This window comes from Lissotriton helveticus, chromosome 4_1 (assembly GCF_964261635.1).
Source record: "Lissotriton helveticus chromosome 4_1, aLisHel1.1, whole genome shotgun sequence".
Classification (NCBI taxonomy): domain Eukaryota; kingdom Metazoa; phylum Chordata; class Amphibia; order Caudata; family Salamandridae; genus Lissotriton; species Lissotriton helveticus.
In genome coordinates, this window is record NC_136063.1 from 777,341,293 (window position 1) to 777,485,471 (window position 144,179).

General features: G+C 43.8%; 1 protein-coding gene across 1 annotated transcript; it reads right to left on the reverse strand.

The window, feature by feature from the left end:
• Positions 1 to 15,101: 15,101 nt before the first annotated feature.
• Positions 15,102 to 108,236, reverse strand: LOC144828061 (histamine H3 receptor-like). Its single transcript, XM_078686197.1, has 4 exons — positions 108,107 to 108,236; positions 86,056 to 86,225; positions 16,843 to 17,249; positions 15,102 to 15,369 (listed from the first exon to the last, which is right to left on the reverse strand). Exons 1-4 carry the CDS (start codon positions 108,234 to 108,236, stop codon positions 15,102 to 15,104), a joined length of 975 nt encoding a protein of 324 aa, XP_078542323.1.
• Between the last annotated feature and the right edge of the window lie 35,943 nt (positions 108,237 to 144,179).

Genomic DNA, 144,179 nt, shown 5'->3' on the forward strand with positions numbered 1-144,179 from the left:
AATCATCTTCCAAACAAACATCATGATAACAATTAAGAAGACATATGTGTGTATTAAAATCACCTAGAAGTATATAATGAACAAATGTAGTTTGACTCCTTTTGTAATCATTTAAAAAATCTGTCAACATGAGGATATTTTCACTACCTTGTGTACCCTCTGTGGAATTATAAAAGTTTACGTAGAGGATTTTTTCCCCCGAATTATTCAGAACCTCCAATATTAAACAGTTGGGAGAGTTAACATTTAACATTTTCATCACCCCCATATGTTTTACTGAGATTAAGAGCACAAGGCCTCCCTTGCTCCTACCCCTAGACGACTTTTGTGCAGCTACAAAAAAGGATGTATAACCTTCAACCCAGAAATTGCATTCAGTGTCCCATGTTTCTTGTAATGCAACCACATCATGTTGCTTAATAATTTCCAGCCAGATCGTGTCTTCCCTTTTGGCTTGAAGTCCAGATATGTTCCATGTCATTAGCTTCACGTTTCGAGTGTCAATGTTAATTCCGGGCTGATCCTCCACCCCCTTCTGCGCGGACAGTCAGATGTTGGCGTCAAGGTTTGATAAAATATCAAAACTGTTTCTGAGTTCCAGGCCTGAAGACAAGGCCGCAGGGTTGTTATTATTATGAGTCAAATGGGAATTTAAAGGTTCAGTAGCCCAGTTAGCTAAATGCACATTAGATCGTGGGGTATTTTTCTTGGTATTTTTAGACAACCAGGGACTTTGTTGAGCAGGGCCGGGGTAGAAAAAACCTAATGGAACCGCACGAATTTGTCCATGAGTGATATTTGTTCCGTCCCAAAATAACCTTGTGCAAACATGTGGGTTTTTAAAATTGATGATGACACAATCGTCAGGAAAGCATTTTGCGGACGGACCCAGCCAGGTTACTCTTCTCGCCAGGCTAATGAGTGCAGAAATGTCACTAGGTCCTGAGCAGTTATTATCGCACCAACTCTTTACATTTTCCATGAGCGTTGACTGTGTTTCTGGATCTCCTTGTTTAAGCCTTGGTACATTGACCAGAACTGCCACAAACGGTGTTGCCTCTGGGGGTAAATTGACCATAGGTTTAGGGTATTGACCATTACTCGTTCTATGGCAAGCTGTCTTTACAGCTCCCTCTTCTCTGGTTTCAGGTCTGGGGCTATTTATAGGGTCAGAGATATTCTGTCGGGTTGGGTGGGGGGTTTTATCAGCAGATTTTGACTTAAGTATAGAAGTTGTGACACTTGTGATGGGCTTGAGAGGCAAAAGTACTGGGTTAGCACTACTGGACTCCTCCATAGGTTGATAATGGTGTTTCAGAGTCTGTTGAGGATCTAGAGCGAGGTGGTCCGTCACCTTTTGGAGCAACAATGAGTTCATTCTCTCGCATTTATTTAGGATACCAGATACACAGTCTTTTAAAGTTTCTACTATGTCACTTGAGATCTTAATCAACATAGTTTCAATGGTATCTGTGAGTACCCTTTCTAGCATGTCTTTAATTGAACCTTCCAGTTTAGTTGAGAATTGACGTGATTTGGTGCTAACTCTATATCGTAAGGTTTGCGCCTTAATGAGTCTTCTTCTTTTTCTATTTTTACAGATTTTAGCTTCCCCCTCCGGTGTTTGAGCAGACTCGAGAGTCTCAGGAACCACTGTTGGGTCCTGATGAATCACTATATTTTGGCAGTCAGATGCGATATCGTGAGTAGTGGAGATGATAACATTTGGTTCTAGGGGTATCCTTGTCTCATTAGAGTCTACAATTACGCCTTCCAAGCCCAGTTCCCGTTCTGTCTCAGCAATTTCTTTATTAAGCTTACCCACCGCTGATGTTAAGTACGTCAAAATGCTTTCAGATGCATTAGTTTTGCGGGCAATTTTAACTTTGCTGGTACCGCCTGTAATCGAGGTCTGGAGTTTTCTCTTACCCATTTTCGTGTGGTGAATGTTAGGGAACCGGCCTGTCCTGTCCTCTGCCGTCCCCGGACGGCCACAGACGGCCCGCCCTCTGCCCGGGCTCCGCCCGGCGCCACCCGCGCGCGTCCCGCGACGCGGAGGAAGCCTCCCGCTGATGTAGCGTCAAAGCCGGAAGTCCCCGCTAGGCTCCCTGGGAGCTGTAGTCTCCAGCCGCGGGCCGCAAGATGGAGCAATGCGGCGCGGCGAGACTGCAGCGGTAGGAACCCAGGAGCCTTGTCAGGAAGCGTGTGGCTGTAAGCAGGTGGCAGGTAGCGTGTAGCGTGTTCTCCTCAGCGCCTCGGTAATCTGAATGCCTCTCCCCCGCTCCACCGAGGAAGCCTCCCGCTGATGTAGCGTCAAAGCCGGAAGTCCCCGCTAGGCTCCCTGGGAGCTGTAGTCTCCAGCCGCGGGCCGCAAGATGGAGCAATGCGGCGCGGCGAGACTGCAGCGGTAGGAACCCAGGAGCCTTGTCAGGAAGCGTGTGGCTGTAAGCAGGTGGCAGGTAGCGTGTAGCGTGTTCTCCTCAGCGCCTCGGTAATCCGAATGCCTCTCCCCCTTTGAGATATCTAATGTGGTTTTATATTTTTTGCACACAATGTTATTCATAAGTGCTGTACTATGTGCATTTTGTATTGGAAAAGCTTTGCAATGAGAGTTTAGATGTCTGTAATCCAAAACTAGACGATATGAATTGTCTGGTTTGGAGACAGGAAACAAAGGATTGTTCATTGATGAGGTGCATGTTTCAATCACTCCTTGATATTCAATTTGATCCAAGATTTCCCTGACTTGGTTTTTAGCTTCCTGTTTTACCGGATACTGCCTCTGAGCAGTAAGTTGATTTTTTAACTGGATTTTATGGTTAGGGGAATCCTCATCATAACCTACATGATTTTTGTATAATGCTGGGGCCTGGGCTACAGCCCATTTCCTGGCAAATGTGTATTTTTTATGAATTAGAATGTGATTTGAGAAGGCTGGCATAATTATATCTTTATAAACTGGATAACCCGCATACTCCTCTTTTTTTCTTTTTATATCCACTCTCTTCTGCCAATTATTCTATTTTGGCTGTGGGTGCTGTCTTTAAAAACTGACTGGCTCCTGTCAGTTATAACATAATGCAAAACGACAAATAGATCCTGTTTGTTAAAGACGCACTGTACACTTGCCCATTAGGTGCTTAACTATTATCTGATTCCAAAGTAACCATACTCATAACTTAAATTTGTATCATCATCATAAACATGTGACAAGCTAACACAACATGAACAAAAAGTATAAAACAGTCTCTAATAAGTTCTTCTTATTTTCTTCTTTTTTCTCAAATCATGTTGCCGAATATCTTCAGTATCATTCTTGGTTCATTACTTCATGAATCCTTCACATTTACACTTGCTTCTAAATGCATTTCGGTAAAGTTTACCTTTGTCAGGGGAATGCTGCAGTGAATACATAATAAACACTATAAGTCTTCTTTTTCCTACTTCTTAGGGATTTCCTTCTTTTTGGTAAATTGAGTTTTCTTATTTTTTGGAACGTGTTGTTCGTCCTTGGACTTCACTCGTTCTTCCTTTTGTTCTGATCATCCTCTTCTTTCGTATTTCTGCGATGAAGTCTGAAAGGTACGAGAGGATCGTGTATCATTACCTTGATATCTACCAGGTTTTCTCAAATTATCCCTATTTCTAAGGTTGTATCTTTTTTCAGAGGGCTCCTGTTGAAGAGAGCTTTCTCTGAACTCAGAACGCTTCTCTCTAGGAAGTGTCTGTTTGCTATTTTCCCACTTCTTTTTGGTAGTGGTCGGATTATTTTCACAAAAAACTTTTTCAGGATTGTCAGTTAGTTGGGGCTTTACCAGTTTACCACCCAAACTATCTTTACCTAGTTCTTCATATGATTTTTCAATAATTCCGGCAAGTTGAAATGGTTGCTCTTATATGTCAGTTTCTTTTAATTTTTGGCGGATTGCCACTGAAGCTGCTTCACCTTTTATGTTGGCTAAAAGTATTGCCGAGACCTGTTTGAAATCTTTCAATAATTTCATACCCAGATTTAAGGCCGGCTCTGGACCGTATTCATTTTGAATCTGTCTCAGAACATCTTGTATTACCGCCATAGACGGGACACCATGTATTTTTGTGTAGATTGAAGCAAAGACTGTACCCCAAGTGTCGCAGTCCTCTATGTGTGGTGCAATCCCCATGGGTAAACAGATTGTTAGAATCCTGTGTTTCTCATGAGGTGTACTATTGGGGAATACTGCCTCTATTTGAGTAATTTTTTGAGCTAACCAGAATGGAATTTGTTCCCATTTTGCAGGTAATTTATCAATGACTGACTGTATAGTCTGTGGTGTAATTTTGTTTGTGTTCCCTTGATAAGGGATGTGCTGTGGAATCCTTACAGCTGGTTGGACTGGTAAAATCCGCATGACATATTGAACCAACTGCCTGTGTATTTTAATCAGTTGTTTTAGCTGAGCTAACAATTCAGGAGCTGTCATTCTTTCAATGTCAGGATGTGGTGTCTAGCTGGCTAGTACCGGCCATGTGGCTCCTAGTCTACCTAGTGGACCGAGCCTGGTAATGTGATTTTGATGTTGTAGGGCGCCATTAAACCAGAGCTGATGCTCTTGGTAAGTTAGTGGAATTTCAACGTCCTTGAAAGGGTCGTATTCCGCTGGGATTTCCTCTAGTTTATAGAAATGGAACTCGAATCCATGAATAGAATACCTCTGTCTGCCGATATTCATGCGCCTCTTTGACAAATATTAATTTACCACCTCTGGTGATATTCCATTTTCTATAAGTTTCATAGTAACTATTTTCCTTATATTTGCCGGAATGAGTATAGCATCCAGGTCATTTAGTTGGAGATTTGTGTCATCCAAAACTGCCTGAGCTGCTAGTGCAGCGGCTCTCTCGTCGTCGCTCTCTCCGTCATTTTGTTGACCGAAAGTGTGCAGAGTGAGTTTCACGGAAACAAAGAATAGGTGCACAATATTCTGGAACACTGTATCCTTCAACGTTGAACAAACTAAAATCCAATACATATGATTTTTTCGTCCTACTTAGTGTAAAGTGGATATTTTATCCTTTAACCCACTCCAGACGTCTATTGGAGTATTTTACGGGAAAAAGGGGTCTGTGTGAAAAGCACGACTGAGTTACTCTAGTATATAGCGTTAAATTATCGCCTTACCAAACGTTGGGCGCCATGTAGTGTAGTTCCTATATTCCCAATAGGCTCTGCACATTGGAATAGTATATCCTGTAGTTTAGTCGTAGGACTGAGGTCGACTGGGTCTCTACCGAATATACTAAACTTAATTGTGTGTGTGCCAGCTAGCTCAGGGGTCACTAGAAACTTTCTCGAATAAACAAGGAGGGATTTTGTTTCTGACAACCGCTCAAAACATGACAACTTTGTTTCCCAAGAATAAGAAATATATCTCTAGAGTTGCGGAAACAATAGATAGTTATTTTACTCAGTCAATCGTGCATGCTTTGTTTCACCAGAGGTGCAGAGAAATAGAGAGACGGGCGTTTGCAATAAAATATTTATTGAACAGTCTTCTTTCTCAAGCATAAGAAATGAACTGCTGCAATTGTAATACCTGCGGTAAAGTACAAAGCGTACAGTACGAAGAGTATTATAAAATAATATTGCAAAAGTATGATATGGTTTTTAAGCCATAAGATATCTAAAATGCATAAAATACATACAGTGAAAAAATGATGACCAAAAGTACTCAACTGGTGCTTCTAAAATACGCCTACCCCGGTGTACCTAACCTAGGCTTAGTACAAGGAAGGGAGTAAGTAAGTTGTAGCCTAGTTTTGGTAATTGTTTGCCAAGAATCTAATCCAAGAATTTTCTTAGGGTCTAATCAGCTCCGTACCTTGGTTTTAGAATGTAGGAGGTCTGGTATCTGGAAACACTGGAGATGGATTTCTAGACTGGAGAAAAGTACAGCCACTCTCAGTGCGTCAGTCGGAGGGTCGGCTTCCTTCGGCACTTGCAGCAGCAGGGCGCGTCCAGCAAGTAGATAGTCGAACTGCTCCAAACCACCATGTGTTTGTTTGGATAAGTGTAGAAATATTTGTACCTTGAAGGTGCTGAGCTTGACGTAAGAGTGGACATAATAATGTCATTAGAGACTTAATTCTTCGAAAACTCCATGATTTCTTGGATAAATTAATATTCATGCAGGGGGAAGTCCCTGACTGCAGATTTTCGGAAGTAGTGGAAGTAGCCAAGCCGTATTAGGACTACTTGATTTATGTCTTAATAAGTCTTAATAAGGTTATGACTTCCATGCCTATATAAGGATACAATATATTATACCTATATAAGGACATGAATCGGGAAAATTACACTAGACTCCTAAAACGCAATACAACACCCCAATGGCCTGCGGCAGCCAGGGACACTGTTATTGTCAGCGGAAAACATGGTCCGGATGCACTAGCTAGCAATGCCAAGCTCCAGCGAGGCACACTGAGCGCACCAAGCAGCGCCAGCAGGGGTGTCGGGTCCTCTTTGGGGGGGGCTACTGAGCCCCGTTCTTGTTCTCACCTCAGCTCTCTGCCACTGGATTGGAGGGTGAAGCAGCCTGTGTGAGGGTAAGCACCAGATTATTGTGCCTTACGGCCCACCAGGCACTCAGCTCAAGAGCTCAGAGTCAAGCGATCCACCCCCACTGCATTTGACTAGACTAGGCGGGGACGGAGCTCCAGTGAAGCGCGTCCATTCATGCTGCCATCTTGGCCACACCCCCATCCTCATTTTTTATGGTGGTTTGGACATGTTTTGTTTCTGTGCACAAATTCAGAACATGAGGTATTGTTCTATTTTCTGTGCTAATAAGGAGACAACTGTCCTGCTTTTATTATATTTAAAACAATGTCTTGCAGCTTTGATACAGTGAGATTAGCTTGCTGCTTTGTTATATAAACCAAGTCCAATCCGAAGTTAATGAGAGTTTCACTTTCTCTGGAGTCATCACGGAATGCTGCTTAATGCCGTCCTGCTGTACCCATCATTAATCCTGAGATGAAAGATAGCTGTACCTTCAGAGGTCCATCTATGGATCAACAGAGTCTGGTATCCTGACCTATAGCATCAAGGTACAGGGTTAGGTCATTCAAACAGACCTGATAGACAGGGTACTCCCAATGTTCACTCTCCTGCATGGAGAATAATAAAAGATAGGAGTAACTGCAGCAACATTATGATCAATTGGGAAATGGCCTTTACAATGTAGGTGAGCCACTTGTGACATTTTCCTGCCAGCATAACTTCGCTTGTCTGAACTATGCATCTGCCTCAACTATGCATGTGTGGTGTTAAGGCAGACAGTGGTTTAGTGTCCAGATGGGCTTGTAGAGGAAGCTTCAGGACAGGAAGCTCCAGACGTGAAAAAGTAAGTGGGGCTGGGGCCATGTTTGAGGGTATTTTTTAGGGGTGGGGTCGGTTTTTAGGTTGGGGGTTGGGGTCGTTTTTGGTAGGGAGCAGGGATTTGTGGCTCAGGGCCGGGTGGTTTTAAGGGCTAGGGCAGATTTTGGGGGTAGCTTTTAGGGGTGGAGTAGTCTCAGCATTCAGGGCAGGGGGCTCAGACAGTCTTGAAAAGAGGGCAGGGTTTTAGGGCTTAGGGTAAGGGGTTGTGGTAATTATAAGAGCTGGGGCTGGGATTGGAGGGGTTTAGGGTTGAAGGTCAGTTTTAGGGTTCATTGCAGGGTGGTCAGGGTAGTTTTTTTTAAGGGGGCTTGTTTTAGGCCTGTTTTTTGGCCTCAGGGAGGGGAAGGGGTAGTTTTAAGGGCAGTGCATGTAATGATCCCGGCAGAGCGCCGCTGCATCAGCAATGCGGAAGTGTGTTGATTCTCCCCATGTAAACTACATTCCCCAGAGTCCTTTGCGGTATGCTTGGGAAGGTTACTTAGGGGAATCACTTCCTGTTCCCCGCGTCGGATATTCTTTGAAACACTGACCCGGAGAGGAGTACTGTGGATGCGGTTTTCTGATTTCTTGTTCTTGATTCTTGACAGCGCTTCTTGCTGTTCTTCACGCTCCTTGCGATCGGCAGATTGCCGATAAACCTGTTGTTAAGGTCCTCCGTTGGAGAGTCCGGCGGACTCATGCGGAGGACGTTTGTTTCTTTAAACACGAAGGGATTCCTGGCCCTGCATTGACCTCCGTTGAAAGAGCTATCCTTAGCTCATGCGGAGGACGATTATTCTTTGTTTTCCCTTAGGGCGGCTTGATTTATATTGCACCTTTGCCCTCCGTTGATGAGCCTGTTGCGAAGGCTTTTGCGGAGGACGAAATCGCTACTCAGTACACACAGACGTTACCAGGCTTGGTAAGCGGTCTGTCTTCAAGGGATTACGGCGTCTTGCTGCCCTGGCGTAGAAATACTATATGTTGGCACGGCGATACTATTGAGATTCTGATTTGTGGATACCAACGATCAGGTACCTGCAAGTGCCTTCACAGATTGCTGGTGCTTCGTTGGACAAGAAGGTACTGTTCATGAATGTCATAATTACCGGGTGAGGCAACCCGTTCAGGATTATTTTGGTTTATCATTATTAGCACCAGCGACGTTGCTCCTCCATGATGTCCCTTTCGCAGTTAATCCTTTAACAAAGGGGGGTGGGAATAACGTTGTTCACAGTCATCCTAGACTCGGATGTGGGTGAAGAGAATTATCTTCCACAGTTACCACACCTTTCATATTCTTTACAGATCTCCTTCCCCGTAGTTCCCTCCCTTCCCCGCGGGCTTAATTGCCCTCGCCTGATCCTGCTTCAACCTTTGGCTATAACAGCATTCAAGGTTTGGATAGATCAGGAGGTGGCCCTTATTTGCATCACGCTGATCCCGAGGACTTGGAGGATAACAGAATATCCGACCCAAGATTATATGTCCTCCTGATCAGTGGATGTAAAGATGGCTACTCTTGGCGATGTGTTAGCGGCTCTTGTGCTAGTTCAGTCTGAATTAATCACCTCCAGACAGGAGACAACGGATCTCCGCAATCGAGTAGATGCAATCCAGAGGAACCCATTTAACGCAGGGGCCTCCGGTACCACACCACCAAACCCAGTAGTACTGGAAATGCCTGTCACCATTCCATTAGCTATTCCGGAACGCTTTAAGGGGGACGCTGGCTCTGTACAAGTGTTCCTCAAGCAGGTGATGTTGCACTTTTCTTGTAAGCCTCGATCTTTTCCTACTAATCAGGCTAAGGTGGCTTTCCTCATCTCTTACTTGGCGGGTGATGCCGCCCAATGGGCGGTACCACTGATACATAGGGATGATCCTGTCATACACGATTGGGAGGCGTTTAAAGATGAATTCATTAAGGTGTTTGACCGGAGGGCGGATTCTTATACTGCAGATAGGGAGTTGTTACAGTTGCGACAGGGAAATCAGGACGTATTGACCTATCTGAATTCTTTTAGGAGGCTAGTTACGGAAACAAAGTGGCCTGATGCTAAACAAGCCTCCTTATTCCATCAAGGATTACGAGAGGACATGAAGGATATCATAGCTCAAATAGACCCTCAGCCAGCTACCTGCGAGGATTTGATTAACCTAGTCTTCCGTTTGGATCACAGATTAAAGGAACGTAAAGGTGATCCTAAACTTCAGGGAAGAACAGTCCCTTCATATGGGCCTTCGAAAACCGCAGACAAAGACACAGCCCATGCTTCCGAACCTAAGGATATAGGGGCCGTTAGGGCGGCCCTATCCACTTCTGAGAAGGAATTAAGGCGTAAGCACGGTCTCTGTTTATATTGCGGAAAAAAGGGGCATTTCGTGCGGGAATGTCCTATTAAACCCAAACTGTCTAGATTCCGTAGTTCCAAAGGGGTTTCTGCAGCTGTTGAAAAACCTTCGGAAAACTAGATGACTCTGAGGTGAACGAAGGGGTTCCTTGGAGTCAGAATTACATCCCTTCGTTGTTGAAGAATTTAGTAGGGGCTCAGCACCTGTTCATCGAAATTATGTTGCTGGTACAGGCTAGATGGATCCCTATGCATGCCATGGTAGACTCAGGTGCTACGGGCATGTTCATGGATTCGGTGGAAGCAAAGAGAGCTGGGATCGGGTTGATCCTTAGAGAGACATGTGAAGTTATATATGCAGTGGATGGGAGACAGTTAGACATAGGCCCCATTGGTTACCATACAGGCGATATGGATATGATGTTTGGGGGTCATAAAGAAAGGGCCAAATTCAGCATCATCAATACGGTGTCATTCTGGGTATCCCATGGTTGAAAAGACATAATCCTGAAATAGACTGGGTTACAGGCACCATTACGTTGAACTCCTCGTATTGTCAGGAGAATTGTTACGAGAGTACTGAGAGGCCTTCTTTGGCATTATCTAGCATAGAGTATGTGGCCACGGCCGCTGAAAAAGAAGTACGGTTACCAGAAGTATACAGGGAATACGAAGGGGTCTTCGATGAAATACAAGCAGAAAACCTTCCCCCACATAGGCAGTATGATTGCCAAATAGATCTGGTCCCTGGTGCGGTGGTTCCTTGTGGACGCTTGTATGCTTTGACTGAACCCGAAAATGTGCATCTGAGGGATTATCTGGATAAGCTTTTGAAACTTGGTTTCATTCGTCCATCAATGTCTCCGGCGGCCTCTCCACTTTTTTTTATCCCGAAGGCCAATGGGGAATTGAGGGCGTGTGTTGACTTTAGAGCCTTAAACGCAGTGACAACAAAGAACAGATATCCCCTTCCCTTGATCAGTGTGCTATTGGAACAGGTTAAGTCCGCCACCATTTACACCAAGTTAAATTTGAAGGGTGCTTATCATTTGGTGGGAATGAGAAAAGGGGATGAGTGGAAGACCGCCTTTAAGACCAGGTATTGTCTCTTTGAGTATTTGGTGATGCCGTTTGGGCTCTGTAATGCCCCTGCGGCGTTTCAGTACTTTTTGAATGATGTGTTACGTGAGATTCTGGACCGCTACGTCGTTGTCTACATAGACGACATTCTCATTTATTCGGAATCTGAGGATGTCCATGTACACCATGTTCAAAAGGTATTGGGCATTTTGAGGGAGCACAGCCTGTACTGCAAGTTGAGCAAGTGGGACTTTCATGTCTCAACGGTGGAGTTCCTAGGGGTCATGCTCAGCCCCCATGGTCAGGAAATGGCCGAACAGAAGATCAGGGCGGTGAAAGAGTGGCCTATTCCTAGAAATGTGAAGGATGTGCAATGCTTCATAGGCTTCGCTAACTTTTACAGGCGCTTTATTAAGCAGTTCTCTCAAGTAGTCGCTCCTATCACTAGATTGTTGAGGAAGGCTCATCCTTTTGTTTGGGACTCTGAAGCCCATGAATCTTTTGTAGCCTTGAAGGAGGCTTTCGTGTCTGCTCCAGTACTTGCTCATCCGAATCCTGACAAGCCCTTTGTCGTGGAGGCAGATGCCTCTAATGTTGCTTTGGGAGCTGTACGTTCTCAGAGACATTATCAAACAGGACAGTTGCACCCCGTTACGTACATGTCCCGGAAACTGAATGGGGCTGAGAGCAATTATTGTATCGCAGAAAAGGAGCTTCTGGCAATAAAAGTGGCATTTACTGAATGGAGGCATTTCTTGATGGGGCAAAGCACATGGTTACTGTCTATACTGACCATCGTAACCTCCAGTTCATGACGGCGGCTAGACATCTCACGCCTAGACAGCTTCGGTGGATGCTTTTCTTTTCCGAATTCCATTTCACTATCACGTACAGGCCTGGGGCGGACAATCGGAAGGCTGACGCAATGACTCGCCAATCCTCTTCTCGAACTCCTGAGCTTGGGGAGGAGAAAGCCATCATTAATACAGCGAAGAGGGTGTGTGTTATACAACCCGATGCCTTCTTGGAGGGGATCCGGAGGGGAGTAAACACCTTCTACTGGAGGACCTGGCTGCGTTGAATGGAGGATGTTGGATGGTTTTCCAGTGAACAAAGGCGGCTTTTGGTTCCTACTGTTTCCCTTCGGAAACAGGTGTACAGGTGGTGTCATTGTTCCCCCAGTGCGGGTCATCTGGGAGTGGAGAAGACGGTGAATTACATCAATAGGAGGTGTTGGTGGCCATCAATGAGGGCTGACGTCGCAGAATGTGTGTCAAAGTGTGTGGTTTGTGCAACAGTCAAGGCGGATCATCGCTGCCCTGCTGGGCTGCTGCAGCCTTTGCCCACACCTCATGTTCCGTGGGAGCGTATATCGATGGATTTTGTTGTGGGCCTGCCTAGAGACCAGGGGTGTACTGCGATTCTGGTGGTGATCGACTACCTGACTAAGATGGGACATTTTATCGCATGCCCTCAAGTCCCCACAGCTGGGCAGTTGGCTCGTCTACTGATGGTGCACGTCGTTCGTCTGCATGGGTTGCCGGCTGTCATCGTATCCGATAGGGGCTTACAATTCACCGCGCAATTCTGGAAGTCCTGGTGTTCCTCTTTACACATCAAGACAGCGCTGTCCACCAGCTTCCACGCTCAGACGGATGGACAGACGGAGCGTCTCAATCAGACTCTGAAACAATTCTTGAGATGCTATGTGGATCAGGGGAAAGACAATTGGGTGGATTATTTGTGGCTGGCTGAGGTGGCGTATAACAACGCTACTCATAGTGCTACGCAGGTATCTCCCTTTTACTGTACCTATGGGCGCCACCCTCGTTTCCTTCTGTTTCTGCATCCTGTTCGGGAGGATAAGGTGCCGGAGGCGGCTAAGAGGGTTCTCCATATCAAGGATACCTTGGTGAAGGTTCAAAGCAATCTTATTGCTTCCAAAGCAGCCTATAAACGCACTGCAGACAAGCACCGCCGTCCTGGACCTTTGTATCAGGTAGGGGATTTGGTGTGGTTGTCTACTCGAAACATCAGATTCCGTAAACACAGTGTGTTCAACCCTCGCTACATCGGCCCTTACCCTATTGAGCGATGTATCAATCCTGTGGCTATGAGGCTGAAGCTCCCGAGACACCTGAGAGTACATCCGGTGTTCCATGTGTCCTTACTGAAGCTGTCTCTTTCTTCTGTGCAACGGCTCACTCCACCTTTGGCGGTTCAGGACGGATATGAGTATGAAGTGGAAGCCATCCTGGACTCGAAATGGCATGGGCGAGGCCTCCGTTACCTGGTCTCCTGGAAGGGGTACGGCCCGGAGGACAATACTTGGGAACCCGCGTCTGGCATTCATGCGCCTCGACTGGTGTCCTTGTACCATAGGAGGTTTCCCTTGCGTCCTGGGCCTTTGCGGCGCTCTTGATGAGGAGGGGGATGTACTGTTATGATCCCGGCAGAGCGCCGCTGCATCAGCAATGCGGAAGTGTGTTGATTCTCCCCATGTAAACTATAATTACCGGGTGAGGCAACCCGTTCAGGATTATTTTGGTTTATCATTATTAGCACCAACGACGTTGCTCCTCCATGATGTCCCTTTCGCAGTTAATCCTTTAACAAAGGGGGGTGGGAATAACGTTGTTCACAGTCATCCTAGACTCGGATGTGGGTGAAGAGAATTATCTTCCACAGTTACCACGCCTTTCATATTCTTTACAGATCTCCTTCCCCGCAGTTCCCCCCTTTCCCCGCGGGCTTTATTGCCCTCGCCTGATCCTTCTTCAACCTTTGGCTATAACAGCATTCAAGGTTTGGATAGATCAGGAGGTGGCCCTTATTTGCATCACGCTGATCCCGAGGACTTGGAGGATAACAGCGCAGGAGTACGTTTTAGGTCTCAGGGCGGAGGGGCTGGGTTCAAGGTAGGTATTGGTAGAGGGCAGGGTTTTAGGCCTCAGGACGGGGAGGGAAGGAGTAGTTTTAATGGTAGGGCGGGTCAGATTTAGGGCTCAAGGTGGGTAGAGGTGAGGTAGGGGGATAGGATTTCAGGGCTTATGGGGGGATACGGAGGTATAGTGGTAATTTACCATGCATATCCCTTCAGCAAACATGCCTTTACAATGAAATGCATTGTAAAGGCATGCATGGTTAAAATGCATTTGTGGTTGGGACCGCGTTGAAGAGGCACGCATTGTTCAGCCATGTGTTCTCCTGTCAAGCAACCTGATCAATTACCATGCTTGGATTGTTTTCATTTTTCAATATTCTAGTAATATTTATTGTAAAAATATGTCGCCTTTTTCTTACAGCTACAGTTCATGTTTTACTCACTAACATTAGAGCTTTTCAATAAATGTTCGAATATGCACTATTATACATTTTCTTTGTGAACACTTTGGGCATGTAAAACTGACAAATGAAAGGGTAGATCTGTTATTGTGATTTCCTTTTAAATCAAAGAGTATTGTTCTAGGTTACTGACAACATCCATAACTCTGTAGATGTAGGAGTTTAGATGCAGTATTGTGAGGTAGCCAAAAAGACCAACATTTACTGATAATAAAAAGAAGACATTGGGCCTGATTACAAATTTGTTGATAAGGGTACAACCGTTGAAACAGTGTCAGATGCCCCACCGCCCAGTCGTGGTCCACCCACCCTATTACGATGCATGTGGTTCCATAGATGAAAGACCACCACAGCAGCACCACCATTGCCAAGAACTTTTGACCGCAGAATAGGCCAATGTGTCTGTCTGAGGGCAGACTACCAGTTTTTCCTTAATGTTGATGTGCCTTCCCACCAACGTTACTGTGGTGGTCAAACCACCACATCTGAGCTGACAGGATGGCACGTATTGAGGCACAAAATCACAATTACTCACCTTCACACTTCTTGTTTCACCATGGAGCTGATCCTGCATGTCCTGCCTCTGCAGCTGCTGGTGGCTGAACACGATGCCAGAATAAAAGGTAAGTCACTCTATTACCTGTCACCTGTCCACTTGGGTGTTAACATTATTTCTGGACTTATGCTATTTAAATCACTTACACAAGCAATAGCATTTTAATGTGCAATGCATATGTCAAAAATGTTGCTCGTTACAAAAATGAAAGCAACACAACTGTACAACCACATTGTGTCTCTAACTTTGGTGCTAGCTGCCATCAAAATAAGACACACTTGTACAACAATTGGGAACAAAATCTAAAAGTAAAAGCTCAATAATGGACATCAGGTGTGTTTTATTAGTATGCATCCAATGGCAACTGTTATGGTGCTTTGCTGAGAGCGTACAGCAGTGGCCTACCGCTGTTGGCAAACTGTTCTAATCGATTGGCGGAAGCCCTAGCCCTAATGGCGACAGAGTACGCATTGCCAACATTGCAGTCCTCTACGTCTGAGGCAGGACACACTCCATTGAGGAGGTCGGAGGTCAAGTCTGCATGCATCTTAATAGAGAGGGCAGAAGACTGCCGACTCCTTGGTCTTCTGGGGACTTGGTATGGCGGTAAGACTGCCAAGCTCATAATTGATCTCCTAGAGCAAGATTCACAAAAGGTAATATGAGACAAAAGTCTAACTTAATGACTTTTGGCATACTCCTTAATGCCCTTTGTGAATACCAAAAGTTGAACTTTATGACTTTTGGTATTCACCAAGGTCATTTAAGAGTAGTAAATGCTCGTGTGAATAGTGAAAGTCCTAAAGTTAGATTTTTGTCTCACTTTACCTTTGTGAATCTGGCCCCTTGTCTCTGTATTATGTAGTTGTGTTGTTACTAAATACATAGTCTAATTTGAATTATGGCAATGTGAAATTAATACTAGTCAGCTTTGAGAATGAGACACAGAATACATAAAGTGGACAATGAAAGTGTAGCAAGTGGTTGTTTTTTTCCTGGAACTTTAAAGGGAAATGTAGCATCATATGTAGACATTGCTAAAGTAACTACAGAACACAACGTAACAGCACACAAAGCAAAATAATAATAAAACACAAACAGTACATGGCACACCACAACAAAACGAAACAATAAAAACAGAATGCTGTGGCAGGAGTAAAACTGTTTAATGGAAGGACATGGGAAAAGGAACATTTCCAAAATGTGGGCTTTATAAAGGAAGTGTTTTTTTATTTCTCTCTCTCTCTTTATCTCGCTCTCTCTCTCTCACTGTTTTTCAGGGGGGGGAAACATATGCAAAGTCATATTTTCATTTACACTTTTTCCATTGCACAATTATGCATGTGCCACTATATTTTCAACCATTACCAGAAAGTCACAAGCATTTCATGGATACTCCTGGAAGCCTGTGATTTCCAGGGTTCCTGGAGCACTGCCACCATGAAGGAGTGGAAACAAGGACAGCCTCTTTTGCGAAATGGCCAAATTAGGTATGGTATCTAGAGATGAGAAAGTTCCATGCAACTTGCAAATTTCCTTCTGCCATGCAAGAGTGAAATGTGGATTTGCTGTTCTATGAACCAGGTCCGTTGTCGCAGGATAAAGAAGTGCTGTTCTGATTACAAAATGTCTTCTGCCATTTCTCATTACATTTGAAAGTACTTCCATGATCGTGACGGTTGAGAAACACTTCTATTTCTTGCATTCATTCGTTGGCTTATGAATTTCGATTCAAACAAAGTAGTTTTGAAAATGCTTTTCTAAAACATGGGTGACACAGGGGATATAAGAAAGGGTTAATTAAAGAATTTAACCAGAGAAGCCAATTTGTTATATCATACCAAACCAAAGGAATGCTGGTATGCCCCAAAATTTCCCGGATGACCATGAGCCCGAAGAATGGAATCCAGCAGATAGTAAAAATACACACAACAATGGACAAAGCCTTGGCTATGTTTTTATCCGCAGCTAGCCGTGAATTTGTGAGTTTGCTGTGTGATATTGCGAATACGTTTTCTGTAGTCTTATTATAATGCAATGTAAAACACGTCAATCGTATTTTCCTGATTGATGAATTAATAAAGTTCTGTTTTAATTGATTTTTGCACGTGTCATATTCTGGCAGTACGGGTGCACTACCATATGTGTAAGGATCTTTTTCTGCTTGTGTAATATTTGATTTTGTTTCCGTGTTTGTGTAGGAACTGTTTGCACAGGCAGCTGCTGCATGCTGAGCTTTGTTCCGGGTGCGAGCTCTTATGTTGCAGTAGATGCTCAAATCAAAATATACGATTGCAGCAAATGGTATGAAGACGTCAACAGCAACAGTACCAAGTCTATAGTATCGAACGTAGAAGAACTCAGGATTACATTCGCCATCCGGGACATTGGTGTAGCCAGCTATGTGCTCCCAGCATGTAATCGTCGGTACGTAGAGAAGGAAAGCTAAAGACCACACAGCCACCATCCTAATTATGGCAGGTTTAGTTCTGTTCTGTTCAGCTCGATATAAAGCCTAAAAGTCAAAGCAGAGGCCACCATTAATTATTAAAATTATTCTACATGGAAAGTATTTTTTAATTATTTTTCATTGCGTATTTGAGTAAATGCATCAGCCATGCACATTATGCTTGTGTACGTGTAAACAAATTTTACATTGGGTTCAAATATTAAAAGCAAATTTAGGGCCGTCTCAAATACTCCATCCAGTCGACGGTCTCCCGCACACCTTATTTAGATGTATACGCTATACAGTCTTCTGTTTTGGTGAAGGTCCCCACCACTGGCGGGGAACCGGCCGAGCTAATTTGAATGTTCCCGATGGGTTAGCTGTGTCCTGCAGCAAAGTACTGACGGGGAGAGACCGCACCGTGGGTAAACAGGTACGTTTTTTTTATTTTTGCAGAGTTTTATATAGCGCGAACTAGACCCGAACCGAACCGAATCAGGTATCAGAGCGCTTTACATATTTTCCAGTTACGTTACATGAGGACACACTTTCAATTTATTTTTTTTGTTTTTTTTAGGCACGGGGAGATTAAGTGATTTGCCCAGAATCACAGGAGGTTTTGGCGTCGTTACCGAGACTCGAACCCAGATCCCCAGGTCCGAGGTCCAGCCCATAGCCGTTAGGCCAACTCCTCTCCTCAGGGGCGTAACACAGGCCCCCCGCAGCCCACACGGTGCGGAGGGGCCCCTAGCTCCAAGAGGCCCCCTCGGCACTGCACTCTGGCCGGAGAGCTCCTGATTGAGCCCGGAGGGGGCCCCCCTAAGTACCGTGCAGGGAGGCCCCCTCACTTTTCGTTACGCCGGTGCCTCTCCCCATGACAACTGGTAAATGTATGATATGTGCAGAGAGCATCTGGGGGCAGATTTGCAATAAGTGGCGCATCCCTGCATATTAGCAGGGATTCGCCACTTATTGTGCGCCATGCCTCCACCACCATTGATGCGCCGCATATACAATGAGGCGCACCAATGGGCAAAAACGGCACAGATGCGTGACGCATCTGTGCCGTAAAGGCAGCGCATTGCTGGAGTTGCGTTGCAAGCGCGACGCAGCTCCAGCAAGGCTCTGGGGGGCCCTATCTTTTTAATGCTGCGTCAATCCTTACGCCTGCTTCAAGCAGGCGCAGGGTTTTGACGCAGCATGGGCCCCAAAGTGACTGAGTGAAATCTTGTAGATTTCACTCAGCCACTTCTAGGAGGCGTACCTGCACCGGAATGCCCCCCCCCCCTGCGCAAGAACGCCTCCTTCTGGCGCAGGGCTTTACAACGTGAGGCATCTCCCAGATGTGTCACGTTGTAAGTACCCCGCACCATGGCGCATCTTTTGCGCCGCCGCTACATCACAAAAGTGATGCAACAGCGGCGTAAAAGGGGCGCAAGGGGCTTGTAAATCTGCCCCTAAGTGTTCATTCTGCACCCCACCAACATACAGACACCATGTAATGTATACCAGCATATACCAGCATATACCACGAACACCTAACTTCGAGACCATTAATACGAGGTGCTGGTCCATCACTGTCAAAGTGCAGCAGGATGGGAGGTACCTGGACGAAGGAGAAGACGACAAAACAACATCCTGTACCCAGAAAAAAGGTGTGACTCAAAGTGGGAGGGATACATGCTGCAATTTCCTTTGAAAAATCCCACATCCAAATACCAATAGCGGGAATCCTAGCTGGAGTCTTGCCGCCACCGCCTGCAGGGCATCCCACTGTCAGGGCAGGAAACAAAGTCCTGGCAGAGTCGGCAGGACTGCAGTGGTCTTTTTTCCTATATGAATCCAGCATCGTAATTTAGCGGGTGGTCCACCAGGTAGCCAGTCCCACAAAGATCTAAATCAGGCCCTTAATCTAACAATGCTACCAGTGTTACCAGTGTTGTGAAATTGCAATTAAATACTGCTTAGTAAGCCATCGAAAGGAGAGGGCCACTACTGACAAAAACAGGGTATACACTAGGCAGCACCAGTAAAGGGATGGGTTTGGTGATAGATAGTGGATAGCAATGTGGGCCACACAGCACATCTTTAATAGAGTTCTAGTTCCATCCAAGATCCAAGTGTCTCCAAAATTAAGAAACAATGGTACTACTTGTGGGTCTGACCACAATTGAGATACTGCATGTTCACTCACTTGAAGCAATGAAGCAAACATTTTGAGAGACCTAAGCAAAAGGAATTATTTTTATCAACTTACAAAAGCATAACATCTGAAATGCACCAGTAATCAAAAAGAGTGGTCCTGCCTCAGTAACCTGAAAACAGGAGGTATCCACCTTGAAAACACATAGAACATGGACTCCTTCTTCCTGGCAACCATAATGTAAGGCTATTGGTGCCTGAGAATTAAAAAGAGTTAGGATCAACTATTTTTTACAAATACTGTGTAACTCATTTGGTCACACATTAAAACTCTGTGTCAATAGAAAAGATTAAGTATGGATTTATTACAAATTCAAAACCAAACTGATACAAATCAGTTGAAGAAACATACAGGTAGATTCATGAAAGAAAAATCGGCTCGCAAAGGGCCAGATTCTGAGAATCTGGCCCTTTGCGAGTGCAATTTTTGCATTTGGGATTCATCATCCCATATGCAAAAATCGCTAATTGCGAAATCGCATATTTGCGAGGAATTGCATTTAAGGAATCTCTATTTGAGATTCCTTAAATGCAATTCATTAACCATTTTCTAATAGCAAATTCGCTATTTCTGGCCGCTATTTACCACGAATTGTAACTTTGTAGTAAATAGCGAAAACTCAGAAAAATGCACTTTAGTGCATTTTTCTGAGTGGTATGTTACACACAACATCACGCAACATCTGGCTACATTTGCTTTTCAGGGGTGCGACAGGGAGTCCTTTGGACACCCCTGGCACCCTTGAAATCGCATCCTTATTTGCGATGAGCAAATTGCTAATCGCAAATAAGGAATAACTCCCCATTCATTCCTATGGGCCTTTAGGCCGTTAGGAATGAATGGGGAGTTATTCCTTATTTGCGATTAGCAATTTGCTCATCGCAAATAAGGAAGATGTAGGAATCGCAATATTTTTTGCAATTCCTACATGAATCCCGTTTTGCAAGTCCTTAATAGCGATTCCTTATGAATCGCTATTAAAGACTCGCAAAACGGGTCTTTGATGAATCTAGCTGATATTATCAAAATATAGAATCACTAAGGGATAGCTGAAATGACATACATAATGTATTCTCAATAACAGTAAGCAAATGAGTAATTCTGTAGCAGCTATACAAAGAATGAGAAACAAATCCTGGTGAAAAGATTGAAAGCTTTGATCCTCTTGCCTATACATGAGTTTGTCTAAGAAGATCTCCTAAACCCTATTCTAAACTAGAAATCAGGTAGATCATATTAGTCATGAAAGCAGAGAACGCTGTTAGCATAGTAGAATCTCTGTATATGTTTCCTAAAGGTAAAGAATATTATATAGCGTAAATTCACACAACATAGATGTCACAAAGAGGTCAGAACCTCTCAGAGTCTTAAAGGGATTTAAACAAAGTTAAAGTGTTATCCTTAATTATACCCTCAACAGAATCTTGAAAATCATATGTCACATGTCTCCTTAATTTCCATCTTGAAACAACAAAACTTGGCAACTACCCTCAAGATTTCTTTCTTTGGTTCACAAATAAGAATGTCCTTGGATTCCTCCTGTATTCCTATTCTGCTTGGACAGTAGCGCTACCATCGTTAAACCATCTTATCCTTGTCTAAAGATACTCCTTGCGACCCTCACTATCTCTTTCACACAATGTGCCTTCCTTTAACCATGAGCCATGCTACTGCAGAGGAGAGAAAAACATTGCATCCATAAGCAAACATTCATGTTCAAGTTAAAAAATTAACAAATCCCAGTGCTTAAGGCCTTTGGTCAATTTAGTGCAGCAATCATCTCAATGCACATTTAAAGGCAGATACACATACAATTACAAGATAAATGTTAAGCACAATTCGAATGGATACATTTTCAGTTAAGAAAATACATGGAGAAAATTATTTAAATAATACGCAGATATTACAAAAATTAACAATATTATTGAAACCACACAAATGTAGATATATGTGCAAAATGCAACTCATTGTCACTGTAAAGAAAATAATAAAATGCTGAGACCGCATTGCACTTTCTGTATCTGTTTAAGTGCAGTATATCTTATTAGTGATGTTCCACATCACACAAATACAATAGCAAAGCCAACATTTTACTGCTCTAGTCCCCCCTCTGATGGATGGTGAATCAAGACATCACAGATTACAATCTGAGATTATAACACAGGCCATCTAAAACCTTGTAGTCTTAAGCATAGTTCACCTAGAATCCTCTAGACGTTTCATTTCATAGTAATATCATCTCTGATTCTCCTCTGACTACACATCTGTTCTCTTCCTCTTCTCTCCCTGTATAACATGTGCATACCTGTATCGCTTAAATATCACGAATAGGAATATTACACAAAGAGCAATTATCAAAAGGGGTTTCAAGATGGCACTAAAAATTCCACTTCCCTGATTTCGAAACAATTTGCCTACAGCAGATGATCCATTTCAAATGGCTTCTCAAGCTCCTGTCACTTCTAACTCATTCAAATCTATGTCAGCCAAGATATGTTCTGAATATATTTCTCCAAATCCTGACTTTCATCTTGGATATAAATACAGTATTTCTGAACCATTATCATTCTTCAAGCGTCACCCTCCTTTGCGAGTTAAAGGTTTAATACAAGTTGATTTTGTAAAACAATAGACATTATCACAACCATCTCAGTATTTACAAGCATTAAAGAATTTGCAATACTACTAGCCCATTTTTCCACCATTGTAGACACTTTTCTAATTTTTAGATCATTAAAATCACACCTACAGATGGGACTATAGCGCCAAAAATATCTCCTACTGCTTCCGCTGCACTAACGCATCATCTAGTTCCAGATTTTGTTTCCCATACCAGATCATTGAAATTTTCCACATGGTAAGTCTTCTGAACATCTATATCAAGATAACATGTACCATACCATCTATAGGCAATTTAAAATATTCATACTGTCTAAAATTAAAGGTCCCTCCAGGAAACACAGGATCCAGTCTCTCCAAGAAAAGGTAATTTTTCATTCTTGCCTCTAAAATATGTTCACAGTCACTCTGTCCTAAAAATAACAGGTCTATATAACTTTGAACAACATGAATCCACAGCTTTCCTTTATGTTGCCAATCTAAGGTCAAGGCAGGCCTATTGCCATTCACCTGATGTTCAATTTCTTCACTACTCCACCTGTGGTGTTCCTTAGGATCTCTATCAGTTTCAGATTTGGACTCTAGATCTCTCCTCCTATCTTCCACAAATTCAACAATGTCTTATCCACATCAGATATTATATCAAATGTTTTAACATAGGGACTTCTGAAAGCACTAAATCATAGTTTGAAAAATAATATTGAAAACTACCCTGTCAATACAGTAGAACAGACTCAGTACAAGACTACAAGAAATTTCATGTGTCTAAGGGATATGATGGTACATTACACCCTCTGCAACAGATGCAGACAACTTAGTGCACACTTAACGATCTCTCACATTCATAGTGTCAATGTATTCATAAAGCAATCTAAACTAAGCGTTTGAAGCATAATCTCCCTGTGATAAATCTGTGTGTAGTTTCGTAACCCCCATAACTATATTGACTTGTATGATCTGGTTGTGGTGTAGTATGAGCAACAATAGGCTTAACCACTACTGACTTATATGTAGCTGGATATAACCCTATAGGCTCGATGATTAATACAACAACTACAGCTATTAGTGTGCCTGCTATAATGTATCTACGCCTATTAGTATTAGCATTGTCTTGCATTTCTTCATTAGAATCTAAACTGTTGGGTGGAGTGTAGCAGCTACAGAGTCTTCTCTGTTGGTTCAAGTTCAAACGATGTTCAACGAAATTATGTAAAAAGTCTTCATGACTCTTATTTCTTCCCTACAAAGTCTATTTAAATGTCTCTAATAATAAATGGTCCAAGTTCACTGACAATCAGTTCCAGATTCAAGTGTTTCAGTTCATCAACTAGGGAGAGGATGTGGCCTAATGACTAGAGTGGTTGACCTCGAAGCTGGGGAACTGGGTTCGCGTCTTTGCAGAGAAATTCAACATCCTGTGATTCTTGGCAAATCCCTTAATCTCTCCGTGCCCAACAAAATGAATGTGTCCATCTGTAAAACAACTGATGCTCATGTAAAGCGCTCTGGTACCTTCAGTCAAGTTTGCGCTATAGGTAACTCCGACAACATTCCCGCTTCCAATGCCCCAACCTATTACAATTGTGGAACAGGTTCGAATTTTTCAATGTAGGTAAATCAATTCCAGTACTCAGCTCAATAAGCACACCAGACCCCTACCTTGTGACTGAACACAAACTCCACTGCATGCAGAAGCTCAGTGCGGGTATACTCCATGCATAGGTGGTGCATTCCCTATAAAGGGAGTTTTTGACTACACTTCTGAGCAGCTTTCATTCGAGCTGCCATGAGTTTTTCCATCGATTTCTTCTGCCTCATGTCAGTCTCATAATTGCAATACTTAGTGTACCGCAGACTCTCATTTAACAGATTTATTCTGCCAACAAATCAACTGCCATTGAATCATCATGCTAATCTCGGGTTTGAATCCTGTCACAAACCTAGACACAAAATGTCCCATGTCCTTAGGCTTAAGGGTGGGTGGTAAACTCTGCTCTACAAGTGGAGCTTGACGAGTTTTGCCAACTACACGCTCCACTTGCTGCGCGGAGTACAGCAAAAAGTCAAAATACCACGGACAGAGCGGAGTTTACTGACGTGCTCACCTTATTGCTGCAGGAGAGGGTGTCTGTTTTGTCTACCAGTTGCAGTTTATTGGCAGCGAGGGGCCCTCAAACAGGCAATGCTTTATTTTAGAGACAGCCCACTGCCTCATGTCAGCGTCTACTATTTAAAAAAAAAAACTGAAACCTAGCTTTGGTGCATGTCTTCATATAATGTCACATGTGTAAGGAGCCAACGTACCAGGAGAGAAGTTTAACTTACCAGAGGGGACCAAGAGGTGCTGTAGCTTTCCGCTACCTGCCAGGCTCATGGATTTGGGACACAGTAGAAGAATATGATGATTTTGCGCAGGGCCTTTTGAACATCACACCCAATTGCCAACACTACCCAACAGTTTCACTATGTAGGCACAGTCATAACCCAGTTGGATGAGCACCAATCTGCAGAGCTCTGGCAGGTGTCAGGTCAAACTCCTGCTGGATGCAAATCAGTGTTTCATTCTTCCAAGATTAATGAACTGAGCATCATACAGCTGACAATGGCTTAAGATATAGCAACAAAACTTATCTAGGAGTAGAGACGGGGAGGGTGTGGCTGGCACCCTGTGTCATAATGTCTGTGCAGGGAGCCTCGCTGGCTCGGTACCAGCTGTCTCAGGTACCCCTGGACACAAGGCCCATCCCTCATGTCTCTCCATCCCCTCCTCCTGAGGCAATGCGCCTCCTTCTGCTGCTTCATTGGGCTGTATTAATAATAGAAAAACGTGCGGCTGAAAGATGCAATGACATCTGAACTGTCCAAAAAGAAAAATAACCGCCAACCCATTTCTTTAAGTCAGTAAAGAAGTTTAGCATGTTAATGCCCCTGCTGCAGGAATTTGTGAGCATACAACAGGTTTAAATACCAAATTTCTGTGGGATGGGCCCCGCTTTCCAGACATCTCTTGTTTTTCTAATTCAGGTGTGAGTAACATTGTTTTTTGGTTTGTATTGTGGCTGTTGTTGTTTCCTTATCATGCAACACTTTTCAGTACTAAGTAATAATGATAAAGGTAGGGCATAGAACTGGTCTAATCAAGATGTGTAGACAAACTGTACAAAGGCAGGCATCACTGAATGGCACAACTGTTCCACGAAAGATTTTAAATGAAGCTATGAAAGTGCTTTATCCAAGCCACTTTGTTGCTGAGTAAATGTGCCCCTTAGCTACTTTTGTCTGAGATTCCATTCTTCAATTTTTTAAAGCAAATCTTTCTTTCATTTTCATTCCCTCACTCTACCAATTGAAAACATGCTCGCTTCTTGGTTGGGATGGAGGAGTCTGGGCCTCACAAGGCTGTCATTCAGTTGTGTAGGCCGTTGTTTTGGTTGCTATGGCTGAGAGCACATAGTCCTCTCTCAGGTACAACTACAGAGAAGTGGTTGGCAGGAGTATTTCTTCTGTCCCACCGCAGTGGGCTCGGTCTGGCTTTCCAAAGTTAGAAGCGTGGCCGGACCGGCATGGGACGTATGCTCACTGCTCGGTAACCAATAGGGGCAATAGGGGCACTGAGCAGCCAGATGTAGCATCCCGAGACCCAGGAGATGGAGGCTAATTGCCTGTGCAGGAAGAGAAAACAGGGCCAGGAGCAACAGTACCCATGCAAGAGTGACAGTGAGTACACAAGGAGCTGCTTGGCATCCTGTGGAGTTAAGCACACCATAGTTTGTGAGCTTCTACTATGCATTCAATGCCTTTAGTGAAGTACAATACAACTACTGGTCCACAAGAGATATGACCGTTATTGTAATGCAGGATGAGAGATCTGCCAGCCAGGACTAGGGGACACAGCAGTGGCATTCCACTGCATGCGAAACTCTGTGAAATTTCATGGAGTTTCTAAAGAACACAGCAGAATTCTGTGGAGTAGAACTCCTTGAGCCCTGCCCATCCCTAATTAGGGTCCAACATTTTCATTCCACTATACTGTTTTAACACCTGCAACAGCCTCTCATAATATGTATGCATTATCTCTTTAGGTTCCTGGGTTGTACAATCAATCGTGATCCAGTCAACATCTTATTATTATTATTAAACAGATTTATACCGCGCATAGCTGCCCCAGCAACAGGGCATCCCAGTGCAATCTCCGCATTACCCTTACAGTGTAGCAACCAAATGGGAAGAAGAGAATTACGCTGGGAAGAGCCAGGTCTTTATGGCTTTTCGGAAAGCTAGATGATCTCTAAGTCCTCTGATAGCCATTGGGAGGGAATTCCATAGTCTCGCCGCCTGAACTTTAAAAGAACGCCACCAGCTCTAGGGGTAAATGGCAAAGCTTGGTCCGTTGACCGTAGGCAGCGTCTTGGAACACACTTCGTTAGCAGGTCAGATAAAACCAGGGGGGGCCTGTTGAGTTAGGATTTTATGGGCGATGCACAAGGTCATAAAATGAATTATTTTTTCCACTGTAGTTTTGCCTGTGACCTAGACACAGAACTTGTTTTCAGCAGCATCAATAGAGTGCGGGCTGCTGCGTTTTGTTTTCTCTGGAGGCGCTGAATACAGGATTTTCTAGCCCCCAGATAAAGGGAATAGCCATAATCCAATCTCGATAGGATTGTAGCCTGTATTATAGTTTGCCTGACTTTTGGCTCGAAGAAACCAAGTATGGGTTTTAGTCCTCTCAGGATCCCAAAGCAGGTCCCTGCGACTACTTTGGATTGAGCATCAAAAGAAAGACCTCTGTCAAACCAAAAGCCCAGGTTCTTAACCGCCCCGTTTGGCAGTGGTACAGGTTTTAATTGATCTGGCCACCATTGTTCTGACCACATCTCACTATCTCTTCCGAACAAAAGGATTTCTGATGTGCTGGCATTAAGCTCCAAGCAGTTTGTTGTCAGCCAATTGGCGACTGCCACCAGGTCCTCCTTAAATATGATAAAATTGTTTTTACAGTTCTTGGAGAAGGCGATGACTAATTGGGTGTCGTCTGCATAGGAGACCAACAACAGCCCTCTACTTTTTGCCATCTCTGCCAAGGGTTGAACATAAATATTAAAGAGCACAGGGCTCAATGTAGATCCCTGTGAGACCCCGTGTCTCATTGCTGAAACCTGGGAGTGGTAAGATGGGACAATGACCTGGAAGGTTCTGCGCTCTAAGAAGGAGCGGAACTAGTCCAGAGCCAATCCCTCAATCCCTATCGCCAGTAGCCTGCCTAGAAGTATTTCATGTGAGACAGTGTCAAAGGCGGCACTTAAAGCCAGCAGGATTAGGGTCGCAGACTTTCCTTCGTCAAGGTTACTCCGGATTTCTTCTGTCACTGCTAGCAGGGCAGACTCCATACTGTGACGGGCTCTGAAACCATTTTGCGAGGAATCCAGTATGGTATTTTCCTCTATGAACTTTGTCAAAATGGTATTGACATGGGATTCAGTAACCTTGGCTAAGAAAGGAAGTTGGGAGATGGGACGATAATTACATGGGTCAGATGGATCTAACGTTGCCTTTTTCAAAAGAGGTGTCACTTTAGCATGCTTCCAAGCTAATGGAAGGCCCGCTGAGGTCAAAGATAAGTTCATCAGTTCCCTAGCCACTAGTAAAAATGTGGTTGCGGAATAAACAGAATTGAGCTGGTCTCAGTGGATCAGCTAAGGAACCTGATTTAATTTTCCTGCAGAGGTGTTCAGTCTCTGTAAGGGATATTAAGGGAAAGGAGCATAGTGTGTTATTCGTTGTGAGACTATTCTCCTTATACCCACCCCTTTGGTCGATGTTAGTATTGATGGGTGGGAAGTTCATATAGATTTTTTCCACTTTTTCCACAAAGTAACCGACCAGTTCCTCGCACTGCTTGTTGGAAGTGACCGGCGAGTCTGTTTTTGAATTAGCGCTTTTCATAATTTTAAGAAGGGAGAAGATTGTTTTGGGAGAAATATTGCTCTCTGTGATTTTTCCGGCGATATACTCCGCTCTTGCTCTTCGGACCAGCTCATGATAGGCTTTTGTGGATTCGCGATATATGATTTGTGCTTCAATGTCATACGTGTGCCTCCAAGCCCGCTCAAGTTGTTTACATTTTTTCTTGGCATTAATCAAGGATTCATTGAACCAAGGGTTCAACTGTTCTCTTTTTTGTTTAAAACACAATTTGTCTGGGATACAGCTGTCCAGGGCTAGGGTCAGCCAATCTTTGAAGCATGTTTTCGCCAGCTCAACGTCTGATGCCAGTGTGATTTGCCAGTGTATCTGAGAATTTTTTTACCTCTAATTTGGGCCAGGGTCGTGTCCATACTGGCAAGGAGCAGGTCGAGACTGGCTTACCTTGCCAGCAAAAAGAGAACTGAACAAAAAAATGATCCGGCCAGGCCATAAGGGTAGGAGACTCCGATGTTAGAGAGCCTAAGTTCGAAAATATGGGATCTAACAGATGCCCTCCTACATGTGTGATATTTGAGACCCGTTGAGCTAACTGACATGCCTCCAGGTCGGCAAAGAAATTAGCAATGCCTGTCTTGCCACTGCCATCTAAGTGCAGGTTAAGATCTCCTAAGATAGTAAAGTTAGCTGCCCTGTTCGCAAACACAGCAGCTTTATTTACTAAATCTTCCCTAAGAGCTTTTGATGGCCCTGGTGGTCGATAAATAAGAAAACCTGAGACCATAAGGTTATGATTAAGGGAAATTTTGAAGAGTGCACTCTCGCATTCTGCAATGTTCTCTCTAACCAGGCTACAGGGCTATCGCTCCTTATGGATTATTGCAATTCCTCCACCTCTATTGCCGATTCTGTTCAGTTGTTTCATGACGTGGCCTTGAGGGAGTGCAAGCCAAGATTCCGCTACGGAATCCTGCTTTAGCCAAGTCTCTGTCAGGAATAATCCATCTGGAGACTCTTCTGTTAGTAGATCGAATATCTCGGCATTATGCTTCATCAGAGATCGGCAGTTCAGGCTAAGGAACCTGAACTTTATGGATAGAACGGGGTGTATTTGTCCCATGAGGTCTAAATTGGAATAGGCATTGTTTGCATTTGAATAGATCAACTGTTGAGGCCCAAGTGAATTTCATACAAATGGCGCAGTTAGTATTATATGACAAAATCTCAGCGCGAGAATAGTGGCAACTATCTGCGGGGGTCCGTGCAGAATGTCTGGCGTCTGGCGGCACCCTGGCGCAGACAGGCACAGACGGGCTTTCCATTGGCACGTCCGACGCGCGCGTCCGCGGTGCGGACGACAAGCCATCTGTCTTAAGTGCCGATAACCCACGGAACTGACACTGGCAAGGGGAGGAGCTATGTCCCTCGACTCAATCGGCCTGAAAAGATCATGGTGGACCGGGGACCGTCTAAGCCCTAAAGTGCAATGTGCGCTTCTGCCGAAGTTGACAGGTACGTGGAAAATTCACAATCAGCAATTCATAATATTTAAAAGTTGTCCCAAACACAATTAATACAGTTTTAAAAACATCGACGTCTGTCCTTCCGGCACGCAGCTGCTATCTCTCTTGGGTTGACACTTTGGACTTTAGCCACATCATCAATTAGTTGTACCTCCTCATTACTATGGGTGATGGACCATTAGTCAAAAGATCCCTCAATGGTTCTCTCTTGAGCCATTCTGTAGCTATCTTACATGCTGTCCATAATTCACTTGGAACCTCAATATCAAATAGAGTATTCAAATCATTCCACAAAACCTTCAAAATTTTCACAAACCACTCAATTTGGTCATACCATTCCACATGTTTCTCTCTTAGCTTAGCAAAATCATTAGTGAATGAAGCAAGATCACTCCAACTCCAAGCTGCAAGTACATAACATCCACTAGGTAACTCTTGTAAAGATAAAATTGTGGCTCCCATTCCGCGCTCCCTGGAATGAGATAGTTCCTCATGACCTTTTGGGGCTTTTCCTCTCTGAATCTTGTTCATAAATACAGAGTCAGTGGCTCTTCTGTAAAGCTTTTGTCTGCTGCAAATCTACTTCATGTTTCTGAACTATTTCAGATATTTTATTATGAGCTTGACTCGCATTCCTAGTAACATTCTTGTTCATAAACAGAAGATCATTTTTTTGATAAGTGTCTATTTGAGCCAGTTCGAGACTTCCACCTATCATCTCATCTAATTCAGTTTTAATATAACTACATCCATCAAATTCACTTTTAATGATGACTTGATCATTCTTTGACTTCTTTCTGTGCTTTCATTTTCATTTGAAGTGGCCTTCAGACCATTTAGCCATTTGTTTAACTCCTGAGCATCAAGTCTATGTGAGTTCTCAGATGTTTTTGGTAATGGTCCTTCTTTTAGAGTGCTACTATGCACATTCAGGTGTAGCACCCAAGTGAGCAAACCCAAATCTGGCAACCTCCGAAATGACCTAAAAAGTCAACTCCGGTTTTATTCGTTGATGAGTGGGTAACACTCTCTGTGGAGCTGTGATTATATATTGGTCACTACATGGCCAATGGTGACCGGAACAGTGAAACCATCGGAAACACTCTCAGCTGTGGTAACGTTTAGAACTGTGGAGAAGTTGGGGCGCAAATCCCCAAACTCCCCTCCACTGAGGTTTAACTCATACTCACAGGGTCGCACATACTTGTGCTGTAGCAATTCCAGAATGTCTACTAGTATTAGCACTTCCAACTCATGTAGTTTGAGTCTCATTGTATGGAGTCAGGCGCACTGACAACAACACATCTAAAAGACTATCACTAGTGTCGCTGTCACCATTTTCACCTCCCTCAGAAGATTCATTTGCTTCATTTTCTCTTTTTGTTCTCTTGTCTTCCTTCTCAAACTTTTCACCAGGTAACGCCAGATAAAACTTATCTCCCTTTATCATGTCTGTCTTGAGCTTCTTCTGTTCTGCGTCCTACCTGGCATCAGCGTAAGTGCATCCCGCCTTAGTAGCTCTCCCCTAATATCTCTCTTTCTCTCTGGCATGAGCAACATGCTCCTAAGCATTCAGTGTTTCTAACTGTGTGAGTCTAGGCTGTGGTTACATTTAAAACAAAATCCTCTTCAAATTTTCAATGATTCTCACAATAAATGTACCATAGCATGGAACCTTCGTCCTAAGTCATTTTGTGCCATTGTTTAAGTTAGATACAAGTGTGCAGCCCGACATTTACTACCATATAATGATCAGCGGTATCTTTGGGTAACACTTCTTTTCTCTCCCTAACATGGCATGTCACATCTTCCCTATTTAAATCTTGTATGACCTTAAAATAATCAATTTTTCAAGTAAAATGTCAATAGTCACAATTCGAATGTCTTATTTCATTACAAGCCCCGATAATTAACTCACAATGCTTATTAATAATAATAATAATAATAAAACAGCTTATAAAGCGCCTGGTAACACCTTCACGGCGTGTCCCCGTGCTAGTGAGGAAAAAAGTAACCAACAATAACAGAGACTGCCCACCCTTCAGTGAACCCTACATCCTATACAGATGAGTTTTTAACAATGCTCAAAATTTGTCTTCAGCGCCTTCTAGTCTCATCTCCAAAGGGAGATTGTTCCTGCTCCGTGCCGCAATCACACTAAAAGAGCGCCCCTCCATTCTTGCTTTCTTCACTCGAGGAACCACCAGCAAGCCCGTTCCTCCCGAGCGAAGAGCTCTCGAGGGTTCATATTTATGCACCAAGTTTTGCAGGTAAGAAGGAGCCCTATTCCATACAATGCGATGGCAGATCAGGAGGCATTTATAAAGCACTCTCTTCCTGACCGGCAGCCAGTGCAGAGTATCCAGGGCCAGACTGGAGGCTGCTCTCCTAGGCCGCCGCAGAACTAACCGTGCGGCAGAATTTTGCAGAACTAGCAGCCGCCCCAATCTTTTCTCGGTGGCCCCCAGGAATAGAACATTCCCATAATCCATCCGGGAGGTCACCAGGGCCTGAGTCATGGTCTGTCTGGCTGGCAAGGGCAGGAGGTCAAGCGTTTTATTTAAGGTCTTCAAGACTCCAAAACACTTCCCAACTAACCGGATCGAAAACCAAAAACAATGGGACTTTACACCAACTGACCAATCCCAGCATGGTACAGTGTGTCATCAGTCTCACTCTTTGCAGTGGTTTACCCTCCTTTCCAATTTTCACAAACTCACTCTCTTAAGCAATATGCATACAAAGAAAATACAATGCAATGGAAATAAACAACAATTGTATGCATCAGTAAAGAAATCGTCAGAATTTAATCACACAAGAAATAATTCAGAACAACATTTTCTAATCGACTCTGACACACATTAGAATGAAACCTCAACCTACAGGGAATCACCCTGATCAGTATAGTTTTCATCTACACAAAAGGTTCACAAAACTGATCGTACCTCACTCTTACAGATAAAGATAAATATCCCTATCTAACTAACCTATCAATTATTTCTCATGAAAGATCCCACAAAGCTTTAGCAGACAAGTACAATACAGTGTCTTCTACACTTCTAATATCATCCCGGGATCCTAGGCCATGTGGTAAATCGTTAACGACTTCAATTTTTTCATGTGAAACACCCCATTCACACAACAAACAAAATACTTTGCCAAACATCATACAACTGTTAGCACTGCATGGTAAACATAGGCCGTAACCGTGCAACCCTTTTAATACTCATATCTCCGCTGTTACCTCTCCACTACAAACCACTGGAGCTCTGACAATCCTCCAAATTGAACCATGGGCCCTGAAACTGGGACTGGGATTTTAACTATTCTTTTATGAAGTCTCCTAACTCCCTGTCTCATAACTTAACAGTCCTCTGCTAACACATGAGAATGAATAGAACATGGACTCATTCTTCCTGGCCTTATTCGATGGAAGGTTATATGTGCCTGGGAAATAAAAGGAGTTAAGCTCAACTACAATATGACAAATACAGTGTAACCCATTAAAAATATGAGTTGATAGATGAAATTAAGTATGTATTTTAATCAGTCACAGAAACATAGTATAAAAATACAGAATCACTAAAGGATATCCAAAATGGCGTACAAAATTCATCCTCAATAATAGAAAACAAATGAGGAATTCTGTAACAGCTATACAAAGAATGAGGAACAAAACCTGGTGAGAAGATTGAAAGTGTCAATCCTCTTGCTTATGCATAAGGCAGTTTTAGAATATCTGCTAAATCCAATTAGTCAGGGAAGCAGAGAAAGTTCAGCATAGTAGACCTTCTCTAAAGGGAAAAAATATTGTATAGCATAAGGCCACTCAACAAAGATATCACAAAGAGGTCTGTACCTCTAAGAGTCTTAAGGGAACCTGAACAATACCAAAGTCTAATCCTCAGTTATACCTACAACAGAACTGTTGAGAATCGTATGTCAAATGTCTCCTTAATTTCCGGCTTCAAACAACAAAACTTTGCAACAACACTCGAGATTTATTTCCTTTGGTCCACAAGGTAGAAATTATTTTGATTCTTTCTGTCTCCCTAGTTGGCTCAGACAGTAGTACTCTCTTTGTTTATTAAAACTTCTTATCCTTGCCAAAAGATAATACTCCTTTAAAGCCTCACTATCTCTTTCACACAATGTGACTTTCTTTAAACATGAGCTCATGCATTTGCACCTGCAGAGGAGAGAAAAAATGTGCATCCAAAGCAATCATTCATGTTAAAGTTAAAACATTAAGGAATCCAAATGCAGATTCAAGATACATACATGGTTATAAAATAGATGTGAAGTACTATCCACAATGAGGCATTTTCAGTTATAAAATATATGGAGAGTATTGTTTAAATGAATACGCAGATATATAAAAATTAACAATATTATTCAAAGCACACAAATGTAGATATATGTGAGAAATGCTACTCGTTGTTACAGAAAATGTTAATATGCACATACAAATGTTGAGATTACACAGTAGATGCACTTTCTGTAGCTGTTCACATGGTCTACATTTTATTAATAATGTTACACATCACATAAATACAAAAGGCCATACGTAAACATATATGTGGCCTTGTCAAACATGAATGCGTGGAGCCAAAATTACGCTGCTCCAACCTCTAAAAAGCTGGGCTGTTTTGGACCATGCAGAGTGGTGTGTTGGTATCATGTGAGGCAGACTTACTTTTGTTGTTTCCCTACATGTGTTGACTGCAACAAACATTTTTAACACAGATCATTTGTTTCAGAATCTCACTATGACTTAGAAGTGGTGTACTTTTATCAGTAAAATGGTGCAAATACCTACATGGGGAGGTGCAGTGTGCTTTGTGAGGAAGACCAGATGTTTTTTTCTCCCTACTCTACTTACTCTTCTCTGAGTGGCCGAAAATGCTAACTCTCGGCATCCTGGCCTCCCATCACCTGAAAGGGACAGAGGTATGTTGGAACCCTGCATGAATTTCAAATGCGTGCCTTTACACCACAGCCAGTATCCTGACTTGCGAGGTAAATGAACACATGCCAACGTGGCAGATGCGGCAGTGACTGCGTTATAAAGGCATGTCGTGGTTCAGGCTTTGTTGTAAAGGTTGTTTCCTCGAAGGGACAGGTATGTCATGTTTAAAGTTCATATGCATCTGCATCCTTCAAAAGGTCGGTAGAGACAGGCCTGGGCTAGGCATGACTGTTATGTTTTTCATCCATCAAGGATATGGTGAGAAAGTGGATTATTAGTTGGGGTGTGTTGTAGCTCTCCACAAACAATAATGCCACTATTCTTGTTAGGTCCAGTAAAGGTTTCGGTAATTTAAAACTGAGGTCAACACTCTTTAGATGGACCACAAAACAGACAGGTTTAGCTTATGAAATTGTGTAAAGCATTTAGAAGTACTAAAATAATTCAAAAACACATCACAATAAAAACCCAAATCCAGTTTATAAAACCACAGAATAATTTCATGAACAAACTGACACCCCAAAAAATTCTATTATGGGTAACCGGAGATATGAATATTTAAACGTTCAAATTAAAATAGAACCCAAAAATACTAAGTACCAACCGCAGTTATGTTGTTATGTTGTGGTATGTTTATTTAAGTTATAGGGTACATGATTCATCCCGGAAGGGGAATCTCAGCGCAGCAGTGACCTCGAGCGAATAAGGCAGCATTAATTTAGAAATAGCTTGGTCTGAAGAAGCTTTCTAAATTGAAGGTAATCCATGCATTTTTGTATGTGAGTGGGTAGTTTATTCTAGTAATAGAAAGTCATATAGCAGAAAGATCTAACCCCAGAGCATGCTTTTCGAATTCGGGGAATAGTAAGAAATTATTTGCCCATGGATCATAAAGGTCTGCCCTGCTGATAGGAGATAAGCTTCTCTGCCAGGTAACTAGGTCCTTTGCCATGCTATGATTTATGCGCTATACAACAGATCTTAAAAATTATTCTTTTGCGCATGGGAATACAATGAAGCAAGCATAAAAGAGGAGTAGAGGCTCATTTGAGGCAGCTAAGGGCATTGCAGTAGTTAAGGCAGCTAATCACCAATGCGTCTATCAAAGTTTTGCGCCCCAAGAGTGCAAGTAGAGGAAAGACTGCACAAAAGACTAAGCATATAAAATTTGAAGTTGATCTATACCTACGTGGAATGTAAGATCTTCCACAATAGAGTGTGGGTGAGATACAGAACCTAGGTTTGACCTGGTCAATAGTTGCACCTCTCAACTTAGGGTCTGATTTATACATTGGCCCATGTGATACTTATTCACCTTTGCAATGGAGTATCCCAACTTCCAAAGTCTAAATTAGGCCCTCTAGTCACAGAAATGAAATTCAAAAATTGTCTGCGGGGCAAGGCAGCAGGCTGTGCCAAGAAGGGGTTCCACAAGGTTGGATAACCATCGGACGAGGTCCTGGTGAAAACCATTGACTATTATCCAAACTAAAATTTTTAACCCTCCCCAGCCAGATCCTTTTGACACCTTAGCCTGGTGAAGAATTCTATATTCAGTCTTAGGACCCGATTTATTTGTTTGAAGTAAGCATACTCCATTGCAATGACAATGGAGTATGCCTACCACCAACATAACAGTAGATGCATGCTCCACTGTGATTAAACCTCTCCAACCTCCCTGTGGAGTAAGGGACGAGGGACGTTAGAGGCAGATCTCTAATTCCGCCTTCCTAATTTAGATGGGAGGAATTAGAGGTTATTTTTCACTGTGTGTCACCACCAGGTGGTAATGGGCAGTGAAAACTGCTAAATGCTCCCCCTGTCATAGAGAGGACTGCCATAGTGAGGGGAGCAGTTTCTATTTTATTTTAAAAAAGAAAATCCAGTTTTGGGATTTTCTTGTGGAAAATAAAAAGGAAAACAGTTTGGTTCAGCACTCTCTGATCTTGATGGAGCCTTGCATCAAACTGCAAAAACATTGACAGGAACCATGAAGGTGGTTCATAGCACTGCTTTAAGAAATGACCACCTGCTTGGTGATCTTTTCAAAAATTGTCAGATGCTATCTCCGTCTGGGCAGTAGAGTAATTTAGTCCATCGCCCTGGAAAACTGGCCATCCACCAGATCATAAATCTGGCCTTTAGTCATGTTTTTGGAGCTCAGATTCCTCCAGTGGGGCAAGGCTGCAAACTGTAACCAAATCGGTCATCAAAAGACAAGATAACCTCTCCTAGACATCCTGCAGAAACTAGGCCTGGGCAGATTTTGAGAGGTTCTGTTATGCAGAGCTCTGCGAAGTGTCTAAAAAAATTAGTCAGTCTATGAAGAGTTCTGTATGCAGGCGGAGCTTTCTGGGTGCCCATTCATGGTGTCATGTGCAATGCGAAGTGTGTCCTTGCATTGCAAATTTCACACAAACGGCACTATGTGGCTCTCATGTGCATCCTCGTGTTGGAAATCACCAGTAAATGACACCACATGGTTTGCATGGGCACGGCCATCTTATTTTTCTACTCTCTGTTTTGGTGCTTAGCCCAATTTTCACATTCCTTCTTTAATCTCTTTAATCCTCCCCCTTTAAAACATATCTACCCCTCATTTTTATTTATTATATTAGTGTGTTTTTGTGTTTGTGTTTTTCTTTCCTTTTCCTTCTTTTCTACCTAACGGAGCACCAAGACAGAGGACTGTCTTCCTTGCGGGTGGTGCCGCTGCCTGGGCTTGAAGCCCCGGGCTATCTTTAATGAGGAGGAGGTGACAACACTTGTTTTTTTGTGCAGCGCTATCTTCCCTTCATGGGGGAGGGATGTACCAGGGTGTTCAGTGCACCAGCCAGGTACAGCGCACCATCCAGCAGCTGATGCACCGCTTGGTGGATATGTTAGATCGGGATCAGGACCTGCTCAACCTGCTAAACGTCAAGATTCCAGGGCTCTGTGAGTATTAAATATTTGTTGAGTATGTGCACTGGAATACTAAAAAAAAAATTCTGAAGAATGCTGCCCACACTCAGAGGTCAGTTAAGATTAGCTTACGTTGGAATATTATTATTATGTGATCCAGTTTCTAGTTTTTGCTAGGTAGGCGCTCAGCAATACCTAGTCGTGCTCATCATTGGCACACCCTTTGGCTGATTAATTAGGAAGCCATTTCAGACTGTTGTCCTGTCACTATAGTCAATCAATGATATCAATGAGTAGTACGATCTTGCTGTGACTTTATGTTGCTTGTTCCAAGCTATTTCACAGCGATGTGTAGTATGTATCTATGTACTGTAAAAAAGGAAAAAAGAGGTAGTCCACCAAGGGGGTTGAGAAAAGAGAATAGAATCAAAGATCATTCATGCAATGTATTGTTTGCACAGAGAATTATTTACAATTTGTCTTTTTTCTTTTTGTTTTTATCAATATAGGTACTCCTGCTCGTCCTCCCTTTAGTACCCAACAGGCAGGAGATAGCAGCCTGTCTACTGCAGCAGGGGCTGAAGTGTATCCTACAAGAATATCCACAGCTGGTGGTCCTAGAAGAGGAGGAGGAGGAAATAAATACCTCTCAGACGGGCCCCAGTGCAGCCGGTCCCCCTCACCCTCTAGTCACCTGGCTTACCCATCACCGGCACCACCTAACATCAACTGGTGCCACCCCGCCACACTGACAAAAGCAATCCATTTGTGCAGCGCATCCTACAAAGGCTTGAAACCATAGAGAGCCGTCTCACCACAATGGTGCAGAGCCTGGACCAGCTCGGACCCAGATCCAGAATGCCCTTTTTAAAATTAGTGTTTTCATGGGAGGGACATGTTCTGGGTGGGTGGTGAGGGTGTGGGAAGGGAGTTGGGACTGTGGTTCTTTGAACATTTCAGATTTTTGGACATCAGGGCCTGGGCATTTTTTTCGGGGAGAGGAGTGGGAATATTGCGTGAGGGGAGAGTGTGGGTTTCTTTCTAAAATAAATAAAGGAGAAACTGTATTTTATCGAACCTTATGCCTGAAGTAATTTGTTTTAGTTTTACTTTGCACTGCGTCCTTCAGTTTTTTATAAGTCTTATGTGTTTGTAAGAGATTGTGTACCACTTAGTTATAGATGAATGCCTCTCTATCTTGACCATTAGGGAGGATGCTGTAATGACCTATATTGTCTACAACAATCTAGATAAACAATTACTTTGACTAGCAGTTAGTTACTTACTTACTAACTTGATTAGTTAACTTCACTCCATAGTTGTCTGACCTGAATATTGATGAAGCAATAACAGGGAAGGCATCATACCTTCACAAGCGAAGTCCCACTTCCACCCAGGTAAGCTCCATCTGTTGCATTAATCTGATGGATTATCCATCATGGGCATCTAAATGGGAATTAAAACACTACATTTGTGGTTTATATCAAAGCTTTACTGTAAATTGACAGAAGACTACTACATATTGATACAACAAAAAATTGTGATAGTTATAAAATAAGAAAAAATAGCAATAGTTATATTAGTAACTTGAGCAATGGGCAGCTAGAAGTAGCTTATGAAATCCTCGAGTAAAAAAGAAATCGACTCAAACTCTGGGGTGGACAAGCTTAGGTTGGCCATTTACAAGGCCTGAATGATGATGCTGACAACTGATGTTCTTCGTTGAATATGTAAATTAGAAATCAAGTTTTATGCTTGGGTGGATAAATGGGGCAAGTGTGTGCTATTGCTTAAAATATCTGCCCTACCAAGTGTTGGATCTATTGATCATGTAAATTGAGCCACATCTCAATAAATCACACAGCCCATGGAGAAGGGTTAGGGTATGATGAATGGATATGAAAGAGGATTAGGGGAAAGGTTTTACAAAGAAAAACACCACACAAGGACAACATTCATCTAGGCAATGAGTAGCACATCATTCGTCATTAATCTCTGGGTTGGAAGGAAACCAAGGAATGAGAATAACACAGTACAGTTACAAATGCATTGCAAATAGTCCTTCTGCACCTGATACCCAAGTTATCAGTTATGTAATATTCTGTCTTCTAGGTTGGGAGTGAGCCCACCCACCCAGTTCTACAAATATGATTGTTTAAAGAGAAATTGTACTATATTGCAAAATTAGGTGGCACTTCTGCATTCTCCTCAGGAATGTCCATCACTCTTGGGTGCCTGGACCGATGGGTAAGAAGGAGTGTTGAGCTCAGCTTCTAGGAGACTAGAAGACCTGTGGATTGTAAAACAGAAACTATATTTTAGAGTCAAGGAGAAGGACAAGAGGAAGATTAGCTTCATGAGGAGCATATCATGAAAACTCTGAAGCAGAGCACAAAAAAGAGGGGACTCAGAGTTTTACTTTTACCACTAGTGCAACACACACAGCTGCATTTCACACATCAACGCACCTTGCTCCATTCCACATACCTGAATACTAGGCCTCAGACTCCTGGTTTGACTTTGAAGTTGACAACTTATTGCTTCAAGCTGTTGATGAGATAGACCTGCGGCTCCTACCCTGAGTTCTTCCATCCTCCTCCTGACTCTGAGTAACTCCATCACAGACCAGTCATGACATGAGCAAAATAAGCATGTAGTGCATTGCTTTAAAGTAGAAGTAGAGACTGGGCATGGCCAAGATGGAGGAGTGAGGAGACGTGTTTCCCGAGAGCTCCTCCGGACCTGACTCGCCCGGACAGTTAATGAAGCGTATCTCCCCCCTGCAATAGCAACACTGGGGTGAGAATCGGTGGCGGACCCACCCGAGAGACTGGGAGTCAGAACTGCCGCTCCTAGCTGAGTAGGGGAGACGCTGTAGAAGCCGCTCCGGAGACGGGTGAAGCGTGGGCGCTGCAGAAACGGCTGGTACTATCCGGAGCTCCGTGGAGCCGACAGAGCCTCTGCACGCCCTCATCAGCCCTGGTTCAGCCCCCTGCGGCAGCGTCGATCCGACCGGGGCCCAGCGACAGGGTGACGCACATACGCCGGCGGTCCCCAAATTGAGGCTGGGGACGCGGCCTGGTCCGGGAGGAGCCTGAGCCGGGCGTCGTGGCCTGAGGCAGCGGAGTGGCACCCTCGTTGCGGTGACCGGCTGGGGAGAAACAGTGCGCCTGAGGCGCAGCGCCACCACTGGTGGGAGAGGGCCCGGAGACGCACCGGTTGAGTTTGTAGGCAGGCCCGGGAATCGGGCCGAGCGGAGTGCCGGTTTCGGTGGAGGCCCCATCGCGCTCACAGACATAGACGGTGAGGAGTAGCGGGAGGAGCGGTACCGCAGTGGCGGCCCTCGCAGCTTGATTGACACAGCGGCGAACGCAAGCCTAACACACGTGGAGGGCGGCAGGGGAGGAGACGGAGAAGGTGACGACCACCGGGCTTGCCGCCCTGGCGTAGCCCTCTGTGAGACCAGCCGAGAATGTGCACAGGCGGCCCCTAGCCGGCTGGGGGGCCGGTCCTGAGGCCTCGCACCTCGGCCTACGGGCCTGGGGGGCGAATCGGACTGGGATCGTTCTACTACCGAACCGGGCCTACGGAGCAGCGCCGCCAGCCGCTTTTCAAGCTGTCACGGACACACACCAGTGAGGCTCGGGGGAGAAACCATCGGCTCGGGACTACGGTACCACCAGGGCTGCCTCCCTACACACGCCCCACAAAATGGCGGGCCAGAGAGGGAAGAAAGGGGAGCACACCGTTCCTGAAATGCTAGGCAAAGGACTACCAAAGGTGGACAAGGGGCACACATCTCCGAGCTCGAACAGGAGCCTGCAGGAGCCCAATGACAGTGAAGTGCCCATTACTAAGTCCTTTCTAGAGACTCTCTTCAATTCCCTCAGAGAAGACTTTCATTCCCTGAAGCAGGAGGTGACAGGAGAAATCCGGGAGATGAGGAGAGAGGTGGATGGCCTTGTCGAAAGGTTGCTTGGTATCAAGGAGACGGGGCTCGCACGGGATGAGGAGCTGGAACATCTACAACAAGAAGTGACACGACTGAAAGACCAGCAACTGGACCTCCAAGCACACACCGAGGACCTGGAAAACCGGTCCCGACGCAATAACATTCGAGTCCGAGGCCTCCCATCTAAAGCAGAGGGGACGGATGTCACAGGATATCGACAAGCCTTATTTCGAGAGGTCCTGGGTGAACCAGCAGACTTTGAGATACGTATAGACGGGGCTTATAGGGTAGGAATGGCGCGGCGGTCGTCTGCCCCTCCGCCGGACATCCTGGCCTTTTTACCAGATTACCCCCTCAAAGAACGCATACTCAAGGAAGCGAGGCGACAGAAACCCCTGCGCTTCCGGGAACACCCCATAGCTCTTTTCCAGGATCTATCGGCAATAACGCTCCAGAAGCGAAAGTCCTTCAAGATAGCCACGGACTTCCTAAGAGAGAAAGAAATACCCTATGCTTGGGGACATCCCTTTCGACTCATTTTCCGCTGGAACGGGGCTCTGCATCAACTCCGTTCGCTACAAGAGACCTGTGCCGCCCTAGGCATCACTCTACCCGAGGAAGGTGCATCGCAGCAACAACCTAAACGTTTCACTAGAGATGGCTGGCACCGAGTGTCCAGGAGACGGAGGTCGGGCACCAGTTCCAAACCTGATGCAACCACCATCAAGTCGGAGATGACCAACGCCATTCTAGAAGTGGCCAAAGACACCGCGCTCGCAGAATAACATGCCTCCGGGGGGGAGAACGAATTAGCATTGTTCATGTTGCAGGTCCGGGGGGGGGGCACTCGAGGTACGCAGTGGCTGGACGTCCACTCAGGTAACTCGCCACAGACCTGCTCGGTAGGGGTAGGACTGGGACTATCATTTTTCGATCGGGCACTAGGCCCGGGATGCATGGGGAGTTGGGTAGTTGGGGATGGTTGGGGAGTTGGGGGGGCTGAGAGGGTGGTGGGGTTTGGTAGTTTTGAGAGGAGGGGTTGTTTCTGGGGAGGGTCCGTCTGTCCACCTTTTTTTTCTTTTTGTTTCCCGCACTTTGGTCACTATGCACTCTTTCTGGAGCCTTACACTTTCCCTGATTAATGCTGGTACACACTAGACTCAAGGTTCTCTCCCTTAATGTACGGGGGCTTAATAATCCAATCAAACGTCGAGCGGTCCTGTCCCTGCTAGAACACTCCACAGCTGATATCTGCCTTCTTCAAGAGACACGCCTCCTGCCCAAGGACCACCACAGGTTTAAATCACGGGCCTTTCCTACACAACTCTTCTCATCTGCATCCAAAAAGGTAACCAGGGTGGCGATATTAGTTACTAAGGCGTTTAAGGGCAAGGTGTTTCAGAAAGACGCAGAGATAAGGGGGCGTTGCTGGTGTACCGCTTCCTAATAGCAGGGATGACACTATTGATAGGCTCAATCTACTCACCCAATGAGAAACAGGAGGCATTCCTCCGAACGGCACTAGTGACAACTACAGCAACCACTGAAAGGCACCTACTAATAGGGGGGATCTCAACCTAGTCTTCCACAACACAGCGGATCGTTCATGCCAACGTACGGGGCAAGTGGGAGCCCTCTCCGAATCAGGCCACACACATCTTCGGGAGCTTGGTCTCCTAGACTTATGGAGACGTCTCCATCCCCGCAGCACGGCCTACACCTATTACTCAGGGGCACACAAATCCTATGCGAGGCTCGATTATTTTCTTTGCACATCCCAGTTAGCGACGCATACACGTGATATAGAGATACTGCCGGCCTCACTCTCAGACCACTCACCGGTAGTGGCCACTTTCTCTTTACCGACAACACCGGCCCCGCAGCGACACTGGCGCCTTCGGGAATCCCTTCTCCGGACCCCCACGATAATAGAGCGAATCAAGGGAGCAATTACGCAATTTTTGACTCACAACGATAATGCAGATACCACGGGAGCGACGCAATGGTCGGCCCTCCAGGCGATCCTATGAGGTGAGTTCATCTCTGTGGCCGCTGCCAACAATAAGGATAGGGAACAGAAGCGCGCAGAGCTCATGCGTGGCGGAGCTAGAGAAAATGCACCAGCGCACTGGAGCCATGAGGGCCTGGCGCCAACTCTGTAAAGAGAGGAAAATGCTGGCGGCTCTTGACCAAGATGCGGCAGAGTTTTGCTGCTCTTCGCCTTCGGCGGGCATACTACACTGGAGGGGATCGGTGTGGTCGACTGTTAGTGACCAATTTGAGGGAACAACGCGTGCGACAGGGAGTACAAGCCCTGCGAATGGCCGGAGGGGAGCTAGTCACGGACGACTCGGAAATAGCAGAGACCTTTGGGGCATTCTACCAGTCCCTTTATACATGCGACGCCCTAGATATCCAGGCAGGTCAGAGGTACCTGCAGGACCTGCAGCTGCCGTCCTTAAATACAGCCGAGGCTGACCTCCTGGACAGGCTCATAGCCCTAGAGGAGGTCGTGTCCGCGATCTCTCGCCTCAAACAAGGGAAATCGCCGGGACCTGATGGGTACCCTGCGAATTTTTTACAGAACTTTCTGCCACCAGGTAGCCCCCTACTCCGAGACCATTTCAACTCCTTTGACCAACCTGGCGCGATTCCTGGCGACCTGCTGGAGGCCTCTATCTCGGTCATACCGAAACCCGGCAGGGATAAGACTAACTGCGGCTCTTACCGGCCGATTTCGTTATTGAATATAGACTTGAAACTTTATACAGGTATTCTTGCAGCCCGGCTCGCACCATACATGCAACAACTCATTGAAACAGACCAGGCCGGGTTCATACCCCAGCGTCAAACCAGCGACAACACCAGGAGAGTTTTACATCTTATCGAGGCTGGGTCACGCACACGACCAGACTGCATGCTTCTCACCATCGAAGCGGAGAAAGCATTTGACAGGGTGCATTGGCCCTACTTAGAGCATGTCCTACGTCTTTTTGGTCTTGGGGACAAACTATGCACCCGCATCCTAAACTGCTATAGGCTACCCAATGCCATGGTATGCTTCAATGGTCACACCTCCCCTAGATTTCCGATCGGCAGAGGGACCAGACAAGGGTGCCCCCTCGCCCCAATCCTCTTTGCCTTATATATGGAACCACTGGCTCAGAGGATTAGGCAACATGCCCTTATTAAAGGTATTACATTTGGGGGCGAAATTCACAAGATCAGCCTCTATGCGGATGACATCCTGCTCTCTGTTACCGATCCGATACCCTCACTACGTGCACTCTTCATGGAACTCCATAGCTTTGCACTCGCTTCGGGATTCAGGGTGAATGAGGACAAATCGATCGCACTCAACATTTCGCTATCGCCAGAAACCCTGGCTGCTGTACGGGAGGAACACGACATACAGTGGTCGGACACTACGGTCCCCTATCTGGGAGTCCTATTAGGTCCTACTATCCCTGCCACGGTGGAAGCGAATTATGCCAGGCTTCGCACACAGTTACGGGGGGAATTGCGGAGGTGGAAATGCCTTCCGCTCTCTTGGTTGGGGAGAATAGCAGCCACTAAAATGACGTTACTGCCACAAATTCTCTATCTGTTCCAGACCCTTCCCCTGCGCCCTCCCCACGGTTGGCTCCAGCAGATGCAGTCTGAGCTGGCACGCTACATTTGACAGGGTCGTCGCCCACGTTTCAAGCACGCTATCGCGACCCTGCCACCGGCGTGTGGCGGGGTGGGAGTCCCGGATCTCCAGCTCTATTTCTACGCGACGCAATTGTGCAGCCTTGTAGAATGGTACCAGTTGGAATCAGCCAAAACCCTGGCTGTTCCAGGACCAGGCAGATGCCGGTATGCCACTGCAGGGAATTCCCTTTCTACCGAGACGCCATAGGCCACCTAACCTTTACGCATCCCAGATCACCAGCACAGTCATGGAGGTGTGGGACCGGGTAGCTACCAAACATGAATTGACAACCTTTCCCTCCCCCTTGACGCCTCTTTTTGCTAACCCTGACTTCACACCGGGCCTAGACCCGAAAGCATTTGTAGACTGGCGACGCACTCCTTGCAGGGAACTGGGGCACCTCTTCAACCTAGAGGGCATTCGGTCTTTTCAGCAATTAAAGGAAGCCTACGCTATCACAGAGAAAGACAGGCTAGGATACTTGCAGGTTTGACACTGGGCCCTCCACCCTGACGTTAAACCTGGAGCTCATCGCTACCTCACCCCATATGAGAAATGGCTGATAACCCGCACCTCTGAGAAGAAACTGATTTCTGACCTATATCAACACCTCCTTCTTACGAACACCCACACATACAATGCAAGACGATGTCGGTGGGAGAGGGAGATAGGTAGGGCCCTTGCGCACAAGAAATGGACCGGGATTTATCATAGAGCAAGACATTCAGTATACCACTCTGGTCTCACTGAAACCCTCACCAAGGTAGCTACATACTGGTACTACACACCTGAGCGTCTGCACCAGGCGATCCTTTCAGTCAGCGACCGCTGTTGGAGGGGTTGTGGGGAGCTAGGCACACTGGAACATCTACCCTGGAGTTGCAGACACATACGGGAATACTGGTATACGATCATAGACGAGGTAGATTCTCATCTCGATACTCAGCTGCCCCGCTTCTCCGCATACATCCTGTTAGTACTGCCCAACGCCCTGATATACCCACTAAAATCCCGCTGGGGCCGTCTCATCGCCATTGCCCTAGGGGCGGCTACCCAAAACATAGTGGCACACTGGCGATCACCACACTGCCCCCCACACACGAGCTGGCTCCACAGGTTGTGGATGGTGCTTGGGATGGAAAAGTTGTCGCTGGTTCAGGCCGGGAGGGGGGGGGAATTCCCGGAGCTATGGCGACCATTCTTGACACTGATCACACATGAATCATCAATCATCACGCACAATCACTCAATAATCAGATCACTCATTAGTTCAATGGTTACTTGTTCCAATACAAGCATGGTGGTAGAAACACTATCTCCCCTGTGATGACAAACGATTGTCTGGGGCAGCCTTCCTAGGTGATGAACAGAGAGAAGGATCATTGGAGTGGACTGTGCAGGTTAATTAATTTTCAATAAGTATGTTTGCAAACACCAATCATCTCCAATGAAAACAATACCGACCATCACTCCGGCACCACACATTGCAGTTTAATAATCTCAAGCAAGTTTCCAAATACAGTTCAACACCTTCCCTCACTGTCTGCCAGCGCATGAATCATCAATCATCATCACTCACACACTGACTGGCTGTTGCAATAGTTCTAATTACCTCTTCCAATCCAAGCCCAATCCAAGTTTGGGTATTAGGTATTCATCCTGGTCGCAGGCAACACATTGGAATCTGGTAGTACTACTCTTGTAAATCAATGATCTTCTGGGGCTGTCATGCTAGTGCTAAGTAATTCAAAAAAGGATAGGCATGTGAGGGGGGCAGGAATTGTCTCTAATGTAAGGAAGACATTTTGGAGGCTTCTTCAATGCACACTGGTCCAACTGCAATCTGGCAATATATGTGACAAAAAATGGTGAGTCAGCTTAAATCTGACACAAAAAAATAATGTTCCACTAGCTATTTTCTTCGAGATAGAGGTTCAATGAGAAATAATTAAAACAATCTATACATCCTGTAGATGGTCATTGTTGCTACCACTTGCTCAGCCTCTTTTGCTGTCGCCTCTGCACTGACCTTAAGCCCTGCCGATTGAAACCAATAGATTGAAGGGGTTAAGTCAGTTCCTTTTGTTGCTGTTTTTGCTACTCTGTCTGGAAGTTGAAGCTGGCACCCCAGAACTGTAGGGTTTGACTTGAAGTTCCAACCATTTTTCTTCCAGGTCTCTGGGTTGCACTACAACCCACCTCCTGTATTTTGAAACATCCCCTTCAGAAAAAGGAATTAAAGTGGGCAGATTTTTTCAAGTCAAGCAAAAGGGTGTAGCATCTGTGTGAGGCATTTGACTAGGCCCCATTTGTCTGCATCCATGGTCATAGCTTTCCCAACTGCGTCCCCCCCTCTTTGAATGACACAGTCATTGATCTGTTTGTACTGCCCAAACAGATGTTGCAACATGTAAAAGGTTGAGTTCCAAGGTGTTGGTAACACCTGTATCAGCGTTTTAATTGGTGCTCTATTAGCATGCTGGACAATCTGCAACTTCTTCCAGGCTTTAAGAGCATGAGTGAAATGAGGGAAAGCTTCTTCTGCAGATGGTCAGTGTACTGCTGACTATGTCTTCTTTTTTAAGACAATCTTGCACCCCCAGATTTATGCAATGGGACAAACACAGGATTTTTGAAATAGCCACCATCTGACATTACTGTGAAATGATTATAGCTGTATGTGATTTCTCCATGGGGAAGGTGGCCACTGCTGCATACCGCTGCCACAAAAGAGATCTAATGTGCACATGTAATCAGTCGCCTTGCAACTGGTCCACATGTTTGTCAGCAGGTGGATAGCATGAGCAACGCTCTGCTAAAAAACCTGTCCAACGAACTGCAGCACATCATGATGCAGCGATGGAATAGAAGCTCTAGCGAAATAAGTCTGACTTGGTACCTTCCATTTTGGGCAGATGACTGCCACAAATTCTAATATTCCCACTCCTTTCACAAAAGAAAAAAGGAGGAGGTCCAGCGCTAATATTTTTGCCAGCTTCCCATTGCGTTGGGTGGTTCTGCTCATAGGGCCCCTCCTGCCTAAACATGCCCATTATAGTAGCCTGGATTTTCTATTTTCTGGGGCCACTGACACAGGTGTCTTTCAAGAAGTAGATAGTGGTGGTTGACTCAATTTGCATTTTGGTGAGGCAATCACGTTATGCTGTGGTTTCTCTATCTCACTCCGAGTCTTGAGCCATTGTGAAGTCGCAGAGGTGGGTGATTTTCCTGGCACACTGCAGGGGACAGTGATGCTTTACGTGAGGATGTCACCTGTTCTTCTTCATTATCACCTCCCATCATGATTAGACTTGTAGCTGATGTTCCCTGGCTCTCCTCGCCACCCCCACCATGTTCAGCAATTTTTTGAAAATGCTCCTCCTACTTGATTGCGTGGTTATTTTTATATAGGGCAATTGGCCTCCAGTACCAAAATGTGTACCAGGCTTACCTCAACAAACATTTGTGTTGCAAATGATGCATATTGCAATGTGCTCCCCCTCTTTGCTAACTGTAAAAAAGTTCCAAACTGGGGAGAAGTACTTTTTTACTGTGCAACTACCAATGCCTGAAGAAGAACATGAGGTAGGTGAGCATGTCGTTAATTGACTCTCTGTTTCTCCTGAGGTAGGGGTTGGTGCAGGTCACAGCTGGGGCTTTGAAAATATGGGAGCTGGCGGTGCTACCTGTACCACATCCCTTGGAGGAGGTTGAATAGCAATGTCAGACCACCTTCCACAATGACAGCCTTGGATGCGCTTGCAAATTTGTTTCCTTGCAGTACCTTTTGCTTGCACTTTCTTGCAGAGTTGGGACTTCATCCCCCAGCAAAGATCAGTGAAATAGGAGGCGGGGAATCCATGGTCATCGCTCTAAATGTGCTCAGTTGATCCAGTAGCGCGGGATGCCCTTACAACTTTGTTTCATTGCATGACCATTTTCTAGAATTTTCTCACTGGGGTGGGACTTTGATCTCCAGCAAACACCAGTGAAACAGGAGGCCAGGAATCCCTGGTATTTGGGCTAAAAGTGCTCAACTGATCTCGCAGCACAGGACACGTGGGTCACGCCCCGTTGTGTGACCTGGCAAAGACCAGATGAAGAGCAGGCTATCTGCACCCATCCGTGTCCGGGCGTCTTTTTTTTGGCGCTATCATCTGAAAGACCAAAGTTAGGTACTGTGCAATTAGTAGGTGAAGGTGTGTTCATGGCTAATGTAATCTGTCCTTACTCATTACGGATCTGCTCTTAATGCCTTCATTGCCTGGGTCAGATTTATTTTGTTAATTTTCTTAATTATGGGGAAGCGAAAAAATAACCCTTTCATTGTCCACCAGCACAGCTTTCGATGAGTTTTTGCAGTGTGCCATTGCTGTTATAAGCAAAGAAATCAAATTGGCTGAGAGAAGACTATCTTTGTCCTCGCCCCCACCTTCTCACATGACTTTGATAAAGTAACTAGCGCCTAGTAACGCAGAGGACCGACGGGAGTCCCTATCAACAGTTGACTTGATTGACTTTTTTTCTTGACCCTTCAAAAATGCCCTCTCAAGCAAAACTTATTATTAGATTGGCTCATTCTTCAAGTCCAAGTTTGCATCACCAGCAGTTTCTGAGTCAGCAGATATCATTGTGTTTTTGTAAATGTTAGTGTATTGAGTCTCCAGCCATAATTCTATCGCACCTTTCTCATGAATCCACAATACAGATTTTATCTTACCAAGGTTTTGTTTGGGCACTGTACATTTTTGAGTAGCTTTTCTGCAGCAATGCGGTTGGTCCGACAATCTTATTCCATGTCCATGAAATACTATGGCTAAACAAACAACCTTGCATTTTGTTTTGTTTTGCGCCCTATATCAGTTTTTGAAAGTAAAATTCTTGTTCTTGTTGTTATAAAGGTTTTAGTTATTTGCTTTCACTGGATTCTATTGATATCTGTTCTGCTGGTTTACATTTTATAAGAGGAGCACTCGCAGTCAGAAAACGGTATGGAAAAAGTTATATGAGGAGATTTTAGTACTCTGGTTTTAGAAATTTATATTTGTATATTTATTTTAGATATATTAATAAGTGACATGTGATATTATAAAGTTTGTGTGAGTAATGATAAGAAATGACAAGCAGGATTAACATTTGGATTTCTTGCTTTTATGATTTGTATGCTAAATCAAATTAAGCTTGTGAACTGCACTGAATGCCTTGCTGTCATCATCCTCCTCATCATCCCCTTCCATAAGTCTAAGTCTTTCAGGAACTTTTCTTTACCTTTCCTGTCCTCTTCTCCCCTGAACTCTGCCAGGGTCCAATTCATGTCCTTATCATCATCATCATCAGAAGTGGTACTTGGAGAAGATGATGGAGCAGTGCCATTCCTTTTCCTTGCTGGAGATCTGGGGACAATGATTCTGAAAGAGAAGGTTCTTGCTCTGAAGGAAGCTCAACCTCCTGTCTTGCTCCAACATCAGAAAAACATACTATTAATGGCTGCGGCTGCTGTCGACTTAGGCTCTGTTTCCTGCAATGATTGTGTACAACTTTGTGATAGAGACACGTCCAATTCAACGTCTGTACTCGTCGGCGTTGACATGATTGTACAGGCTGCCTCACTAACAGACATGGTCCTGGGCTTAGGGTGGGGTGGTGCTGTTGATGCAGGAGTTCTGCTCTCAGCTTGCTCCCCAGAGGCAGGCGCAGCAGTCACACATTGTCGAATAAAGGTTTTAACCAACACTCCACTGATTTTCTTCGCAGCAACTTTCGTTTAGGCCATTTTAAAACTCTCAGTTGGCAGTTTCACAAAGCTGACTGGAGGACTGATGTGTGACTGCATAGGCCTTCTGTTTGGCAATACTGCAGGTAAAGTCTTATGCAACTAAAACAAACAATAAAAAAAAACATTTACGGCATGATTGCGACTTTTAGCAGTCCAAGGATGGGTGTCTCGCCATCACCATGCCCCTGCATTGACAAGAGTTGTCGATGCCTACTAACTTACACGTTTTTTGTAGTCAGGTGGGTGGAATTGTGGGATTGCTAGTACACCTGTAGGGTCTCATTTCTTTCCTCACTACCAGCCTTTTCCTGGAAGAAGAACCTCCCTGACTGTGCTAGCAGTGAAGAAAGTCCTAATTTGCTTGGCAGTGCCTCAGGGCACCACCAAGCATATTGCGCCATCGGACCCCATGGGACCACCAGGGAATGGCAGTTCCCTGGCAGCTAAGGCGGTGCAATGGTAATCTGACTGCCGAAGTACAAGAGGGGTCGCCAGACTTGTAATTAGGGGTTTAGTGTGAAACGTGGCATTGTATGCAATTTGAATTAGTACATACAAAGGCAATATTAGTTTTAAAGTCAAACCACACCACCATACCATAATTCCCCATCAGAAGAACACACGATTTATAGAATGATAGAGCTCTTTCCTTTGTGTTCATATGTTCTAAAGAAGACACCTGTCGCACTCAGGGAACTTAATGGGTAAATGGAATAGTGATAGTTTTTTTTAATGGAAGTTAGTGTGTGCCTATGGTAGGGTATGTGGTCTAGGGGAATGGAATATAATAATTGTCATCACTACACAAATGAATGATGCTAGAGTCTAAAGTGCACCACAGCCAGGGTTACCAGGTGAAATTGAAATATATACCTGGATGAATGGATAGATGGATAGATGGATAGAAGGATGGATGGATGAATGGATGGATGAATGGATGGATGATGGATTGACCAAGGCAAAAGTCAAAATGGGAAAAATTGTTTGCAATAAAAAAATGAAAAATATAAAATATATAATTTTTTTGAAATAAAAAAATAACATTAAAACAATCAAAATTAAAAATTAAATAAAAAAGACATTAAATAAAAAAAATATATATATATATTTTACAATAAGTGAAATTATCCTCTAGCATATTAACAAACAAATATTTTCCTTCCATGCATACCTATGGCAAAGACACGCTAGCTGAATGCGCAAAATGGCTGCCAGCCGATGCCTCAACACAACTCAAGAGATGTAAAATGATCATACAGAGAAACGAAACTGTTAGACCCGTCTGCTTCTGAGAGTCCCCTCACCACTATGATTTCTTTTGGTCCCCTGTACCTCCCAAAATTTGTCGCTTTTTATTTGTCTACCAGGACTTTTTATGTGTTGTCTCATGGGGTTAGATGTTCCTTGACGCCCAGTTGCTCACAAGGTTTGTGGCACCTATTTACAAGGCGCCTGGCCCAAACCTTTGGCATTACAAACTGGGGTTGTCAACCTATATAAATGAACCTAAAATGGAGGGCACCCTTTCTTTCTCATGTGAAGTGACTCCCATTGGAGCCTTCATGAACCCTGGCCTCTTGAGGTTTTGGCGCCCTTTGTTTGGCGCGCATTTCTGACAGGAATTCCTTTATTTTCCTCAGGTACACAAAATGGCTGCTCTAGAACCCCAGTACGGTGGCTGTGAGTGTCCTAAATACCCCTCAAGAGTGCCTTGTCATTGTCACAGCCAGAGAAGGTTCTAGAACCTTCTGGCTCGTGCCAGTACCCCAGGGCACTGGCTATATAAGGCCCTGTCCCTGGCGGCCATTTTAGGAGATGATGATGAAGATTGATTAGACTAGAGAAGAGATTCCAGACTTGACACCAGATTGACACCTGCCCTGTTGACCCCTGAGGTGGCTGGTAGCGCAGGCAGTAGAGCAGCAAAGGTTTGCTGGCGTTGTGTCTGACTGGCATTCCAGTCAGCTACGTGAGAAGTGATCTAGTGGCTACAGCGCCTGCCCAGCGAGTACCTCATTGCCCCCAAAGACTGTGGCCAGATTCGTGTGCCTCCCCGCCCCCCCCCCGGCGGTGAACTGTGACGAGAGCAAGTTCGCCGCGACCTCGATCGTCAGCTGTGCCCCCTTCGCGACAGGTGCCTCTAGAGGGGAGCTCGGACGTCTCCGAGCCCCACCAGCGTAGAGCGCTTCCTACGCAGATTGAAGGTGAGGTGGTGCGCCGGGGCGGGGAAAGGCCGGCCTTCGTTGGGCGGGACTAGCGTCTCTGCCACTCCCCAGTGACCCGGGAGCTGTAGCTGTGGGCGGGAACCACCCTGAATGCGGAAGTCCGAGGGAGGTCCGTGGAGCCCCTGAGAGCCCCGTCGCTAACGAGAGGAGTGCTGTGCCCGACTGAATCGTATCTTGAATTGCAGCCGATGTGAGGTGGGCCCGTTTCCTCATAGTGAATGCAGCGTTGTGAAGGAACTGTGAACCGGCATTTATTTGACTGTGCGCGAAGGTTGTGTGACCTCTCCGGCAGCCCGTTCGTCAGTCTAATGATTTTGAACTGGTGCCGCCTGTGCTCAAGTGGTGCTAAAGCCCGTAGGCGCGCATAGACTTCACCGGCAAAGCAGAGATCCTATCCCGGTGACCGCCGAGTGCAAATGATGTATTTACTGTGTTTCCTTGCCTTCTAGATATAGGCGCATACGCCTTGAGTGATTATTAAAGAGTCCCAAACCTTATTTTGTGCTCAGAGAAGCCGTATACCTGGTCATTGAGAACAGCATAAACTGTAAGAGTTATCTTTCCCATTCGAAACGTATTGCCGATGTAATGATTCTAAAGTATTTAATTGGTGGCAGCGATACCAGAAGAAAAATGTGGTTGTTTATTTAAATGAACCTATATTTATTCTGATATTTATTCTGATATTTATTCTGATATTTATTGTGATATTCATTCCTGAAGTTATTCTATTTAATAATACTATTTATTACCAGAACTGTATGACCAAAAGAAATGTATATGTGCTTTCCCAGTCAACCCTATTTACAACAAAGAACTTTTATATAAAGGAATCGTATTTTTCTACAGCAGTGGTGTGGTGTCCTTCTTTTTGGTGTGGATGTACAAGGAGTTATTATTGGGTCAGAGCCGGCTTAACACTACAGCCTTCACTTGCCTTGTCACTTGAGCCAAGCTCCCCCCTTTGTGCTGGGCTTGCCCATCGCAGGTCCAACATACAATTGGTGCTCAGCGGGTGGGATTGCGAGCCGTGCTTGTTTTGAACTCCATAATAATTCAGTGTGCACCACAGGCCCTCCAATTCAACGTTTTGTTTTTTCAAATTCTTTCCTGGAGGTGGGTGGAAGTGACCCTCAAAGTTCTTATCCTGGTCACCTACTTCGGGGTGGTTGTCCACACTTTTCACTGACAAGATGGAATTCGAAATGTCAGAGCTGGAGACCTATACTGTGGCACAGCTCAAGGATTTCTGTCAGGAGAGGGGAATGTTTGTCAGGCGAGGGGCCAAAAGAGAGGAGCTCCGTACTAGTCTGCGAGCATGGGTGGAAGCACACACGGAGGGAACGGTGGAGGAGGAGGAATCGGACAGAGGTACTGTCATTGACAGGACTGCGGAATGTCCCCCGGGGGTGGGTGAGATGTCAATCAGCCCCAAGGCAACCTCACGGGAGGGCAGCAGTGTGTCATCGAGAGGGTTGTCAGAAACCGAGTTAGCTGACAGGAGAGAGGAAAGACTGTTAAGGTGGGAAATAGCAAAAATGGAGTTGGAAGAAAGAAGGGAGGGGAGGAGGTTGGAACACGAGTTCAAGCTACGAGAACTCGAATTCCAGGCCCCTAACATCACTCCGAAGGGTGTCGAGTCAAAGGAATTTGCCAGGGAGCTCAGGCCCCATTTACCCAAGGACGTAGTCGCCAGTTATACCGCTGGAGACGACATAGCCAAGTGGCTGGCAGCCTATGAGGTCTCCTTAAGAGCCCATGGGATCCATGAGAAAGAAGCATTGGGGTGGTGGATTATACCGGTACATGCCTCCGACAGGTAGGGATGCCCTATTGGCCCTAGACCGGGAGGAACAGGTTAATTACCCCGCCATGAAGGTGGCGCTCATCAGGAAGTTTGGGTTGACCCCCGAGAAATACCGGCAAAGGTTTAGGGGCAGCCACAAGCTGAGCTCACAGAATTGGGTTGACTTCCTGGATTTTGCTAAGAAAGCCCTGGATGGGTGGGTCCAAGGTAATGAGGTGGAGGACTATCGAGGGTTGTACGACCTGATACTCAAGGAACATCTACTCGAGAAATGTCTTCCCGAGCTGAGGCAACACCTTGTAGACAGCAAACTTACTTGCCCCCGTAAGCTTGCTGAGGAGGCGGACATTTGGGCAAGTACCCGAGTGTCCACGAAGGGGACGGGAGGAGATTCTCAGAAGTCCGGACAGGGCGCTCCCCAGAAGAAAGAGGGGGGAGATAACAAGAAGCAGGAGTTCTCCAAAGGCCCCCAAAATACCTTTAAGGGGAAAAGTTTCTTCTCCACTTCTAAGGCTAACCCGCAGAAGAACCCTAATCCTGGCCAGAGTCAGCAGCCAAGGGTTATCCATTGCTATGAGTGCGGTGGTATTGGACATTATAAGGGAGACGTGAAATGCCCAAAGAGACCACCCCCTCCCACTGGAGGAAAGGCCCCGGGAGTCGCTAGTGTAGCGCTCGGGGAGGAGATGCCCTTAGTTAAGGGGGGGGGGAGTGGGCGGGTGTCACCTTAGTGTCCCTGGATGATCGGGAGGTGGTTCCAAAGATCCAGGTGCCCTCAAATACTACCAAGTATGGGCAATGGGTCACCATAAATGGCCATAGAGGGGAAGCTCTGAGAGATACAGGAGCCAGTATGACTATGGTAAGGAGTCATCTGGTGTCCTCAGAGCAGGTGATTCCAGGCGTACTTCATCCAGCCGCGATGGCTGACGGCAGAATGGGCCACTATCCTGTGGCCGAGGTTCCCTTTGAGTGGGGAGGGGTTGCAGGTTCACTTCGAGTTGCTGTAAGCCCCGCCGTGCCAGTCGATTGTCTGCTGGACAATGATATGGAGCACAATGCTTGGAAGGAGGTGGAATACCGGACTCATACTGAGATGCTGGGTACACCTGATTGGGCCTGTGTGAGTACCAGGTCTGCGGCTGCTCGGGAGGAGAAGTCGCGTGGGTTGGAGCCTGGAACAATGGCCCACCCAGCTGCTAATGAGGGAACATTTCGAGGACAGGAGGAGCCTGCCTCGAGGTCCATGCCCCGTGAGACGGATAGGCCACCTGTGGAGGTGGACCCGGAGTCCGCGGAGGAGGACATGGTTCCGTTGGAGGACTTGCCTATCCCCGCTGAGTGGCGAGTGGAAGGAGGACCATCCAGGGAGGAACTGAGCAAGGGACAAAGGGAATGTCCCACCCTCGAGGGTCTGAGGCAACAGGCTGAAGCCCAGGCAGCAGGTAACGAGACTGGGAACTATCGTGTTTACTGGGAGGATGACCTCCTCTACAGTGAACCCAGGGCGCCAGTGCGCGGATGGTCACGGGCCCTGGTAGTCCCACAGTGTTACCGAGCCTTCCTATTAGAGTTGGCTCATGAGATTCCCTTGGCAGGACACTTGGGTCAGGACAAGACCTTTGCCCGGCTTGTCCCCCACTTTTATTGGCCTCGAATGAGGGTGGCGTCCGACACATACTGTCGGTCGTGCGTGTCATGCCAAGCCAGTGGGAAAACAGGGACGAAGCTGAAGGCTCCCCTGGAACCACTTCCCGTCGTTGGCACCCCCTTTGAAAGGGTGGGCATCAACATTGCTGGGCCCCTAGATCCACCTACATCATCCGGTCACAGGTTTATCCTGGTCCTGGTGGATCACGCCACAAGGTATCCAGAGGCAATTCCTCTGAGAAGCATTACTGCACCAGTAGTGGCCAAGGCCCTGATGGGGATCTTTACCCGAGTGGGATTCCCCAAGGAAGTTGTGTCCAACAGGGGGACCAACTTCCTGTCAGCATATATGCGGGCCATGTGGAAGGAGTGTGGAGTGACTTACAGGTTCACCACTCCTTATCACCCACAGACCAATGGTCTTGTGGAAAGGTTCAACCAAACCTTGAAGGGTATGATCAGAAGTCTACCCGAAAACCTGCGGAGGAAATGGGACGTCCTCGTACCCTGTTTGCTCTTTTCCTACAGGGAAGTGCCGCAAAAGGGAGTGGGCTTCAGCCCCTTCGAGCTTTTGTACGGGCACCCTGTACGTGGACCTCTCAGCCTGGTGAGGGACTCCTGGGAAAAGTCTCCCCGGAAAGTTCCCCAGGATGTGGTGAGCTACATGCTGGCCTTCCGAAGCCAAATGGCTAAGTTGTAGAAGCAAGCTTCTGACAACTTCGAAGCCAGTCAGGCAGTCATGAAAGCGTGGTATGACCACAACCCTCACCCAGTGGAGTTGGAGCCTGGCCAGAAGGTGTGGGTGATGGAGCCTGGAGAGCTGAGTGCCCTCCAGGATCGTTGGACAGGCCCCTATGAGGTATTGGAGAAGAAGGGCAAGTCTACCTATGTGGTGGACGTAAAGACCCCTCGGCATCCGCATCGGTGTTACATGCCAATCGCCTCAAGCCCCACTACGAGAGGCCCGAAGTCATGTTGGTTATGGTGACTGACGGATCGGAGGAAGAGGACACGGAGTCTCTCCCCGACCTTTTTGCGTCTCAAGAAAAGGATGGGTCAGTGGACGGAGTGAAACTCTCGCCAACCCTGACTCCTGAGCAGCAGGAGGAATGTCGCCAGGTCTTGGGGTCATTCGCTCCTCTGTTCTCCCTTGTCCTGGGTAAGACCCACTTGTGTACCCATGACGTGGACACAGGGGACAGCCCACCTGTGAAGTCAAAGTCTTACCGGCTGTCTGACAAGGTGAAGGCCAGTATCCAAAGCGAAGTAGCTAAGATGCTGGAGCTAGGAGTCATCGAACCTTCAAGTAGCCCTTGGTCTAGCCCGCTGGTGTTAGTTCCTAAAGCTGCCCCACCTGGCACCACACCAGAATTGAGATTCTGTGTGAACTACCGAGGACTAAATTCGGTAACCAAAACGGATGCTCATCCGATCCCTCGGGCGGATGAATTGATTGACCGGTTGGGAGCTGCCCAATATCTCAGTACCATTGACCTCACTGCAGGGTACTGGCAGATTCCCATGTCTAATGGAGCCAAGGAAAGGTCAGCCTTCTCCACACCTGATGGACACTACCAGTTTTGCGTCATGCCCTTTGGGCTCAAGAACGCTCCTGTCACTTTTCAGCGGCTGGTGAACACGATCCTCACCGGGATGGAGTCATTCTCTGCTGCTTACTTGGATGACATAGCTGTCTTCAGTAGCAGCTGGGAGGATCACTTGCAACACTTGCAAGCCGTTCTCCAGACCCTGGAACGGGCTGGCTTGACGATCAAGGCCAGCAAATGTCAGATTGGACAGGGGTCGGTAGTGTACTTAGGACACTTGGTGGGCCGGGGAACGGTGCAGCCCCTTCAGGCGAAGATTGAGGCAATCATGGCCTGGAAACCCCCCAAGACCCAGACTGAGGTCCGAGCCTTCCTGGGCCTCACAGGTTACTACAGACGATTCGTGAAGGGGTATGGCACTATCGTGGCACCCCTTACAGAACTCACGGCCAAAAAGCAACCCAGGAGAGTCATTTGAACGGAGGCTTGCCAGCGAGCCTTCGACACTCTGAAACAAGCATTGTGTAAAGCTCCAGTCCTGAAGGCTCCAGACTTTTCAAAAGAGTTCATTGTCCAGACAGATGCATCCGACATTGGCATTGGGGCGGTGCTATCGCAATTCAATGAAGAGGGTCTGGATCAACCCTTGGTCTTTCTGTCACGGAGACTGCTTCCCCGAGAACAGAGGTGGAGTACCATCGAGCGGGAAGCCTTTGCGGTGGTCTGGGCACTGAAGAAGCTGCGACCATATTTGTTTGGTTCACACTTCCTTGTTCAGACAGACCACCGACCCCTTCGTTGGCTCATGCAAATGAAGGGGGAAAATCCCAAACTGTTGAGGTGGTCTATCTCCCTACAGGGAATGGACTTTCGGGTGGAACACCGGCCCGGAGTTGACCACGCCAATGCAGACGGTCTCTCCAGGTATTTCCACCTTAGTGTTGAGGACTCCCAAGGGGTTGGGTAGCTCTCCCCACTTTCAGCTGGGGGGGACGTGTGTTAGACCCGTCTGCTTCTGAGAGTCCCCTCACCACTATGATTTCTTTTGTTCCCCTGTACCTCCCAAAATTTGTCGCTTTTTATTTGTCTACCAGGACTTTTTATGTGTTGTATCATGGGGTTAGATGTTCCTTGATGCCCAGTTGCTCACAAGGTTTGTGGCACCTATTTACAAGGCGCCTGGCCCAAACCTGTGGCATTATAAACTGGGGTTGTCAACCTGTATAAATGAACCTAAAATGGAGGGCACCCTTTCTTTCTCATGTGAAGTGACTCCCATTGGAGCCTTCATGAACCCTGGCCTCTTGAGGTTTTGGCGCCCTTTGTTTGGTGCTCATTTCTGACAGGAATTCCTTTATTTTCCTCAGGTACACAAAATGGCTGCTCTAGAACCCCAGTACGGTGGCTGTGAGTGTCCTAAATACCCCTCAAGAGTGCCTTGTCATTGTCACAGCCAGAGAAGGTTCTAGAACCTTCTGGCTCGTGCCAGTACCCCAGGGCACTGGCTATATAAGGCCCTGTCCCTGGCGGCCATTTTAGGAGATGATGATGAAGATTGATTAGACTAGAGAAGAGATTCCAGACTTGACACCAGATTGACACCTGCCCTGTTGACCCCTGAGGTGGCTGGTAGCGCAGGCAGTAGAGCAGCAAAGGGTTGCTGGCGTTGTGTCTGACTGGCGTTCCAGTCAGCTACGTGAGAAGTGATCTAGCGCCTACAACGCCTGCCCAGCGAGTACCTCATTGCCCCCAAAGACTGTGGCCAGATTCGTGTGCCTCCCCGCCCCCCCCCGGTGGTGAACTGTGATCGATTTATCGAGTCGCGAGGCGAGAGCAAGTTCGCCGCAACCGCGATCGTCAGCTGTGCCCCCTTCGCGACAGGTGCCTCTAGAGTGGAGCTCGGACGTCTCCGAGCCCCACCAGCGTAGAGCGCTTCCTGCGCAGATTGAAGGTGAGGTGGTGCGCCGGGGCGGGGAAAGGCCGGCCTTCGTTGGGCGGGACTAGCGTCTCTGCCACTCCCCAGTGACCCGGGAGCTGTAGCTGTGGGCGGGAACCACCCTGAATGCGGAAGTCGGGGGGAGGTCCGTGGAGCCCCTGAGAGCCCCGTCGCTAACGAGAGGAGTGCTGTGCCCGACTGAATCGTATCTTGAATTGCAGCCGAAGTGAGGTGGGCCCGGTTCCTCATAGTGAATGCAGCGTTGTGAAGGAACTGTGAACCGGCATTTATTTGACTGCGCGAAGGTTGTGTGACCTCTCCGGCAGCCCGTTCGTCAGTCTAATGACTTTGAACTGGTGCCGCCTGTGCTCAAGTGGTGCTAAAGCCCGTAGGCTCGCATAGACTTCACCGGCAAAGCAGAGATCCTATCCCGGTGACCGCCGAGTGCAAATGATGTATTTACTGTGTTTCCTTGCCTTCTAGATATACGCGCATACGCCTTGAGTGATTATTAAAGAGTCCCAAACCTTATTTTGTGCTCAGAGAAGCCGTATGCCTGGTCATTGAGAACAGCATAAACTGTAAGAGTTATCTTTCCCATTTGAAACGTATTGCCGATGTAATGATTCTAAAGTATTTAATTGGTGGCAGCGATACCAGAAGAAAAATGTGGTTGTTTATTTAAATGAACCAATATTTATTGTGATATTTATTGTGATATTTATTGTGATATTCATTCCTGAAGTTATTCTATTTATTAATACTATTTATTACCAGAACTGTATGACCAAAAAAAATGTATATGTGCTTTCCCAGTCAACCCTATTTACAACAAAGAACTTTTATATAAAGGAATCGTATTTTTCTACAGCAGTGGTGTGGTGTCCTTCTTTTTGGTGTGGATGTACAAGGAGTTATTATTGGGTCAGAGCCGGCTTAACACTACAGCCTTCACTTGCCTTGTCACTTGAGCCAAGCTACCCCCTTTGTGCTGGGCTTGCCCATCGCAAGTCCAACAGAGACCATATAAAATACATGATGCCATAAAAGAAATAAAGTGGGTAGACTGGTTAATGATGACTAAGCCTAAGCCTGATGGCAGATTTTAAAAAGTTGAGCACGTAAAAAGGAGTGCTACCCAAGAGTATTTGTAGAAAAATCAAAGCTCAGAGCACTTGCCTAAAATTGGCCTTTTTAAGAATAGAAAAGACTTTCTGGGTGTATCATAAAAACTAAGTATGGGCGAATTTTGCGGATCTGCGGATCGCGAATTCACGCCAAATTGCGCAAAAATCCGCAAGTTCACGAAAAAATTTGCGAACTCGCGGATTTGCAGAAATTTATACTGAAGTACTTTCTACTGGCTAATCCAGTAAGTGCTACCTCGTTGGGTAATGTATAGTGCTTTTCCTACACAGCAGCTGCGTAAAGGGCCAGATGATTTGTCTCCAGTGACCATATGTGCCTGTAACTTTGCCACCGCGCCAAAAGGCGCCAAAGCCCCTTGAGTGAGCTGGCCATCATAGTGGGGAAAGGGTGGGAAGACGTTTCATACCACTAGTGTGTGGTGGGCGGGGCCAAACTTGTGGGGCTTCTATGCGAGTTCACATGCCTCTTGTAAAGGGTCAGAGAGAGTGAGCAGAGCAGCAGATGAGGAGAAATCAGCCTCCTGGTCACAGGAACAACACAGGGATGGCACTCGATCTGTAAGTGCTTCCTGTTGAGGTTTAATTTTTGTGACAGGAGCATCGTGCCAGAATTAATCCTGCCCTGCATATTTGAGATGCCACCGTTTTGTGCAATACTTCTACTCAACTGGAGTACTTTCTACTGGCCAATCAGTAAGTGCTACCTCGTTGGGTAAATGTATAGTGCTTTTCCTACACTGCAGCTGCGTAAAGGGCCAGATGATTTGTCTCCAGTGACATTGTGTGCCTGTAACTTTGCCACCGCACCAAAAGGCGCCGAGGTCCCTTGAGTAAGCTGGCCATCATAGTAGGGAAAGGGTGGGAAGACGTTTCATACCACTAGTGTGTGGTGGGCGGGGCCAAACATGCGGGGCTTCTATGTGAGTTCATATGCCTCTTGTAAAGGGTCAGAGAGCGAGCAGAGCAGCAGATGAGGAGAAAGCAGCCTCCTGGTCACAGGAACTACACGGGGATGGCGCTCGAGAAACTCATGGATGCAAAAACCTCCCTGTATTACAGCTAATTTTGGAACGGCAGATATGGGGATAAAGGACACTTGCCCAGCCTCGACCTCGCTCACTAATTTTATGGGTTGATTAAAACGTTACTGAATTTGACCTTCAATTCGAGCACCTACTTTATTTATATCTGTAAGTGCTTCCTGTTGAGATTTAACTTTTGGCCCACAGGAAGCACTTATAGAGTTAAGGCAGGTGCCCGACTTGAAGCTAACTTTGTAACCATTTTAGAATGGCGCCGTCAAGCTGCCAGAGTTGAAGTTTCTTACTTGCAAGTTGCAACTATTCTCTGACCCTGCCACGGACACCCAGCTGTTTAGGCTCAGGACAGGGTCAGCCAAAGGGACCCGGGGTGACATGCTATCAGGTCAGTTATATATGTCATACCAAGCTCTCCATGGACAGTGAAAGATGGGGTACCCTGAGGGGCGGATGAGAGCAGTCTCAAGAACTTGTTTTCCGTGACTTGAAGGTCATCTGTGGTAGTGTACCCCCAATTTACACTGCCATGTACTGTTTTTGAAAGACACTAGGCACTGTAAAGCTTTAGTAAGGCTCCCATTGGTCTTTTTCCCAATCTAGAAGCAAAGCTGAATATGGCTGCGGACTCTCTTGTAAGGTCATTTTTCTTACAAATACGTTGAGGCCCCTATTTCATTTTTTATCATACATCATTATCCCCAGGTATGTGATGATACTCTACCTTGAGATAGGGGTAGACCCTATCCCAAGGTAGAGTAATGATGGACTTAGAGTTGTTGACCTTCAGGTCCTGATCCCCCATTAATTGGACAAAAGAGATTACAAGCATTTGTAAACCCTGTTCAGTCTGAGCCACTAACACAGCATTGCCTGCGTACAGCAGAACTGGAAGACAATGCCATCCTGCCTGAGGAATGTCCGCCTTGGTCACAAGAAGGGTCCTCTCCAGGTCATTGATATATACATTTAAAGGCCATCTTGCTTTAAGACATAGAGGTTTGCTTTAATAGAAAAGTCTTTTATCAAATAAGAAAGAGGGTTAGAGGCGAGGATAAAATCAATAAAAGAGCAACTGCCATGCTTTTTAAAAGTGAGAATGTTGTCCCTCTGAGCTGGGTCCAGTTTGCCCATCACTGATTGGAGGTCAAAGCAGCATACTAGGGTATTTAAGTTGTCCCCCTGCCCACAATGTTTGAAATGCATGCCAGAATGGTGAGGATGGTACGAACCCCCTTCACCCCGTATTCATGGGTACACACAAAGGTGAACATTGAAATCACCTACAAAAACAATGTTAGGGGGGTGGTGAGTAGAAGCATTAAAAATATTCAAGGATAAGACAGCATTATAGAAATTTAAAAGCAATAATCTACTGGACCCTCGTGAAAAAAGCAAGTCCTGCAGTCAGTGATTATCTGTATTCAGCTCAACATTGCCACCTCCTAGCCTAAGTGAAACATAGACCGCAAGTCCCCTCTTGGCTCGGCCAGCTCTCACGGGGCTTGCAGGCACAGTAAAAGACTTGTACCCTTCCAGTAAAAAGGGGTTGTCGATAGCCCAAGTCTCCTGCAGACAGATAATGTCAAACATTTGAGCAAAACTATCCCACTCCGAAACGGAAAAGTTGTTTGCCATGCCAGCTATATTCCAAGAGATGATGTTGTGATAATTTGTGTGCCCGAAGTCCTGCGTTGCCTTGGTCTGACTGGTGCATGGTGTCTGGTTGCAAAGAAGGGGCCATCGGATCGTGGTCACGGGCCCTTCCAGTCAATCACAATTATCAAGGAGCCCCAGGGGAGCAAAGGCATTGGAAACAGACTGATACGGGGCCTGATACCACTCGTGAAATGCCGTGCAGGAAGGTCTCCTGCGATACCACACATTTTGTGATGGTAATGGAGACAAGGGTCTATAGAAATAGCACAAAGTAAGGGCCGTGTTGGTAGGGACAGGGACAATGGTAGTGTGAGAGTTGGCCGCTTGAAGGATTCTCTCTACCAAATGTGGCCAATAAAATGGATTATCACGAAATCTCCTTCACTGCTCTTTTTAAATCCTCCAATCCAGGCCACCTCCGGACAATTATAATGTGCTTCTCCAGTCTGTATCCCAGGATTGTGTTGTTATTTAGCCAATGCAAAACTTTATTGTTAACTGGAAAAAATCTTTAACACTGGTACGTTGCCCCGCACCACAACATACGGTGTTGCTTCCAAAGGTAAATGGATTGTGTTTGGGCACAGGGGCTGCGTAACCGTCTTCCCAAATGACGAGTCAGAGGCCTCTCCTCCACCAGGCTCTCTCCTTATGGTCAGATTGCTGCCTCGACTATCCTTTATCCTTGTAGGCTCAACCTGTAAACCTTCCTTTGGAGGTGGGAGCAAACAGGGGCTTGGAGACAATAGGGGGAATGATGCTCTCATGCGGGGAAGTACGAATTTTGCAAACCTCCTCAGTTTTAAGTTGCAGGGCAAACTGGCCCTAGGCCTTGTTTCCACCACAGGTCGTATGGGCCATTTGGTCAGTGTTGGCTATATTTCTGGCCATCTTGTTATATTGGTACCAATAGGAGAGTTCCCTTCCAATTGTGGCATGGCATTCCTTAATTGGTTCCAGTTTGGAGTCCAGTTCATCCAAGTGGGAGCACACACAAGCTTGCAGCATGTCTGCCATCTTGTCCTTTGAAGGGGATACTAAGTCTGGATTAGTTAAGGTTAAGGAGCCTGCCTTATGTCCTTTTGCACTGTCCTCCAGCATGGTGCACTTACGCTTGGCCCCGGGTCAAGACCCCTCCTGAACTCTCCCTCCTGGGCATCCAATCAGATTACTGCCGCTGCTGGGTTGGTAACCATCGACCCACGACCAGGCACAACCCCAGGAGCTGGATGTGCCTTACTGGATCCCCCAACCTCCTGGGTTTTGACATTCCTGCTTTGGCATGGATCCTGACCAGAGGGAGGTGGAGGAAGTTCTGCCAATTCCACAATTTTCGTGGTGCATAACATAGGGGCCTGACCACTTACCTGACTAAAAGAGCAAGGGGACAGATGATTTACCAGGAAGCAATAGAGCTGCCGAGCCACCAACTCAATTTCCGTATAAAGGACCACTGCTGCTCTCTGCAAGAAGCAGTTGTGGGAATGTAGGATCTTCTTCTTATGGTTACCCCCACTGTTTGCTTCATGAGAGACTAGTCTTACTGAGATCCTGCTAATCAGGACCCCAGTGTTTCTCAGCTTTCTACTTAAACTGTTATGTTATGTACTTAGGTACCATCTATATTGGATACTGGGGAACCCCTGTCAGTCCCTGATATATGGTACCCATGTACCCAGGGCATAGGTACCCTGGAGGCCTCCCATGTGCTTAATTATGTATTATGCCACCCATGAGAGGCCATGCAAAATGGAACTACAGGTCTGCCATTGCAGCCTGTGTAAGATGGTGCATGGACCTCTTACTTTAGATATAGGTTTCCTATAGCAAAGGGTCACTGCACTTAAAACCCATAAGTCACCCCTATAGCAGGCCTTAACAATCCTGATGGCAGGATGCTTGGTTCTAAGAGAGAGGTTGCCCCTGCATGAGCAGGACACCCCTGCAGCCTACGGAGTCCATTCTCCCGGGTTGTCAGTGTATCAGTCATTTATGACATATAGAGTGGCATTATGTGACTGTGCAATGACCAACACTAAAACAGCTGAAAGTAACCCTATCGTGTTTGGTGTCAAACATTGTGGATTCATACCCCCACACCGGTAACCAGTGTGGGAGTTATGATTCCAGCCCTCAGAAGCAAGCTTCGTTGGGTCCCTGGTGTTCTAGTTCCGGGCAGTACAAAATGGTTGCTGCCAATCAGATACACATTTCTGCCCTCCTGCTGCTGAGCCAAGCTCGAGCAGATAAAGGTGTAACAATAGGGAGGTGTGACCACCTCCCAGACATGATTTAGTGTATTAGGGCTGGGTGCGTGCGCTTACCAGCTACAAAAAGTCTGCATGATGGGCACATTTGGTGTCCTTGTGCATATTCCAATTCAAACCAGTCCTGTGAGCTGTTGGCTCCAGCTCTGGCATGAAACGGGAGAAAAGACATGGGAGTAACCTCCTCACCGTCCTGTTCCTCCCCTGAATCTGTCCAACACTTTCAGTGAGTACAAAAAGGCTTATCTGTCTGTAGGACCCTAGATTTGACGTGGACAAGATTCTGAACTAGAAACCACTTAACTTCGACCGTCTGGAAACTCTGGACTTTGCTGGACTTCGTTTGGGCCCGACTTCATCTCCCACTCCGTACAAAGCATTGTCTGTGTCCATGCACCATACAGGCTCCATGCAGGACCAGTGGAGCATCAAGGACAACTGAAGATATCTCCCTTGGCGTAAAGTAGTGCAACCGCAGGCATCATATCACAATTGTTACAGCAAACAAATGACAGACGGAATACTGACAATGCAAACATTCTCCCCAGTCAAAAGATTTGGGTTAAATCCTTTGTACTTTTGCCCACTACGTCACCCCAGTTTGTACCCAGGCATATGCAAATAAGTCTTGGCCCTGTGCCCCATGGGAACAGTCCAGATCGAACTGCCAGGCCCTCCCTGGACCATACACAAGCATCCTGGTACCGGTTTCAGGGTGTGTCACCCTTCTTCAGCCAGGCTAGCTTGAATTCAGTGGCACAATGAGCAAGGGACCCTCCTCTGAGCATACCCACCTCACTTGGGGTGAAAAGTGTTACAGCAAACAAATTATGAACGGAATGCTGACAATGCAAACATTCTACTCCAGTCAAAAGATCTGGGTTAAATCCATCGCTTTTTGCCCACTAGGCCACCCAAGTTATGCAAATCAGTCTTGACCTTGTGCCCCATGGGAATAGTCCAGACCGAACTGCCAGGCCAGGCCCTCCCTGGACCGGAAACAAGCTATCCTGGCTGATGAGGAGTGAAACCCCAAAAACGGTCCTAGGATGCTTGTTTCCAGTTCAAGGAGGACCTGTCTTGGCAGTACGGACCGGATGGTTCCCATGAGGACCAGGGTCAAGACTGATTTGCATATGGCTGGTTTCAAACTGGAATGGCATGGTGTGCAAAGAAACAATGGATTTAGGCCCAGATCTCTGTACTGGGTTGAATGTATGACATTGTTCTGCATTCTGTCCATCAACTGTTGTTTTTACATATGTCACCTCGAGTGGGACGGGTATGCCCAGACGTGGGTCCTGTGCTCTCCATGCCACTGGAATCAAGCTATCCTGGCTGATGAGGATTGAAACCCCGAAACTGGTCCTAGGTTTCTTGTTTCCTTTCCAGGTAGGACCTGGCTTGGCAGTTCGGGCTGGACTGTTCCCATGAGGCACAGGGTCAAGACTGATTTGTATATGACTGGGTTCAAACAGGAATTGTCAGGTTCTAGTGCAGCCGCGCCTACCTGGCCCTCTAAAACGACATCTCCCATGAGGCCTGGGGGGCAGGAAGCAGATACTTTTGGAGGGCGGTCAGGAACGTTGTTGTGCGTGATTTTGTGTTGTTCCGGTTTTCGAGTGGTTCAGGGAGGAGGAGCTACGCACTGGCGTGTGTGAGGATTCAGGCACGTCTTTCTGGATATGGATTTGGAATGCTCCGAGGCCTTGGGAGTGTTTGCTGAGAGCAGCTGGTTTCATCTTCACCCCGGAGTTCGCATGAAGGTCAGCTTTCATTGTGAGTAAAGCGTGTGCGAGGCGGTGAAGATTTCAGCCATTTCTCTTGGTAGAAACTGTTGCGAGCAGTCACGGATGTGACTGAAGCGGAGACAGAGAGAGCGGGAAGCCGTGGTTAACCCCACACTTCACCGTTACGAAGAAAGGGAGTGGATACTTCCTTGGATAAAACTGTGACCTTTTCTGGTAGTTATTCTATGCCAAAGCGGAAAGCAGTGGTTAAATCTACGCTTTGCCGTGTTTGGTAGACTTGTTCTTTGTTCTGGTTGGGTACATTTATTCTCAGAGCGATTTACCTTACCTTTGTGGATTACAAGTGCCAAAGCGGGAAGCTGTGGTTTACACTACGCTTTGCCGTATTTGGAAGACTGTTTATGTGCATGGCAGTGGTTCTATGCTCATAGCTTATGATGTGGTGAAGCAACCACTGGATCCTCTAACTCTGCTTCTCTGATATATAAAGGAAGGATCTCTTCATTGTACCTTATTAGTATCGAGTGATACATATCCTCCTTTGTTCTTTTTACTTATTTTTGGAACTATAACCAGCTTAGTGAAAACTCTTGTTTGGAAAAGAGTGTCCAATTATTTTTTAGTTAGCCTCTGGTAATCTGAGGGTAGGTTGGCATCCTTATACAGTATATACGTAGTAGTTGCTGATACCGCTATAAATCTTCTAGCCTATGATGCTTTATTCTACAGAGGTTCGGAGATACTTGAGAGCCTGATGTAATGCTTGCAAGAGCAGGGAAAGCAAGGTGCTCCATCAAGGTGATTAAACAGAACTAGCGAGATTGTATGGGAGTAGACTGCATATGTGAAGTGTTATTTAATCGTATTTCTTGTTTTACAGGTTTCCCTTCCCCCACAGTTCCCTTCCTCTCCTTCCCTCGCCCGATCGCTTGAACACCCTGTATACATAAGATCCAGGGTGTTGGTGAGGTTAGGAGGTAGACCATTCTTGATACATTCGGATTCCGAGGAGTGCGACCTGACAGGAATGGAATGGTGACCAAAACAACAATGGATTTAGGCCCGATCTCTGTACTAGGGTGAATGTATGACATTGTTCTGCATTCTGTCCGTCACCTTTCATTTTTGCATTTGTCACCCTGAGTGGGACTGGTATGCCAGGCGTGGGTCCCGTGCTTTCCATGCCACCTGAATTGAGCTATCCTGGCTGATGAGGGGTGAAACCCTGAAACCGGTCCTAGGATGCTAGTTTCCAGTCCAGGGAGGAGCTGGCTTGGCAGTTCAGGCAGGACTGTTCCCACGAGGCACAGGGTCAAGACAGATTTGCAGATGGCTGGGCTTAAACTGGAATGGCATGCTGAGCAAAAAAACACAATGGATTCAGGCCCAAATCTCTGTACTGGGGTGAATGTATGACATTGTTCTGCATTCTGTCCATCATCTGTCGTTTTTGCATTTGTCACCCTGAGTGGGACGAGTATGCAAAGATGTGGGTCCTGTGCTCTCCATGCCACTGGAATCAAGCTAATCTGGCTGATGAAGGGTGAAAACGCGAAATTGATCCTAGGATGCTTGTTTCCAGTCCAGGGAGGACAGTTGGCAGTTCCGGCTGGACTGTTCTCTTGAGGCACAGGGTGAAGACTGATTTGCATATGGCTGGGTTCAAACTGGAATGGCATGCTGAGCAAAAAACAATGGATTTAGGCCCAGATATCTGTCCTGGGGTGAATGTAGGACATTGTTCAGCATTCTGTCCATCAACTGTTGTTTTTGCATTTGTCACCCCGAGTGGGATGGGTATGCCCAGACGTGGGTCCTGTGCGCTCCAAGCCACTGGAATCAAGCTATCCTGGCTGATGAGGTGTGAAACCCCGAAACTGGTGTGAGGATGCTTGTTTCCAGTCCAAGGAGGACCTGGATTGGCAGTTCGGGCTGGACTGTTCCCATGAGGCACAGAGTCAAGACTGATTTGCATACGACTTGGTTCAAACTGGAATGGCATGGTGAGCAAAACAACAATGGATTTAGTCCCAGATCTCTGTACTGGCAGAGATGACATTGTTCGGGGTTCGAACAATGACATTGTTCGGCATTCTGTCCATCAACTGTTATTTTTGCACCATATCTCCACTGACCAATCTGCTGCTCCTGAGCTCCTACAGACTCCAAAGGCTCCAGCAACACAGGAGGTGGGTTGGCAAGTCTCTTGAGGTCTGCCCTGACATCCTGCAAAGTTTGAGGTCAGAATCCCTCGTGGGGGCTGCAATACCCATACCCCTGTGCACTGTGTACTTTTGCAAGTGCATGTGCTTGTTGGCATCTCCAAAACAAGTTCACTAAGCTCTGGGTAGCCCCAATGTCTGGAATCTTTTCCTACAAAGAACTCCAGCCTCCTTGCACCGAGTGCTCCGTGGGCTGCTGCTTTGTGAAAGTGCATGAGGTCCCCTTTTGACTCCTGTGCCTTGACTCCCCTGTTTTTTTTTAGTCTTCTGGACCTTGCTGGTCTGAACAGTAACATTCTTTGCCCTTCTGCTTGGGTTGCCGATGCCAAGGCTTGTTGGTGCCCCCTCTGGACACCGACCCCTCAGTACTCTAAATCGTTTGTGGGACAGCTCGTACCTGGCTACTGGTTGTCCTCAACATTTCCTGGTTCCTGTGTCCCCAAAGTCAAGTACCCCCTCAACGCACCTGAAGCACCCAACATTGGTTGGAATTCGTCTACCGAGCCCCTGGTCACTCCTGAGTGACCCAGACACTGTCCCCTCTGCTTTCCGTTACTCTTCATCCAGAATCTACCTTTGGATTCCATCTGACACTTTTCTTCTTCCCAGCAGTGGTTCTCTTCTCTGGAAATCGGCTGTTTTAGAAGCCACTTCAGACCTTTGCACCTGGCTTCCCTGGGATAGGTAACTCTGGTACTACTGTATCATCGGATGGGGTGGCCCTCCAACCTCCTTACTTCCACAGGGTTTTTTTAAGTCCACTTAGAACGGTCCTTAAACTTTAAAACTGCAACCTTGACTCTCCCACAGAATTGTACTGCGCACTCGGTCATGTTTCCACACTGCACCCGTCCTCTATTGGGGTCCCTACTTACTCACCTTGGGTGGTTACTTGGGTTCCCAGGGATTCTACATACTCTAGACACTGTCTTGTCTCGAGTCGTGGTTTTTATACCACTATTTTAGTATATGGTCTGGTCTCCTCCTGGAGCCCACTGTGTATTAGTGCTACTTACAATTGTTTCTATGCTACAGTGGTGTGTGTTTTGTGAGTATCTGCTTGTAGAAGATACTATGTCACACTTAGAGTGTTTTATACTAATAAATACATATTTTTATAACTACTGTGTGGTTCTCCATCCATTTAACCAATAATATAAGGTTGTATTCTGGTAAAACAAGCTGTGTAACATTCTTTCAAGACTAAGCCTGAAGGCGGCTCTAAACAGCTACCACTTGGATAGCTTTCTAAGGTTATCTTTGACCTCTTGAATCACCATCAGTGTTGTTTGGACTGGTGCAAGGTGCCCACTTTAATTAGTGGACCGCATTACCAGGCCAACTTCTCACAGTAGTGCATAGTTGAAATTACTGGAGCAGCATGGATTGTTACAGCAGTGTTGCATTTGCCCATTAGGCCTGGCTAGGTGAATGACATATCTTTGAAATGGCAGGAAAATGTGGCAACAAAGTGGGGGCCTACAAGATAAGGTAATCGTAATTTAACTAAGATCTGCCCTGTGAAGTTGGTGCAACAAGCAAGGGGTTGAAGCGTACTAGCACTCCAAGTAGGAAAAGCGCGGGAGCTGCAGATCTCTTTAACCTTCTTCACCCTTCGCTATACTGGTCGACAATGATAACGGCCCTCAGGCTTAACTTGTTCCAATTCCAGTTCTAGTTCCAGTTGAGGAGGTCTGGATCAAACTTTAAATGCACTGGGGTCTCATTTCTCTGCTGGTTGACTGGGAAGAGGCATATGGATATAGATGCGGAATACTTGGAGCGTGAAGCCTAGATGAAATCAAGATGGGGGCCCAGCCTCCTCTTGGCTCTGACGGGCTTTCGTCTGTGTGTGCCCATGCGCGTCCCTCACTGCGGGAGAGTTCTGGCGCATTTACGGTGCATCAAGTTCTTTGCCCTGCCCCTGCAATGGATCGCATTACGCTGGGGGGCCGAGTCCCACCCCAGCAAACATGAAGCAGGAGCAGTGTTTTGGTGAGTGAAGGGGACTCCTCTGGCCTGGCAAGTGGTTTTTCAACATACTTGTGAAATCGTAAATACAAAGTCAATAATTCCAATGGTATAGATGCAGCAGAGAAGGAGAGTGGTCCTTCCAGCTCCAAATCCCAATGGACCAGGAGGTGGACAAAGCACTGGGAGGAGACTGCTGGACAGGAACAGGAAGTTGAAGTCTCTAGGGAACTTCCTTCATATTGCAAAACAAAGAAAAAGACATCTCAAACAAAAAAACGACCCCAATGGCTAGATGGAGAAAGAAATCCACTTGAAAAGCCTCTCAGCTGCTTCTCGAGCACAAATGCTGTTCATGCGGTCTGTTCGCGCTCAGCACTACATTGACGCCATCACGGTCAGCCCTGATGCAAGCGACAGTGAAGTATTGAGCAAGCTCGCTAGCGGCTTGAGATTATTGTGGCTCTCACAAGCGAACGCTAAAACAAATCTTGACAGTGCAAATAGAAAAAAATACACTTTGCGACCTGAAAGGCAGAATTTAGTAACACCGTGCTCCTCTGCGGAGTGCCTGAATTCTGCAAACTCTGCAAGCGGAGTGGGTTTTTACACCTGTGCCTAACACAAGCGGAACTGCTTCTGCGGAAAAGCTCTGAGCCGTACCAAACTGAATCTTTGACCCAATTGCAACACACCTTTGTCAGATTGACTGGGCAGGTTTTACCCGATCCTCTTCTTTGTTCTGAGTACAAGTGGGAGGAGGTCCATTCGTCAGATCACCTCACAAGTCTCAACAGCTGGTACAGTCCATCTTTTGTTTTTCCACAGGTCCAGAGGTAACCGTGCATATTACTGCAGTACCTCTTGTGTGCCCTACTGCATGCAATCCCAAAGTGCCATTTTACTTAAAAAAATGTGGCCGAACATTTCTTCTGCTCACTGCTCATGTATCAGCTAACATTTGCTTGTGACAGGTTAGGACTCTTTGAAGTTAATTAAGCCTTGACACATGCCTGATGGTCCTCCTACCAGAAATACAAAAGACCCCCCCACAACCAAGACATTTATCTGAGATCTAGGAGCAATTTAACACATCATCAAGGGGCTTCTAGAGGCCTAGGCATAACAAAGGCAACTTTCCAAAAGGGCCTATGCTAAAATAGTGATTACAAGTCCAACGTTACCAATGAATTGGGCTTGTAATAATATTGAAAACAGTGCATGAATTACCTTTATAGCTGTTTCCTGGGTGGAGATAACCTTATTAAATTTAATAAGGCACACAATGTTTTCTTATGGAGTACTAATCCTGCTACAGTGAAAGTCACTTTCGAGGCCTTGTCAATATAAGGACGTTTAACATTAAAATGTACACGTCCTACTTTTTACATCCCATGCACCCTTCCAGTAAGGCCTATTTAGGAGTGACTTATTAGGGAACTGAAAGGAGAAGTTTGGCCTGTCAAAAGGGGTTATTTCGACAGGTTAAATATGCAGTTTAAAACTGCACAGACATGCTAAAGTGGTAGGCCTGCAGTCATGTTTGTACCATCTCTATAGTGGGTGTTACAATAGATGCTGTAAACCCTTAAATTCAGCAACTTTCTTATATCAGAATTAGCAGTATTTTTCCCCACCATGCGTTTTATTTCACACTGTGCCCTTGAGGGAGATGTGGACTAACTGCACTCGTTAAGCTAGCTGGGGATTCTGCTGGTCAGAGAGTTTGATCTTTTTCTAAACTAGTCAATTGGAAGGGTTTAACTCATTTGGAAGTGGATATAACAAGTAAGAACTAGATTTCTGCATAAAGAAATTATGGAATCTATTTCATATGTTTTCATCGGTAAGTCTTTTGCTTATGCTGCAGACTAAATATGTGTATTGGTAAAGGGTGTTTCATGTTAATAGTTAATATTTCCTTCTGACAAACCCTAAACAAAGTGTTTTCTGTTTGGGATAAAGGTTATTTTAAACGTAATGCCTAAATCATATGTCTCTGACTAATAAAGAAATACACAGATCAGAGCATGTGCAGGATAGTCTTTCAGTTAGTAGAAATGACATAATTGGAGTTGTGAAGTTTAATTTTAATTATATATGTAGGCCCTTTCACAAAACACTTAAATTCTCCATTGAGATTCAATTGTATTCTTCACGGTTACTCCAATATTCAGATAAGGCCTTGGCAATATTTAACTTTGCAACTGTGAAGCTGTATTAATAATCTTCTACTGTTTTACGGATTTACCAATCCAAAATAAACAGATTGATAGGCTTACTAAATTAATCCACTACAATGACTGGAGTGAGGTAGGAGCCCACTTTCTGTGGGTAAAATGCATTGGATCTACAGACATGAGCTACTACTGACAACCTTTATCGTGTATGTGTCTAAATTGAACTTAAGCCAATTCCTGCCCATTCAGATAGGAACTCCACCACCAGCCATGCAGTAATTTGATAACACCAGATATGCCCACAGCGCAAAATAGTTAAGTATTTCATTAGCATACACATATATGTCAAAGCCTTGACCGCAGAAGAGAAGAAACACAAGCACTCATTCTGATGTCTACAGGACTGTCATTTATTCCCACGGTCAGACCGCCGCACTGCTCAAGAGACCCACCAACAGCTTCCTATGGTCTCAAGGAGCCTATTGCGCAGTTGGTTGGATTGCCTTCCCCACAATGGAATTGGTGCCTACTCAGGCACCGATGTAGGGATTACTATCCACCTTTTCCACCAGCCATTTCATTTTTGTTCTTCTGACGTGAAAAAACTGGTGGAACAGCTTTTTTGGGGCCCCTGGTGTGGTCCCTGTCCCCCAGGGCCCTCCGCTATGGGCTGAGTGCCCCACTAAACATCCCTGCATCATGTGGCAGGTACCACGTGTTTAAAGAAATGCTTTTTGGCATTGGGAGCTTGTGCTTCAGTCCTTTTCTGGGCCGCAGCACAAGCCTCAATAAAAAGAGGCATCTTTCCGACCGCCTCAACGGCGGTCGCATCCTGATTTGGCAGTCGGGACTGCTGACTACCTGTCGGTCAGTTGTTTTACAGCAACAATGCTGGTCAGATGCATTGTAATCAGGCCAACAGCTGGAAATATAGAATAAACAGGATTAGATGCAGCTTATGCATTTGCATTGAACAACAGCAGCAGCTTTACGTTCATACTTTTGCCAAAAAGCCCATTTCAATGAATGAATGAATGAATGGAGTTCCTTGATCACTTTTTCTCTTTTTCACACAGCTATTAATTGTGGTTGTATACATTTTACAGTAAGCACGTGAGTTTTTACACACCACTTACCACTTTATGAGAAAACAAGCAATCCATGGGCTTTTACACTTTGCATTTTTACAGGCCTAATTTATGTCTATTTTCTATTTGAACACTCTTGTATTGGTCTGAAAAAAAAACTTACAACGTTTTGGATCCAGGGTTGCACCAAGAGGGTTTTCCCTGCCTTACATCCATAAACGGAAGAGACACTTGTTTGACAGACTTTGAATTCTTCTTTTTTTTTCATTTCAAAAGATTTTATTATTTGGAAGGAGCACATAAGGAAATAAGATACATAAAGTAGTGATACCATTGAAATCCAATAACAACAATCAACATGTGAGGCTCAAAAATAATTAGCTGGAGACATATTTCGAATACATTAGGTCTACTGAAGTCAGATACAAAGTCAAATAAAGGAGAAAAATTAATATTCAGCAGACATAACTATCAAAAGTAACACTATCAGATAAATAAAAATGAGGGGAAGAAAAGGGGAGGAGAAGAGAAGATAGAAAAAAGGGAAAAGATAGAAAACCAAAGAGAAAGAGGGAGCAGGAAAGCAAAGAAAGAAAACAAGAGGTCAGAGAAAGGAAGAGAGAAATGAGAGCAAGAGAAAAAAGAAAAAGAAGAAAAAGGACTTCCAAAGAACCTTCCCCAAAAGGAAAACACCATTCAATCAGCCATATCAAAGGGGAATAGAGCAATCAATCCTTTCGAGGCCGAATCCATGTACGAATCCAAGGCTAACCAAACACCCCCAGAAATGGAAGGAGAAAGATGAGCATGATCAACTGAAGTATGAGCACTCCGTAAAAAGGAAACCCACGCCCACCAAGTATGATAAGAGATCGAGGAAAAAGATTTCCATTCCATGAGAATTACTTTCACTGCAATAGTTAACAACAGGTCTAACAATTGCAATTCCATGGAATCCAAAGGGAGAGGGGCCGGGGAAGCTAACGGACCTAAAAGAATTAATGGAAAAGAAAGTTGGAACTGAATACCAAAAATAAGCATAAGATGTTTGTGTATCAGATCCCAAAAGGATTGGAGAAGAGAGAAACCAAAGAACATATGTTGAAAATCTCCAGGTAACAAACCGCAACTCCAACACAAGTTATCCTCTTTAAGATTCAGCGAATGCAAGCGAGTAGGGGTCCAGTGAAGGAGATTCATAGAAAAAAATTTAGATTGCATTAGTGAAGGGGCAATTTTATTACGAAGAGAGAGCTGACCAATACGCTGCCAGGTATCAGGAGAGATATGATTCGTAACACTATGATCAAAATTATGCAACCATTTCCGTTGTGCAACAGTTGGGGTAGGTAATAAAGAAGATGATAAGAATTTATATATTCTGGAGGCTACATGCCCAGACCGTACCCATAGTTGAAAAAGGGTGATTGTGGGGGAAGAAGGATGAAGACGCACCTTAGCAAGTGCCACTTTAATTTTAAGGAAGGTATAAAAATCCAAGTTAGTTAAAGAGAATTGGTTTGCTAAGGAAGAAAAAGGTAATGGTTGATCATCAGCATCATAGAGATGTTTAACAAGCGATATCCCTTTGTTAGCCCAATAGGACACCAGAGGAGGATCAATATTGAGTTTGATTCTAGAATTCCGCCAAATAGACGACCATCTAGATTTATGTAATGGAACCCCAACCCTTCGATCAATCTTGCGGACCGCAGCAATAGTATCTAAAATAATGGAACGGGAGAAAAGGATAGAAAGGGTGTTCGTAGTCATAAAAGAAGCAATCGGTAAAGGGGAGGCAAGAGTTTGTTCTATCAACAGCCAAGATGGAATATGAGCAGAGGGGGAAGAAAACCATAAAGCACCTTGAGACGCCAAAAAGGCAACTTGGTACTTCTCACAATCAGGAAGATTACAACCACCCATGTCACAAGGTTGACGTAAGGATTTATAGGCAATCCTAGCCCGTTTATCATTCCATAAGAATTTAGAAGTAAGAACATCGATTTCATGACAGAAGGAAGCAGAAAGTTTAACCGGAAGCATAGAGGAAACAAAATTACCAATAGGGGTAATCATCATCTTAAGTGTTTGCAGGCGACCCCACCAAGAAATGTGTTTCGGAGACCAGGTCTTCAAAAGACGCCGCACTTTAAGAATGGTTTGGGATTCATTATAAGAGACTGTAGCAGAAAGGGAAGAACAAAAATAAATACCCAAATATTTCAATTGTTTAGCTTGCCACTTACATCCAGCAGAGCCCATATGGTGAGAGAAACAGTACGCATACAAAGGGAACAGCTCTGTTTTATCCCTATTCAAGGTGTATCCAGAAACCTTTAAAAAGAGAGAAATCGTGTCAGAAATAGCAGGGATGGCCAGTGCAATGTCATCAGAGAAAATAAGGACATCATCTGCATAAGCAGCTGTTTTGAGACGGTGAGAACCAAAAGAAAAACCTTTAATATCCGGGTGGAGGTCAATCAGTCTGAGAAGAGGGTCAATGGATAATAAAAATAAAAGAGGGGATAAAGGGCAGCCCTGTCTAGTACCTTGGCGAAGGTTAAAAGAGGATGATGTAGCACCATTAACTCTTATGTTAGCTCTAGGGCGACAATAAAGAGACATAACCATCTGAATAAAGGAGTCCCCAAGATTATGAGCTCATAAAATAGCACGCAGGAAAGGCCAAGAAACCTTATCAAAGGCCTTCCCAGCATCGAGTGCCAAGGCCGCGGCTGGAAGCTGAGAACGTTTAGCTGATCCGAGAATGTGACAGAATGTTCGAATATTGTCACGTGCCAGCCGACCTTTTACAAATCCTGTTTGCGATGGATGTATCAGCTGAGGAATAAAGGATTCTAAACGCTTAGCTAAGATTTTCGCAAAAATCTTAGCTTCCATGTTAAGAAGAGATATAGGACGAAAATTTTTGGGGTCGGAATGATCCGTACCTTCTTTTGGAATCACTACAATTGTAGCATCAGCGGCAGAACCAGAGACAGAGCCATCTTTAATAAAAGCATCAAAGACGGATCGTAGTTTGGGAACAATTACAGGAAGAAAGGTTTTGTAAAATAGAATAGGGCAGCCATCAGGACCTGGGGCTTTCCCAGAACGAGTATCTTTAATTGCAGCAGTAATTTCGTCAGAAGAAATAGGGCGATTTAAAAAGGAACTATCTTCCACTGATACCGATTTTATTGGAATTGTTTTTAAAAAGTCTTGACATTGCTCAAAAGAAGCCTGATTAGAGGGAGTATATAATTTATTATAAAAATCCCGAAACGCCTCAAGAATCTTCTCAGTCTGAAATTTCTTATTACCCAAGTGGTCATTAATAGAAGAAATCCTGGAAGATTTGCAAGAAGATTCTTGAAATTTTAAGGTAGCTGCGAGAATCTTGCCAGCTCGATTTTTTAATAAGAGCGCCTTAGATTTTTGAGCCTGAAGACCAATATGAGCCCTTCTGGTGACAATAGTATTATATGTGTATTTTAAGTGTTTAATGGATTGTAGACAGGATTTATCCTTAGATTGACGAAAAAGAGATTCTTGGCTTTTAATCTCACCAGCTAAATCTGTTAGTTCCTTTCTAATAGCAGCATTCCTCCTTGACATACATTTAATGACCTGACCGCGGAAAGTACATTTAAAGGAATCCCATAGCACCACTGGGGAATCAACTGAGCCTTCATTTTCAAGGAAAAAAGTTTCAATCTCCTTAGAAAACTCACAAACCTGGGAATCATCATATAAAATTTCTGTATTTAGTCTCCATGACCGTGATCTTGTCGTGGGGGCAAAGGACAGCAGCGTGAAAGAAATCGCAGCATGATCCGAAATCAAAATAGGATGAATAAGAGGAGAGGAGGAAGATTGAAGAAGGGAGGAGTGTACCAAAAGGTAGTCAATACGCGAGAAAGTAGAATGAGGGGAGGAGAAAAAGGAAAAATCAGTACCAGTGGGATGAAAGAGACGCCAGACATCCTGAAGATGGAGAAGAGAACACATATTAGTCATTTGTTTATGTGACTTCGGGGGGCGAAAATGAAAGGCTGAATTCCTATCCAAGATGGGATCCATTGGCAAGTTAAAATCTCCACCCACAAGAAGATTACCAGAATGAGGAGTGTCATGCAATTTTTTGGTTACTGCTTTCCAAAACAACGGATCATCCTTATTAGGAGCATAAATATTCATGACAAAAAGATCAACATTACCATCAGACAGATTTGATAATAGCCAACGACCCTCCGTATCCTGTTCAGAAGAGACAATAGACAAACCAGACTTTTTAGAAATCAATGTAATGACCCCATTTCTTTTGCCACACACGTCTGAACAAGCAATATCTGATACCCACTCCTTTTTCAGGAACAGTGCCTCCTTGACCGAAACCTTTGTTTCCTGTAACAATACGAGATCTGAAAAAAGAGATTTGCAGTAGTCCAAAATTTTCGACCTTTTTACTGGGTGATTTAAACCCTTAACATTAAGGGATAATACATTCAATCCAGGCATAGACTATGTAGGAGAGAAGACAGAGAAGACCTAGAATATAATATATGAACAAGCAGAATAGAAGTAATCCTCCAAACACCAAACAAACACAATAAAAAGGGGAAGTTTAATAAAGAAGTCCAAGAAAAGAGAAAAATGAAGACAGAGGAGATAAAAAGAGGAGAAGATAGGGGAAAAAGAGAAAGAAAGCGAAAGGAAAGAAAAAGGGGAAGAAGAGCAAGGAAGGGAGGTCTGAAAAAGACCAAATTCATACTAGGGGGGACGTGAAAAGGGGGAGCAAGGAAGCCGTTATGAGGAGAAAAAGATTCAGCATCAACAGCCCCAATAGAAATCATGTCTTGAAACAGCTAATTGATAGAAAAATATCTTGAAGAAGCATCAACTATAAAAAAAATAAAAAAAACATATTATAGAAATAGACTATCATGTAATTGAAGAGAGAGTAGATATAAATATAGAAGCTACAAAAGAGAAATGAAAAAATACAATATATATACAATAAATTAGTCATATGTTAGAAAAAGCATGTAATAAGTGGACGAAGTAACAGACAGTGAAACGTAATTGATAATAGGCACTTTAAATAAGAACATAATAAATAGGCAAACAGCTAATAGAAATCCATACAACAGCAAAAACCATATTATACCAAAGTTATTATTATTAAGTAGAAAAAGAAGGAAACTTCATAAAAAACAGTGTAACTCTACACAGAACCATATGTAAGTATATCACCTTTAAAATCTAAAAACTAATAATGATGTGTAGGGTAACTTAGCGAGAAGAAGAGACAGTGCTATAGAAATAAAAGAACACAACCAAAGTAGAAAGAAACAAGCAATAACTACTAAACAAAGTATTGCATGAAGCTATAGAACATCTAATGCAAGGAATTCATTACTCTAGACAATAGATAAAACAATAGGGAGAAGCATCCTAAACATTACATAAATAACTGCATATGGGCATTGTTGGACCTGCGATGGGCAAGCCCAGCACAAAGGGGGTAGCTTGGCTCAAGTGACAAGGCAAGTGAAGGCGGTTGTGTTAAGCCGGCTCTGACCCAATAATAACTCCTTGTACATCCACACCAAAAAGAAGGACACCACACCACTGCTGTAGAAAAATACGATTCCTTTATATAAAAGTTCTTTGTTGTAAATAGGGTTGACTGGGAAAGCACATATACATTTCTTTTGGTCATACAGTTCCAGTAATCAATAGTATTAATAAATAGAATACCTTCAGGAATGAATATCAGAATAAATATCAGAATAAATATCAGAATAAATATCAGAATAAATATTGGTTCATTTAAATAAACAACCACATTTTTCTTCTGGTATCGCTGCCACCAATTAAATACTTTAGAATCATTACATCGGCAATACGTTTCAAATGGGAAAGATAACTCTTACAGTTTATGCTGTTCTCAATGACCAGGTATACGGCTTCTCTGAGCACAAAATAAGGTTTGGGACTCTTTAATAATCACTCAAGGCGTATGCGCGTATATCTAGAAGGCAAGGAAACACAGTAAATACATCATTTGCACTCGGCGGTCACCGGGATAGGATCTCTGCTTTGCCGGTGAAGTCTATGCGCGCCTACGGGCTTTAGCACCACTTGAGCACAGGCGGCACCAGTTCAAAGTCATTAGACTGACGAACGGGCTGCCGGAGAGGTCACACAACTTTCGCGCACAGTCAAATAAATGCCGGTTCACAGTTCCTTCACAACGCTGCATTCACTATGAGGAAACGGGCCCACCTCACATCGGCTGCAATTCAAGATACGATTCAGGCGGGCACAGCACTCCTCTCGTTAGCGACGGGGCTCTCAGGGGCTCCACGGACCTCCCTCCGACTTCCGCATTCAGGGTGGTTCCCGCCCACAGCTACAGCTCCCGGGTCACTGGGGAGTGGCAGAGACGCTAGTCCCGCCCAACGAAGGCCGGCCTTTCCCCGCCCCGGCGCACCACCTCACCTTCAATCTGCGCAGGAAGCGCTCTACGCTGGTGGGGCTCGGAGACGTCCAAGCTCCCCTCTAGAGGCACCTGTCGCAAAGGGGGCACAGCTGATGATCGCGGTCGCGGCGAACTTGCTCTCGCCTCGCGACTCGATAAATCGATCACAGTTCACCACCGGGGGGGGCGGGGAGGCACACGAATCTGGCCACAGTCTTTAGGGGCAATGAGGTACTCGCTGGGCAGGCGCTGTAGGCACTAGATCACTTCTCACGTAGCTGACTGGAACGCCAGTCAGACACAACGCCAGTAACCCTTTGCTGCTCTACTGCCTGCGCTACCAGCCACCTCAGGGGTCAACAGGGCAGGTGTCAATCTGGTGTCAAGTCTGGAATCTCTTCTCTAGTCTAATCAATCTTCATCATCATCTCCTAAAATGGCCGCCAGGGACAGGGCCTTATATAGCCCGTGCCCTGGGGTACTGGCACGAGCCAGAAGGTTCTAGAACCTTCTCTGGCTGTGACAATGACAAGGCACTCTTGAGGGGTATTTAGGACACTCACAGCCACCGTACTGGGGTTCTAGAGCAGCCATTTTGTGTACCTGAGGAAAATAAAGGAATTCCTGTCAGAAATGCGCGCCAAACAAAGGGCGCCAAAACCTCAAGAGGCCAGGGTTCATGAAGGCTCCAATGGGAGTCACTTCGCATGAGAAAGAAAGGGTGCCCTCCATTTTAGGTTCATTTATACAGGTTGACAACCCCAGTTTGTAATGCCACAGGTTTGGGCCAGGCGCCTTGTAAATAGGTGCCACAAACCTTGTGAGCAACTGGGCGTCAAGGAACATCTAACCCCATGAGACAACACATAAAAAGTCCTGGTAGACAAATAAAAAGCGACAAATTTTGGGAGGTACAGGGGAACAAAAGAAATCATAGTGGTGAGGGGACTCTCAGAAGCAGACGGGTCTAACAGGCATGGAACACTAATGATAAGTAAGATAAAAGAGAAGAAGCAGCTTACAAAGAAGGCAAAAAAACAGGAATTGAGACGGAGATAATCCAACATGGGAGATAAGTAATAACAATGAAAAATATTTATCAGTGGATTAGGAGCAACAGGAAAAGTAGTACTAACTGAGATAAGAACACATGCATAAAATTTTAGAAAGTCAGAAAAAGAGAATACAAAAGTATGGAAAATAAAGAAAGAACAGACAGAAAAGAGCCCACAGAGAAGGATAGAGTAAACAATAAAGGAATAAGAACCGTATCTAGAGACACAAAAAAAATAAGAAATAAGAAACACACAACAAAATGAGAGAGGAAAGAGAAGAACTGACAAAAAAAAGAAGGAAATAAGGGATGAAAACATAATCAAAAGAACCATATCAGGGCTGGACAGACAGGCCCACGAACAAGACAAGAAAAGAAGAGCAGCAAAAGGGATGACTTGAAAAAGCGACAATATCCCAACTAGTGAGAGGAAGACAGACCTTAGAAATGAACAAGGTGAACAAAATAACAAACATCCACCCCAGACAAAGAGAAAAAAGAAACAACACACAGGAATCAAAACCAAACCGCCATTGGTAGAGCCACAAACAGACAGTACCAATATACTAGGTATAGAGAAACATAAAACCACCATACAGATCATAAGAGACAACTAAGTCAATAGATCTGAAAAAAGAGAGAGCAGAGGAGGTACAGATATACACTTCATGTGCCAGAAGCACCAGGATCAAGTGAAGCTGCCATTTGAAGCTCCATTTGCAGTTCCATCTGATTGTCCAAGAAAGAAGCTAGATCTGCGGGTTCATCAAAAACTCTGGAACGACCTTTGAAGGTAATACGAAATTTCGATGGACCAGAAAAGGAAAAGGGAATGTTCATTTCAGAAAGACGTTTCTGAAGATTAAGAAAGCCCTTCCTCCATATCACTGTATCCCTGGCGAAGTCCTGAGAGATTGAAAGACGATGACCTTCCCAGGAAACAACTTTAATCTTCCGCATGTGGGCAAGAATCTGCTCTGTGTGTTGATGACGCAATGGTTTAAAAATTATCGCTCTTGGCTGTGTGGCAGATTTAGAACGGAAGGTGGGGACACGATGTGCCCTCTCTAATTCAAAGTCTCTCTGGAAAGAGATTTGTAGAGTAGAAGGAAGCCAATGGTGTACAAAATCAATCATTGAAGGGGATGCTTTCTCTGCATCTTCCGGCAGACCAAAAATGCGCAGATTAGATCTGCGATTACTATCCTCCTGCTCGGTGAGATCCCTTCGCAATGCCACCATTGAGCACTCTAAGTGGGTAAGAGACCGAGATTGCTTATGCATATTATCCTCCGCACCACTAATACGTGTCTCCGTGGCCGAAACACGAATAGAGAGAGCCTTGAAATCATTTCTGATAGCGGACACCTCCACTTGCAGTAGATCTGTGTTAGTCTTTGTTGACTGCGCAATATCATGAACCTCATTGAGTCGCGTTAAAATTGCGTTAAGAGTGGTATTAGTGTCTGTATGAGAAGACTCAGGCATAGGAGACAATTGTTTTAGTCATTTAAGAGAGGCACCTGAATCTTTTGAGTCTTTAACAGTTGATGAACGGCCCATATTGGCAGCCATGGAACAACAGACACAGAGAACAAATATAAATCCACTTGAGGAATAATAGAGGCAGGCAACAAGGTCAAAGGGAGTGACTTCCCCACTAAAAGTAAAAGAATAGAGCGCACTGAAAGCAAACAAATCAGAATAAACTAATAGGGCGGACTTATATGGTATTTATTCGCAGGAATTAGGAAAAGCACCTTCCAGAGACCAGCAGGCTAAAGCAGAAACCCAAAGAGTAAATTAAATACAGCTCAGGGTTCAAACTGCTGTACCAAGGCAATTCAGAATGTGTGCAAGCATAAATAGCCACAAAATAACAATCCAAGCAGCGCGAAGGAAAAAGTGAGGAATACAAAATGAAAAAGTATCCAAATGTATTCACAAGCACCTGATATTTCGCTGAACTGGCAAGAATGTATCCATGACATCTCTTCTGAGGAGAAAAGCCGAAGTCCGTCACAAGCAGCTAAGATGGCGGCCGCCCGAAGAGATAACGAGCGCCACTTCAGCCTGTCAGAAATCACACCTCCGTAGCCGGAATCCGACGGAAATGCGCACAAACGGCTCTCTGCATATTCCAAGGACCGGGAGAGCTGTTGCACTGAACAGGGGCACTTGGAAGCGGATGAAAACCTCCAACAGCCCTCAGTCCCCCTGGAGCTCAAGCGCAAGTCGCCATCACGCAGCGGCGCGCAAGCCACGCCCCCGACTTTGAATTCTTCTTAGATCATTATCCATTCTACTTATATGTTGTTCAAATTTGAATTGATGCAATCTTCAGATTTGCCTGATAAGTACACATAGATTGCTGAAGCTGACTGACTGATGTCTTTTAATGTGTTTTTGCATATTTATTGGCATTTTGCGGCAACATTTTTCCTTATATATAATTCTCTTGACTCGTTCGTATATCTATAATCAAGCGTGTTTACAGTTCACTTTTTCAATTAACTGTTTTCTAAATTAAAATAACTATTTGACTAACAATGTTTCGAAAATTCATGCAAAGTTTTATCTCTAATCGTCCCCTAGCTTTGTTTAGTTGCCAGATCATTTATGAACTTGTTAATGTTTCTATAAAATGCGGGCATATATTTTAAGACTCAAAAAATACCATTACCTGTTCTTGGTTCATAATTTTTTTCCTTCAATGGAAAGCACCCACATTTTCAAAGAAATACCTGTGAAAATAAGGCTACCTGCCTCGTTTAGTAGTTTACCGATTTACTTCTATGAGCGACTTCAGAGCAATTAATAATAGCAATGTGAGGCAGCTACCCATATATTTGCAACACCTGCTCTTCATGCAAGAGTGTTAAACAAATAGAGAAAGGTGTAAATACTACATTGAATGCAGCAGGACAGCAGTCTGAACAGTTACAAGTTAAATGGAACATGTTTGCCAATGTCAAACGAGTCACTCTAAGCTCATTTAAACGTGAAGCTGACATATTCTATTCAGGGAATCCACACTCAGTTCATTTTAGTGAAAGTCTAATTTTTTTCAAAGAAACCTCTTCCCATAGCTGCAAAGGAAAAGTATTCAAATTCGTGCTCGACATCCGCAATATAAAGCAAAATGGCCATATTTTCAGAAAGACCTCAGCAGAGGCACAGTGTGTTCCACGATCTATCCAAGTTGACCCATTTTAACCCATAATTCATTCAGGAAATCTGTATTTAAAGAGTGCACATTTATCTTGACTACTTACAGCTCTTGTTACAGCCAGGAAACGGTCATAGCTGACCAAAACGATGCTGTATAATGACGATTGAGAAAAAACATAATCCATGGCTAACCACAGCTTGCAGGCAGTCCTGCCAAGAATCCATTTTCCATTCATGACATAGTTTACCATGTAGATTGGCAATGAAACAGTACCTGCGAATATAAGGTTTTAATTATAAATGCATAATCTATAAGGTCTATTTTGCTCATAGAATAACATATTTGTAACGAGGGCTCGAAAAGGAATTGAATAATGAGGCCTGAATCACATTTGTAGCTCATGCTGTTCTGAATTCATAGAAAATAATGTCCTAAATCAGTTATGAAGAAACTATAACCCCAGAACAGCTGAAGACAAACATCAAAACAAGAGCCACATATTACACCTGGAGTAGGGCACTGATCAGAGTGACGAAGACTGCTTCTGGAGAACATTTGTGACGGTTGTGAGCTTTTTATTTACAATAATCGCCTCATTAAATATTCGCATAGCCTTTGGCTGAAAGAAATGTTGGGATGCCTGTAGCATTAACGAACTTTTGGTGCAAGTGGAATTCACATAGAGTTTCTCATCACTTCTTTGAGAATGCACTGACCTCCTTACTTTGTAGTGATTCCCCTTTTAGGCCAACTTTGGTTCTCCCTTAGTTTTGCATATTAGGGGCCAGATGTAGGTAATTCTATTTTACCACTTCTTAAATACCGAATCATACCGATTCGGTATTTAAGAAGTGGTAAAATAGAGGGGGGGGGGATGTAGGCAATACAGACTCTGTAAATACTGAATTGTTAAGATTCGGTATTTACCGATTCTGTAAATACCGATTTGGTAATGCCCATTGATTCAATGGGCATTACCAAATCGGTATTTACAGATTCGGTAAATACCGATATCAGCAAGGGTGCAGGGGGTGTCACTTTGACACCCTCTAGCACCCCAAATACAGGCATGTGTGCCATTTGGCACATAGACAAGCCCTAAGGGCATGTCTGTCTGTCACATGGCATAGGTGTGCATGCACACATGTGCATGCATACCTGGATTCGGTATTTTACCACCCAATTGGATTGGGTGGTAAAATACCGATTCTGAAAGGCCTTTGGGACTCAGAAGAGTCCGACCTACATCTGGAAATTACCGAATCGGTAAAAATACCGATTCGGTATTTTACAGATTCGGTAAATTTACCGATTCGGTAAATTTACCGAATCTGTAAAATGATGCCCCTACATCTCAATCACCAAATACCGGTCGGTAACGGCCGAATTCGGCCGTTACCGACCGGTATTTGGGCTCCTACATCTGGCCCTTTATGTTTTAGGCTGCCTTTGCTTGCCCAGCTTCACATACTACATTTGCTTTTGTGACATTATGTTTTTCAATACGCTGTACGTGTTGCTTGTTATTCAGCTATTCTTCCAGGATTCAGTCTGGACAATGCATATATGGTTGCCTAGAATACGTAACAACATTGTATAGTTTTCTTTCCTGGAGTCAGCAACAGCTCCTAATGTTTTAGACATAACACAGTAGCACAGCTAAAACGAGTAGTAATGTAGTTCGCAATGGAAATTAACTGTGTCAATAAATGCAAATTAAGATGTGTTTATTGGAACAGTATGTGGCTTCATTATTTAGAGTCGTTTAAAAGTTTGGACTTGAGTAGAAATGTACTTCACAAATTAGTATATGTAAAACAACAGTGAACTTTGTGAATTAAGATGGGTCTCTATATGCTGCACAGGGGACTGTATCAAAGGGGGGAGTTGGAGTAAGTGTTAACAGTTATTGTATTGCTGTGTATGTTTTATTAAAATACCAACAAAATTATGTTTTCAACAAATAAAAACATGGGGGCACATGCATCAATGTAAGGAATAGTGATTCCTTAATAGCGATTTTTAGGTAATCGCTATTTGGGACTCGCAATTCCCTATGCATACAGGAATCGCTAAATAAATTGTGAATCCTAAACATTCCCTATTAGCACATCACAGATTGCGATTTGCCAATAGGGAATGCCTTCCCTTACCTTCCGATTCATACCTATGGGCCTAGAGGCCCATAGGAATAAATGGCAAACCACTTGCAGTTTTCAATTAACAAAAAAGTAATCTCAAACTGATCACGCAATTTCAAGTGTGATAAGGGGCCAAAAGGTCACCCTGATTCACCCCAAAACTGGCATGTGTGTGCACCACAGAGCACTTAGAAAAATCCAATTTCTAGCATTTATCAAAGGAATTGCAGATTACCACGACTTGGTAGTAATTTGTGATTCCTTAATGCTAATTTGCAATCTCAGATTGCTTCTTGCATTGCATTTAAGGAATTGCGCAAATTGTGATTCTCTAATTGCATTCGCAACATTTTGCGATTACCTATTTGCGCTTGGGTTTGGGCTTGATGCATCCCAAATGGATAATTACCGGTTGCAAAGGAGCCGATTTGCAGAAGACCGGTAATTAGCTTGATGCATGTTTCCCATAGTAGCACGGCTGCAGCTTTCCAACACTGTGGATCTTATGTAAACTGTATCTCGTCTCCTTGGGAACAGAGAGGGAAATTCTTGCAAAGACACTGGCCCTGGAATGAATGCCTGCACAGCATGGCATGCAGCCTTGGTTAACTGAGTTTACACTAGCAATGTGATCACCTAACTATATGCACCAGGTATGGGGTCTTTTGCCAATCCCAGAGAGCACTAATATAACCCTTTGCTCACAAAGTAGGGGTAGCCCTAGATTGATAGGTCATTTGCCATGATAGGAATGTTTCTTTTTTACAGCCTGATAGTAATGCTAATTACTTTGTTTAGTTTCATCTGCCTAGTGATCACAGCACATTTGCTTCATAATAGACCACAATAGTTTCAATAAATGTATCGGAAACTTTGTGTCTTTCTTATGGTTACTAAGGGCATACATGAGTGCAAGATGGAAGGTGATTAACTGTTTCCACAGTTCCTGTGAGGACGAGAGGGTCATGTTCTAGGTTGCCAAATTCACCTGCTACTCTGGGAAGGTTAGAAGTTCACATGAGGCACTGTGAGCTACCCAGGATTTGGGTCAACAGGTATTGAATTTGTAGAAAGAATCATTCTGACGTCCTTTCATCCCAGGCACAGTTCTGCTCTACCAGCAGAATCCCTGTGACATGGTGCCACCAACAATAAGTCATGTATTTATTTAATAAGTCTCTTGAGTAGTACTTGCGCGGGTCCATAGTACCCTTACATTTCCTCCTGAGACGGCCATGGTGTTATGTTATGTTATGGGGCATTTGTACAAGCGCACGGCTACTCCGAAGAACGTCCCGGCGCTAAGGAAAAGAAAAAGAAAAGACCCTAAAGAAGAGAGACCCAGTTAACTCCCACTCATACACAAATCTCATTATTGATGGAACACCCAGGTCTTAAGTTGGCGTCTAAAGCTCAGGAGCTCTGCTTCTTGTCTCAAAGATAAAGGCAGCAAGTTCCATAAGCTGCTTACTACCACCTGAAAGGAACGTCCACCCTGCCTTGCCCGGCAAAATTTAGGCATTAGCAACAGATGTTGGGTTGATGACTTCAAGGTCCTGGCTGGAATATAAGGCATAATTATTTTTCTAATATACTGTGCCCCGCTGTTATGCAGAGCCATAATGGCCAACACCAGAGATTTAAAATCAACTTTGTTGTTTACTGATAACCAGTGAAGTGATTTCAAATGACTTGTCATGTGTGTTCTAATCCCGACCATAGAAATTGCTCTGGCGGCTGAATTCTGAGCAACCTGAAGACGGTTCAATAAGTACTTGGGGATACCTAAATAGAGCACATTAGCATAGTCCAGACTTGACAATATCGAGGCTTGGACCACTGTCTTTCTATGGATCAGTGGCAGCAATGGGAGGAAATTCCTCATCATTTTTAACAGCCTAAAGCACATACCAGCCACTGACTGCACCTGTGACTTCATAGAAAGATCTGAATCCAGCATAACTCCAAGATTTTTACCAGTAGTAACAGGGCTGGAAGGGGCCGGTTGATCCTGGGGCCACCACTTACACCATTCAACATCCAGGGTATGTCCGAAAAAAATAATTTTGGTCTTAGCAAAGTTGCAGGATAGTTGATTCTGTCGGAACCAGTCAAACATGGTTTTCAGACATAGATGTAGTTGACTTTCATTAAAAGGCTCATCTTTTTCATAGGTAAACAGAAGTTGAGTATCGTCTGCGTAGGTAAGAACCTTGGCCCCAAGATTCTCCGCTAAAGGTGCAAGAGGTGCCATATAATTATTAAAAAGAGTAGGGCTCAAAACTGAGCCCTGAGGCACTCCAACATTTAGCAGAGGGATGTCAGCTGAAAAAGGTGGTGACCAGACAGATTGTTCACGGCCTTCCAAAAAGGAAGAGAACTACCTTAAAACCGTGCCCCCAAGGCCGCATTCCCTCAGCCTCTGAAGGAGTCACCCATGGGGCACGGTGTTGGGGATTAACTCTTCACAGTATTTTAGCAAGCACCTCATTTTTTATGTTTATTGTACAAGCTTTAACCTTTAAAAAGATTATCCATATTAGTGTTTGCACTTTGTTTCCATTACGGATTTATTTTTTCTTTTCTTTTTTTTTCTTTCTTCTTTTTTCTTGTTTTGTTTTTTTTGGTTCTCATTTACCGCCAATCTTTCCCTGAATGCACACTCAGGCAGTCCATACCCACACTCAGCAAGCTGAGAGGTGTAGGCAGCTAAGGAATGGAATCGCCCACCTACCGACATTAGACTTATTAGAGCGTACACCAAGGCACCCACTGAGATAACTCCATTCTTACGAGCCTCTAGAGCTAGATGGCCTTGTCTTAGAAACCCCCCCGCCCATACTGGGGGTTCCAAACCTAGCCCTTAGAGTATTCAGGCAGCATAATCATAGCACCTGAGAAGAGAAAGAGAAAAAAAAAACACACACTCCACTCCGGGTCCCATCTTGTTTTCAATATATTCCAGAATGTTCTCTTCTTTTTGCTGCCAGATCTCTATAGGTCCAACTTGGAAGTCGCCAGAACAGAAGATTGCCAGTCTAAAAAGGAGGGAGGGGTAGGATCTGTCCATTTTATACATATTTGTCCTCTAGCTAGGATCACAGTATAAAAAAGTAGCGACCTTGCAGGGCCTCTGACATTCTCTTGTAAGCTGAAAAAGCCCAAGGGTAAGCCAATAATAACAGGGATTCCTATTATATCCGATAAAAAACTGCCAACACTATCCCAGAAAGGGATCAGAGCTGGGCACTCTTTAAACATATGAGTATCAGGAGCCGAGGCCAGTCCACATTTCTTACAACATACAGGCAGCTCTTTGTTAATTTTAGAAAGCTTAGTGGAGTAAAATAAGCCCTGTGGATGGTGAACAGGTGGTTCCTTATTAACCAAGCCGGTTTTACTATTTCATATAAAAGTTTACACGAGGATTGCCACAAAGCGTCACATTCTAGAACTGGTAAGAAACTTCCCCATAATTCCTCATCGAGGTTAAACTCTCCATCCACGGCCTCCAAAACTGCCTGGTACCAAAAAAAAACTTATTTCTTCCCTTGGGGTCTGGTCATCAGATTGTACTCTAAGTCGTTACCCCTCCCTAATAGGCTCTCCTGGGTTGTTTGTAGCCTGAGCCTGGACCCAACTAGCCAAATGAAGATATTTAAATCTAGAGAGACCAGGCCCAACCCTCTCACTAAGTTGATCCCATGTTATCACTGTGACATCTGGGATCAGGTCCTCTCAGACCGCCAGGCCAGATTCCCTTAAGGGAGCCGCCAAACTATCCCTCAGGCTCCCTGGACCTCCAGGTGAATCCCATAAGGGAGCCATACTAGAGAAGCAGCCAAGAGTGACCGACCTCCTCAAATCTGCCCATGTTTTACCCAGACCCTGCAACACCTTAAGCCTGACATTTTCGAAAAACTTAACATCTCCAAATTTAAACAAAAAACCATCCACCGGTAACTGTGCACCCTGAAGCATTGCTAAAAACATCCCTCCTACTCCGATATTGACCAGCATTTTCAAAAGCATTTGAGCTTGGGAGAGGTGGAAGGCCCAAGCATAAAGCTGAATATCAGGCAGGGCGAGACCCCCCTTCTCCCTTCGCCGTCTCAGCCTCTTCCAAGCTAACCTCGAACATTTATAGCCCCAGACGAAAGAATTAATGTCCCTCTGAATTTTGTTGATTTGTGATTTTCCAAAATGGAGAGGGATACAATTAAAAAGGAAGGTGATTTTTGGGAGTATCGTCATTTTAGCCAGATTGACTCTACCGATGAAAGAGAGGGGGAGCGAGGCCCAAGTCTTCATTAGCTTCGTGCACTCTCTCGCCACCACAGTCAAATTGAACTCAGCCAACACGGCTATATCTTGCACTACGTTAACCCCCCGGTATCTCATTCTGGTGCTTGTCTGGTGCTGAAACTGATTTTACGTCCGGTTCCAGGCCATTATCTCCGTTTTAGCAGCGTTGATTTCATACCCCGACACTAGACCAAACTCCTGGGCTTGACTGATGACAGCTGGAAATGCCTTATCTAGGTCGGCAGTAAAAATCAGAATGTCATCAGCATACAGGGCTACTTTCCTCTCCCACTCTCCAAACCTGAACGGCTGAATGTTAGAGTCCTCTCTAAGTCGTTGAGCAAATGGCTCAATGTATAAATAAAATAGGAGAGGGAAGAGTGGGCAGCCTGTCTAGTGCCCCTAGATATATTAAAGGGTGCCGTAGTACTACCGTTTACCAGATCGCTGGCTCCTATACAAAGATTGGATTGTGCGGCAAAACTTCTCGCAGAGATTGAATTTTCCCAAGGCCTCCGACAGGTATATCCAATTCACCCTGTCGAAGGCCTTGGTGGCATCCAAGGTCATAGCCGCAAAGGGATGGAGTATGTAGAGGCCAGATCTATTACCCCAATTAGATCGTAGGTGAAATGCAATATCTGGCGACCTTTCACGAAACCCTTCTGGTCTGAGTGTAAGATGTCCCCAGCCACTGCACCCAGTCGTACTGCCAATATAGAGGTGAAGATTTTATAGTCGGCATTCAATAGCAAAATGGGTTTATAAGACCCACAATTGAATGCTGGTTTCCCTTGTTTCAAGATCACTACTATAGTGACATTGTTCCATGAGTCTGGCGGAGGCAGGCCTGCTTGCAAGATCTGATTAAAGAGTTTGGTCATCAAATGTATAACCTGGTCTCCATTGCTGATTTATCAATGGTAGTGCAACAGCCTACACCTATAGCTGACAATTGCAAACCTGCTGACCATACACATTTAAATGTACATGGCCTTGGCAATACAGGTGGTGACGTAATAATTGTAGTTGAAGCCCAGGAAGCCTATTGCTTAGAGGTTTTTTATTCTCGGTTAAATTTTCCAGCTATGGTTGATACTACAGGAACATTTCATGAATACACTGACTTTGCACCACCAGAACAATACAGAGCGTATAAGCTCTTAGAAATTCCACTTTCTCATTGGCAACATCAAAATTGGTTCAGAGGCATCCTGATACACGTACTTAGTCATGAATGCACGGGTCTCCTAATTAATGAAGGGGTCAGCTGGCCAGCGTTAGCTTGTTATTCACCATTCCTGAATTTACAAAATATAAATGTTAATGAACTAGTGCAGTTATACAACGGTCTAGTCACTTAATTCAATATGTTTCATGCACCTTGATGGCTGTCCCAGCAAGGGCAGCACTAGTTGCCTGATGTACCTACAATAAATCCTGCTGTTATTCATTCAATTATGCAAGAAATGAATGCGAACCGTGAGGATATTCCTTTTTGGATTGCCCAAAACATTGATCAGTTTGAAGTGGTGTTTTTCCTTACGAGACCACAAGACAAGCACAGAATGCTAACTATGTGCTTACCCCATTGGAGGCTTCCCCAAATAGGTGACTGTAACACTTGGGGCATAGTCTTTGCTTCAATCCATACCATCATACATGGTACTCTACTATGTCAGTCTTACCGGAGGTGTTAAAGCAAATAGATAATGAACACGGGGCAGCTGCTGTCCTAGATTTGGGGATGAAATTAATGGGAAATGTCCCCATGGTCTCTTTAATGATCCTTTCGAACATTCAAGATGCAGCATAATTTATGGTTATATGCCTGCAGCTCACGCAGGTTGCACCAGTCAACCAGGAGCATCAGCCATGTGTAAAGATTGCTTCTGTGGGTCAGAATATGTTAGGGGCCACACCAGATAAACCACAACTTGGCAAACATGGTTCTGACAAGAAGACTGCCAAATAGAAGCTGGAGTTTGTTAAAAACAAAAGATAGGAAAAAACTAAAGAAAAAACTAGGTCTCAAGAAGGTTGTATGCCATTAAAGCCTTATGATGGACCCTACAATCTGTGTGATTGTACACAGTTGAAAGCACCTGCTAAGTATCAGTTTTATTATACTCATCCTTCTTGTTCCTTTCAGGACTTATCTGAAAATACGTGAGAGGAGAAGATTCTGAACACATACAGGAAGAGTACATAAAACTGAAAAAGGACTCACAATGCCCATCTGACATAAAGATGGCGAAGGAGGAGAAACCTCCACTGTTAGACTTGGCCTCCTTTGGGGGGTTTCCCCTGCCTTTTTTCCTCTACCTCCTGTATTTTTGATGGTGTGCTGGATTTAATTTTTGCTGGCTTAGATGCTTTGGACACTTTCCCACTGCTGATCAGTGTCAAAGTGCAAGTGCCCCCTGTGTAAATTGTTATAATGATTGGTTATTCATGATTGACATATTTGATTTACTGGTAACCCCCTAGTAAAGTGCACTGAGTGTACTCAGGGCTTGTAAATCAAATTCTATTAGTGGGCCTGCAGCACTGATTATGCAATCCACACAAGTAGCCTTTCAAATGTAACTTAGACCTGCCACTGCAGTGGATGTGTGCAGTTGTTTACTGCCATGTCGACCTGGCAAGTACACCAACTTGCCAGGTCAGGCCCTAACCTTCCCTTTTCTTACTTGTAATGCACCCCCAGGTAGGCCCCAGGTCCCCCCCATAAGGATGGAGCCCGTGTGAGTGAAAGGAAGGACATGTACATGTCTTTAGGGAGATGATTTTAAAATTGTGTGTTTGAAAATGGCACTTTTAGAAACTAGCCATTTTCTTATTTAACCATTCTGTGTGCCTCTGCTAGTTTGTGTATTGACTGTATGGTTTTGGAGTGACTGGAGTTGGGGATGTCCATTCACTGTAGACAGCCATCAGGGTGGAGGGGTGTTGAGGTGTGTTTTGCCTTTCCTGGGTGACTCAGAGCTGAGCTGAATGCACCTTGGTTGCATTTTGAGTGGTAGGAACAGTTTCCCTTGCACCTGAAAAGGCCCTGTTTCCTGTGCACAATTGTGTCTCTACCTATTTTAGTGATGCTGCACTAGAGAGTCCAGAACTGTGATCAGAGAGCCTTGCCACCAAGGAAAAAAGACAAAATGTGGTATAAGTAGTGGACCTTAAACCTCAGAGGATAACTTCTGGATTCAAGAGGAACCGTTGCCAAGGAGAAGAGGTGGAGACCTGTGAGAAGGAGTACTGCCCCTTTGCTGTGAGCTGTGTGCTGTGTAGGGTTGGCCTGCAGTTGCTGCTTCTTCCAAGGAATGGAAAAAGACTTCAACTTTGCTGAGAAACCTGCTTGAAGAAGACTCTTGAAGGGCTTGTGTGTGCTGGCCTCCTGTTCTGAAGTCTCAGGGACACACAGACTTCACAACTAGCACCCCTGATCCCCACTGCTGGGAGTTCTGACCTCCCAGGAGGTGCCTATTTCCGTTTTTGGACTCTGGAGGTTGTTCCTGCTGTTAGGAGCTTCAAGAAAACTAAAAGAAGCAAGAAAAACAATCTCTGATCCCAACAGTGACACCGCCATGATGCCACAACCTGCACAGAGGCTGGGGGCACGGCTCGTGAAGTGCACAACGCATCGGCCCGCCTGCATTGCAGCTCCGATGCCATTCGATGCCTGCAGCTGTGGACTTTCCTGACACCAGCGCTCGCACCAACGCCATCACCGCCAGCTCCTTCATTGGAGCCGATAACCGCTAGGGTGACTCCACAAGTCTTTGACTTCACATCACATCACCTCACTGGAACCGATGCCTTACCGCTGATGCAACTGACGTTCCCTGTCCTGAACTATATACCTCGATTCCACACAGACACAATGCCTCGCCTCCCCCGTGGCAGCCAGGGAGCCAGCCTAGCCCTCAGCATACAAGCCTCATATCTACGATGCCATGTATTGTCCAAAGACTTTGTTCCAAGGTACTGCTGTTTGGGGGTCAGTGTGACTACGTGCCCAATTCTGTGCACCTCGCGGTCGATGCCGTACTTTTACTTTTTCCCTTTCATGATGTCGCAGGTGGAGCAATTTGTTTTCTACAAGCTCTTTTATTAAAATACCTGTTCTAAAGTTGTATTCTACTACTTGTATGTTCGGTATTTGCTATTTTGGTCTTGTTTGGTTTAGATAAAGATACCGTATTTTTCTAAACATGGGTTGTGTCTATTTGTAGTATTTTCAGTGTATACCTGTGGGTTGGGATAAGCTTGCCTGCTTGTGACAAGCTACCAGGGGGGTGGGCAGAGGTTATATAAAGTGTGTAGCCCCCTTACCCTGACAAGAACCAAGGGACCCTACTTGAACAAAGGTACGTACCTACGTCAATTAGAGACCCCAATTTCTAACATCCACAATTTAAGCCCCAATCTCAGAAAAAGAAGGTTGCGTCCTTTATGGCAAAGTATGCCACAAACACTGGGCAATCTCCTCCTGAAAAGGAGGTGGGTGGTGACTCTCCTTGACAGCATAGCAGAGGTCACTAGATTGTGGCAGTAGCTCCATGAGTTTTTGGCAGTGAAAGCAACTGATCAATATGCAACAGTTGAAACCCCAGAGAGGAGTGTAGCCCCTCCAGACAGATTATACCATCATTTTCTATGCTTGTACCTGCTTGTATGGGTCTTGTACAAGCCTGAGTTTTATATCACAATCTATAAGCTGGGATAAGGATTCTCCTTATCAGGTTATATCCATACGGTCACGCCTACAATTGCAACCACAATACCCAATAAAGCAGGATGCTAAAGCTCCTGTTAGATAAATACTTTCACAGTTACAATACCAGGGAGTAATTGCACCCTGTGTCTCCCAAATGAACAGTTCCCCTTTTCTGGCTACAAGTTTAACTTTCAGAAATCTAATATAGCATTTCTGAGTGTCCTATTTCTATAATGCAAACTTATTCATGAAGGACAAAAAGCCTTGCACCACACTTCCTAGAAAAATGAGCTCTGTTACAACCACCAAAAACTTTTAAGAAACTGCTATCCTTATTAGGATTTCTTAAAGTTATACCTGAATATTCACAGCACATTAAATCATTACATGAATGAATTCATGTTGATTTTTCCAGTTCACATTGAACAATAAAAAGGTCTCTATGTTACAATTCCACAGGTTTGTGATTGTTTGATTCCTGCACATGAAGGTGTTGCTTCTGCCCATGCAGGTGTGGCGGACACAATATTATTACCACTGCAGCCTTATTGTTGGCATGGATTATATAAACAGGTCAAGAAGTATACCCTTTGTTGTGACATTTATTAACAAATTGTAAGTTGTACCTCAGACACACCTTTTGCTCGTCCACTAAAGACACACCTGTTGATTTCCCCAAAACACATTCTGCTGCATTTATTTGGACCATTGTGGTCCTCTTAGTTCAGTTGGAGAATTTAAATGTATCCTATGTACTGTTGATTCTTACTCAAGGTTCCTCTGGATGTTGCCAAAACATTCAACTGACACTCACACTATTATTAAAGCTTTGCAAGTTTTGATTAAAACACCTGCATGCACTACATTCCACTTTGACCAGGGTCCTCTTTTTGCCTCTAAGACTTACAGGGATACTATGGTTTTCCTGGGTGTAGAGGTGCATTACTCTTTCCCCTATCATCCTGAGGGAAATTCAGCAGTTTAGAGGATGAACCGTGATGCAAAGCAATCCTTAACTGCCAGAGTATTACGTTCAGGGCATAGCTGGATCCATCAACTATATGGGTTACAAAGAGAGCTTAATAATCTCCCTAATGATCTCTGGGTGGCCAGACACCATACAATGTATTTTCGGGCATCAAAATTTATGTTCCAGATGGTCAGACATCATGGCAGCAGCTACGCCCTTTAATATAAATGATCATTTTGCAGTCCTCCAGGATTTTCAACACTTCTGTGATGCAAATCAAATGTACAGTTCAAGACGTCTGCCTCTTCCGGAATCAAGGAGCAATCAGCACCTTCAGGATGGATTCCACAACCTGGAGAAAAAGTTGTGGTAAAAAAGGAATTTGGCCCATTATACTGTGCACTGGTGCCAGTCCGTGGCATTCAAGGTACAAGAACTGTAATATTGCCAATGCTTGCTAGTTATAAAGACAATTGTTTTGTCTCTATTTATCACATAAAGCTACATCATGTGGCTTATTCTAAACAGTAGGCTATGAGGACTCTATGGTAGTTCCCTAACTCTGCTCTCTGCCATACAGGAAATTACTCTACAGCTTGTGAGCAACATTGAAGCTATTTCTCCTCAGCTGGGGAGTGTTGCAGAGAATTCACTTCAGTTAATTCCTAATGCTAATTCGAAGGCCAGTCATATGATGGAAGTGAGTACTGGACTTGCTGCTGAGTCTAATGCAGATGATGTCATTTTTACTGCTTCACCTCTTGTGGTAGATTCAAGTTCTTTTGCTACAGCTATAACTCCTGTTTTTCAACAAACTGCTTATGGGAACAGATGATTTTTTAACCAACTCTTTTGATAGTTCCACCCTTCTAGAAACACAGGCCTGTGTTATCCTTTCATATCAGAAAAACAGTTATCCGGTCCCTCCTGGGCTACAGGGCTAGTATAGGTTCTGTGGCAGGGCGTAGGTTTTGCAGGGATATGTTATCAAGGGAATGTGCGAGCCATTCATGGAAGCAGCTATTAGCTGCTTCAACATCATCATCCAGTTGAGGTGTTTGGGAGCGCAGAGTGTCTGCGAGAAGATTGGCATCCAACTTATACCAAGGGCATCTTAAGATGAGCCTAGGAATGTGCCATGGAAGAGAGATAGTTGTCTATACATGCCATAGGGAGGGGAAAAGGACCTTAACAAAAGGTATGTTACAGAACACAGGATCTAGGAGGTGCGCGGCAGAGTGTGTTGAGCTGGGGACGTATTCTAGTAGTTGACAGGCTGCCAGGTCCACCAGAAAATTGGTAATCTCAGAGGAGCAGCCCTGTCAGAATGAAATTGTGATTCAGAGAGATTTTAAAGAGTCCACCTTCACAATTTGAGATTATCTCTTTAGTGACATCATAGGCATATTTGGTTTTTACAGATGATCACTATATCTCCTCCCCAGCCGTCCTCTCTATTCAGTATCTTTATTTAATAGCCCTGAGGTAACGCCATCTGGGGCTCAGCAACCGTTGCATGCGGAGGTAGGCCAAGTCTCGGTCTGAAATAGAACATCAGGTCCTTCCTCCTGAATCAGGTCAAACACATCAGTGTGGTGCTTTACTGAAGAGCGGCAGATCAAGCTGAGAAGTTTGAAAGTGTGAGAGGGAGCCTTGCAGCGTGACCCTAAATTCTGATTTTGTAGCTGCAGTGTTCACAACAGAACACACAATCAACTGGGCCTCAGACCTGATTATCGTGGTTCTTTGTGACAATACCTGTCAGTGGGTGTATGAATGAACAGGGTGCCTGGTGCCATCCTGGCACAGACGGGGTTGCCTTTGGTGTGCTTTTTAGCGCTCCAGTAGCGTGTCCGCACTGTGACCGGCCTGAGATGGCTCTGAGGCACTACTGGCTCCTTCTGACCTCACATCAGATAGGGAAAGGCCACCCAATCAGTGCAAGCAGTGCCGCAGGCAGAGTTTAACCAAAGGAAAGCACAAACAGTAAAATCAGCTTGTTTTTTTTAACACATTGCGAACAGGATGGCAGTCACACAAGCAGAGAGTCCCACGCCCTAAAGTGAGGTAAAATTTAGATAACTGTGTCGGCGCTGCAACCGGCCTGAAATGGCCGGGGGGCACAACTGGCTCCTCCAGACTTTGCATCCGATTGGGCAAGGTCACCCAATCAGTGCGAGCAGTGCTGCAGGCAGAGTTTAACCAAAGGAAAGCACAAACAATAAAATCAGGAAAACATCGTTTTTTTATTTTTTAAAACAAATTGCAAACAGGACCGCAGTCTACACAAGCAGAGAATTCAATGCACTAAAGTGAGGTAAAATGCAGATTACCATGTCTGTGCTGCGACCAGCCTGAAATGACCAGGGGGCACAGTTGGCTCCTCTCGACTTTGCATCTGATTGGCCAAGGCCACCCAATCAGTGCAAGCATTGTCACATACGAAGTTTAACCAATGGAAACACAAACAGTAAAATCATGAAAAGATAGTATTTTTTAAAAAAACAAATAGCAAATGCAACCGCAGTCCACACAAGAGGAGAATCCCACAAACTAAAGGGAGGTAAAATGCAGATAACCGTGTCCGTGCTGCGACCAGCCTGAAATGGCCAGGGGGCACAACTAGCTCCTACCGACCCTGCATCTGATTGGGCAAGGACACCCAATCAGTGCAAGCAGTGTCACAGGCGAAGTTTAACCAAAGAAAACACAAACAGTAAAATCAGGAAGAGATAGTGTTTAAAAAAAAAACAAATAGCAAACGCGACCTCAGTCCACACAAAAGGAGAATCCCACACACTAAAGGGAGGTAAAATGCAGATTACTATGTCCACACTGTGACCGGCCTGAAATGGCCGATGGGGGGGCACAACTGACTCCTCCCAACCTTGTATCTGATTGAGAAAGGCCACCCAATCAGTGCAAGCACTGCCGCTGACAAATTAACCAAAGGAAAGCACAAACAGTAAAATCAGGAAAAGATTGAGTTTTTTTAAAACAATCGGCAAATGCGACCGCATTTCACACAAGAGTAGAATACCACACGCTAAAGGGAGATAAAATGCAGATTACCGTGTCCGCGCTGCAACCGGCCTGAAATGGCCGGGGGGCACAACTGGCTTCCCGTGAACTCGCATCTGATCGGGAAAGGCCACCTAAACAGTGCAACAGTGCAAGCAGGGCTGCAATCGGAGTGTAACCAAAGGAAAGAACAAAGAGTAAAATGAAGAAAAGATTGTGTTTTTTTTAAACAAATTGCAAACAGGACCGCAGTCAACACAAGCGGAGAATTAGGCTAAACCACCCAATCAGTGCAAGAAGTGCCGCAGGCAGAGTTTAACCAAAGGAAAGCACAAACAGTAAAATCAGGAAAAGATTGTTTTTAAAAATAAATAAATTACATAAGGGACTGCAGTCTACACAAGTGGAGATTCTCATGCTCTAAAGTGAGGTAAAAAGCAGATTACCGTGTCCACACTGCAACCGGCCTGAAATGGCCAGGGGGACAACTAGCACTTCTGACCGCACATCTGATTGGGCAAGGCCACCCAATCAGTGCAAACAGTGCAGCTGGCATAGTTTAACCAAAGGACAACACAAACAGTGAAATCAGGAAAAGATTGTGCTTTTATAAAAACAAATTGCAAATGGGCCCGCAGTCCAGACAAGCGGAGAATCCCATGCACTAAAGTGAGGTAAAATGTAGATAAATGTGTCGGCGCTGCAACCGGCCTGAAATGGCCAGGGGGAACAAATTGCATCTGATTGGGCAAGGCCACCCAATCAGTGTGAGCAGTGCCGCAGGCAGAGTTTAAACAAAGGAAACCAGAAACAGTAAAATCAGGAAATCAGGATTGTGTTTTTAAAAAAAATTTTTGCAAATGGTACCGCAGTCCACACAAGCGGAGAATCCCACACACTAAAGTGAGGTAATATGCAGATTGTATCATCTTGCGATCTCCCAGAAATACACATGTGTAACACACACAAATTCATTGCATTCTGTAGGTCGTAAAATCTATGAAAAACACAGCAGGGGGACCATCTTAAGGATCCTAACTTTAGGATTCCTAACTTTATTACTCCTAAATGTCTTTTGTGAATACAGAAAGTTGTAAAGTTAGGATTTTTCTCAGTTTAGGAGTAGTAAAGTTAGGAATCCTAACTTTACTACGCCTAAATGCCTCTTGCGAATACTGAAAGTCGTAAAGTTAGGATTTTGTCTCATTTTAGGAGTAGTGAAGTTAGGAATCTTAACTTTACGACTCCTAAATGCCTTTTGTGAATACCTAAAGTCATAAAGTTAGTATTTTGTCTCAGATTACTTTTGTGAATTGGGCCCACCATCAGTAAATGTGCTACTGGTAAGCAATCAATAGAAACCTCAGCACCAAAGACACTTAGGAAATAACAGTTATTGTTATATCTCTACAAAGCCATCTGGATGGCGGAACACACATGTGGATGGAAATCTTTTCAACAAATAAAACCTATCACAATACAACTAATCCACTCCCATAATGCCCAGATCTCTTGTAATACTTTCATCCGATATTGATTTCTCATGATTGTCACTGAGCTCTTATCCTATGTAGAAACAATAGGTCAAAAGTCATGTTTTTATTAGCAAACAGTTCATTTCGAATCTCACATGTATTTTGCAAAGTTTAGGGCATAGGAATACAATCTTCCATCAAACACTCAATACACATGGACAAAAAAAAACTACAAGTAATGATGAACATCAGCATTTTCCATTTAACAATGCCTCATCTGTAGCCAGTACTGCAGGAGGTGAACAAGGAAGGCTCGGGCATCCCTAAATTATGGGACTCCACAAAAAGCGGAGCCCTGGGCCAGACACCAACTTACCTGTGCCTTGAAACATACTTAGCAAGCAGTCCAAGGAAAGTTAAGGAAATGTTGAGTGGCAGAATTTCCATACCATGCCATGATTCAAGATGCTTGACCCAATTGGTTTAGGTGGTTTACCAAAGTCAATATAGAGGGCAAGTTTCTCCAAAGATGCTGGATTCAGCATATGTTTTCAGATCTGACATTAGCCAATATCTTTTGATTTTACTAAAGTTAAATGTATATTATACTTACTTAAAGAGGCCAGTTCCCTTCATCCATTGGTCAGTTGTTGTGTCATTCACATTTTGTCTGCAGCATAGAGCATAAGACAATGAGTCTACCTATTTCAGCCACTTGTTAACAGCACTTCGAGTGACTGCATTTAGATCTTTCCCCACAAGCACATCTGCAAGTCAGTTTCCTTTAGTGCCAGTATTTTTGTTTTCAGATTATTGTTCAGTGTTCACTTTGTGTTTACAGCCTGAAGTGTTACAGCCCCCAATTAGATGTGAGCACAGGGCACATTCCAGCTTTATCAGTTCCTGTCTCTGCGAGTCGACTGGACTATGGCAACACTCTCTACGCCGGAATTACAACAAAATTGCAGAAAAAGCTCCAGCGCATCCAAAACGCATCAGCGAGACTCATATTAGACATCCCGCGCCAAGAGCACATTACCGGTCACTTAAAAAACCTCCACTGGCTTCCCGTCAACAAAAGGATTACTCTCCGCCTTCTTACCCACGCACACAAGGCCCTTTATAATCTAGGACCCGAATGCCTCAACACCCGACTGTCCTTCTACTATCCCACCCGCCAACTAAGATCATCCAATCAAGCCCTCGCCGCAGTCCCGCGCATCCGAAAAACCACCATTGGTGGCAGATCCTTCTCCTTCCTGGCTGCCAAGACCTGGAACTCACTCCCCACCCACCTCCGCCTTACTCAGAATCACATCTCCTTCAGAAAAGAACTGAAAACTTGGCTATTTGATAAACAGTGAACCCCTCCCTCTAGCGCCTTGAGACCCTCTGGGTGAGTAGTGCGCTTTATAAATGCCTGAACTTGAACTTGAACTTGAACTAATGCTGCTTTGAATTCTTTAACATTGACCTTTCTTTATCTGACTGCTGCTGTTTCAAAGTATACCAGATTGTGTAAATTTGAACATTTTCTCTGTCCTCCTTTTAATATTCCCTCAGTGAAGTACCTATTTAACTGCTCTCCTGTTTGTCATGCAGGTATACATCTTAATTGAAGACTACAATTGTGTTAAATGTAAATGTAAATGTATGTGTCTTGTAAAGCGCACTGCTTCCCTGGGGCGTCGTGGCGCTGTAGACCACTGGGGAACCCGTCCTGGCTATCCCTGTGAGATGGTCCCTACTGGGTATCTCCAAGGTGAAACCAGGCATCCCCAGCGAATGTGGGGGGCTGTTGTAGAGATGAGGCAAGCTAATGCCCAGAGTTGCCAAGTGTGATCCCTGGTTAGAGTAGGCACCGAGGCGAGAATTATTGAGTCCGCTGACCCTGGTCCACTGACCCTGCCACGTCGGGAATTGAACCCTGGTCCCAGGCCGTTCTCTGCTTCCAGGTCTGACGCCTCTAACCAGTGAGCCACACCACTCCAGTTAGTACACACATTTAGCCAGGTTGTTATGCTTATATTGCTTTTTAATATGCTTTAAGTCAGCTTGTATGTCGTGCTTACATAGATATTTAAATAATATTTTAGTAATTAAAGCTGTGTTTTATACCAAATATCTATTCTCACAACCCTATCTATCTTCGCAACCATATCGATCTATATTTACCTTTGCAACCATATCATATCTCTGATCAATCTTTTTAACCTTACCGCTTAGAAAATCTGTCCGCTTTGCAAATCTTTTTTTCTCCATGTCTTTGCAAGCCTCTCTATCTGTCTTTATCTTCGAGCCTCTCTACCTCTCTGTCTTTGGAAACCTTTGCCTTCAACTTATGATTTTATTTAGATTGCCAAACAATAACGTTTTCCAAAAAACGCTGAGAAAGCAAAATAAGAATTGTCAAAAGGCTGGTGGCTAACTTTAGAGCAACTGGCTTTGCCAATGCTTGTAAAAATTGTGCTCTCTCAAGCCTCTCTGTTTTATGAGAGAGGGATGAACAAAGCCCGTGCAAAGCAAGAGAATGATTTGCAAACTGTCTGCCTCATTAATGTTACTGGAGCGTGAATTTGCTTTTTCTTGCTATCTGCTTCTAATGCTGAGTTGAAAGCCTGCATGCGGCAGGCGATCTCCATCCCAAAGTTTGAACTCGCACAGTGCTGGTATTGTAATAATTGTCCTTTACAGAAATAAAGGTTACAGTGCCACAACACATGGGACTCCACGGCTTTGGCATCAGGGAGCGCATGTGGAGGCAGCACTGATAATGCGAATGCAAGTAATTTCTGAACCTCCTAAAGGAAAACTACCGACCTTAACCCTGACTGAAAATTGAAGCTGATGAGTAATAGTCAATCTGGTAATATTTACAAAGTGTACCTCATAAAATATTGATGATTACTGTATTCGTCAGTCACAGGAAGATTAACTTGAAGTATTATATAAAACTATCCCCCAGATGCATCAAGCATCCATTTTGCGATTCCTTATTAGCGAAAAATAAGGAATCGCTAATAAGGAATAGCAAAATGGTATGCAAGAAGAAATCACTTTAAAAATAGCGATTTCTTAAAATTCCTTAATTGCAATTCGCAAATTGCGAGTCGCAATTAAGGAATACATCCCCATTCATTCCTATGGGCCTAGAGGCCCATAGGAAGGAATGGGAAGAATTTTCAATTTGCGAATCGCAATTAGCGAATCGCAAAATGAGATTGCGATTTCAAGGGTGCAGGGGTGTCCAAAGGACACCCTGTTGCACCCCTGAAATTGATCTGTGCATATATGTTGCGCACACACATGCCCTTAGGGCATGTGTGTGCGCAACATGAAACTTTGAAAAATGCACTTTAGTGCATTTTTCAAAGTTTTTGCAAATTACCATGAAGTTGTACTTCATGGTAATTTGTGAGCCCTATTAGCGAAATCGCTATTTTTTAAACTTTACTGCATTGCATTTTAGGAATCTCAATTTGAGATTCCTTAAATGCAAGTAATCGCAATTTAGCGAATTCTCAATTTGCCATTTTTGCATTTAGGATGATGCATCCCAAATGCAAAAATACCAGTTGCAAAGGGGCAGATTCTGAGAATCTGCCTCTTTGCGAACTGTTTTTTGCTTAATGCATCTGGGCCTATATCTTCAGCCCAAGATTCTGAAATTTGCCACTCAATGCAGCACAGCACCCAAAGAGACTGCACTGCATTGCATGACAGGGAAAGAGCAGGAGAGTGCCATGTTCACAGAGACATGGCACTCTCCTTTCATCTCCCTAGTGCTGGCACTGATTTCAGCTGCTGTGGACTAGGCACACAACTTAGCGTCGTAGTGCTATGCTGCATGCCTGAGTCTACCATAGGTTTTGTACAAGAAATGTACTCTTTCTGTACCAAATACTCTGGCTCAAAACTTTTAAAACTTTTCCTACTTTGTATGCATACATCACAGTGCAGCAGGCATGCAAAGTAGGAAAAGAAAGGAGAAATGAACACATTTCTCCTTTTAACACCTTCTTTCCAGCAGCATTCATCTTTAACGCTAAACCCCGTGTACTAAATAAAGTAGAAAGGGTTTAGCGTCGAGAAGCATGAGAATGCCCATGTACCACCTATGTAACGCTCCTTCATGCAAAGTAAAGCGAAGAAGCATTTCACGCAACTTTGCATTACTTTTCCACACAAACAAATGCTAATGACAATTAGCGTTGGTATGTTAAACCTGTAGCTAATCCTGTGTGAATCTGGTCCTTTGTTTGAGCTTAGAATAATTGTTTTATTGAATGTTAGTATAGGGAATTCAGAGACGGGAGTTAAAACATTGGGCCCCAATTTACTAGTTCCTCATGCAGTGCAGAACCTGAAAATGCTGCGCTGTGTGAGAAGGAGAGAGCAGAAGAGCACCATATTTACAGAAATATGGTACTCTCCTCCCGTCTCCTGAGCGCCGGGGCTGAAATGTGTTGTTGTGCGCCACGGACGCACCTTTTCACCGTACTGCAAGGGTGTCTCTGTGAGTCTAGCATAGGTATTGTACTGGAGGGATACCCTTCTAGTGCAAACTACTGTGCTGAGCCTCACTTTAAGCCTTTTCCCACCTTGCTGTACAGTGCTGTACACATTCAAAGTCAGAAAAGAAAGGAGAACCTGGTTGAAGTGGGCACTATTTTCTGATACTAAACCTTGCTTACTTTTTTAAGTAAATAAGGCTTAGCGTCAGTAACCTTGGGAGGTTGCATGGGAATGCCCATGCACCACCCATGGTACTCTCCCTTTGCGCTAAGTGATGCAAAGCAATGCAATGCGCTGCTTTGTGCTACTTTCTGGTGTTTTCCACCACTAAACAAGTTTAGCTCTAGAAAGCAAATTAGTATACCTTTGTGATGCAAACACGGTGCTTAAACTTAATAAATAGACTCCTGGGTGGCATAAACAGTTTCACTTTTAATGATGACATTTAATTGAGGAAGGCTAGTCCTGTTCACACATACAGTACCACTCTGGCCTTTAGAAAAGACTGCAGGGACTGGATCACAAAACATTTTTTGTCAGTGTTATTATGTATCATTGGTGAGGAACAGTGTAGTGTTTAGAAAGAAAACCTTTGTCACAATATTATGAAAGTTTGTTTGCAGTCAAGGTATTATATGACAATAACTTGTATGTATGTTTCAGCAGACTGGTTGTAGTTGAGTGTAACAAACCCAACAACTGAGCCCATTAATACCAAAAACAACGCCACAGCACAATAACAAAACAGTAGTTGCAGAACTGTAAGCCAATATTGACACACATCCCCAAGACAGTGGTTCAGCAAGACAACCACAACACCTACACAAAAAACACAATCCAAGTCACACCGGCAAAATGCAACATGATGAAAACAAAAGAACACATAATTGAAGTGCAAATGAAGTGTAAGACAGATTGGATACCAAGTCAATCATAAAGGAAATGGGGATAGAATTTAAATTATAGATATAATCCTGGTCAGTGATTATTTTACAATGTTTCTTTACCTATGAAGAAATCACAGATAGACAAGTTGAGAAGGAAATAATTACTCTGAATCCTAAGACTCTGGTCTACCAGAAAACACAGCATCACCAGAGCATTTGAAACGGCAGTCACTGCTATGCAAAGGGACATGATCACAGTTGGCATTATGAAGTTATTCTTTGCATACTCCTGTTGTCCTGGGTTTGGCGACAGAGAGACGGAGTTAAACTGCAAATGGTCGTTCCTGAATCCATTCAATTGAGTTCTTGCAAAGGCAAACATAGCGTTGAGGAGAAATATAGGATTTCAAATAGAAATCTCCATAGTCACTTCTGTAAAAAATATAATTTAATAAAAGCATGTATTCATTTACGTTTTTTAAATTTCTAAACATGTAGTTTAATGTTTCAACATGTGAACCGACCAGATAAATTAAAGACTCTAATACGTTTAATTTATGTAATTAGTGGTTCAGAACATTTTTTAAGTAACCCACTATGGAGAACTTATTAAAAACCACATGCTGCTTATTATTCGCTATTTATTTTAGAGTTACTTGATTTGGATGAAACACTTTCCGTGCTCACAGTTTATCTTAATAGCTTCTCTCATTTATTTTTGCAAAGTTTATCTATTGAATCTCAGCTTATGCATGGATTATTGCATGAATCAATTAAGCTTTCAGGAGTATCTATTTGTCATTCAACAAAATGAGATTTTAGTTATACTACATTTAGTGTATTTACAAAATTAGAAACCATGAAGACAAATACTAAAACCCTTTTCTCGAGTAGCATCCCTTACCATTGCACTTTAGATGCACCATCTAATGGATAATGTAGCCTTATTCTTCCATGAGAAAGTACACCAGAGAGTAACATGCTGTCCAATACATTCGCATCTCCAAGATCACCTTGCTTTTATAGCGTTCAGGTAAACACATTTTCTCTGTGGAAATGCATAATTGAGAACTGAATTATCATCATTTAAACACATAATGAGCGGCACATACAAACATATGTTCATATGATATACGTTTTTCCATTTTGTAATCTCTCCGTAGTAAAATTAGCATGTGCTTTTCTGAAAAAAACGCAAATACAAGAGAACTATATATTCAATAGCTTTTCAGTGTTGCTCGCTAATTATGTTTCATCTAAAAAAAATTCAGCCTTAACAGCTTACAGACATTAAATTATGAGAAAAGGCATAAAGAGCTGGTAAAATTGCCACTACTTTTTTAATGTGTGTCAGGACAAGGGGGACACGTTTAATTGCCCTCTTTAGATTGGACAGCCAGACTTATTGTGGGAAACTGAATTATGTCCTGGGAGAGATATAGTCCACAAACTTAATAGAATAATATTTTGAGACCTGGAATACTTGGCGTGGTTTTCCCCTAACTATTTTGCCTTCATACCTCATGTTTGTGCTGATTTCGTCTTTGCTGGCCTTAGGACTCTACTCACTTTACAACTGCTAACCAGTGTCTTTGTTCTCCGTCCTTAAAACTTGTTGGCTATATGCCAAATGGCTTATATCCATTGTTTCATGTAACTCACATTAATGTAACCCTAGTATTATCATACAGAGCTGGCTAGAGGGAGGCTAGTCCATAGCCCGGAACTGTTACCTGTATTGATCAACGTGTGCAAAATCGATTTGCACAAATGGAAGATATCCTTTTTAGGACGAGAATTATGGCTCACCTGAAGGAGACATGCTTTATTATTGGGTCCCCTCCTCACACCCAGACTGTGAAGTCCATGGTGTGGGCCACAACTCCCCTAATTGGTAGGAGCACAGGTGTTTTGATGAGCGATGGTAATGAGATCAGTGAGGGACAGAGTGGTAGTGAAAATGTAGTGTTTGTTAAAACTACCTACAGGGGACAAAATAACTTTATTCAGTAGGTCCACTGGGTTAGGAAAAAAAGAGGACTGGGGTTGTAAACCAAATATACCCCTTTTATTGGTCAACATGTTTCTGCCTGCAGGTGGAACCCAGATGGGGTTCCAGGGTATTCATCAGGACCCAAGGTGTTAGTCACACTGCTCACAGTTATCGTAGAATAGAAAAAGTTTTTTATACTCGCCAGTCAAGGATCAAGATGGCCAAAAAGGTGGTGGGCTCTGCGTGTGATGGGTCCACCATCGTTCTAACAAAAGAGAAGAAAGAAAGAGACACTTCGATCAACATTTTAGGATTTACACATCTTCTGGATTTCAAGGATAATTGACTGAGTGTATTTAAATGGTGACTAGTATCTATGTCATGTACTCATGATCTAATAATACTCAGTAAACACACAACTACGTATTAGAAAAGTAATCTGTGTATGATTCTTTTTATATATAGGATATCTTACCTTCTCAAAAAGTAAGTTATATCCACCCTCAAGCCTCTGGGTACATCCAGGAGCACCCAACTGAAAAAGAAACCACGACAGACACATAGAACCAGACAATACTTCAGACAAAGCATATGTGTGAAGGGTATCTTCCCACTAAATTGTCGTTTTAATAAGTGAATAGTTAGTTGCCACCAAATGAGTGGCTAGCAATATGGCAGGAAATAAAGGAATTGCTGAATTACTGCTTGTCACCATACATGGGTAAAACAGAAACAAAAGTGTTTAAAAAACTGAAGAGTCAAATAAACTAAACAAAAAAAGGGAAATGTACCGAATCAAATATCAGAGCAAGCAATCTGGACTCTATGGTTAAAAGACAGCCATCATGGTCTGCCATAAGCTGCACCATGTGCTGCTAGAAAAACCCACAAGGTTAAATAGAGTGATTCACGTAATTTTTAATCAGGGAATGAAGAAAAAGTGAAGAAAGAACAAACTACCTAGCTCATAGTAGAAAAAGAAAACAAAACAGTGAGCGGGCATTCCCACAAAGCCTTGCAATATTTTAAAAATATTTTCCAAAGCCTGCGTGTCCCATCTGGTTAGGGTAGTGTATAAGGTACCCACTGTGCAGAGGGGATGACAAATGTCTGTAGTAGGCAGCTATCGTTATGTCGGGCTCATAGCCAGTGTGAGAAGAAAGTCACTTGTGGGCATATTACCAACAAGTAGCGATAATTATCGCTAAATAGGCTCAGCGACGATTTTTTTATCGCTGCCTATCGCTGCATATGTCAGGGGAGAAAACCTGCTATTAGCAACGTTTTTCTTCATTGTGCTAAAATATCCAGAGATAGCGGCGAAATGCGTGAATATCGCTGAGAATACAGCGATATTCACGCATTAGCAACAAAATGCAACTTAGCCATGTTATCCACCTACCATTGGATAACATGGCTAAGAACTGGTCTGAGCAGGCGTTGGTTTTTGGCGATAGCGGGAATATTTCCATCTCTACGCCTGCCTTGCCAATAGGCGATAGCGACGTTAGCGACTGCTTTCAGTCGCTAACAGGTTGGGTACGCCCACTTTGCATGTCATTAGCGATGAATATCGCTAACATGCAAAGCGGGCCCCAAACCACTAGCTATCGCCTAAAAGCTGTCGCTAACATCAGTTAGCGACAGCTTGCTAATAGAGCGATAGAATTATCGCCGCTTAGCGGCCAAAAACAGCCGCTAAACCGGCGATAATTGCCTATCGCCACCCTTGGTAATATGCCCCTTGGTGCCCTGACAATAACGAAAAGTCCTACAGGAGGTAGCGCAACCAGGGTAATTGGTTTTGCAGTGACAGCGAAAAAGGAGTAGAAGAAGCACACAAATCCGTGCTTAACTGTTGTGTGCTGCTGACTTCCTGGCTGGAGTCCCGGCGAGGGTGAAACTAACCGCTGCCGGCAGCCATATGTAATCGCACGGACTGAAGTGCATCCCTGTCACGGGGTACATGTCAAGTGCGTCCATTTATGGCTGGTAAATGTAGTCACTGAAAGGTGTGGAAAGTAAACAACAGAGTACCCGCATAGACATAATTTGTTATGAGTCAGTACTGCAGCCGGTAGAAAACAAATTGAAATAAATAAAAAATAGACAAAGTGAGATGAATCAGTCTACCTACATAGGCATTCAGTGGCCAGAATACGTACTTCAGCCGCCAGATAATGACCTAAGCTTGAAGACAAGAAATGTCTCTCAAACCTACCACCCCATCACATGGTACGCATAAAGGTGCGTCCATGTGATAAAATTGAACTTTTGCCAGACCCAAACCTTCATTTGGTGCCTCCAGCCTGTTACTGGGTCACATGATTGGGTGACAACCAAAAACCCATACCCACTCTGAACTGTATGTGTGTGTGTGTGTATATATATATATTTGTAAATGTATATATATATATATTTGTAAATGTATATATATTACCTACTGGCGATAGCCAGTAGGTATATATAGTTAGGACCTACCTACCATAGGAAATCCGCAACATTCTATTGGGAATAACTTTCGCGCTGGTTGAGGAATTTACGTGTAATTTTCCAAAATGTTGGCCAGCTCCGCTGCGCTCCTTCCCTGAAAGTTTCGGGGAGATTCGTGAAGTGGGGGCTGAAAAAAAACGGGGGTCCCAAAACGTGTTTTCCCCATGTTAATTTCCATAGGACGTTCTGACAAGGCTACAGCCCGAACGGCTAAACGGAATTACACCAAACTTGGCAAAATTGTAGGGACTGGTACGCAGAAGTGCCTTTGCTATATTTGGTGAAAATTGCTCCAGTGGTTTTTATGAAAATTATCTTCAAAAACACATATATATCTGGGCGGAGCCTAACCACACATCTCATCGTGAGATCAGATTGGCTGTCAGCACTTCATCCAAGAAGTGTTGGCAGCCATCTTGGGACCAATATACATGATAGCACCTCATTAAAAAGCATTGTAGTTAATAGAGGGTTTTAGGACTTTAGTTACATTATAAATCATTTGTTGATGGTACCATACTCATTTTAGGAATTGTGGCGTGTTCTAAGGTGATTTTACCATGTGAAAAAGCCTTCTGCTGGGATATCATGAATCATGTTTGAAAGAAAACTATTATCTCATGCTTTTCCCACAGTGGTTTGGAAGGGGATCTATAAGCTAAACTGAAAGCATATTTTCTGTAAATTCACATTATCCTTCTCAGTCATGTGAGAATGAAGTCTGACATTCTCAGTAAAACATGTACATCCAACAAGGACAGAGACTGTCAGTTGATTCCTTTGTGCTCTACTGCAGCCTCCTAGAGTGTTCTAAAGAACAACTAGAGCGCTGACAGTCCTACTTATTACAAAGGTATGGCACACCTGAAGCCATCTTGATTGGAATAAAGTGGTAACTCTTAAAACATTTAATTTAAAAAGGAACAAAATGAGAGGGTATGTTTTGCCATAGAAAGTATGATTAGTGCTGCAGAAAGAAAAATTAGGGCACATTTTGAGTGACTTCCCAAATCCTCTTCTATTTCATTAAAGAATTCTGACATGCAGTCTACCAAGATGGCCACCAGAGACAAAAGAGCCCAAATGTAGCCCAAATATCACCCAGATGTAGCCCAAGTATAGCCCAATGACAGAATGTCTCAGTGTGTTCTAAAGAACAATTAGAGCGCTAACAGTCTTACTTATGACAAAAGTATGGCACACCAGAAGCCATTTCGATTGGAATGAAGTGGTAAGTCTGAAAACATTTAATTTAAAAAGGAACAAAATGAGGGGGTTCATTTTGCCATAGAAATTGAAAGTATGATTAGCAGCAGACTTCCATGGTGAGCAGTAGCTTTACTACAGTGATCTAATGAGCAACTAGAGGGCTAACATTCAGAATTTATGGCAAATGTGTGACACATCTGAATGCCTTCTTGATGGAACCAAAGTAAACAAGCATTGAAAATGCAATTGATCTCGCCCTCGTTTAAGTTAAAGCCATTCTGTTTGTAATGAGGTGGCTTTTTAGCTTTGCTTTTATTAGTGTTTTTAAAACTTTCATGTAAATAACATGCATATGTATGCATATATGTATATGTATGCATGCATTTATATTTGTATTTATACAGATATGCAGATTATATATGTTTATATATGTATGTATATATATATATACACATGCATAAATGCATATGCATATATATGCATATATATATGTGTATATGTGTGCGTGTAGAGAGAGGTGTAGAGGTAGAGAGGTAGAGGTGTAGAGGTAGAGAGGTAGAGGTAAGAGGTAGAGGTAGAGAGGTAGAGACTAGTAGAGAAAGAAGTAGAGAGAGGTAGAGAGGTAGAGAGAAGAGAGTGAGTAATAGAGTAGAGAGTGAGTAGTAGAGAGTAGTAGAGAGCAGTAGAGAGAGTAGCAGAGAGTGAGTAGTAGAGAGTAGTAGAGTGAGTAGTAGAGAGTAGTAGAGAGTGAGTAGTAGAGAGTGAGTAGTAGAGAGTAGTAGAGAGTAAGTAGCAGAGTGAGTAGTAGAGAGCAGTAGAGAGTGAGTAGTAGAGAGTAGTAAAGAGTAAGTAGTAGAGAGTGAGTAGCAGAGAGAGAGAATAGTAGAGAGTAGTAGAGAGTGAGTAGTAGAGTGAGTAGTAGAGAGTAGTAGAGAGAGTAGTAGAGAGTGAGTAGTAGAGAGTAGTAGAGAGTGAGTAGTAGAGAGTGAGTAGAAGAGAGTAGTAGAGAGAGAGTAGTAGAGAGTGAGTAGTAGAGAGTGATAAGTAGAGAGTGAGTAGTAGAGAGTAGTAGATAGTGAGTAGTAAAGAGTGAGTAGTAGGGAGAGTAGTAGAGAGTGAGTAGTAGAGAGTAGTAGATACTGAGTAGTAGGGAGTGAGTAGTAGAGAGAGAGTAGTAGAGAGTAGTAGAGTAGTAGAGAATGAGTAGTAGAGAGTGAGTATTAGAGAGTAGTGGAGTAGTAGAGAGTAAGTAGTAGAGAGTAGTGGAGAATATTCCAAAGTTTGGCACAGCACCACTTGCACAATAAGTCCAATCAAATAACTTAGAGTCCTTATTGAAGCGCTGAATCTTGGTGTATATTCAAATGCTTTTATTTTCCTTAAGTTTATGTACCACAGCCAGCTGACGCATTTCGTTCTGTACAACAGAACTGCTTCAGGGCGTTCTTATTTCCTTCAAGTTATGTCGGTATCCTGTTGTCATATAACTAGATATTTCTTCCAAATGTTAGACGAGACGTAATTACATTCTTATTCAAAGTGACTAGGTATCAATTTTACCCACACAATTCGGGCAGACTTGAGTAATTTATAGCATCCTCAAAGTCAGTCTTTCAAAAATTCCAAAGTATAGGACATGATAATCCAAATCTAAATGTTTCTCAAGAAAAGTCATTTTCAATCGTTCGGAATTCCGGCGTTTGGGCAGATATGACCCAGGGACCACCAGTATGCCAGGGGAATTAGTCCCCCCTCTGCAAACGCGCCAGTGGCCTGCGTTGCAGAGAGGTGTAAAAAGAGGCATAGCCTTATTACACCTCTGTGCAATGCAGCCCCCTGGCGCATACTGGAGGTTCCAGGTGGGCTAGTTGGCCCCCAGGGACCCCCAGTATGCAAGGGGATTTAGTTCCCCCTCTTCACACATGCACGGGGGCTGCGTTGCAGAGAGGTGTAAAAAAGGGTGTGGCCTCATTACACCTCTGCAATGCAGCCCCCTGGCGCATACTGGAGGCTCCTGGTGGGCTAGTTGGCCCCCAGGGACCCCCAATATGCAAGGGGAATTAGTTCCCCCTCTGCAAATGCGCCAGGGGGCTGCATTGCAGAGAGCTGTAACAAGGGGCATAGCCTCATTACACCTCTGCAATGCACCCCCCTGGTCCATACTGGAGGTTCAAGGTGGGCTAGTTGGCCCCCAGGTGCCCCCAGTATGCAAGGGGAATTAGTTCCCCCTCTTCAACCATGCACGGGGGCTGCGTTGCAGAGAGGTGTAAAAAGGGGCGTGGCTTCATTACACCTCTCTGCAATGCAGTCCCCTGGCGCATACTGGAGATTCCTGGTGGGCTTTCAGGTCTTATATAGTTAGGAATTAGCATTAAAAAAAACGTTGACATTCACTGAAAAAAACATAGGTTCCAGGCCTTATATAGTTAGGAATTAGGCTTTAAAAAACCTTGCAAATTCACTGAAAAAGCCATAGGTTTCAGGCCTTATATAGTTAGGAATTATCATTTAAAAAACCATTGAAATTCACTGAAAAAACCATAGGTTTCAGGCCTTATATAGTTAGGAATTAGCATTTAAAAAACCTTTAAAATTCACTCAAAAAACTATAAGTTTTAGGGGTGTTATAGTTAGCTGGACATTTCACTCATACAAAACCATTGAAATTGCTCCTATATAGTTAGTTGTACTAACTATATTTCGCGCACCCGCAATCCACTGCTGATGATGTCACATATTACATCATTCATGACATGGTCAGTGACATCAATTTTGATAGTTTATTTGCATGTGTGAATTTGTGTGTGAGTTCCTATATGGATGAGTATTAGTGTGTAACAGGATGTATAGGTGTATGAGTACATATGATGAGTAAGTACATGCATGAGTGACTATATAGAACTGTTGGTGAATGAGTGGATGCGTATGTAGATGTTGGAATTACCTAATAAGTTGTTGTAATTGGTATTGGTTTCTCCTCTTTTAAGAAAATGTTAGTTTCTATTTTTGAATGTGTGTGTCAAAGGTTATTTTATGCTGATAGGAGATCTGCCACTTTGTCACAAGGATGTTGTAATCAGTGATGTCATTTGAGATGTCATCAGTGATGTCATGAGTGATGTCACTGACCATGTCATGACTGATGTAATATGTGACGTCATCAGCAGTGCATTGCACGCGCAAGTTATAGTGAGTCCAACTAACTATAATGTGGGAATTTCAATGGTTTTATGCGAGTAAAATTTCCACCTAACTATAACTGGTGTGAAACCTATGGTTTTTTCAGTGAATTTAATAGGTTTTTTAAATGCTAATTCCTCACTATAACTGGTGTGAAACCTATGGTTTTTTCAGTGAATATATATATATATATATATATATATATATATATATATATATATATATATATATATATATATTCACTGAAAAAACCATAGGTTATAGACCATATATAGTTAGGAATTAGCATTTACAAAACCTTGAAAATTCACTGAAAAAACCATAGGTTATAGACCATATATAGTTAGGAATTAGCATTTACAAAACCTTGAAAATTCACTGAAAAAACCATAGGTTATAGACCATATATAGTTAGGAATTAGCATTTAGAAAACCTTATTTTACTCACACAAAACCATTGAAATTCCATATATAGTTAGTTGCACTAACTATATATCGCGCACCCGCAATCCACTGCTGATGATGTCACATATTACATCATTCATGACATGGTCAGTGACATCACTGATGACATCACTGATGACATCTCAAATGACATCACTGATGACATCACTGATGACATCATCCAGTGACTGTGTGTTTCTGTAAAGTTTAAATATGTTTTACATATTGAAGAATGAGTAGATGTAGAAGTGTCTGGATGAAGGATTTAGTAGGTGCGTGACTGACTGTATGAGTGAGTGATTAAATGTGTCTCACTGAGTGCATGGGTTAGTGACTAAACTGTCTTAATTTGTGCATCATTATGTCTGTTGTTCTGTAAACTGCTGCATGTGTTGATCAGTAGCTATATGAGTAACTATATGGGTTATTGATTGATTGCCCAAGTATTTGTATGGGAGACTGAGTGTGTGTGTGGCTGGCTGGGAGGTGTGTGACTCTGTGCAGATCAATGTGTACTTGTATCAATGATTGTATAAGAGAGTAATTATGTGTTAGTATATGTTTCAAAATGTAAGGTGCTCTATGTTTAACTATATAGATTAGAAAATGGAAGTGTGATTGATTCTTTACAGGACTGACTAGGTGTGTGAGTAACTCCATGGATGAGTGACAGAGTGTGAGAGTCTGTATAGGTGTATGAGTGCATATGATAGTGTTGTAAAGATGAGTGATTGTATGTATGAATGATTGTATGGGTAAATGAGTGAATGTGTGTGTAAACATAGGAATCACTGAGTGCGTATGTAGTAACTAGTATTGGTGTGTCAATGGTTTCAAAAATTATACTCTGTATTTAACACTGGGTGTAACAGAGGTTATATTAAAGTGTGAGGAGATGCATTGTATTGTCACATGAATGATATCATCAGTGATGTGGTCATTGATGTCAAATGAGATGTCATCAGTGATGTCATCAGTGATGTCATTTGAGATGTCATCAGTGATGTCATCAGTGATGTCACTGACCATGTCATGAATGATGTAATATGTGACATCATCAGCAGTGGATTGCGGGTGCGCGATATATAGTTAGTGTAACTAACTATATATGGAATTTCAATGGTTTTGTGTGAGTAAAATAAGGTTTTCTAAATGCTAATTCCTAACTATATATGGTCTATAACCTATGGTTTTTTCAGTGAATTTTCAAGGTTTTGTAAATGCTAATTCCTAACTATATATGGTCTATAACCTATGGTTTTTTCAGTGAATTTTCAAGGTTTTGTAAATGCTAATTCCTAACTATATATGGTCTATAACCTATGGTTTTTTCAGTGAATTTCAATGGTTTTTTAATAGCAAATATCATAAGCTGTCGAATGTCAAGTACGTGGTAAGTAAAAACATTTTCGTGTTTATGCACACTGATCTGCTTTGATTGCTGCCCCCCACCCCTCATTTCTATTAGGAGTACTCTCTCTTTGCAGATAGTGAAGGGTAGTTAACGCAGCCCTTTGCCCCCTTTGTAATCCGTCGTGCCTGCTTCTCTCTCCATTTGATTGATTGTTCTCTTTGGTTCATTCTCTATTTACAAACAAGCACAGAGTCGCAATACTCTGTTTAGTCTTTGCAGATAGCGAAAAATCGTGTAAAAAAACAAAAGGAATCGAGCAAAATCAGTAGGCCACTAATGGGATCTCTTTTGACCTCGCTAAAATAGAAACATTAGGAACAACCTGTTGAAAATAGCAATGCGTATGTATATAAGCGGCGTTCATTTGTGTTCACAGTACCCCTTGTTGATTGTTTCAATCGAGCATTGAATTGTTCGAAGTTAATTCTCTTAAGGATCTTCTCTACCTGCAAACGAGGAAGAATAGGAATATTCTATCTCCCTTTGCAGATAGTGAAGGGTAGGTAACGCAAGCCTTTAACACGTCGTACCTATTTCATTCCTCATTGATTGATTGATTGTCCGAACATTGACTGTTTGGGAATTAGTTCTTTTTGGAGGTATTCCCTGTTTGCAAATAAACGTAGGAAAATCTTTGCAAGTAGTGAAAGGGTACGTAATGCGGACCGTTCTCCCCCGTTGTAATCTGTCATGCCTATCTACTCCCCACTGATTGATGCACCTTTTTCACCCGGACCATTTACTAGAGATACGTCATCTGGCCCGACCAGAGAGCACCCCTAGTGAAAAGGACATATGCAATAATAACGAAGTGATCACTGTATCCTGTTAACAGAAACTTTACCATGAAACAACCTGGAAAGAAAAAAATAGGAAAACGAAAATCAGTAGGCCACTGATGAACATGAACTTTTATTAAACAACGAACAAAGAAACGATAACATAACGTAATGATAAAACCTATTAATGTCCTAGAAACAAGAAAACGTTAAAATATGCCAGTGGTGAGAGACCAGAAAAACAGTAAGAGAAACCAAATCACCCCTCGCTGTCCCACCGCCTGCCACGCCAAAAAAATCGATAGACTAGGGAAAATGCAAGTCAGTAGAACATCCACCCCCACTCTGGAAACTTCCAAGGTGGGGCAGGGTTCCGGCTACGCCCAGCCGGGAGCAGCCCATATAAGGCAGGTCCTGCTGCCACGCCTCGGCCAGGAGATCCTAACGTAGGGTGTAGCCGAAGGAGAGGCCGAGGCCAGCGGGACCCGGCCAGGGGATTGCCTTTACAACGCTGAACAGTTGCAGGGGGGGAATGTCTCCTCGACCCTCCCCTCTCTCTCCCAGTCCGGCCGCGGTGGCCCTTGAGAGTTGCAGGTAGTCCCGCCACATGCTCTTCCGGTCCGACCACCAACGGTCGGGGGGCCGACGGGATCCGGCTGCAGCCGATAAACCAAGAAACCCGTTCATGGGGCCAGAGCCAGGGGCGTCCGGCCGACATCCACCGGAAGCCCGGCCCGAAGACGGACGGGACACTTCTTTCTTTTATAATGGCTGCGACAACACTGGGGGGGGATGTCTTGCACATGCCTCCGACCCCCCCCTCGTCCTCATCGCCTGGTCCGGCCATAACAAATCTCAAGCGAGACGCCGTGGGGTGCACTGGGAGGGAGAGACGGTGCGAACAGGCCTCTCCCGCCTCCCCAGGTGGAGACTTCCCAGCTGCACCCTCAGCGCTCCAGGCGCCCGGAAAACGGTTCTTCCACTGTGGCCATGCTGCAACGTCTCGCCCGGCAGGGTGGAGCCCGTCCGCTCATGTGACCCCGCGATCGCCGGTAGCTGCCGAACTCTCAAAATGGCGGTCGACCTGGCAAGAGCGGGCCCAGCATAAAGAAATGGCCCGGTCACTGGTTGACTCCACCACCGTAGTCCTCCACGACCTTGAAGATTCTAGAGGAGCCGCGGGAGTCTCCGACCCCCGATGGGGAATGACTGCCATGATCGCCCGTGGAGTGACGAAACTGTATCCGCGGGACGTCGGCGCTCCCATGCTGGCGCCAGCCTCACTTTGAATTACTAGCATCCTGCAGACCTCACTTCCGGTGAAAGCACAGTGTGACCCGGTAGGAAAAATTATTGCACCCCCTCCCCTTTTTGACTGATAGTTCAAACCACCGATCCTTTCCTTTGCCCTTTTAACGGAACTTTGGACTGCCTCCCCCTCTTTTACATTTTCTAGAGAAAACAAAACATTAACCACTACATTAGCATAGCAGTTGACACCAGAACTGTTTTCAAATTGAAAACCAACAACATCTTCAACAGAATCCTTTTTGTTTCTGCTGTGACCCTGCTACAGCACAGGCATTGTCCCCAGCAGTAATTCTGCAATGCCGGTAAGAATAGCTGTGGTGCCTACTGGACTCACTCACCCCCGCGGCGCCCCACGCCGTTTTTTGCTGGGCGGCAACTTACTAGACATCACTTTCGTGCCATCTAGATTTCAGCGCGTTCTGCTGCCTTGGAACTATTCGCACAACAGACCGCTACTGACAAGAATATTTCATTATTGGTGCTGTCAATTTCAATAAATCTATTGGATAATTAAAAAGAAATTGCCACGGTCTCTTCGTTGTTTAAATGTTTTTACTGTTTTTGTTTTGTTGTATATATTTATATGTTATTAAAGTTTTATATTCCTACTACTTTGTTGGAGTGCTATATATTTTTAATGTGACACATAATTGTAAAAACTTTGATGTACAAAGAGTCATTCCTGGAATCTTCCGCTTCAGGCTCGGTCCCCTCCCCAATCACAATACAGGATGGTTTTCAGATAGTAGGAACACGTGTGGTGTGACGGATCTCATCGGGTGTGGGCCTTGATCTACTATAACTCCTTTGAAGAGGGGTGATTCTTTACAGCTGGGGCCATAAACTACATCTGCAGGGCTAGCTGATAGCCTGGACAATCGGACACAGAGAAAGAGGAGTGTCAGAGGGTGCGGTAGTGAATAGGGCGAAAGGGAGGTGTCGGGCGGGCACAGAGTGTGATTCTCAGGGAAGAGCAGCGCAGATGGGGGGAGGTTTATTGCCCATGCATAAGACAGAGAGCGGTGGTGACCAGTGCCTAGGGAAGATGCTTGCGTGGGTGAGGAGCCATGCTACGAATCGACAGCGTGCAGAGAGTGGGTCTGGTCAAGACATCTAAAATGGCTGCCGTGCACGACAAAAGTGTGGCATTTCAAAAAAGGCAAGATGGCGCAGACAATGTTTTTCAACACTTCCTCATTTCCTTCGAATCGAACGTTAACAGACGTTGGGGCATATTACCAAAGTTAAGCGATATTTATCGCTAACGATGCTTACCAACCAATTTTTTACCACTAAGCATCGTCAGAAATTATCGAAGATAAACCTTACTATTATCAAGGTTTATCGCAAATGCGATAATAAACGGCCGCAATGCATGAATATCGCTAAAAACTCAGCGATATTCATGAATTACCGAGCTAATGCTCTTAGCCATGTTATCCACCTCCCATTGGATAACATGGCTAAGAACTGCTCAGGGCAGGTGTTACTTTTTGGAGATATTCGCGCTTAGCGCGAATATCTCCAAAAGTTGGTAATAGGAGATAGATATCTTGCATGTTGTAATGCAAGTTATTGTGGTATATGGAACTCATACCATAATCTCTCAGGAAAGCAGAAACTGATCCTTTTGGGACCGCCTAAAAAGGCCTAGGGGGTGAGGAGTACTCTACTTTGCCCCCTTTTCACGTTCCGAACTATTTTATTTTACTCTCTTCTGTAATTACACAAAATAGCAGCGATAAGATGCATCGGAGACACACAGTGAGAGAAAGGAGGCCGGAGATGAAGAAGACATGTCAAATACACATTGGAGATAATATAGTGGCAGAAGGGAAGTAAATATGAGTAAACTTACCATGTAACATAAAAATGTTGCACTCTATACTATAAGTCTCATTTTATACTACAATCACTTCGCTACAACCTCATAAATTAAAAATAAAAATGAATAATGTCTCAAACAATTTTTGAATTCTAAATATAAATTTATTCTTCAGAATTTTCTAAATTTGAAAGAACTAGTAACATGTCCTCATCAGCAATGTCCTCATTAAAAGTCTCCAATGATGATTCTTGTAACTCTATGGTCTCCAAACACTCGATAAATTCGCCATCAAGAGATTGATCAAAAAAATCATTCAAGTCATCTCCTCCTTGTGACAATATTTCATTATTGGTGCTGTCAATTTCAATCAATGTAGTGGAATCATTCAAGTCATCTCCTTGTGACAATATTTCATTATTGGTGCTCTCAATTTCAATCAATGTAGTGGAATCATTCAAGTCATCTCCTCCTTGTGACAATATTTCATTATTGGTGCTGTCCATTTCAATCAATCTAATGGAATCATACAAGCCATCTCCTCCTTGTGACAATATTTCATTATTGGTGCTCTCAATTTCAATCAATGTAGTGGAATCATTCAAGTCATCTCCTTGTGACAATATTTCATTCTTGGTGCTGTCCATTTCAATCAATCTAATGGAATCATACAAGTCATGTCCTCCTTGTGACAATATTTCATTATTGGTGCTCTCAATTTCAATCAATGTGTTGGACAATTCAAAAGAAATTGCCACGGTCTCTTCATTGTGAGCCATTTTATTTTGAAATTGCTTGCTGTAAATTGCAGAAAAAAATAATCACTTTCATTTATCATTTTTAGTAATACATAATATAAAACTAACTTTATCAAGTATTTAGTATAACAGAAGGACTGCAAATAAATAACAGAAAACATTTTTCAAATTATCTTCAAGTGTACAACATAGTTCCCCTTACAAATTAACAACTCACCTTTTTAAAAGTAGCAGAAGTGTTAGTACTGTGTAAATCAAACACCAGAAATTCACCACCAAAAATTCCTCACAAATGTACCTCAGACAGTAGTATCACAAAATGGCTGTGGTTTCCTCTCATTTGACATATATACATAACCAATTAACTTTCATCACACACAAATACAAAACCAAAGTAACATTTTAATTGGTTCTAAATTTCAACACTTTCAAATGTGTTTTCCCCATGCAATTTTCCATAGGACATTTACATACGTCTACAGCCTGAATGGCTGAACGGAATTACACCAAACTTGGCAAAATGGTACATCAAACCTAAGAGGTCAGGAAGGATCTACTATGCCCCCTTATGGTCATTTCCCCCTTCGCTTTGGCCTCCTCTTGTCTCTCAATCCTACCGAGGGACAAGATGGCGGCCGCTACGGACTGTTTGGAATGTTGACAGACGCCGGAGAACCAATCAGCTTCGCAAAGCTCCGTAACGCGAAAAGTACGCGAAGCGGAGCGCTGTTACAGATATATATCTTTTTTTGAACGTTAATTTCTCAAAATCCACTGGAGCACATATATTGAGACCTAGCAAAGGCACATCGGGCTACCAGTCCCTAATATTTTGCCAAGTTTCGTGCAAATCCATTCAGCCGTTCGATTATTATTATTTTGTTTTTTTTTTGCCCCGCGGGGCCCTTTTAAAACCTCCACATCAAACCTAGGGGGTCAGCGAGGATCTACTATGCCCCCTTATAGTTATTTCCCCCTTTGTTTTGACCTCCTCTTGTCTCTCGATCCTACCGAGAGACAAGATGGCGGCCGCTACGGACTGTTTGGAATGTTGACAGACGCCGGAGAACCAATCAGCTTCGCTTCACAAAGCTCCGTTGCGCGAAAAGTCCGCGAACCAGAGCGCTGCCCGGTCCGCTGTTACAGATATATATCTTTTTTTAAACGTTAATTTCTCAAAATCCACTGGAGCACATATATTGAGACCTACAAAAGGCACATCGGGCTACCAGTCCCTACAATTTTGCCAAGTTTCGTGCAAATCCATTCAGCCGTTCGGGCTAAAAGTGAGGCCAACCGCCCTATGGAAAACTCAATGTTAAAAACATGTTTTGGGACCCCCCTTTTTTCTCGGCCCCCCCTTGACGAACCCCCCCCAAATTTTCAAGGGCTGCTCAGAAACAAAATGTGCCATTTTCCTGAAAATTTCAGCCAATTCCGTCCACAAACGCCAAAGTTATTAGACATAGAATTTTCAAAAAACCCATAGAGAAAAAATCCTAACTATATATACCTACTGGCGACCGCCAGTAGGTAATATATATATATATATATATATATATATATATTTTTAGAACACAAGGAGGACGGCACAACTGGATACTTATTTAGAAGCTTTATTTCACAAACACTCCACCGACGCGTTTCAGCCTCACGGCTTTTCTCACGGTCAGCAAGTCCCTTTTTGCTTTTTGTTTATATACTGCCCCATGTTAACCATAAGGTGGTGTTATGGGATGCGTAGTTCTACAAGCATTATAATTAAACAATACATTTAAAAACAACAAAGGACTGGTGTGCTCTAATTATGCAAGTATAGTACTTTCCATCCACAATACAGGCATCTAGTGGAAGTGAATCAGATGTCAGCCTTATTGAAGTGACTAGCGATCAGTCAAAAAACTTCAAGATTTTAGACGAAGTGAAAATGGTGAACTTAGAGAAAAACATCACCAGAGGAAGAGGAAGAGGACGAATGCAATTTCAGAACAGAGGGAGAGGAAGAGGTGTACAAAACCAACCAAATCCCTCACCAGCACCCGCAAAACTCGTAGGTCCAAGCAACGAAAAAAGGCAATACCCTTTGCGCAACAGGAAGTGACCACTCTAATCGTCAACTTATCTCAATACCAACCGACAAAAGAAGAACAAAGCGTATTGAATAAAGGCTTATCATTCTGTCCAGAAGCGCACTTCGACTATCCACAAACTAAAATTGACCTGTATAAGTTCATCAGGAAATTAAAACTGGCTAAAATTCATTCGAATAAAATTGCATCGATTAATGTTAATAATACCACTGAACTGGCAATCGAGGAGAGCTGTACCACTACCATTGAACATTGAGGCTGAAACGCGTCGGTGGAGTGTTTGTGAAATAAAGCTTCTAAATAAGTATCCAGTTGTGCCGTCCTCCTTGTGTTCTAAAATTAATAATTGGGCTTTGATCCAGCCTTTGGACCGAGCACACGCTGCGGAGCGCTCTCAAGCTTGAAGGATCAATTTGTGGGAATACTTTGCTGAGAGAGAAGCGCCCGACTACCTGCGAAAGGCAAACTTGCTGGAACGTGAAGAGACGCCCTCGGATTCTTTGTGGAGGAGGCGGCGGGCTCGGCTGCAGCTGTCGAAGAATTCCACTGCGAGGTGAGCGTTCTCGTTCAACTTTGAATGACTGTCAGAGCGGGTAATCGAAGCGGCTGTTTAACAATAACAGTGAATGTGTCATAGCGTATACAATACGCGAGGCAAGTTATTGTCATGCAGACTGGAGAAAGTGAAGCATTATTCAAGTTAATCACCTAAAATAAAGCACTCTTGCAGTAAGAGTGTGCTCGGATTAAGAACTGAAAAAAACTGAAAAAAACTACAAAAATGGAAGCGCGAGTTGCACAACGCGCTACAAAGGCGTCCACAATGTTTAAATCAGGGGCAATAGCGGCAGAGGTGACACGCAAAACAAAGGCACCTGAAAATGGTAGTGTCACACTTAAACAACAAATGAATGCATTGGAACGTTTATATAAAAAAGAAGTGAATAAAAGCTGGGAAATCATAACGCTTGAAAATTATGTGGAAGTCAAACGAATTCCGCGAGGACTAAGGATATTTACCATGCCAATACACCCAGATACTAAGGAGGAATTGATTTTGGAATGGCTAGAAAATAATACAATATGCTCTTTAAACATGATGCGCATTCTCATTAAACACGCCAAAATGGATATCGATGACATCACAATAAAAATAAAAGAGCTTGAAGAACTTTTGTCTAAAGAAACCAAACAGGATGAAATTACAAAACTGAGACTTGAAATGGAAGCGCGACTGGTTACATATGAAGGAGAAATACAAGATCGCAAAGAGCGTAAGTTCAAAAGAGATGAACAGGATTATTTACATGGCAGAATTTTGACTTTTGCAAGACGTTTTGACAACCTAAAAAAGAACTTTCCATCCACAATACAGGCATCTAGTGGAAGTGAATCAGATGTCAGCCTTATTGAAGTTACTAGCGATCAGTCAAAAAACTTCAATATTTTAGACGAAGTGAAAATGGTGAACTTAGAGAAAAAAATCACCAGAGGAAGAGGAAGAGGACGAATGCAATTTCAGAACAGAGGGAGAGGAAGAGGTGTACAAAACCAACCAAATCCCTCACGAGCACCCGCAAAACTCGTAGGTCCAAGCAACGAAAAAAGGCAATACCCTTTGCGCAACAGGAAGGGACCACTCTAATCGTCAACTTATCTCAATACCAACCGACAAAAGAAGAACAAAGTGTATTGAATAAAGGCTTATCATTCTGTCCAGAAGCGCACTTCGACTATCCACAAACTAAAATTGACCTGTATAAGTTCATCAGGAAATTAAAACTGGCTAAAATTCATTCGAATAAAATTGCATCGATTAATGTTAATAATACCACTGAACTGGCAATCGAGGAGAGCTGTACCACTACCATTGAACAACTATCTGATTTAAGAGAAACCTTTGAAGCTTTGTTTAACCCTGATGGTAACGTCATGATGGATTCACAAATGTTGGAACAAGTGGACATCCAAACTAATTTGACCAAAAACACAGGATTAAAGAATAAATCTCGATACTGTCCAGTTTTATCGCCTGGGAATAAAATTGACTTGTTCTCTGATGCTATGATGGAAGAGCTAGATAACCTTATCAAGGTCAAAGATAACACCAGACAAAATTTATCAATTAAGGAAAGAAAGGCGATCGAAAATCTGATGAATAATGCTACAATAACGATAAAACCCGCCGACAAAGGGGGAAATATCGTCATCCTGGACACAAAGGACTATATCTCAGAAGCAGAAAGACAGCTAAAGATTTCTCAGCATTATAGTAAACTGAAAACAAATCCTATAGGGAAAATGATGTCTGATTTAAAAGAACTGTTACAAACCTGGTACACCAGAGGATTGATAAACGAAGATGAGAGAAAGTACATGACAACGGAATTTCCAATCACTCCGTGTGGGTACTTCTTGCCTAAAATTCACAAAACACTAATTCAACCACCAGGGAGACCGATTGTGTCCTCATGCAATTCATTATATGAAAAAGTTTCAAGGTATGTTGACACCTTTCTAGCTCCGATTGCCCAGAGTATGCCATCTTACTTGAAAGATACCGGAGACTTTCTAAGAATCTTGATGGATATACCATGGAACTCAAGTTATCTTTTAGTGACAATAGACGCTGTGTCACTTTATACTTCAATAAGACACGAAGTAGGATTGAAAGCATGCAAATATTTTCTTCAACAGCGCAGCATTAAAGAAATGCAACACACAGCAATGCTTCTCAAGATGATTGAGCTCTGTCTGACGAACAATGTTTTTCTTTTTAATAATGATCTGTACAAGCAAGAGTGTGGCACAGCCATGGGTATTTCGTTTTCTCCCAATTACGCGAATATCACTATGGGCTATTGGGAAAAGATGATTGTGTGGAACAACAGTGAACAGGAAGACCTTGACCGAATAATTCTTTGGGTCAGATATATTGATGATCTTTTTCTGATCTGGAATGGGACTGATGATCAATTCCAGAAATTCTTCACCACACTTAATCAGAATGACATTGGACTCCAATTCACAAGTTCATCCAACAAGAAAGAAATAGACTTCTTGGATACTAAGGTCTATATCTCAGAAGGGAAATTAGAAACCACACTGTTTCGTAAAAAGACTGCTACTAACAGTGTTCTCCATGGCACCAGCTTTCATCCAAAGTCACTACTCAAAAGCATTCCGTATGGAGAATATATACGATTAAAGCGAAATTGTTCAAAACCGGAAGACGCAGAGCTAAAGATACTTGAAAGTAAAACAAGATTCCAATCCAGAGGATACAAAGATTATGTATTGAAAGATTGTAAAAAGAAAGTTGACAAAATTAACAGAGCAGAAATATTGATTGAAAAAAAGAAACCCCAACAAGACAAGGATCCTCCAAGATTCATAACAACTTACAACAAAGAGAGTGGACTCATTGCGAAAAAAATGAAAAAATATTGGCATTTGATAACCAGTGATCCGGACATTGGGCAACTGGTAGGCAAACAACCTTCCATTGCATACAAAAAAAAACCTCTCTTCAAGACCTTCTAGTCAAAAGCCATTTTCAAATCAGCCAACAACCGAAATGGTGGACAGAACAAAATGTGGGCTTTAAACCATGTACTACATGTAAAGCATGCAAAATAGGCATAAAAATGAAGAGTGTCATGGAACCAAATGGAAAATATATGCCAATCAAACAATATATCACTTGCACATCAAAAAACATAGTGTATGTGATAGAATGCAAATGCGGAATGAAATACATAGGGTCGACCATATGTATGTTAAAGAAGAGAATACTGGAGCACATTCGGGCTGTAAAAAATTCAAATATGCTTTATGCCACAGCCAAACATCTGAAAACTTGTCAAAATGGGGATTGGCGAGCCATGAATTTTTATGGACTGAAAATGTTGACCAAACAAGAAAGAGGAGGGGATACTGTCTGACTCCTACGACAAATGAAATCACGTTTCATAATCCAATTCCGAACCAAACACCCTAAAGGCATGAACTTTGGAGAGGATCTCCACATACACCTCGAGTGAATTTGAACTCAGCATGAACTTTAACTAACTGAAATGGGGTACTACACCCAAAACTTCAGTAAAGACAATCTTGAACTCCGTCAAAAGCCCCAAGTGTAATTAACCTTGGATGCTAAGTACTATACTTGCATAATTAGAGCACACCAGTCCTTTGTTGATTTTAAATGTATTGTTTAACTATAATGCTTGTAGAACTACGCATCCCATAACACCACCTTATGGTTAACATGGGGCAGTATATAAACAAAAAGCAAAAAGGGACTTGCTGACCGTGAGAAAAGCCGTGAGGCTGAAACGCGTCGGTGGAGTGTTTGTGAAATAAAGCTTCTAAATAAGTATCCAGTTGTGCCGTCCTCCTTGTGTTCTAAAATTAATAATTGGGCTTTGATCCAGCCTTTGGACCGAGCACACGCTGCGGAGCGCTCTCAAGCTTGAAGGATCAATTTGTGGGAATATATATATATATATATAAAAAATTTCTATGGCAAAATGAAACCCCTCATTTTGTTCCTTTTCAAATTAAATGTATTAAGTGTTACCACTTTATTCCAATCAAGATGACTTCAGGTGTGCCATACTTTTGTCATAAGTAAGACTGTTAGCGTTCTAGTTGTTCTTTAGAACACTTTGGGACATTCTGCCATTGGGCTATAGTTGGGCTACATCTGGCTGATATTTGGGCTACATTTGTTTTTTTTTTGTCTCTGGTGGCCATCTTTGGGCTACATTGGGCTACATTGGGCTACATTGGGCTACATTTGGGCTCTAACATATATATAGCCCAATGTAGCCCAATATATATTTTTTCAAAGTTAATTGTCGTAAAAACCACTGGAGCATATATCTTGAGACATAGCAAAGGCACATCGGGGTACCAGTCCCTACAATTTTGCGCAAGTTATAGTGAGTCCAACTAACTATAACGTGGGAATTTCAATGGTTTTATGCGAGTAAAATTTCCACCTAACTATAACTGGTATGAAACCTATGGTTTTTTCAGTGAATATATATATATATATATATCAAAGCTCCATGGGGTGACCAAGTCGAGCAGCACTCACACCACGATACGTTTTTCCCCAAAAAGCGATTTTATTAGGTTGCACAGCTTCATTTCTCAGTTTAGAAAAGCATACGTTTGCCGCCTGACGCGTTTCGTAATTCACTTCTTCAGAGGCGCTGCAGTCGAAGGACGCACAGGGCCACACCCACCTCATTAAGTCCCATCGCACGCTGATATGCAGCTGCTATGAATTAGACAATGCGTGTGACTGTATTATGGGAGATGTAGTCCATCTTGCTTCCTTGTATATTTGCCACGATGAACGGCTCCACATGAGCCCCAAGGATATGGAGCCGCGCTTTATCCATATGCCGTGTGTCACCTCAAGCCCGCATATTCAGGCTAGTGGCCCCCTTTGCTTGGGGTGGTGCCCGCTCAGCGGCTGGCCTGCCGCTTTAACATCAAAGCTCCATGGGGTGACCAAGTCGAGCAGCACTCACACCACGACACGCTTTTCCCCAAAAAGCGATTTTATTAGGTTGCACAGCTTCATTTCTCAGTTTTTAAGAGCATACGTCTGCCGCCTGACGGGTTTCGTAATTCACTTCTTCAGAGGCGCTGCAGTCGAAGGACGCACAAGGCCACACCCACCTCATTAAGTCCCATCGCACACTGATATGCAGCTGCTATGAATATATATATATATGCAGAGCAACTCCTCCCAAAACGAAAAGAGCAGAAGCCACATCGGGGATCAGAGGCAACACCTTTTATTTCTTTTGTGTGGCGAATGCATCTCTGGCCTTCGTCAGCACCGTGGTTTGTCTTAGGGAACTGCTGGCGCTGTGCATACTAATGTACCTTGCTGCACTGTGATAGGTGCAATGTCCGCTCCGCCCCTCAGCAGGTGAAGTCACTATGCTTACATCAGTCCCTGGTCGTTCCAGGACTCAATCCCCCAGGATGCACCATTGGCTCCCAGTTAAGTACTGCCAAGGGTCGTGCTCGGAATAGTCCAAGTTGTCAGCCGGTGGCCCGATACTCTGCAGAACGCTCCAGGAGCCCCGGTAGAAGAAACTTGAGATGCCCCCTTGGGTCCCCTTTAACCACTTCAGCCTTGAGCATGAGTTTCAAGTGAACGGGGGCAGGAAGAGCCATGCATCCCACCCAGGCTGAGGTTAATAACCTCGCTGTACCGCTGCGATTCCACTCATGCTGTAGGCGGGCCTGGAGCTTTCAATTGCTTGAAGGAGAAAAACTTGCCGAAGCAAGGGCCAGAACCTCCAGGCCAGCTTGTGAAGGGTGGGCTTCTGTAACGCGCATCTGGAGAACGCGTATAACAAATGCAGAACAACTCCTCCCAAAACGAAAAGAGCAGAAGCCACATCGGGGATCAGAGGCAACACCTTTTATTTCTTTTGTGTGGCGAATGCATTACGGCCTTCTCTGGCCTTCGTCAGCGCCGTGGTGTGTCTTAGGGAACTGCTGGCGCTGTGCATACTAATGTACCTTGCCGCACTGTGATAGGTGCAATGTCCGCTCCACCCCTCAGCAGGTGAAGTCACTATGCTTGCATCAGTCCCTTATCGTTCCAGGACTCAATCCCTCAGGATGCACCATTGGCTCCCAGGTAAGTACTGCCAACGGTCGTGCTCGGAATAGTCCAAGTTGTCAGCGGGTGGCCCGGTACTCTGCACTACGCTCCAGGAGCCCCGGTAGAAGAAACTTGTGATGCCCCCTCGGGTCCCCTTTAACCACTTCAGCCTTGAGCATGAGTTTCAAGTGAACTGTGGCAGGAAGAGCCATGCATCCCACCCAGGCTGACGTTAATAACCTCGCTGTACTGCTGCGATTCCACTCATGCTGTAGGCGGGTCTGGAGCTTTCAATTGCTTGAAGGAGAAAAACTTTCCGAAGCAAGGGTCAGAACCTCCAGGCCAGCTTGTGAAGGGGGGGCTTCTGTAATGCGCATCTGGAGAATGCGTATAACAAATGCAGAACAACTCCTCCCAAAACGAAAAGAGCAGAAGCCACATCGGGGATCAGAGGCAACACCTTTTATTTCTTTTGTGTGGCATATGCATTTCGGCCTTCTCTGGCCTTCGTCAGCGCCATGGTGTGTCTTAGGGAACTGGTGGTGCTGTGCATACTAATGTACCTTGCCACACTGTGATAGGTGCAATGTCCGCTCCGCCCCTCAGCAGGTGAAGTCACTATGCTTACATCGGTCCCTGATCGTTCCAGGACTCAATCCCCCAGGAATAACTTTGGCGTCGGTGGACGAATCTTCATGAATTTTTTCAAGAAAATGGCCTGCTCTGTTTCGCTCCTTCCCTGAAAGTTTGGAGTTGATTCGTCAAGTGGGGGCCGAGAAAAAAGGGGGGTCCCAAACGTGTTTTCCCCATGCAATTTTCCGTAGGGACTTTTAGCCAGGGCTACAGCCCGAACGGCTAAACGGAAATACACCAAATTTGGCAGAGAGGTAGAGTTTGGTTTGCAGATTGTGCTTTTTTTTAAATGATATAAATCCGTTCAGTAGTTTCTGAGAATATTACAAGTAAAATCATAGCGATATCTAGAGATAGAGCTCTACACGTGGACGGAGATCAGTTCAATTACGAGCGCAAGCTGCATGCTGATTGGCTGTGAACTCTCTGTCAACACTCTAAACCAGGTACTGTTGGCGGCCATATTGGGCCTCGGTAGAACCGAGTCACAAGAAAACAGTAAAACAAAGTTAAGAAATAAGAGAAGGGGGCAGGCTAGAAACATTCTAACCCTTTACGCTTGCTCAGGGGGTCGTACATGGATGTTTAGGCTCTTTTTTTATAAAAAAAAAAAAGAAAAATCTCAGCGTACACGTAAGGAAATACGTACATTTACGAGCAGGAGCTGCATGCTGATTGGTTGTCAATACTCCAAACCAGGATATGTTGGCAGCCATCTTGTTTGTTGCGAGAGTCGAGTGAGAAGAAAACAGTAAAACAAAGTTGAGAAATAAGGAAAGGGCGCAGGGTAGAAACATTCTGACCCTATAGTCTTGGTCAGGGGGTGGTACATGGATCTTTAGGCTCAATTTTTATTTTTTTAAAACATAAAAAATGGCGGGGTACCCGTGCAGTACTTATATGCGGTGGAAAAGGTGAAAAAAACTAGAAGTCCGTTTTATTCATTAGGTCCCGGGGGGCAAATTACAGGGGCAATTTTTTGGGATAATGGGGGCTTGTAAGTTGCCCCGAGCACTGGGGAACAGCACTCCTCTGGTTTTATTTTGAAGTATGCCTGGGGGGTTACGGTCCTACTCCCCGCAGTCTCGGGGAGCGGTACCCCTCGAGTCTTTTTTAAAAAAAAATATGTTTTGAGCTCTCCCTCTCTCTCTTCCCGTACACGTCGCGGGGAACGCCACCTTTCTGGGGTAGTTATATGTAAAATTACCTTCCAGCTCCGGGTACCTGCATTGTCTGGAGTTTTTTATTAATGTTACGAGGGTGGGCTTGATAATTTGCCCTTGTAAATTACCAAAGCAGCCGAGGTTAACATCAGAACCTGGGCCGCTATGGGAATTTACAAGGGCCTATGTTTTTTTAATAATGTTGGGAGGGTGGGCTTGATAATACATCCTTGTTAATTCCCATAGAAGCCCATGTTCTGGTGTTAACATGGACTTCTATGGGAAATAACAAGGCCGTATTATCAAGCTCATTATCGCCGTTTTATCGGCAGTTTCCTGCCAATAAAACGGCGATAATTTTAACAGCGGTCCTTGATAATATGCACCTAAGTTTACTGGTCAAAAAAAGAGCAATGGGCCCTATTATTAATAAAGGTGATACATTATCGCCGCTTTTATCGGCAGGAAACTGCAGATAAAGCGGCAATAATGGGCTTGATAATATGCCCTTGTGAATTCCCATAGCAGCCCAGGTTAACATCAGAACCTGGGCTGCTATGGGAATTTACAAGGGCCTATTATCAAGCCCATTATCGCCGCTTTATCGGCAGTTTCCTGCCGATGAAAGCGGCGATAATGTATCGCCTTTTGTTGATTATATGCCCCTTCATTTCTATGATAGTATGTAAAACTTTCCTTTTTTTTGTGTAGCAGTTGTACTCTCTACGCATGTGCAGCCTCGTTTCAAAGCCCACGTTTTTTTCTTTTTCTTCAAGTTCAACAAGCAAACCTTTATTTATTTCAGGTAGTAAATTTGTCGCTTTCTTTTCCCGGGTCGTGTCTGTGTGTCATCCGCTGCTGTACTTTTGTAATATATTAATAATCATATTTTATCTATATTTATTTGAAACGTAGTGCCAAGGCGCCAAACGTTGATTACGTACTCCGTCCATTTTAGTAGTTTTTTACCGTTATTTTTATTATATCTGTTACTTTCATTTTACCGTCCTCCTATTTTCTCTGTGATCGATGAGATTTCGTGCGAGAGACACCACGGTGTTTGTCCTTAACCTCTGATGTTATCGGACTTGGTCACACATATACCTAAAAACTAATTTGAAGGACGTAAGCCACAGCGATTACAACGTGTGTTTGTCAGCACAAAGACATTATTAAGATTATGCGTTGATCATGCGTGGTAAATGGATAGTAGTTGAAAAAGCATTTGTGGTAAAGGCATGCGTGGTAAACCATATGCGTGTTAATGGCTTCGTGGTGACGATCACGCGTGGTTATGACCGCGTTGTAATGGCTGTTTCCCCCCCGGGACACTGCAGGAACGGGGTCTGGGCGTTGTGGACTCCAGGACAGTAGGCGGAGGGCAACGCAGCTCCTCATACAATATAGAAATCTTTGTGGTGTGATTGTTTCCGTGGTTTGAGGGGTGTGATTGAGGCCCACACATTTCATTTTGTAGGGGGGTAAGTTTGCATGGGAAAATGTTGCAAGAGGTTTGTAAATGTACTACACATTGTTTCGTATTATTTTGATTTCTTTTCTTGTAGTCTATCCAGAGGAAATAGAACTCAGTAGTTTTCAATCCTAGTCTTGAATATCTTACTATAGTATTTCAACATTATTTTTATTGTGGACCGTCATACCCCACCCCCCACAAAGTAAAAGAAGTATGTAGTTTTTTTTATTAACTTTTATTAAAACAATAAATGTAAACGAAACTCAATTATACCTATATTAGAAGCAACTAGAAAAATAACGTTAACAACAAACAATATTATAAACAAATTGTTAAATGAACTCCAAAAGATGTCCGATTGGTAATCTGCAAAGCAAAAAAGAAAATTAGAGTTTAGAATTATGTAGATGTGAGTAAATGAGCTTAAGCATTACAAGTCTTGGTAACTCTACGGTTTAACGTGTGCAGTCTGCCTCGTACATTTAATTTCTGTTATAGTGCCGCGTTCAAGTGGTGTCTATATGAAAGTGCCTACTGCGTTACTGACGCAAAAGTGGCATAACGGAATTTTAAATATGCCAACTTATTTCTAATGTATTGCTAGGTAGGCATTGTATATGTAGGCTGCTGTGCTTCCCGTTGTATAAACACTGTGGACAAACACTTCGGCCAGTTGAATTCACAACTTCTTTTCAGCAATTCTTCTACACGTCCAAGCAGACAGCAGTGTCTATAAGTTTAAGAGAGAAAGAGAAATGATGTCACAGAGAGTGAGAGAGAGAAAGAGAGTGAAAACAACATTAAAACTGTGTCGCAGAGTCTGGAGTTTAGTTTTTTTCTTGAAAAGTCAGACGTAGATTTACAAGCTCCTTGCGTCACTGACTTTACCCATGTTAAAAGTGACTCAAAAGTGGCGTAATAAGGTTATGGATCTGTTTGTCAGACTGTTGTAAGCTATCTGTTGTCACTGCTTGGAGGTAAATATAGATTTTACAGAGAAGCTGCCGTACACCACACACTCTCTCCTTTCACAAATAAAGGTAACACAAACAAATTGTTAAATGAACTCCAAAAGATGTCCGATTGGTAATCTGCAAAGCAAAAAAGAATATTAGAGTTTAGAATTATGTAGATGTGAGTAAATGAGCTGAAGCATTACAAGTCTTGGTAACTCTACGGTTTTACGTGTGCAGTGTGCCTCGTACATTTAATTTCTGTTATAGTGCCGCGTTCAAGTGGTGTCTATATGGAAGTGTCTACTGCGTTACTGACGCAAAAGTGGCATAACGGATTGTAATGCCGACTTATTTCTAATGCATTGCTATGAAGGCTTTGTAGATCTAGGCCTCTGTGTTTACCGTTGTATAAACACTGCGGCCAAACACTTCAGCCAGTTGAATTCACAACTTCTTTTTACCAATTCTTCTACACGTCCAAGCAGACAGCGGTGTCTATAAGTTTAAGAGAGAAAGAGAAATGATGTCACAGAGAGTGAGAGAAAGAAAGAGAGAGGAAACAACATTAAAACTGTGTTGCAGGGTCTGGAGTTGAGATTTTTTCCTGAAAAGTCAGACGTAGATTTACAAGCTCCTTGAGTCACTTTACCCATGTTAAAAGTGACTCAAAAGTGGCGTAATAAGGTTGTGGATCTGTTTGTCAGACTGATGTAACGTATCTGTTGTCACTGCTTGGAGGTGATTATAGATTTTACGGAGAAGCTGCTGTACACTACGCACTCTGGGCCATAATATCAAGCCTGGGCGACAAAATTATCGCCACTTTATAGGCAGGAAAGTGCCGCTAAAGTGGCGATAATGGGTTTGATAATATGCTCTATGGAATTCCAATCGAAGCTCATGTTAGCTGTCCTTCACATCTAACATGAGCTTCGATTGGAATTCCATAGAGCATATTATCAAACCCATTATCGCCACTTTAGCGGCACTTTCCAGTCGATAAAGTGGCAATAATTTTGTCGCCAAGGCTTGATAATATGGCACTCTCTCCTTTCACAAATAAAGGTAACACTACAGTTTTACGAGTGCAGTGTTCCTGGCACCAAATGCGATGCAGTGCAAGCAACGAAATTCGTTTTATTTATTTTTATGTTTACTCACCTCTTAATGTCCGTATTTCATACATTACTACCCCCCACCCTGCCCCTCCCCACATCACGGCAAGGCCGGTACTCCCACTACCGGCCAAGGCTGTTATCGCCGCTTTTATCAGCAGGAAACTGCCAATAAAGCGCTCTAATGGGCTTGGTACTTGGTAGTATGTCCTTGTGAATTCCTATAGCAGCCCAGGTTAACACAAGAACCTGGGGTGCTATGGGAATTCACAAGGGCATATTATCAAGCCCATTATCGTCGCTTTATCGGCAGTTTCCTGCCAATAAAACGGCGATAATTTGAACACCGGTCCTTGATAATATGTCTGTTTGTATTGTGAATATATTCCGGACATTTCAGCGATTATAAAAATGTTACTGCTATTGGGAAAAAAAAAAATATGTAAATAATACATTATATAGGAATGCGTTCGTCTAAAATATTAAGTCGCATTTTTGTATGTAGTCAGCTACAACCCTTTGACTCCTTCTGAAGCGTACTCAAGTATCACTGCTCACCTTTTGTGGAAACGAGTTTCTTCATGATGTAGTCACGATCTCCAACAAAGAAGTCTCATTCGTGTTGCCGAGTCTTTATACCTCTATGGCTCGCAACATACTCGTGCTCCCGTCATCATCATCATCATCGCAGGTTCTTTACCCGCTCAGTGCTTCGGGCACTACTAACTCAGTGACCAAAGAGGCCACTCATGTAGTAGTGTACCCTTTGTTCGGTGCTTTGGGAACAACTCTAAAATGGCGTACAACACGTGCGCTCCGTCTTTTTTATAGATAGCGTCACATGTGTAGTGACTGATGCGCTGAATGGGTGTGGTGTGGGTGTATACCAGCCATGAGGGAGTGTGTGTGTCGATCTGACAACTAGACCTGCAACTAAGAAATCACTACAATGGAAGTTTGGGCCTTGTACTTTTGTTGTGTTTTCCTGGTAGCGTAAGAGTGGCCTTCTTTTTTCTATGTGATGTTATAGAGTCACCATGTATGTAACCTATTTTGTGACGCATTTTATTGTACAATGCGTTTGAAAAACTAGTTGTGGTAGGGTGTTTTTTTAAATTAAACTGTGTACTCTGGTTACGAGTTTGTTGAGTGCAGAAGTATATATATTTATTTTCTACTTTGTATTCTATCATAATTGTGCTGACTTTTCTGCTTTAGCGTGCATTACTATATTATTTTATAAAATGTAGAACAAACTGTTGAAATCATGTTTGAAATTAGAATGTAAGCATGTAAGCTGCTCTCTGTGAGGAATAGCAATGCCGGCTCCTGCAGGAAGTGGGGAGCCGGATGGGATCGTGGAGGCCTTGTGGCTGTTCCCATGGTCCGCAACGTTAGATTTGAGCCCCGGGGCATGGGGTCCCCGGAATTAAAGAAAATTAGTATAAAGGTTATTTTTCTTCATGGTAGATTTATCGTACACGTACCAAGCACGTATGGACAACGTACAGCTGGAATATTGGAAGTCGTCCTGTAAGCGTACCTAAGCAAGAAAAATATAAATAATTTTAGATATTTATGAAGTGTATTTGTTTATGTGTTTTGTAGCTCTAAAAAGAGCTGTTGCGTTTATTGGGAGATTTTAGTAACTACAAGTAAGTACCGATGCAGAGTCTTAAGTTTATGAGGAAGACTCTGTTCTCCTCATCTGTAAATTGTACACCGTCTCTCCTATAGATGTCATTCATATTATAACGCAGATTGTTGTTGTAAATTGACCCCATTCGATAGTCTCGGAGAAAGGCAGAAACAGATTTATTCACATGTTTCCTAGCTTTTTCAATCCGTTAACAATAGTGGTTGGACCAGTTCCATTTCTGCCTTTGGCATATATTAGAATATACAAATGCAGTTTTGGGGAACAGTGTCATCAATTGTGCAAAGGTGTCCTTCATAAGCATTTCCAGACCTACCCCTGTCAAAGTGCCTAGGTCATTGCCACCACAGTGCACAATTATGAGGTCAGGGTGTTGGAAATGCAAAAAGGATTTCACCAATGGAATCAATTGGTGCCACTTTAACCCACTCTGTCCAATCCATTTAATGTCTACATTTGGTAAACGTAGGTTTTTGTGAATTCCTTTCCGTTGTGCATACCTTTAACTCCAGAAAATATAGCTGTGTCCCACAATCCACACTGTAAGCATCTTGAAGAGAGGTCTGGATGCACACTGAATGTCTCTGTAAATGAAGTTACAGTTTGAAAAGTGAGATTTGTTCTATAATGGTGGACAACATGCAGTTTTGAAAAAAGAAAAGGATTGATTAGTTGTTCGAGAACATTCTGCACTAAGCTACGATGAATGTTTCTGTGTTTTAAAGGGCTGATTTTTATTGGTTAATAATAAGTGTTAGCAAAGAACGTTACATGAGATAAGCTGGTATATTCTCAAGTGAAGCATACTTGCTGTTTTATTTTGCAACAATGTATGATGAACTTTTCACCTGTGTGCTGAGTTAGGTGTTCCCTGAAGTGTTTCTATGGTAACTGGCAGATTGTGTAATGGAGGAAGGGTTGAAAGTTTTGTCAGTTGGAAAGGGTGCAAAAGTTCAAGCAATATAAATGTGTGTTTCGTTTTGAATTTAATGTGGGAATAAATGTGATTTTTTATTTATTTGTATGTGTGTGTAGATTGAGTGTGTAGATTGATCGGAAAAGTTTGCTATTTGCCTTAGGACTTCCTGATCCCGTAGGACTGCTTAGGGGGATTTACAATGATGGCTAAGTTCAAAATCTTTGATGGCCTTTGTTGAGCCTTTGATGGCCCTGGGGAGCACCGTCTCCGAGGGTCGGCTCTTGTAGTGTTATAGGGTGCCTATTCGTGGGAGTCTGTTGTTTGCTATGGTTGGGCGAGAGTTCTCTTTGAAGTAGGAAAGCAGATTGTTTTTCGTATGAGGGAGCAGTATGTAAGGTAGTTTCTCTGACCAAAAGCAATTACAGCTCCTGAATGATGCAGGGAGCTGGCTGGTACCTTGGTGGATTTGGGGCTCTACCTACTGTCTTGAACGTTATATTTGAGGCTTGGTGGATGGTGTGTCCGGTGATTGTAAAAAATGAGTGATGTATGCTATTTTATTTTTTACGGTATATTTATTGTGCGCGTACAGTGCGAATTTTAAAAGTTGTTCCATAAGCGTACGTAAACAAGAAAAATTAATTAAAAATAAGTCTTTTACAGATATTTATCAAGTTTATGTGTTTATATCTTTGTTGCATGTAATGAGACCTTTTTGCTTTATTGGTACTTATAAGTAAGTACTTATGCATAGTCTAAATTTGTTGAGGAGCAGAGTTTTATACAGTGCTGAACTTTTGACCTCTGTTGACAGTTGACTTTTGCATGATCTGTTGGGGGTAGGGTGGAAGGTTATGTCAGTTGAAAAGGTTTGGAATGTTAAACCAATAGAAATGTGTTTTGTTTTGAATTCATGTGTACAGGATTTTAATTGGTTATTTATATGTATGTATGTGTAAAATGAGAGGGAAAATGTAGGGCTCTATCAATGATTTACAAGATTGCCATTTTAATGCTCTTGCCAGCTCTGAAGCCACTCTGGAAGATGTTGTAAATAATATTGTCTTCCACAAATTGTTTCAGTTGCTTATTGTTACATATTTTCAAGCAATTTGGCTAGGAAATTTGGACCTGTGATAGAAAGAGATTCTGTATAAGAATATTCACTGTGTGAGTGGTATTCTTCTTAATCTACAAATCGATTTGAAAGGTGAGTTGATAAGTTGTATGGGAGTGTGTGCGGTGCATCTTTGTACATTAAGGAATTATGGGGTATATCAAGACAGGCGATAATATTATTGCCGCTTTATGGGTAGAAAACTGCTGATAAAGCGGCGATAATGTATGTTATCGCCTGTCTTGATAATATGCCCCTATATTCGTCCGTTGTTAAACGTTTTAAAGTAGTAAATGTGTTTCGCTATACTGCATGCTGTTATGTTTGTTTGTTTAATATCAGTTTGTGCGTCTCTGTACATTAAGGGATTATGGCCATATTATCAATTAAGGGCGATACATTATCGCCGGTTTTATCGGCAGGAAACTGCCGGTAAAGCGGTGATAATCATCTTGATAATATATCCTTGTGAATTCCCATAGAAGCTCAGGTTATGGTGTTAACCTGGGCTTCTATGGGAATTCACAAGGATATATTATCGAGACCATTATTGCCGCTTTAGCGGTAGTTTCCTGCCGATAAAAGCGGCGATAATGTATCGCCCTTTACAGGTAATATGGCACTGATATGCATATTATCAAGGACCGGTGTTAAAATTATCGACTTTTTATGGGCAGGAAACTGCCGATAAAACAGCGAAAATGGGCTTGATGATACGCCCTTGTTAATTCCCATCGAAGCCCATGTTCTGGGGTTAACATGGGCTTCTATGGGAATTAACAAGGGCGTATTATCAAGCCCAGATGCGGCCCGTGGAGGGAGTTGCGGTGGTACAGGGGGGCGTGGGAGGGGCAGGGTGGGGGGTGATAAACAACGTAATCTGGATGATTGCAGGTAAGTAAACAATTAAATTAATAAAACGAAGGGCCATATTATCAACAAAAGGCGATAGATTATCGCCGCTTTTATCGGCAGGAAACTGCAGATAAAGCGGTGATAATGGGCTTGATAATATGCCCTCGTGAATTCCCATAGCAGCCCAGGTTAACACCAGAACCTGGGCAGCTATGGGAATTTGCAAGGGCCTATTATCAAGCCCATTATCGCCGCTTTATCGGCAGTTTCCTGCCGATAAAAGCGGCAATAATGTATCGCCTTTTGTTGATAATATGCCCCTTCATTCCGTGCCCTGCATCGCATTTTGCGATGCAGGGCGCGCTACGAAATTCTGGGCATATTATCAAGGACCGGTGTTAAAATGATCGCAGTTTTATCTGCAGGAAACTGCCGATAAAACGGCGATAGTGGGCTTGATAATACGCCCTTGTTAATTCCCATAGAAGCGCATGTTCTCACCAGAACACAGGCTTCTATGGGAATTAACAAGGGCGTATTATGAAGCCCATTATCGCTGTTTTATTGGCAGTTTCCTGCTGATGAAACAGCGATAATTTTAACACCGGTCCTTGATAATATGCCCTTTCGTTTATTAATTTAATTGTTTACTTACCTGCAATCATACAGAATATGTTGTTTATCACCCCCCACCCTGCCCCTCCCCCGCCCCGCCTGCCTGCCCCATCGCAACTCCCTCCACGGGCCACGGCTGATGAAGCCCATTATCACCGCTTTATCAGCATTTTCCTGCCGAAAAAACGGCGATAATTTCAACACCGGTCCTTGATAATATGCTCCTATATTTGTCCCTTTTTTCAATAATTTGTAGCCTCTGTTTTTAGAGTTCCCTCTCTCTCCTCTTACTCTTTTCTCTGTCTCTGTACTATTGTCTTTTTCTTATATTGTACTCTGTGCTGACATTGTCGTTCTTTGTGTATATATTTTCTTGTCTCTCCTCCTATTCTTTCTGTCTCTTCATTTTCTTCTCTCTCTCTTCTTAGTTCATTTTTTTTTATACTCCCTGTTCTGTCTTCTTTCTCGATTCTCTCCCTCTGTATATAGTCTGGGCATATTTAGAAGCTCCTTGTGCGTCTTTGTTGTTTTATTGTGTTATTTTTTTTAATGAAATAGTGGCAGAAATAATGTAGTAAAATGCGTATGTATTTGGAAAATGTGTCAGTGTTGTTCACTGATATGTAGTAATTATATATATGGAATATGTTTAGTCCGTTAAACTTTTTTTAGTAGTAAATATTAAAATACATTGTCTGATTTTTTTGTGTAATATCACACTGTGCATGTGTACATTAAGGATTTATGGGCCATATTATCATGGACCGGTGTTAAACTTATCATCGTTTTATCGGCAGGAAACTGCTGATAAGACAGCGACAATGGGTTTGATAATACGCCCTTGTTAATTCCCATAGAAGCGCATGTTAAAACCAGAACATGGGCTTCTATGGGAATTAACAGGGGCGTATTATCAAGCCCATTATCGCCGTTTTATCGGCAGTTTCCTTCCGATAAAACGGCAATAATTTTAAAACCGGTTCTTGATAATATGCCCCTATGGGGCATATCATCAAGTCTGGGCGTTAAAATTATCGCCAGTTTATCGACAGGAAACTAAATGAAGTTGCGATAATGGGCTTTATAATATGCTCTATGGAATTCCAATGGAAGCTCCTGTTAGATGTTCTTTCCTGTCGATAAAATGCGATAATTGTATCACCCAGGCTTGATAATATGCTCCCATATTCACTCCTTATTGCATATTTTCTACGCTCTGGGTCATATTATCAAGGCCTGGTGTTAAAATGATCGCCGTTATATTATAAAGAAACTTCCGATAAAACGGCGATAATGGTCTTGATAATACGCCCTTGTTAATTCCCATAGAAGCCCATGTTATGGTGTTAACATGAGCCTCTATGGGAATTAACAAGGGCGTATTATCAAGCCCATTATCGCCGTTTTATCGGCAGTTTTCTGCCGATAAAATGGCGATAATTTTAACACCTGGCCTTGATAATATGGAACTCTGTTGTCATACTCACACCTCTCTTGTCTTACTCCTTCCTCTCTCATTATACTATCTTCTTTTCTTTATATTCTGTTCTCTT

Bases quoted from the DNA above. Each gene is read 5' to 3' on its own strand.
- LOC144828061 (XM_078686197.1), bottom strand. From the start codon at position 108,236: ATGTCCCTTTGCATAGCAGTGACTGCCGTTTCAAATGCTCTGGTGATG. The intron at 86,226-108,106 runs GTAAAGAAACAT...TTATATTCGCAG, and splicing joins TATCTGTGATTTCTTCATAG to GTACTGTTTCATTGCCAATC. The intron at 15,370-16,842 runs GTGCAAAAATCA...ATCTTGCTCTAG, and splicing joins GTACTGCCAGAATATGACAC to GAGATCAATTATGAGCTTGG.